This window comes from Megalobrama amblycephala, linkage group LG5, assembly GCF_018812025.1.
Source record: "Megalobrama amblycephala isolate DHTTF-2021 linkage group LG5, ASM1881202v1, whole genome shotgun sequence".
In the NCBI taxonomy this organism is placed as follows: Eukaryota; Metazoa; Chordata; class Actinopteri; order Cypriniformes; family Xenocyprididae; genus Megalobrama; species Megalobrama amblycephala.
The window spans coordinates 37,690,587-37,834,765 of record NC_063048.1 but is presented as its reverse complement, the minus strand read 5'-3'; the positions used below and the strand labels follow the sequence as shown (position 1 = coordinate 37,834,765).

The 144,179-nt window shown below is 39.3% G+C and overlaps 4 protein-coding genes and 2 pseudogenes across 6 annotated transcripts; all 6 read left to right on the top strand.

Annotated features, from left to right (window-relative positions):
* LOC125269296 overlaps positions 1–11,138 on the top strand; it is a 20,988-nt pseudogene extending 9,850 nt beyond the window's left edge.
* A 3,844-nt stretch (positions 11,139–14,982) lies between these two features.
* LOC125269295 (NACHT, LRR and PYD domains-containing protein 3-like) lies at positions 14,983–32,244 on the top strand. The gene is given in 9 exon segments (XM_048192197.1): positions 14,983–15,203; positions 17,049–17,210; positions 17,599–17,678; positions 17,681–17,759; positions 19,318–21,225; positions 22,447–22,617; positions 27,510–27,671; positions 31,259–31,305; positions 31,388–32,244. Coding segments are annotated over 8 exon segments (3,153 nt in total). The 5' UTR covers positions 14,983–15,203; positions 17,049–17,061; the 3' UTR covers positions 31,945–32,244.
* A 6,071-nt stretch (positions 32,245–38,315) lies between these two features.
* On the top strand, positions 38,316–53,629 carry LOC125269294 (NACHT, LRR and PYD domains-containing protein 3-like). The gene is made up of 8 exons (XM_048192196.1): positions 38,316–38,486; positions 39,510–39,671; positions 40,068–40,229; positions 44,520–46,430; positions 47,007–47,177; positions 51,129–51,290; positions 52,179–52,225; positions 52,305–53,629. The coding sequence occupies exons 2-8, from the start codon at positions 39,523–39,525 to the stop codon at positions 52,859–52,861; spliced, it is 3,159 nt and encodes a 1,052-aa protein (XP_048048153.1). The 5' UTR covers positions 38,316–38,486; positions 39,510–39,522; the 3' UTR covers positions 52,862–53,629.
* Positions 53,630–57,729: 4,100 nt separating this feature from the next.
* LOC125269297 lies at positions 57,730–107,467 on the top strand (annotated as a pseudogene).
* A 4,868-nt stretch (positions 107,468–112,335) lies between these two features.
* Positions 112,336–114,752, top strand: LOC125269298 (stonustoxin subunit alpha-like). The gene is made up of 3 exons (XM_048192199.1): positions 112,336–112,781; positions 113,666–113,712; positions 113,786–114,752. The coding sequence occupies exons 1-3, from the start codon at positions 112,633–112,635 to the stop codon at positions 114,340–114,342; spliced, it is 753 nt and encodes a 250-aa protein (XP_048048156.1). The 5' UTR covers positions 112,336–112,632; the 3' UTR covers positions 114,343–114,752.
* A 4,556-nt stretch (positions 114,753–119,308) lies between these two features.
* LOC125269293 (NACHT, LRR and PYD domains-containing protein 3-like) lies at positions 119,309–132,088 on the top strand. Of its 3 annotated transcripts, none has more exons than XM_048192194.1 (8): positions 119,309–119,402; positions 120,681–120,842; positions 121,439–121,600; positions 124,818–126,731; positions 127,274–127,444; positions 130,313–130,474; positions 131,040–131,086; positions 131,167–132,088. In XM_048192194.1, the coding sequence occupies exons 2-8, from the start codon at positions 120,694–120,696 to the stop codon at positions 131,724–131,726; spliced, it is 3,165 nt and encodes a 1,054-aa protein (XP_048048151.1). In that variant the 5' UTR covers positions 119,309–119,402; positions 120,681–120,693; the 3' UTR covers positions 131,727–132,088. The 3 variants fall into 3 exon arrangements, with proteins under 3 accessions (XP_048048151.1, XP_048048150.1, XP_048048152.1); XM_048192193.1 differs by having other exon boundaries at positions 119,318–119,668; XM_048192195.1 differs by lacking the exon at positions 121,439–121,600 and having other exon boundaries at positions 119,319–119,668.
* The last annotated feature ends 12,091 nt before the right edge of the window (positions 132,089–144,179 follow it).

The window sequence follows — 144,179 nt, the reverse complement described above, 5'->3', positions numbered from 1 at the left end:
TGCATGTACTGCGGAGGGTCTGGTCATCTGGTAGCGGTCTGTGCGTTAAAAGGACGCGCTCGTCAGTAGATCGGGGACTATTTTCCCGGTCACTCTTCACTGGTCTGGAGTCATGTTCTCGTGTCAAACCTTTATCGATTCTGGCTGCGAAGGAAATTTCATGGACGAAGTATGGGCTTTGGAGCATAACATTCCTCTTCACCATCTTGATAAGCCTACCCCTCTATTCGCTCTGGATGGAAGTCAGCTGCCATGTACTCATCTCGCCACCGCTCCGGTGAGTCTCACCATCTCGGGAAATCACCAAGAGACAATTTCATTTTTTATTTTTCGTTCCTCCATCTCCCCTATAGTGTTGGGCCACCCCTGGCTAGTCCAACATAACCTGCAGATTGACTGGGCAGAGGGAAGTATCGTGTCATGGAAGCTGTCTTGTCATACCCATTGTCTTGTCTCCGCTGTTCCTTCTCTCTTTTCTGTTTCTGTTTTTCAGCAGGAACCTGCTGATTTGTCTGGAGTCCCGGAGGAGTATCTCGATTTGCAAGCTGTGTTCAGCCGTTCCTGGGCTGCTTCTCTCCCTCCTCACCGCCCATATGATTGTAGCATTGACCTCCTTCCCGGTACTACTCCTCCTCACGGGCGCTTGTATTCGCTTTCCACTCCCGAACGCGAGGCTCTTGAGAAATATTTGACTGAGAGTCTCGCGGCCGGGACTATCGTTTCCTCGACCTCGCCCGCCGGTGTGGGGGTTTTTTTTGTCAAGAAAAAGGACGGGTCGCTTCGACCTTGCATAGATTATCGAGGCCTTAACGACATAACTGTTAAGAACCGTTATCCTTTGCCCCTTATGTCGTCGGCGTTTTAAATCTTGCAAGGGGCCAAGATCTTCACTAAGCTCGACCTCCGTAACGCCTACCACTTGGTCCGAATTAAAGAGGGGGATGAGTGGAAGACCGCGTTTAATACTCCTCTTGGACACTTTGAATATCGGGTTTTACCGTTAGGCCTTGTCAACGCTCCGGCTGTGTTCCAAGCTCTAATCAATGATGTCCTACAAGACATGCTCAACGTCTTCGTCTTTGTTTACCTCGATGATATTTTGATTTTCTCGCCCTCTCTGCAGGTGCACGTCCAGCACGTCCGTCGTGTATTACAGCACCATCTGGAGAACCGCCTCTTCGTGAAGGCTGAGAAGTGCGCTTTTCATGTTTCCTCCGTATCGTTCCTTGGCTCGGTGGTGTCTGCTGATGGCATCAGCATGGACCCAGCCAAGGTGCGTGCGGTGGTTGAGTGGCCCGTTCCTGACTCTCGCATTGCACTGCAGCGTTTCCTCGGATTTGCAAACTTTTACCGTCGTTTTATTTCCAATTTTAGTCGAGTGGCGGCTCCGTTAATAGCCCTTACGTCGTCAAAGACTCGCTTTGTTTGGTCTGAGCCCGCGCAGTCTGCGTTTGACAGATTAAAGAAGCTTTTTACCACGGCTCCTATTTTGGTCACCCCTAACCCCGAACGACAATTTATCGTCGAGGTGGATGCCTCTGATGTGGCCGTTGGTGCCGTTCTTTCGCAACGTTCACCGCAGGACGAGAGGGTTCATCCTTGTGCATATTTCTCCCGTCGGCTTTCGCCTGCGGAGCGTAATTATGATATAGGAAATCGTGAGCTCCTTGCGGCTCGGTTGGCTCTCGAGGAGTGGCGTCATTGGCTTGAGGGTACCTCAATTCCATTTATTGTTTGGACAGACCACAAAAATTTAGCGTACATTCGGACGGCTAAGAAACTTAACGCGCGTCAGGCTCGTTGGGCTTTAATTTTGGGCGATTTGATTTTTCCATCTCTTTCCGCCCCGGCGAAAGGAATACCAAGCCCGACGCTCTCTCTCGCCAGTTCGGTACCTCGGACAGCACCGCCACTCCCGAGACCATTTTGCCTGAGGGTTGCGTGGTTGGAGGTGCGGTCTGAGGAATAGAGAGACGGGTCAAATCAGCGTTAACTAATGTTACTGTTCCTCCCATTTGCCCCCGCAACATGCTCTTCGTCCCTGTCTCCGTTCGTCCCGCAGTGCTACGGTGGGGCCACTCGTCTAGGTTAATGATTCATCCTGGGATTAGGGGGACACTCGCAGCCATTAATCAGCGACTCTGGTGGCCCGTTCTCTCTCGAGACGTTCGTAAATTTATCTCTGCTTGTGCCATTTGCGCCCAGACTAAGTCTAATAACTCTCCTCCCACGGGGCTACTCCGCCCACTTCCTATTCCGTCCCGACCTTGGTCTCACATTGCAATTGATTTCGTGACGGGCCTTCCTTCTTCGGCCGAGAATACTGTCATTTTGACTATTGTTGACCGATTTTCTAAGGCCGCTCACTTTGTTCCGCTACCCAAATTACCCTCCGCGAAGGAGATGGCCCAATTGATGATCGAACATGTTTTTCGCTTGCATGGTCTCCCTACTGACATTGTTTCCGATAGGGGTCCTCAATTTGCATCTATGTTCTGGAAGGAGTTCTGTCGTCAGATTGGGGCCACGGCCAGTTTGTCATCTGGCTTTCACCCCCAGACTAATGGGCAGGCCGAGCGCACCAATCAGATTTTAGGACGTATGCTCCGTACCCTGGCCTTCCGTAATCCCGCTTCGTGGTGTGAACAATTGCCATGGGTGGAATATGCACACAACTCTCTTCCTTCGTCTGCCACAGGTTTCTCCCCTTTTCAATCTTGCCTGGGGTACCAACCGCCTCTCTTCTCTTCCCAGGAGTCAGAGACGTCGGTGCCTTCGGTCCAAGCTTTTGTTTATCGCTGCCAACGTACTTGGAGAACTGTCAGAGCCGCTTTGTGTCGTAACAGAGAACTTACTCGCCGCTCTGCCAATCGCCGTTTGTTTTCACCTGCAGCTCTTTTCTTTCAGCGCTCGCGCTGATTGGTCAAGCACCTGTTGCGTTTCTTCTCTGATTGCTTCCCCTTCTTTGCTCTGTTTTCTCACGCTGGCGTTTGCTCCTCGCTCCCTTATCGAAACTTTGCTGATCTCTATTATTGTGTGTGCCACAGTCTTAGTCCCAGTCCCAGACGCCTTCTCTGGATTTCTCCATCCTCCTTCTGGTTCCCTCTGCCTGGTTTCCCCATCTGCCGGCCGTGGGTTTTCCCATCACCAGCCTGAAGTAACCCAGACCAGTGACGGCTCTGCAGCTCCCCTTGACTGTTGTTTTTTGTTTATTTCCTATTCCAGCTGCAAGTGTGTGTGTGATTCCGCACTTGGCAGACTGCCTGTGTTAATCTTTCGGAAGGACTATTAAAACTGTGTTCATCCCACTCTCTCGCCTCTGGGTCCTGTTTCCCCTGACAGAACCAAGCTGGTCAAGCAATTCGTCCACCCGTGGCATTGGATAAGCATCGAATTTCGACACAGCGTTCACCTTGTGGTAATCCACACAGAACCGTACTGAGCCATCTGTTTTGGGAACCAAAACTATCGGGCTCGCCCAGTTAGTGCTGGATTCTTCTATTACCCCCATTTCAAGCATCACTCATAATTTTGCCTGAACTACTTTTTTCTTGTGTTCAGGCAACCTATACGGCCGGCTGCGAATCACCTCGCCCGGCTCTGTCTCGATGTGGTGCTGAATGAGGTCTGTACAACCCGGTAGGGGAGAAAACACGTCAGCAAACTCTGCTTGTAACTTAGTCAAATCAGTGAGCTGGGAGGGCGAGAGTTGATCTCCCTCTGGGGCCAGAGCGAGGGATTGTTTTTTTATATTCGCCTCTGGCCCGAGATCATCCTCTCCGCTAATCACCGTCACCAGCATCACTGATTCTGCCTCATTTCATTTTTTTAGGAGATTGAGGTGGTAAATTTGACGTGCCCCTCTCCTATCCGATCGTATCACCTCATAATCAAGCTCACCAATTTGCCATGTAACCTCAAATGGTCCTTGCCACTTTGCAAGTAATTTTGAGCTTGAAGTGGGGAGCAATACAAGCACTTTATCTCCCGGTGAAAATTTGCGCAGATTAGTTCCCCTGTCATACAACCGGCTCTGTCTGTCCTGGGCTTTTAACAAATTCTCCATAGATAGCCACCCCAAAGTGAGGAGTTTTGTTCTCAAGTCCAGCACCTACTGAATTTCATTTTTAGATTGAGATGGTCCGTCCTCCCAAGTCTCTCTCAGGACATCCAGCACCCCGTGGGGGTGGCGTCCAAAGAGAAGCTCGAAGGGGGAAAACCCTGTGGAGGCTTGTGGGACCTCTCACACAGCAAACAACAGGGCTTCTAACCATTTATCCCAATTTTCGGCGTCTTCCTGAACGAATTTATGAATCATGGATTTAAGCGTGCGATTATAATGTTCGACCAGCCCGTCCATTTGTGGGTGAAAGACGCTGGTACGAATCGATTTAATGCCCAACAATTCGTAAATTCCACGTAACATGCGTGACATAAACGCCGTGCCTTGATCAGTGAGGATTTCTTTCGGAATCCCCACTTGGGAGATTAGACTAAACAGTGCGTCTGCAACACTCTTAGTGGAAATGTTGCAGAGAGCCACTGCTTCGGGGTATCGCGTTGCATAATCCACAATGACTAATGCAAAGCGATGCCCTCTCGCTGATTGCTCTAATGGCCCGATGAGGTCCATACCAATTCTTTCGAAGGGGACCTGCATTAATGGGAGGGGGTGCAAAGGCGCTTTTGGAGCGGCCGGTGGATTCACCAACTGACATTCACAACAAGACGTGCACCACCTGCGCACATTCTCGTGAATGCCCGGCCAAAAGAATCGGGTCATGAGGCGATTTAGTGTTGCTGTTTGTCCTTAATGTCCAGCCATAGGATTAGAATGAGCCGCTTGGAAAAGCATTTCCCTGCGGCTCTTTTGAACTAACAACTTGGTTGTATCTTCCTTTGTCTGAGTGTCTTGGGTCACTCGATACAACCTATCTTTTATGATCGCAAAATATAGATAAGTCAGTGGACGTCCAGGCTGGAGAGGCTGACTGTCGATAGTGCTGACCTTTTAAAAAGTGTGTTTTAATGTCTTGTCCTGAGACTGCTCCAGGGGAAAGTCATCGCGGTTCCATCATCGGTCTCCCGATTCCACTCTGTTCCCCTGAGGCAGTACTCATTGGTCACTGGTCAGTCTCTCCCACCTGCACACGCACATCCTTATCCAGCAAATTTTTACTCCAAGAGGCATCCGAGCACAAGCAGCCCAATAATTTAATAAACGCTGGCCAATTCGTCCCCAGAATTATCGGATGCCGGAGGTGCGGGTTAACTGCCACCTCAACACTATGTTTTTGACCCCTGAATAGAATAACAACTGGCACAATAATTTCACCACATCCCCGTGCACACACCGCACCCTAACCATGCGGCTTGTATCCAATGCCCCGGGCGAAATCAGGCTTTGATGAACCGAGGTTTGGTTACATCCTGAGTCCACCAAAGCCTGATAGGTACCCCCCTTGATACTCACAGGTATTTGGTACCCGCCAACCTGACCAGGGGCAGCCTGCGGGTCGTCTGGGACCCAGATCAACGTCCCAACCTCCATGACTGGACACCTGTCCACGAAGTGCTCCGGGTCCCCGCAACGACAACAGGCCGGCCCAGACCTGCCCGCCGCTCTCGTGGCAGAGAGTGGGTTAAAGGATTGGCGCGGAGAGAGGGGAGAAACAGGAGTGTGGTCCGGCCCAGCAGTCCATGGGCGGGACCAGAAGTCCGAAAAGGTGTCCCTGTTCAGTCCCACCCTGCCCCCGGGGTGGGACAAGAGGAGGGCCGGGCGGACGAGACCTGGGGAGAGGGACAGGCTTAGAGAAAGAGGACGGGGAAAGAGAAGGAGAGAGAGATAGATGGCAGGGGTTCGCCAACCCCTGGGCACGCCACCATGTGGTCCTCCGCAAGGTGGATGGCCGAGTCCAGCGACGTGGGCCGGTGGCACTGGACCCACTCAGCCGTTTTCCTTGGCAGCTGAGTTATAAACTGCTCCAGTACCACCCGATCGATGACTTGCTCCACATCGCTTCCCTCGGCCAGGAGCCATTTGCGGCAGGAGTCCCGGAGCTGTTGGGCCAACACGAAGGGCCTACCGGACTTGCCCAAACTCGATCCAGCTCCAGAATGTCTTGCGGTCTTCCTGCTGGACCTGAAGAATGGCCTGGAAGCGGCGCTCCTGATCCGTACGGAGGTCCAGCAGGGCTTGATGTTGGTCTTGATGCAAGACCGCGAGGGATGAGATGATGTCATCAAACGGCGTGGCGGAGGGCATTTGCATGGCAGCGGCTCCCTTCTTCCTTCCCGGGTTTCGGCACCAGTGTAGTATATTTCACAGTTCGTAGGGAAGGAAGAGGACAGGGTCGGCTTTGACTGCTGACTGAGCTTTTATTTCAATGATAAATATCCAACAAAATCCAACCCACTGCAGACTCCGCTGAACCACGCCCCCCCTCACCACAATATGCATGTTTAAATAAATATATATATTTATATATATTTTATAGTACATGTAAATATAAATATTTTATATATAAATCGAACATTTTTCTTAAATATATACATGTATGTGTGTGTATTTATATATACATAATTATTATACACAGACCACACACATATATTACATAAACACAGACTTTTATTTTGCAAACAATTAATCACGATAAGTGATTAATCTTGAGTCAGTTTTATAATAACCTTGTAATAATAACCTGATTGTCAGTCAATATTCAGAGTTCACCTCCTGATGAAAAATAGAGTATTAGACGTGATCAATGTGCAGAAAACATAAAACAATATTTTAATCCACCATTTCCTCTTTATTGAACCCTATTTCATCCTGTGTTACAGACTCGCTGACTGTAATCTCACTGATCAGTGCTGTGAAAGTTTGTCTTCATGTCTACAATCATCAAACTCTCTGAGAGAGCTGGACCTGAGTAACAATAACCTGCAGGATTCAGGAGTGAAGCTTCTCGCTGATGGACTGAAGAATTTACACTGTCAACTCAACATACTGAGGTAAATTAAAGATGCCCTCTCCATCTTTACCTACCCTTCCATTGGCTTTCAACATGAAATGACAGCAAGTTAAATGTGTATGAATAGAAATCAAAATCAAAATTGTGGTTTTCCCTATATCCAAATTAAACTATATTGCCCAAACTTTCTTTTTACTTTCCAACACTACAACTGATACAATGTATCTGACTGTGTGTGTTTTTGTGTGTGTTTTTGTGTGTGTGTGTGTGTGTGTGTGTGTAGATTATCTGGCTGTATGGTGACAGAGGAAGGCTGTTGTTATCTGGCTTCAGCTCTGAGTTCAAACCCCTCACACCTGAGAGAGCTGGATCTGAGCTACAATCACCCAGGACAATCATTAGTCAAGCTGCTCTCTGATCCAAACTACAGACTGGACAAACTCAAGTATGTTCAACACTAACAATCATCCTGTCATGTGTTTTTGGACATGTGTGTGCTATAAGCTCATATGATCATAAATCCCTGCATACAGCACATACTGTATATACACATTCATACTGCACAGGAAAATAAGGATGTCTTGAACTCTGAGACTGAAGATGATCTTGATTCAGATCAACAGCTGCTTGTGACTCATAACAGCAGCATCTGAGAAACAGACTCAATCTCTGATCCCAAAACATCAATTCAAAGCTTGTTGCTGCTCTAGAAAGTAAATTATCAGTGCTGTCAAAGACATGAAGCGAAAACAGATCCAAAATACAGACTCAGAGATCACAGTCTAAATGAGAAGAAATTATATTTGTCCTCATGATCCTGAATAAAGCAGAGCATCTGGGGCCGTATTCACAAAAAAATATCTTAAGGCTAAAAGTAGCTCCTAACTTGCCGATTTACGAGAAACTCTTAAAAATAATGGGCGTGTCAGTCCTAATTTTAGGACTCCTAATTTTATTGCTCTAAGAGTATTTCACAAAGCATTTTAGCACTAAAACTAGCCCCTAAATCAGTGAAACGTTAGGAGTAGTCAAGAGGACTCCTGAGTTACTAAGACCAAATCACAAGCAATCCTAATCCACCCAAAACACTGTACACCATGAGACACTAGCGATAGAGCCTTAGGTGCTGAACCTTCTCTTTATAAATGTAATACATTTTTCGATTTATAGTTGAATCTATGATAAGACGCCAAAAATAAATCTTAAATAAATAAATAAATAATTTCCAAATATACATGTGGCAGTTGTTTCCTCCCAAACTTAGTTTATAAAACATCATTTGTCGCTTGAATTCTCTCGAGATGCAGACATGTAAGAGGCTGACAAGTAGCTGAACATATACTAGTTTAATTAGTGACACTTAGCCTACATTTTAAATCCTTTATTTGAATATTATTATTTTAGTATGGAAACATGATACCTCATTCTACAATATTTCTATGATTAAATTTCTGACAGAGACTCCTCCTCCATCAGCCAATCACTGTGGTGATTGATTGATACTTAGTAAGCATGTTGACATCATCCATAGCAACAAGGTCAACCCCGCCCTTACTCTTAGCTAAAGTCTTATGTCTATTCCTTAGTAAAAGTTTGTCTCAGCAGCTTTGTGAATATGTTTTAAGAGAAAACTCTTAGCTAAGAACTTTTACTGCTATTTAGGAGAACTCTTAGTGTTAAGATAAAATGTTTTGTGAATACAGACCCCGAACAGCAAGAGATTTCTGCAGTTAGTAGATGAATATCAGTTATTGATTAAAACACTTGAACAAATGAAAGGATAAAGACACAATTGATCAGTGAATGTAAAGGTGAGTCTGTAGATCAAGACTTGAGGATCTTATTCAGTGATAGAGGCTGTGAATTAGGAACTACATCAAATGATGGAGGACAGACAGAAGATGAGCCTGAGTTTGAGATATAGTTCACTATTTTCCAGCTCTTAAAGGATTAGTCTACTTTTAAATACACTTTTCCTGATAAATTTACTCACCCCCATGTCATCCAAGATGTTCATGTCTTTCTTTCGTCAGTCGAAAAGAAATGAAGGTTTTTGAGGAAAACATTCCAGGATTATTCTCCTTACAGTGGATTTCAATGGCTACCAACAGGTTGAAGGTCCATATTACAGTTTCAGTGCAGCTTCAAGGGCTTTAAACGATACCAGATGAGTAATAAGGATCTTATCTAGAAAAAAAATACAACCGTTTATGCTTTATAAACAAAATATCGCATTGAACGTACTTTCCGCTTCCGCATTCTTCATAACGCTTACGCTGAATGTCCTACGCCTTCCCTATTTAAGTTACGGAAAAAAACGAAACTGGTGCCGCGTTCGTTCCGTAAGTAGAATAGGGAAGGCGTAGAACATTCAGCGTAAGCGTTATGAAGAATGCGGAAGCGGAAAGTACGTTCAATGCGATATTTTGTTTATAAAGCATAAACGGTTGTATTTTTTCGAAAATGACCGATCGATTCGCTAGATAAGACCCTTATTACTCATCTGGTATCGTTTAAAGCCCTTGAAGCTGCACTGAAACTGTAATTTTGACCTTCAATCTGTTGGTAGCCATTGAAATCCATTGTAAGGAGAAAAATCCTGGAATGTTTTCCTCAAAAACCTTCATTTCTTTTCGACTGACGAAAGAAAGACATGAACATCTTGGATGACATGGGGGTAAGTAAATTTATCAGGAAAAGTGTATTTAAAAGTGGACTAATCCTTTAAGTTATATGATAACTTTTGTGTGATGAACAGACTAAATATTTAAATCATTCACATGTTCCTTATGAGCTCAGATCAGACTTCTCATGTTTGTCATTTATTTTGTATGTTTTTGATAAATGAACATGAGCATTTAGGTGAGAAAATAATTTTCAAAAAATCTACATTTTTTTTTATTTTTTTTTAATAAAAAATCAATATGTAAATTGACTGACATTTTGTTTTTATAGTGTGGATCATGGAGGAGAGATCAGACTTACAGCAGGACTACAGAAATGTAGGACACACACACACACACACACACACACATTTTATCATTGTTTTGTTGTGTTACAAATGTTATAATTTCTCTTCTTGTGTTCAGATGCATGTGATCTCACACTGGATTTAAACACAGTAAACACTCGTCTTGCTCTGTCTGAGAAGAACAGAAAGTTGATGTGTGCGGGAGAGAATCAGCCGTATCCTGATCATCCAAAGAGATTTGATGAGTGTCTTCAGTTTCTGTATAGAGAGAGTCTGACTGGACGCTGTTACTGGGAGACTGAATGGAGCGGGATGGTTAATATATCAGTGACGTATAAAAGAATCAGCAGGAAAAGATTGAGCAATGACAATGTGTTTGGATACAATAAAAAGTCCTGGTGTCTGGACTGTTCTACTAACAGTTTCACTGTCAGACACAATAATAAGAGCACAGTCATATCTGCTCCTTCACGTCGCTCTAACAGAGTAGGAGTGTATCTGAACTGGTCGGCCGGCACTCTGTCCTTCTACAGCGTCTCTGACACACACACACTCACACACTTACACACATTCAACAGCAAATTCACCGAACCCCTCTATGCTGCATTTGGGCTTTATTATGATAGTTCAGTGTCTCTGTGTGAGACTAAACATCTTTCTGTGAGAAACAACTGAGACACACAGATGAGTGAAAGAAACACACTCACATTATCTCTCTCTTTAACTCACACAGCAGTAAACTCTTTCTCTCTTCTCATCTTAATTTCAGTGTGTATATAGAAACACACACACTGACTTCAGTCTAAATGAGACACACCACAGACTTCTATTGTGTTTCTATAAAGACATTTGAATGCGGCTCAACAGGAGTTTTGTCTTTCTGTGTCTCTGAGCGCCACCTGGAGGAAGATTGAGTTTCTTGCTCCCAGGAAACAGTTCATAGCAAGTGTTTGCTCTGTTACTATGGTAACTGAGGGTCAGGTCAGAGGTCATCTTCTAAACACACTTCATTACAAATGTTAAAGTCTGTGGAGCTCATCTCACTATATACAAGCAATCAGGTATTGTAATTTTCAACCAATAATCAATAAAAGGGTTCTAAAAAATATTTTTTCAGATTATAAATATATGAACATAGAAAACTAAAAAAAAAAATCTTTCTGTAATGCTGTATTTAATAAAGACTTATGTTTATGTTTGAAAGACTTACTATTTCTGTAAATTGTGATATGTGATATGACTTTACAGTTTAACTTCATTCCTGCATTTTCCAGCCCGTCAAAACAACATTCTGGTTTGATTGAATCATGGATCTCAGTGAAAGCAGTGCTAACTCTACTCCAGAGCAGGGTTTCATAACCCCGGGTAAAAAGCAGTGCTAACCCCGCTTCTAAATTACAAGTGTGAAACGTTCCTTTACCCGGGGTTAAAAACAGGGTTTAGAGCGATGATAACCCGGGTTTAAGCGCAGTGTGAAAAGCTCTTTTGTGACATCATAGTTGTAGTTCAACATTCATCTGGTTCAAATCCTCACAGCCTTTAACAGAAAGTTATTATTAACTCAATTAACATTATGTTTTGGTGTATCCAAAATGGTCAATGTTTATAATATTTTTATTCATTTTTTTTATTTTATTATTTGTTATATATTATTATTCTTTTACATGTTATTTTGTTTAATCATTGATATATTTTCTACTATATGCTCTGTTTGATTATTTCCAAATGTAAGATCTTTGATGGAAAATATGATCTTACAGACACCAAAGTTGATCATGTGATGTACCTTCATATCAAAATATGTCTGTTTCCATCTCTGCAGACATGAGATAATACAAGATCTGCAATATTTTCTTAAAGATGTCAAAACAACACCTTCTAGTATATCGGTTTTCCTTAAAGTATCATCCAACATTAAATGTCATCCAGCAGGGGGCGCTGACGCTTAAAGAAAAACTTTAACCAAGTTAACCCTGTTAACCGCCGAAAAAGCCAACACTGAACATCAGAACTGTCTGGAACAGGGAGCAATGGAAGAAGGTGGCCTGGTCTGATGAATCATGTTTTCTTTTACATCACGTGGATGGCCGGGTGCGTGTGCGTCGCTTAACTGAGAAACACATGGCACCAGGATTCACTGGAAGTTACATCTATAATTTGCTCAAAGCACCAAAAAAAAACAAAAATAGTTCTTTTGAAAGACATCCTTTTGGAAGCTTAATTTTTAAGAGTGGGGGAGAGCGGGGCACAACCTAACGCTTTTTGACTTTCTCAGTTTGTGTAAACCTACTTAGTAGGTTCAGAGAATTTCTTTTGTTCCACATTAATTTCACACGTCTGGTACAAATATGTGGCTTTGTTTCATTAATATAGTGTATACTTTTTTTTCTTTATTTACCCCTAAAAAAGGGAAGTGAAATGTGACAACATGCCCCATAGGTGAGGCACATTGTAACGTGACCGTATGGCAGCTAAAATGTTATCTGATTTCATTAAAAAAATATACATGACAAACTAAAATATTTTGTCAATAAAAGACAATAATTATTTTTTTTCATATAAAATAATAGCATTTTTTTAGAAAATCAAATTTAAATAATTTTGTAGTTTGACAATGAACACTCTGCAAAACACAACTATACAGTCTAGATCAAAACAATACAGACACACAGATGAAGAAACACATTCAGACATTCAGAATAACACAGAGCTGAACAAAACACTCTCCTTCCTCCACTCACAGCTCTCACAGAACAGGGGATAAATAGACGAGCCAGTACAAATGCTGAACATTTCTTGAAATATTCCCTATATAAGGGACACTGGGGCTAGTTGTCACACAGTGACTGTGAGGTTTTGAGTCAAAAGTTCAATTACACAAACGCTTCGTACTTTTATTTGAACTTTCTTTAAAAAAAAAAAAAAAATAGGTGATAATAATATTTTTGTATGTTACATCTCACATTGTTGCTATTGTTTTTATTATTTTGTCTTTCATAATAGATTTCATTTTGCTGAAAAGACTATACAGAAATTAACTTTCTTAAGAAATAATTGAGAAAAAGGTGTGACAACTAGCCACTATGTCATTTATATTCATGCATTTGTCAAACATGCATTGCATTCAAGATTGTATCTGTTCATGCTGTGGAACAAACATCACAGAATCGCTACAAATGTGTAGAATATCAATCATAATCATCTCATCAGGAGTTTTCACTCATTTTGATCTGTAAATGTGTTTCTCTCCTCCAGGTGAAGGAGTTTGATTCGATCTCTCGTCTCGACCAATGGCAGACCACCATGTTGCTGCATAATATCTAGTGCATAATATAGTGCATAATATAACTGTTTAATTTGAAACTTTACAAGGACTTTCAAGCTGAAATCCATTCAGTAAACGTATATACCGGTGACGGGTCGAGTTGCAGGCACATATACAGTATAACGGTGTCCTGCCACAGAAAGAGTTTACCCCAGCTCAGAAATTGCCAGCTGTGACAGTTTGATCTTCCCCTGTATGAGTGTGAGCATCAGTAGCCATGAGTCGCATTGAAGTGATGTCATCTCCCTCTCTTCGATTGATTGGTTAGGGGAGGAGCTGTCAATCAATCTAGAACTAGTGGACCAATGGTGACTCTTAAGCCCGGCCTAATTTAGATGAAACTCGAACTGCAACATTTTGGAAATGGAAGAGCGTAACATGGAAAGAAGAGCAAAGAGAAAAACAGCACAAATGAACAAAAGAGTAAAATATGAGCAGAAAATGTGAGAGAGCACAAAGTATAGAGTAATAAAAGCAAGAAAAACAACTTTTAAGAATACACAATCACAAGTTTAAGATTTGTGCAATATCATTTTAATGTGTTTAAAGTTTTGATTCATGCTTGTTATTTTTTTAAATGCGCTTTTAATTTTTCGATTTATGCTTATTATATTTTGATCCGTGACCTCAATACTATTGGCGGGAATCTAACCCCATAGGCCAAGGGCAAAGAACTTATACTGACAAGAAGTGAAACTGAACAGTTCCATTGAAACCCCAGCGCCCAGCAGCAGCCCTATGCTTCCGCCATTTTGGAGTGAAAGTGCTCACAGTTTCTATGGCAATATCAGCTGCTTTGTTAATTTAATGTTGAAAAAAAAAAGTACATTAAAGCTAAAATAGACCCTGAATGATGACAACACAGAATAAAATACTATCACTAGCTATCATCAAATCCTTTTAATGGTTTATTTTATGGACTTTGTGTTTAAGTCTTCCACTTTTTTCACAAAACCTGCTCTCTAGAAACCAGTCAGTTTGGGTTAAAATTCGTTGAAGTTCAAGTATAAGCATTATAAACACTGAATTAATACCAGCATATGAAATTAAATTAAGGACATGCATCAGAATAGATGGGAATGTTGGACAATAAATATATAACAGAAAATAACAGCTTGACTGTTTTTGCAGTGTTGTCTTATATTATTAAAGCAAGAAACACAGCCACTGTGTCTAAAAGTGGCAATTATGGGATAACAGACACAGCATCATGTTCTATAAGGTCATTATGTATAGTGTGACCCAGGGGATTAAAACGTATATATTTCGTAAAAACGTATATATTAATTATTAATTTACTATTGTTAATATGTAAAGTTGCATAAAATGGAAATACTCAATAAAGTAGGCTAACTACATTACCTCAGATGTGTAATGGCTGGATTCCACAACTGATAACATAAAACATAGACTAAGACAATACAACATTTACTTGGAGTCATAAAATTGAATGAATTTGAGATATTTTCTATTGCGTTTCTGATTTGGCTGTGAGATTCGCCGATTTTGGGTGTGTAAAATGTTTTCACCCCAAAATGGCTGCCGCGCTACCGAAGCGCCACCTAGTGGCTGTTACCCAAAACGCACCAGAGTTTCGCCTCTTGGGTTCAGCTGAAGTGCGCATCGAGGGCGCGCTCGTGAGCACCCTTCTGAAACCTAATGATGAATGGGACACCCAACGGTCTCGTGGACTCTCGGACACGCGCACGCGGCTGCCATTGTAAAGTCCACAAGACCGAAAGTTCATTGAAGTGTCATTTTAGATTCAGCCACTGTTTACATGCAGACTCCATTTTGTGGAAGAAGAACATGAGCTGTTTGTGAATAATATGAATCAGTTTGAGAACAGAACAGTTTAATGCTGTTATCTAGAGACTGAATGGATTTATGAACTGAAGGAAGTTTGTGTTTGATGTTCTTCATTGTTGAGACAGAGGTAGGTTTGAACAAACACATTTCTGGATTCATTGGTAACCCATTATCTGCTTGTGTAAATACTTATATTTCTGTCCTTTTGTAGTGTAAAAGTAGCCTTTAACCCAGCTAACACAAATAAGTTCTTTGATTGTTTTGCTAATGTTCCCAATAAGTTGTAAATGTTATTTCTGAATGTATTTTGAATGTTCAAAATGTTTTAAAAAACAATATTGTGGTTATCTGAACAGGAACATTCCATTTTATCAGGAAATGTTACTTCTCTGAACATTGTGAAACAAGTAGTAATTCTCTAACCTTTACAGAACATTCACCAAAGTTCTGAGAACATTCCCTGTTCGATGGAAAGCACCTGCTGATCAAATTCAGTCTGGCTTTTGCAGTCACAAAGAAATATAATAACAAAAATAGAACTATCCTGTGACAATGTATCTGCATACTAGATAGTTTAATAAAGCCATAATCCATAAGTCCTACAGTAATTGCTGTAAATGTGAAGTGATTTTTCAGATGAAATGAGCTCATCAGGGCTGCTCTATTGACTGTGAATCTAAGCTGTTCACAAAATCAAGGCTGATTTGAAGGAATCTGGAAGTAAAAGTTCATAAGATCACAATTCTGTCATAAATTAATCAAACACTCAGATTGATTCTTTTAGTACTACAATTCTAGAACTCCTATTGATTCTTCTTTAATGCTGAGTGCCTCTGAAATGAGACATGCAGTGTTTTGAATGAATCTCTTGAATAAATGATTCAATATCAAAACATTCACTTGTCACCACCTGCTGGTATAATGATGTAATCAAAACTTTATTTGAAGTTACTTTCAAAAGGTGCTTTATTGTATTTTGCTCGCTGCTACCGTAGTGATTATATTCAAACTATAAATGTTTATATACTTCTGTGATAATTTGAATGTTTGTATCAGAAATAATAACACTGTGTGGCTGAAAAATGTTCACTGTCATTATACTTGTCAAAGAAAGGTTTAATAGACAGCTGGATCGCTGTTCTTAAGGAATAAGGTCACGCCAGTGTTTTGAATCAAGATCACAATTTTTTACTGATTAATTGTGCAGCTCTAGGCTACAATATAACAAATATTATAGACTTGTAGTGTAATAAATACTTATTTTTAAATATAGTACTATAGTACATTTAAATATGCCTAGTCTATTATAAATAAAATATAAGTAAAATACTATTTATAATAAATATGAGTATTCTTTAAAAAAAAAAGTATTTAATGCAATTTGATGACTTTAACAAATGCATATACTATCATTAACAACCCTTAGATAGTTACAGTTGCTCTGTCTTTAACGGTTTATAAGTTTTCGTAAAAAATTAATTTCCCTATATGGAGAAAATGAAATACTAAGAAAATAGTTTAAGTTGTGAGTTTTTTATTTGATTTTGTCTGGTTAGTTTTATATCAAATACATTCTTCATTCGCCGACAGCTTTTCTTGCAGATAAAATCCTCCATATGCCAGTGAACCAATGAGAACACAGAACAACGATGGCAATGCATTACAGAGTGTAGGCGCCAAAACTGTTCTGGATCCTACCCGAAACCCTGGCACAGATTTACAGAAAATTATTTGTTTGGCAAATAAATAAATGTCAGACAGTTGCATATGTATTACCAACATTTTATTATGTAAGCTTTGTTACACCTCAAATGACAAGGAATTTTATAGTAATTATAGTTTTAATTACTTTAGTCCATGAGCATTCGCAGCTTATATGGATGGCGCTCCCCTGATTTATCATTATTCCACTTGCACATAATATGACTCATAATTAAATCACTCATATTCAGTTTATTGTCTATTTCTGCAGCACTGCTGGTAAAATGAGTCTCTGTGAGAAGAGAGAGGAGGGGAATGATGTTCAGACACATAAAGCAGCTTCTCCAGATCCCAGCTGTGTGTCTATGAAGAGTGAAGCATCCATGGGATACCCTCCTGATCTCAGTGATGGAGCAGTGACCTCTGACCCTGAGTGAGTATGAACTACAGCAATAGAAAAGCTGTATATGAATGACTGGATTATAGAACAGAATGGATTTATGAAGTGGATGAAGTTTGGAGGTTTGAACAAACAAAAGCCAGGGTGAATTCTGTCAGCAATACTCATCACTATTATATTTATGTTCATCTTGGTAGTGATGAATATCGCTGATTGAATTCACCCTGGCTTTTGCAGTCAAACTAATATAAACTCAAGACTTTCAAAAAATAATATTCTCTGGAGTCAAAAGTGTGCAAACTTGCTTGGATCATCCCGTAATGAAATCACATTTAGACAGATTGGTCAGACACATCCAAGATATTTTTTGTGTCTTTCTTTTTGATTATTCTTCCTTTATTTTGTTCCTTGTTTTCTGCAGCACTGCCTGCAAAATGAGTCTCTGTAAGAAGAGAGAGGATGAGAATGATATTCAGACACATAAAGCAGCTTCTCCAGAACCAGCTGTGTGTCTATGAACAGTGATGCATCCATGGGAATCCCTCCTGATCTCAGTGATGGAGCAGTGACCTCTGACCCTGAGTGAGTATACACAACCTACTTGGGTAAGCCATGTTCTGTATTATATGTCCATTATCCATATTATCTGTCTATCAGACATCTGCAGTGCATCACTTAACTGCATTATATAGGAAACAGTATCAGTCATAGAATCAAACCTTGAGTAACTTAGTAATCAGAATTTATAGTATAAATCATCTGAGATAATCATGAATCATGAAACTACAGACATGTTTTATCTTAAAGGTAAAGGATGCAAAGGCTGGCATCTCATTATCATCTTTAGCCGATTATGATTGCTCCGTTTAAAAAAAGCTTTTTGAAATTAAATGAAGACACTGTACAGAAAAACAGTTGATATGTGTTACATTCTCTTCCAAAATTGACTTGTTTCTAAACAGCTAGTGTGATGCAAGTCAGCCTCAGACATCACAAAGTTCGCGGCTCCATTACAGTAAACTTGAACAACGTTCTTAAATGAATAATTTATTAGATGCATGCCAGTCCGTTGTTGTAGGGACATTAGGTCTCATTCACTAATAATTGCATGGATTATTTCGTATTTGTACACACAGGAGAACTTCTCATGAAAAATCTTCGCCTAATTCACAACATGTGAGTGCGCACATGAATTTATTCTTAACCTTGTTCTTATTTTAGTGAATTTGGAGTATTCTACATGAGCTTCCGTGTGCACAAGGTTAGTCATTTGCATAAAACACGCCAAAACCATGTCCATATAAGGGCTTTCCTAACAGGCTTACGATCACTCTCATCACGCTCAATCCTTGAGCAATGCCAAGTGTGCCTTTCTCACCAGTTCTCACAATGAACACCTTCCATACAGACCCAGATTACAGACCTCTCATGGGCCAGCTGTACATATGCAGATATCTGCGTTATTCAGAGAAACTTTGCTGCTGAATGTAATCATTGTATGATTGAATGTATTTAAGATTAAATCGTTTTTAATAATTTTATTATATAATTGTATATATGGATATAAAATGAATGTAACATACTTTAAAATAATTATAGCCTTGTTAGAAGTAAATTTCATATTTATAAAAATTAACATGATTATAAGGCCATACAGAGTAGTGCTTTTTTGCATACGAGTGCTTTCAGTTGTTCCTATATTTTGTCGAAAATTCAGAATGATTTCTAGTACGAAGTTTTTTGGTGAATTGTGATATGTTCTTAAAATTGTTCCTAAGCACATTTCACATACAAATTTGTGTGTACGCATGCTTAGTGAATTAGACCCATTGACTTAACATTTTCATGCCCTTAAACATGACATGGAACAAAACAAACTTTGATTGGTCACATGTCAGTCACATGTCCTCTTGGTTGGTCCTTGGCCAATGAAAGCTGCGTTGAAGTCCAGACCTTCTGCGGTCAGTCTGAAGGTCTGGCTACACGAGGCTAGTGAGACGCTACCTGAACTGACACTTCTGTGTGAATGTGGTGTCATTAAATAGTAGCACATCGAGTTTGGTGTTCTGCAACATTTGAATGATTTTCTTTATTTTAATGCTTTTTCACAGTTTTTCTGTTAATCTCACTGTTTCTGCAGTGTGAAAAGACGCAATGAGATCAGTTCAGTGATGCCCCGTCTGACCTGTACTGACTCTGACTGCCAAACCCTCATCAAGAAGCCTGACACAGAAGCCCTGCAGAGAGTAAGAGACCAACACAAAACCAGCATGAAGAACAAGTACGAGAGCTTATTTGAGGGAATCAAAGAGAATCAAACCCTCCTGAACAGGATCTACACACAGCTCTACATCATAGAGGGAGAGAGTGAAGGGGTGAATGAAGAACATGAGGTTTTACAGATGGAGAAAACAGCCAGAACACAAGACACTCCAATCTACTGCAATGACATCTTTAAACCCTTACATCAACCAGGATGTGAGGAGAAAGACAAAATCAAGACTGTTCTTACTAAAGGCATCGCTGGAATTGGAAAAACCGTCTCTGTGCAGAAGTTCATTCTGGACTGGACTGAGGGAAAAGCCAATCAGGATGTAGATTTCATGTTTGTGCTTCCATTTCGAGAGCTGAACTTGATTAAAGATCACCAGTACAGTCTTCACAGACTTCTGCTGGACTTTCATCCTGAACTTCAAGATCTGGACTCAAAGATTTATAAGGAGTGTAAAGTTGTGTTCATCTTTGATGGTCTGGATGAAAGCAGAATCACACTGATGTTTTCAGATGATGAGAAAGTTTGTGGTGTGAATGAATCTTCATCAGTTGTTTGTGATGTGAATGAGTCTTCATCAGTGGGTGTGTTGATGTCAAACCTCATTAGAGGAGAGCTGCTTCCCTCTGCTCTTATCTGGATCACCTCCAGACCAGCAACAGCCAATCATATCCCCTCAAAATACATCAACCGTGTGACAGAAATTCAGGGATTCAATGAGCCTCAGAAGGAGGAATATTTCAGGAAGAGAATCAGTGACGAGCATCAAGCCAGCAGAATCATCTCACACATTAGAAGATCAAGAAGCCTCCACATCATGTGTCACATACCCGTCTTCTGCTGGATCTCAGCCACTGTGCTTCAAAACCTCCTGAAACAAGATGATAGTGCAGAAATCCCTCAAACTCTGACTGAAATGTACATCCACTTCCTGCTGACTCAGATCAACATGAGGAATCAGAAGTATGATGAGAGAGATCCAGAGAAACTTCTAAAGACCAACAGAGACTTGATTGTGAAACTTGCTGAACTGGCTTTCAGACAGCTGATGAAGGGCAATGTGATGTTCTATGAGGAGGACCTGATTGAGAGCGGCATAGATGTCACTGATGCCTCAGTGTATTCTGGGATTTGCACTGAGATCTTTAAGCAGGAATCTGTGATTCATCAGAGGAAAGTCTACAGCTTCATTCATCTGAGCTTTCAGGAGTTTCTAGCTGCTTTATATGAGATTTACTCTCATGTAGTCAAGAATAAGAATTTACTGAATTCATTTCTAAATATGTTTTTTGAGTGGAAGAAAATCTCATTTTATGATCTACTAAAAGCAGCAGTTGATAAATCCTTACAGAGTAAAAATGGACACCTAGATCTTTTCCTGCGGTTCCTGCTGGGCGTCTCACTGGAGTCCAATCAGAGACTCTTACAGGATCTACTGACACACACAGAGAACAGCTCAGAGACAATCAGAGAAATCACACAGTACATTAAAGACAAAATCAAGGGTGATGAACGTCTCTCAGCTGACAGAAGCATCAATCTGTTCCTCTGTCTGCTGGAAATGAAGGATCAGACTCTGTACAGAGAGATTCAGGAGTTTGTGAAATCAGAGAATCACTCAGTGAATCGACTCTCTCCGTCTCACTGCTCAACAATTGCCTACATGCTTCAGATATCAGAGGAGGTTCTGGATGAGTTTGATCTGAAGAAATACAACACATCAGATGAGGGTAGAAGGAGACTGATACCAGCTGTGGTGAACTGCAGAAAAGCTCTGTGAGTATTCATTTATGTGATTGGAAAAGCTGTTTTGTTATAATACAGTAACATTGTAATTCCTCTGTCAATTCATGATTGTTTTTGTTTACAACAATTGAAAGAAATGAACAAATTAAAAGAAATTATAACAAATGAAAATCAGAAAATGTTTGAAGAGGAAAAAACTGTTTTAATACAAACCGGAATCCAGAAACATGTCAGTGCAGCAAAATACAAAAGACAGTGTTAAACTGTGAAGATGAATGATCAGAGCTTGAATGATAAAGTACTTTATTGCTTGATGTACAAGAACAGTTACTGTAATTCTTAAATGTTTTGATCTCTTATTTCATTTAAACATTTCCCTGCACTGTTTTGTCGAATCAGATGCTGTGGAATAGAAATCAAAGTGTAGCGGTCATGTGATTTCAGCAAACTGAGCTTTATCTGCATCAAATATATGACTAACTTGTCTTGAATCCGTTTTATAATAACCTTATAATAACCTGATTGTCAGTCAATATTCAGAGTTCACCTCCTGATGAAAAATTTAAACTTTTACTTTGATTTACTCAATATTTTTGGTGAAACATTTAAATAAAATTATTTAAATGATCACAGTAATGATTTTATAGATAAAATAAAATATACACAAACCTGAATTTCACAGAGGAAATGCACCAATTCTGTGACACTGAGAAGAGAGAACTGTTCTGGAAACTGGAGATAATTCAAACATTCCGCATTCACTCAGCCATTGAGTTGTCATCACGTCATAGGGCGGGGGAGGGGTGCATTGTTTTAATTGAGTAAAATTACTGTATTAAGTGTGTTAATGATTAATAATATTGATTTACATTTGTGGTTCTTGAAAGAGATTAATTTAATTCTCCATTCTCAAATATTTTGATAGAAATTTCACACATATATTAAGTATATTAAAAAAACTAATTTGTTAGTCAAATACTAAATTCTTTTGGTGAAAAAACTTAAATATAACTAAATTGTAGACAAAATTAACTGTTGTATTTTTAGTCAATTATTTTGGTATATTCAACTCAAACCATCAAGTAAATGATATTGAGAGATTTTATTAAGTTAATAAAGTAAATTATTACAGTGATGTTTTCTAAGCCACTGAATTACTTTTAGTGTATTAGACGTGATCAATTTGCTAAAAAGAAAAAAAATATTCCACCATTTCCTCTTTATTGAACCCCATTTCATCCTGTGTTACAGACTCTCTGGCTGTACTCTCACTAATCAGTGCTGTGAAAGTTTGTCTTCATCTCTACAATCATCAAACTCACTGAGAGAGCTGGACCTGAGTAACAATGACCTGCAGGATTCAGGAGTGAGGCTGCTCTCTGATGGACTGAAGAGTTCACACTGTCAACTCGGTATACTGAGGTAAGAAAAACAGATAAAGGTTCACTTGGTTATGAAATGAAAGATGCTCTCTGATGTGCTGATCTCCTGGGCCGATTTGTTCAAAAAGTTTAATCCGGATCAGAATGATTTGGAAATCTCATGTTTTTCTATTCAGGATCACAATATTGCCAGTATTAGTCAGTATTAGTCTTACAACAAAATAATAGTTCCAACAAAAGCCACAGCAGAACTACAACAGACATTATTTCATTAATACAACCACTTGGTTCGTTACTGAATGACTCAGTGACTCACGCATTAAGACTTGCCTCCACCTACTGGCGGTTTTAGTATGTAAAAGAATCACTTTTTTTTTCATTGCATATTTTACTATCAAACTTTTTTTTATTTAAAACATTATTAATGATGTAAATATATTTATAAAGATAATAAATGCACTGGAAAGTCAATTTAGGGGCAAAAATGATCCATTAATGGAAAATGTGTGGTCTAAGTGGAAGACAGGGAGTACGCAGAAGGATAGTGAATGCCCTTAGAGGGTACTCCACTCTAAAAAGTTTGGGAACCACTGTCATAGAATAAAACGTAAAACTCTGTTGAGCTTGCGTTCACCACAGACGTTATTACAGCCATTTGACCAAAATCTTAGACAGAAAAGCCCATTGACTTTGGGCCGATGGAACCGGAAATGCTAAAATGCTAAAATTCTGCATTTTGGCCTACAAAGTAAAGCAATACCTGCACCACTCTATGAGACACAGCTATAAATACAGCCACTTGCTTCGTTTCTGAATGAATGAATGAATGAATGAATGAATGACTCGCTCATAAAGACAGTGACTTACTGCTACCTATTGGCGGTTATCATTTAATGTTTAAAAGTAGTACTCTGTTTTTACAATTATTACATATATAATATATTGCATACACAAAAACACACACACATAATATATATAGAAATGCGCATATATATATATATATATATATATATATATATATATATACATTTCATAAAGGTATTTATACAAGTAAAAATGCACTGGGAAATCAATATAAGGTGACAAATATTGTCCCTCAGGGGGTACTCCACTCCAAAATGTTTGGGAACCACTGCTTTAGAACATCTGCACACTGTGTTTTTGTAATATATCAGCAGACATCAGTGGGTCTGAAGACTTTGAGTTTGTATTTGCTCTAGTGTGTTTATTTGAGAACTCTGTACCGAATTTGAATGAGCATGTTTGTTCCACATTGCATTTGTGCTCTAGTACCAGGCCTTCAGATTTACTGATTTTTACTTAATTCTTCACTTTTCCCATTCTTTTTAAATATAGAAGACCCTGAGTGTGACTTTTTTTACATACCATCAGAAGAACTGAATCAAGGCCCGTTGTTTTTTTGTTTTGTTTTTGTGCATTTAGATAAAAAAAATATATATTTTAATCATCAAATGGGGTCTGTTTAAAATGTTTAATATTTTAAACATCAAATGGGGTCTGAACGGACCCTAAAGACCCTTGTGTAATGATTGATCAAACAGGTTTGAATCCAAATGCAAGCTTTTATTGTGCAAGTGCGTTGTCGAACAGGCAGGGTCGAACAGGGGCAGACAGGAACAGCAAGGGACAGGCAGAATCGTGGTCACAGTACAGGCAGAAGTCGAGGCAGGCAGATATCACTCACAGGTCGGGAAACAATATACAGTCCAAAGGTAGGCGGCAGAGAATCTTAAACAGGTAACAGACAGGATCGGTAACAGGCAGGCAGACAGAGAGAATAACAATGCTCGGAATTGTAGCCGTGGTAAACAAAACTTCGCAATGAGGTGGTATGTGAGTGAGTCTTAAATAGTCCAGATAATGTGCTTCAGCTATATGTGGCAATTGATGATTGGTGTGGAATGTGTGCATGTGACTGGCAGGGAGGATTATGGAAACTGAAGTCCAGGAACTGACAGGAATCGTGACACTGTGTGTGTAAAGGAGAAATGAGGACTTTATGAGAAAATAATTTATTCACTGATTAAAGTGTCAAAGTTGTGAGAAGTGGAGATGAACAGAAACTGTTACTGAGATCAATTCTGCTCCATCAACACTGTGACATTGAGTAAAATACTGAACCTAGAGTTAATCCAGCTAAACTGACCTGTAATCGGTGATCTGTGTAGAAAAATTGACACACTGGAAAAATGAAACATTTTACTTAAAGCAGACTTAAAGTGCCCCTATTATGGCGTTTGAAAGGTTCCGATTTTTGTTTTCGGAGTCACAAACAACAGGGTTAAAAGCATGCAAAGTCAAAAAAACACTTTAATTGTCTTAAAATCTGCATTTATTTTTTTACCTTATTTGCTCAACGACTCCCAAACGATTTGCTCAATGATTCATTTTGCTGAACCCCTCGTTTGCGTGATGCTAATCTGTGGTGAATGGTCAGATGTCATCTGCTGTTTGACATGGAGTACAGTACAGTGCTTGCATCACTTACATTGTATTATAATGATGGTGCTCTGCTCTGTTCTAAACATAAAGACTCAGAGAGGAAATAAGTTGTTTTGAATGACCTAGCCCACAGCTCGGTGGTAAACACTCAAACAGTCATGGTATATGTGTTAGCCCAACACAGAAACGTATTGATAAAGCACTGCAGTTGTACAACAACGTATTGCGGTAATATTTATCATAACTCCAAGTAATAACAACGAAAAACATTTAACACATTTCTAGACAATTGTGAGCAAACACATATTACTGTTAGCTGGTTAGCCGGAGACCTACGAGCAGAGTGTACACAACACACACAACTAGGCTAAATACGTATTTGTGCATGCTACAGAGAATGTGTGGACTCTGGCTCAAAATTTGGATGCACTGACATCAGAGACGTCACTGACATGTTCAGACTGAACCGTATAAATTGTTTCAGTAGGGGTGTGACGAGATCTCGTGTCACAAAATCTCGCAAGACTAAAATGTGATGAAATTTCTCGTTGAGGCGAAAAGTAGTCTTGTGATATTGCCATGAGTGTTAGGATGATTAGGAAAGAATATGTCACCGCTACATTTACATTACGCCTCCACTGTCGTTTTGCTTTGTATTTAAATAAAAAAAACATTTAATTCAGTAGGATAACGGTCGCCGACGCAGCGCCGCCCCATATTCACAGAGTACGCGCCATCGCGAAAGTAAACGCAAGCGCGCATTCAAACGCGATTTCAATACCCCGCATTTTGAAAGCAGCTCCCTGATGAATACAGATATCTCTCAATATGAAAGCTATTTTAGGCTGGGCAGTGTTGTTGTAACCATCTCTTAGCTCTGTATCAAAGAAAATTTTGTCTTATTTGCACTTTGAATATTGAGAGAGTGCGATTATGGTTGCACTTATTGTAAAGTGTTACCATAAAAACGAATAACAGTTTTCTCTTAATCTTATTAAGCACAAACAATAAGGTTTCATTTGTTAACATTAGTTAATGCACTGTGAACTATCATGAACTAACAATGAATGACTATTTTTATTAACTAACATAAACAAATATTAATAAATACTGTAGCAAATATATTGCTCATTGTTAGTTGATGTTGGTTAATACATTAGGCCTAATGTTAATAAATGAAACTTATTGTAAAGTGTTAACATTTTATTTATACTGTTTTTATTTCTATGATCAGTTTGTGGAAAGGAGTTCAGTTAGGAGGTCAAAAGTTGTAGAAGCCCATAAATCATGTACAGTAAGGTCTGAAGAGACTGAAATCATACAGAAGAGAAGTCAGTCAGTTGAGTTAGTGGCAAAACCTTTTACAGTACTTGAGTATTGTTGTCTTTTACTGCATATGATAATTCATACTCAAAAAGTAGAACTGAAATGACATTCATTACAAGATGATTAGTTAAAACATTTCAAATACACCTGCAGAATATTTTTTTCTAGTCATGTATTTCGCCATTGAGGATTTCTTAAAAATAGTGTGTAAAACTCTTCTCTCGTCTCGTGAACTCAATCTCGAGTCTCGTCTTGTGAGATACCTGTCTCTTCACACCCCTAGGTTTCAGTCCAGTAACGTTACTCTACTTAGACCATTGAACTGAAACTCTGAGTCATGTGGATGTTAGACACTGGATTTTGGTCCTTGCTAATCGCATATTTTTATTTATTTATTTTTGCTCAGAGGACATATAGACTTGTGCTGTTTCAGTTGGATTGCACATCAGTCTTTTTGTTTTCTCTGTGGGAATTATAATTAAATTCTTTCCTACAAAACAGTTAGTCTGTCAAATGTGGCAACAATTATTAATCGTAGATTAATAAGAAGCTGGTCCAAATAAACTGGGTACTGACCCATCCTTCAATAACAACCGGCTTGCAAATCCCTCTTTGAACGTATTTAGGTTAAAGAAAATGATAGGAACACAATGTTCGAGTTTCAAGTTTTCCCTGGTGTCTGTGCGTGCAATAAGTGGGCGGGCAATATGCTAATCTTTCATTGTGAAGTCACAATGAAATGGTTTGGGATTCCTTTTTACAAATGACTCATTTAAATGACTCAGAGTTGACTCTTTTGAGAGACAATAACTTAATATACGGTGCACTTTTAGATTTAAAACTTTGCAGGATGTTCATTAACTTAGGGCTATGTTACACACTACATGACATGACATTCAAAAATCTACAATAGGGGCACTTTAAGGAAACACAGCAAATATAAATTACACAGATAGTATATTTGTTTCTATTGTTTTTTTCTAGATGACATGATAGCAGGTCAGATTTGGGTAAATAGAAATCAAAATCAAAAATGGGGTTTTCCCTTTATCCAAATTAAACTATATTGATACAATCTTTCGTTTTACTTTCCAACACTACAACTGATACAAAATATTCAACTCTCTCTCTTTCTGTGTATAGATTATCTGGTTGTATGGTTACAGAGGAAGGCTGTTGTTTTCTGGCTTCAGCTCTGAGTTCAAACCCCTTACACCTGAGAGAGCTGGATCTGAGCTACAATCACCCAGGACAATTATTATTCAAGCTGCTCTCTGATCCAAGCTACAGACTGGACAAACTCAAGTATGTTCAACACTAACAATCATCCTGTCATTTGTGTTTGGACATGTGTGTAAACTCATATCTCTGCATACAGCACATATATACACATACATCAGTGGCATGCGGTCCATATAAAAATCCACCCACTCCTTTTTTTTAATCCCCATTAAACCAAAGCAGTCTCATTAGACATGCTCAGAATGGCTCAGCCAGTTTTGAATGGCTCAGCTGTTCAGCAGCTCAGATGTCAGTAAATGAAGACTGTTATGTTTACTCTTACATTCAACAACAAAACATCTCAATTACTTACCAGACATTGTTGTCGCTACAGCTGCTCAAGTGCGGAGAAAATGGTGGACAGCGTACAGCTCGCTGAAGGCGTAAACTATGGTAAGTCATTCAGCGTTCATGGACGTTCAGCGTCCACGACCACTGACTGACTTACCATTTCACAGTAGTGTGTTCTCTTTCATAGGTTCACTTGATGCTGCATAGCTATGACGCAATGGGAACGCCCTCTGGGAATGACCTCTTTGGCTTCTTCTTGCTCGTGTAGGAAGGAGTCCGCCAGTAGAAGAAGTGACCTGGTTCATCCCCCACTGACTGCGGTTTGGGGAGTCCATGGTTGCCCATTGCCCCGCCAGCGACCCCATAGGCGTCTTGAGCTGAAGCGGCCCAGCAAGCCCTCTGCTCCAGCTCCTTCGAGTTGCTCCTGACCCTCAAGCCAGAAAGAGGAGAGCTGGTCTCGCAGCCTCAGACTGAATACCAAAAAGACTGTTCTCGCCCCTTCTCAACAGACTGTTCTTAGGGGTTGACCTGGATTCCATTCAGATGCAGGCCTGTCTGACTCCTGCCCGGATTTCCAGTCTTGTTACATGTTTGGCCCGCTTCAGGCTAGGCTATCATGTATCTGTAAGCACCTGTCACAGCCTCCCCTGTGCTGCCCCTAGGATTGCTTCACATGAGACAGTTTCTTTGGTGGATGAAGCTCTTAGGGGTCCAATTGACAGGACCGGCTTTTCGCCTGTTGAAAGTGTTGCGTGTTTATTTCCACGCCCTTTCGAAATGGCGGGCCCCACTCTTCAAAAAGGGGTCAACATGGCCGCTGTTTTCAATCAGCAAATGATCACAACGGACGCCTCTCTGACTGGCTGGGGCACGGTCCAGCATGTGGAGTGTGGATGGGAGAGTTCCTCTCTTGGCACATAAACAGCTTGGAGCTCAGGGCTGTATCCCTGGCCCTGCTGCACTTTCGCCCCTTTCTCAGGGGACGCCACGTCATTGTCAGGATGGACAACGTGGTGGTGGTGTCTCACATAAATCGTCAAAGGGGCTCACAATCACGCACCCTGGACAGGCATGTGCATTGTCTCCTCTTTTGGGCTCAGAACAAACTTCTCTCCCTGAGAGCGGGTCACATACCCAGGGCCCTGAACCTTGTGGCAGATTTTCTGTCGAGGCAGAAACTCAGATCGGGGGAATGGATGCTAAACCCTCAAACAGTAGCCCATATTTGTTAAATGTTTGTTTGGCAGAACGAAGGTGGACCTCTTTGCGTCGCAGGAGTCTCAATGTCCGCTTTGGTTCTCCCTGAGCCCCCCAGTGCCTCTGGGCATAGATGCTTTCGCTCACCCATGGCCGAGACTGAAACTCTATGCATTCCCGCCTGTCAAGCTGATCCCGTCTGTTCTGTGCAGGGTGAGGGAGAGTGGGGTCTGTCTCCTACTTGTAGCCCCATTCTGGCCATCCCAGACATGGTTCTCGGAACTGATTCTTCTTCTGGACTCCCCTCCATCAGCTTCAGGGCAAGATATGGCATCTTTGTCTAAAAGATTTGGAAGCTGTGGGTATGGCCCATCAAAGGCCGCTAGCTTTAATCTCTAGTCTTACTGCCGACGTCCAGGAGACCATCGCGAGTGCTTTTTCCACAAGAAGGTTCTATTCCTCCAAGTGGAGGGTTTATGAGTCGTCTTGGTGTTCAGCTCATGCTGTGAATCCAGTCAACTTCCCTGTGGATTCAGTGCTAGAGTTCCTGCATGACAAAACTTGCTGCGAGGGCAGCTGCTACTACTCTTGAGTTTTTATGTCGCAGCCATTGCTGCTCGAAGGGAATTTCACCTGGGCAAACATAGGTTGGTCTTGGCATTTATGCCTGAGATTCGATGCCTGAAGCCAGCACGCCCCCCTAGAATTCCCTTTTGGGTTCTGTCAGTCATCAGAGGGCTTATTGGACCTCTGTTTGAGCCCTTGGAGTCAGCTCTTTTGTTGGCTCTAAGTTCTTTTAAAGCGAGTTGGGGATTTGCAAGCTCTCTCCATTAGCGAGGCGTGTATGCCCGCCCCTGGTCTAGTTAAGATAATCTTAAGACTCAGGCCAGGATATGTGCCCAAGGTCTTGTTCCCAGGTTGATTCCCAGGTTCTGTCTGTTTGAACCAGCCATGGTTGCTATCTGGTTTTTCATCATGCCAGATATGGCAGCACTTTAGCTTGGCGTGTTCGACATATCATTTCCATTGCGTCATAGCACGCAACATCGGGTGAACCTATGAAAGGGAACGTCTAAGGTTACTGCTGTAACCTATGTTCTCTGAATAGGGAATGAGGCACTGCGTCCACTGCCAAGGTCCTTGCACTGCCAACAAGTGGCCTTTTTCGTCAGAGAAATCTAAGGAGCAGATGCCGCATTTGTCAGTATAGGATGGCGACGTAAGAGCGTCGGGGTGGCGCCCGCGCCATCAGTCAATGAATTGCTGTGATTCTATACAGGCTTCAGACAATCAGCACACCCAGAGGGTGTTCCCAGGTATAAGCTGAGACGTTTTAACCATAGACTGTAAAAAAAAAAAATCTTTTAACTGACTGGCAGTTTGACTTCATATGAGTGAAACTCCCTGTAGCTCACCATTGCCCCCTAGTGTTACCTGCTAGTGTATACAGGCCTAAATGACATTAAAGTAGGCATTATCATGCAGTGTGTATAATCTTACACCCGTAAGACCTTTGTTCATCTTCGGAAAAAAAAATTAAGAAATCTTAGTTGAAATCAGATGACTTAGTGAGGCTTGCATAGGGAGCAATGACATTTCCTCTCTCAAGATCCATTAATGTACTAAAAACATATTTAAATCAGTTCATGTGAGTACAGTGGTTCAATATTAATATTATAAAGCGACAAGAATATTTTTGGTGCACCAAAAACCCCCCCAAAATAACGACTTATTTAGTGATGGCCAATTTCAAAACACTGCTTCAGGAAGCTTCGTAGCGTTATAATCAGCGTATCGAATCAAACCACCAAACTGCTGAAATCACGTGACTTTGGCGCTCCGAACAGCGGATTCGACACACTGATTCATTTTGCTCCAAACCTTCCTGAAGCAGTGTTTTGAAATAGGCCATCACTTACAAGTCTTACGGGTGTGGAACGGCATGATGGTGAGTAATAAATGACAGAATTTTCATTTTTGTGTGAACTAACCCTTTAAAAATGTTATATAATTTTGTCTTTTTTGATAAATTATCATGATCGTTTAGATTTTCAATTTAATACCCACTTTTTTTTTATATAAAAATGTGTCAATTATGTAAATTAATTGACTTTTGCTTATAGTGTGGATCATGGAGGAGAGATCAGGATTACAACAGGACCAAAGAAATGTAGGTCACACACACACACACAACTTTATCATTATCATTGTTTTGTTGTGTTATAAATGTTATAATCTTTTCTTGTGTTCAGATGCATGTGATCTTACACTGGATTTAAACACAGTAAACACTCGTCTCGCTCTGTCTAAGAGGAACAGAAAGGTGACATGTGTGAGTGAAAAGCAGCCGTATCCTGATCATCCAGAGAGATTTGATGGCTATCCTCAGGTTCTGTGTAGAGAGAGTCTGACTGGACGCTGTTACTGGGAGACTGAATGGAGCGAATGGGTTAATATATCAGTGACGTATGAAGGAATCAGCAGGAAAGGAAAGAGTGATGACTGTGTGCTTGGATACAATGAAAAGTCCTGGAGTCTGTACTGTTATAAAAACATTTTTACTGTCAGACACAATAATAAGAGCACAGAAATATCTGCTCCTTCACGTCGCTCTAACAGAGTAGGAGTGTATCTGAACTGGTCGGCCGGCACTCTGTCCTTCTACAGCGTCTCTGACACACACACACTCACACACTTACACACATTCAACAGCACATTCACTGAACCCCTCTATGCTGGATTTGGGGTTTATCCTGGTGGTTCATTGTCTCTGTGTGAGATTAAACATCTTCCTGTGAGAAATAACTGAGACACACAGATGAGTGAAAGAAACACATTATCTCTCTCTTTAACTCACACAGCTGTAAACTCTTTCTCTCTTCTCATCTTAATTTCAGTGTGTATATAGAAACACACACACTGACTTCAGTCTAAATGAGACACACCACAGACTTCTATTGTGTTTCTATAAAGACATTTGAATGCGGCTCAACAGGAGTTTTTTCTTTCTGTGTCTCTGAGCGCCACCTGGAGGAAGATTTAAGCTGGAGGTCACGTTTGAAGGCTGCATACATCATCAAGGATGTCTTATTTAAGAAAAGTAACCGTTCCCACATGGAAAAAACCTATATAAACATATATGTTTCAATATAGGTTTTGATATAGGTTTTACATATATGTGACATATATAAAATTGGCCGTTTTCCTATATTATATGTACATATATGCACACATATATGTACACATATATGCACACATATATGTACACATATATGTACACACATATATATATACACATATATGTACATATATGTACACATAATATAGGAAAACGGCCAATTTTATATACGTCACATATATTAAAAACCTATATCAAACCTATATTGAAACATATATGTTTATATAGGTTTTTTCCATGTGGGACCAATTTCACGTGTTCGTGTAGCGGTGTGTTTTCTGCGTTGTGTCGTAATCAAAGACAGACTGCGAAAAATCTTGCCATCAGGTCCTCACTTTATTCTGTATAACACAAATGGCAATATATGAGGACTTGTGCAGCATACAAACAGCATGCGGCAGCAACGCACAACGCTGAGAAAGAGAGATATTAAAAGTAACTTAAGTAAAGAAAAATAATCAACGAAACATCTGAATGTACATCACAGAGGGGTTTTGGATTACAATCATACAAATATATCATGTGAATTCAGCTGTTACATGAAACATGGCCTTAATTGAATCACCGCAAAAACTTTGTGCGACCTACCGCTGTGATGTCTCATGCAGACTGGGAAGCAGCAAAGTGCGTCAACACCCCAAGTCAGCATGGCGGCAGGAAACCCCAAATATGGTCATGGCAAGTGGAATCACAAAATAATTGTCTAAATACATAACTGCTACATTCGCACATACATAAGTTCTTGCATAATTTTTTTCGTTAATTCTTAGTTTTTGCCTTGATAATAGAAAATATGAGCTAGGCATCATGTATGACAGTCAAAAATGAGATATGAGCTACAAAATGACCAGATCCTGCCATTAGCTATATAGAAGACATATCTTGTATGTATAGGGCATATATATGGATATGAAGAAGCAATACAGGAGACCTATATTTCCTGTATATGCACATATATGCACCTCAATTTTGCCTATATGTGGCATATATACACATATATGCAGTATATATACGCATATATGCAGCATATATATAGCATATATGCAGTATATATGCGCATATATGCAGCATATATATAGCATATATGCAGTATATATGCGCATATATGCAGCATATATATTATCATATATGTGCATATATGCAGCATATATGTACATATACACTGCATGTAGGTTTCATATATGCGCATATATCCACATATAGGTTCTTTCCATGTGGGTTATAAAACAAAATCGACTGTTATTCCTTGTGAGGTGTAAAATACTGTAATTTATTTTTTGCTTTGCAATCTAACGGTTAATTTTCTTAAATGAGACTGTCTTGATGATGTCTGCAGCCTTCAGTGTGACCTCTGGAGGATACAGCCTTCAAAATGAGACTCCGCTTTAGTTTCTTGATCACAGGAAACAGTTCTTAGCAACCTCTTGCTCTGTTACTATAGTAACTGAGGGTCAGGTCAGAGTTCATCTTCTAAACACACTTAATTACAAATGTTAAAGGCAGTGGAGCTCATCTTACTATATACAAGCAATCAATTATTGAAATTTCAACCAATAATCCATAAAAGGGTTATAAAAAAATATCTATTCAGATTATAAATATATGAAATCAGAGAACTTCTACTGAAACAAAAATCTGTTTCTGTAATGCTGTGTTTAATAAAGACTTATGTTTGTGTTTGAAAGACTTCCTATGTTTTTGAATGTCTATGTGATACGAGTTTACAGGTTGACTTCATTCTTGCATTTTCCAGTCAGTCAAAACAACATTTTGGTTTGATTGAATAATGGATCTCTGTAAAAGCAGTTCTAACTCTACTCCAGAGCAGGGTTTCATAACCCCGGGTAAAAAGCAGGTTAAAAGCGGTGTTTAGAATGATGATAACCCGGGGTTAATCACAGTGTGAAAAAGCCTTTTGTGACATCATAGTTGTAGTTCAACATTCGATCTGGTTCAAATCCTCACAGCTTTTTAAAAAGTTATCATTAACTCAATTAAAGGGTTAGTTCACTCAAAAATGAAAATAATGTCATTTATTACATGATATTATGCAGCGCCTGTGACCCTGCTTGCACAGAGAGCGTGCTCTGCAACCATGGAGACATTTGTGAGAGACGCTGCGTAATATCATTGCGCCTGCTGCAGCCATGGTACAGCAGCAAAGTACCTTGATTATTACACCAGAATGAGAGTATAGTTCCTAGCCATATCGGTCTAGTAAATTACAACTTTTCATTTTCCGTCAGTCTTAGTACACGATGTAACTACAGAAGAGTCAAGTTTTAAAAAGGAAAAATATCGAAACTCTTTGGTCATTTTTGAGTGAGATGCTAACGGTCTAACCAGATTCAATGAACTATGTTAAGCTATGCTAAAAGTGGTACCGCCAGACCCGGAGATCGGCTGAATGCGATTAAATCCGATGGCTCAGTGAGGCCTGCATAGCCAGAAATGACATTTCCTCTCTCAAGATCCAGAAAGCTACTAAAAACATATTTAAAACAGTTCATGTGAGTTCAGTGGGTCAACCTTATTATTAAGCGACGAGAATACTTTTTGTGTGCCAAAAAAACAATATAACGACTTTTAACAATATAGTGATGGGCCAATTTTAAAACACTGCTTCGGAGCTTTACGAATCGAATCAATGATTCGGATCTCCTATCAAACGACGAAACTGCTGAAATCATGTGACTTTGGCGCCCCGAGACTTTGGTGATTCGATTTGTAAAGCTCCGAAATATGAAATATGTCATTATATATTTTAGCCATTTAGCCACAAAAAAACACGACAGCATTATAAGGAACAACATGACATATAAAATAACTCGCCCTCATGTCATTTCAAACACGTTTGCTATTATTTTTAACCAAAACAGAATGTTGAAAAATGTTCACACGGTTGTTTTTATATGAAAGTTCATGGTGAGAATGACAGTAAAGCCCTAAAAAGGACAAAACGCCAAAAAGTATTATCACAGTGCTCCATGAGAGTCATTGACTGTATTTCAATTCTTCTGAAGTCATATGATCTTTCTGTGATGAAATTATCCTTTAAAGGGGATCTATCGTGTCCTTTTACAAATTCTTTGATTTTGTTTTTGGACTTTACTAGGACATGAAAACTAGACTAAAATATGAAAGACTAAAATGTAGGAACAAATCAGCTCAAATGAAATAATTCATAGGAAATTATGAAGAGTCATTTAGTTTACGACCGAGCAACTGAATCATCCAACATTCATTTGCTCGTGCCGTAATAAGCTCTTGTAACTATCGTGAAAACACTAATGAGTAGCACGTTAACTTTAAGATCGTCAGTTTAAGACATTAAATTTAAAAGCAAATAACAATTTTTTTTTAAATCTACAGGAGACTTTATTGATTATTCTAACACAAACTAATCTAACACAAACACGCACACACACACACACACAAACATTCATACATGTTGCAGAAAGAAAGGAAGTGAAAAAGAAAGTTTTAAGAGATGATGAGCATTTCTAGCAAAATATGTGTTTCATAAAACCTGACCTGAACGAACCATGAATCACAGTCATTTAAATGCACCAGTTCAGCTTTAGGATCTGGAGGTACTTGCTTGTTTGTCTTTAAATGCGGATTCCCTTGTCGGCATCCTAGTCTTGGAATAAAGGGATTTCTGAGTCTGTTTGTTGCAGGTCCTTTGTGCTGGTCATCCAATGGAGTCTCTCGCAGCTGAAGACTGAAGTTGAGTCGGCAAAAGAGTTGTTGGCTGAACTTTGCGGCACTACTTAACTTAGAACATGAGACTCTTGACGAAAAAGAAAGAGAAAGTGAGTAAGAAATTGGATGGCTTGAATGAGCTGCTCGTCTGTCCTTCGTCTTAAGCCATATTCTTCTTTTTCAAGGATTAGGTACTTCTCTGTCTTCATCTTAGTCTTGTCTTTTTTAGTCTTTTCGTGATGTGACTATTTAAACTTAGGTGTTTGTCCCAGCTTTTTGAGGAGTTCTGGCCAATCAGGTCTAGTCTTGTTTCAGAGGTGGCTTTTCTCTGCCCCGATCATAAAATAAGCGTTATCTCGGCCTCTGGAATTGCTGGTCTTGGCAGACAGTACAGTTTAGACATAATTGCTATTAACAGAATATGATACATTTTACACAGATTTCATTCAAGCCATGATTTGAACAGAAAATAGAGATTTAAACACATTCCAAACAAGACACTTTCAGTCAATCATTCAAAACTTATCACATTTATATGAATTGTGGGTGTTCTAAGCACAACTGGTCACAAGTAGTGTTAAGCAGTTGTAAGATGTTTGAAAGTTGTCTGTTTCAAATTGTCTTGGAACAAGATGCAGTTTTAGTTGTAGAAACAGTCTCTGTGGGTTTTTCTGTAAAGTTAGGTTACTCAGAGAAACAGGCCTGCATTATCTCTGTCTCTTTCGATCTGGAGATCAAAGACTCTTTATCTTCTTGGGCTTAAATTGTGTTGTCTTTTCGACCGTTTGGTTTCTACAAATGGCTTAAAAATTTGCCACCTTTCCTTCAATCAGGAAGCATGTGCCATAAAAGTACAGTACCAAGCAGGGGGTTGTTCTGTAGATGGGCTAGAGCCGAAAATCACATTCTCTGAGCTTACAAAGTCTTATTTGGGCCTCTGGAATTATGTTTTGAAGGAATCATCTGAATGATTAATTTGTCTGGTTCATCCTCAGTCCTTACAAAAATGACTAAAATGTGACTAAGAAGACTAAAGAGCATTTTTGTCTGAAGATAAAAACTAAGACTAAATAGAAAATGGCTTCCAAAATTTACACTGCTTTGTAATGAAAATAATCATGGCTGCCATATTGAAGGGTCGTTCCAGACCAAAATGCTCAGAACTGGCCACTTCAAAGGGCCCTTCGGAATGAAGGATTTCGAAGGGTAAAACTGATGGGACACTTCGGTCCCCCATGATTCTTTGCACAGGGAAGTTGTGGCATCACAGAATAAGTACAGGAGGCTCGGAGGTTGATTTTATAAATGTATCTATGGCCTAGTATTTTTTATACTACTGTAATATTTATACGAGTTAGATTTGGTACATTATTATCATCAAAATGACATTGTACTTCAAAAATACTTTACAGCTCCCTTTCATCAGTCCATTCAAATGTTTCAAATACATAGACAATATTCATTATATTTAATGTAAAAGATCGGCGGTAGCTTATAATGTTTCTACAGTAAATTAACATGTATTAATACAAAGAGTACACCAGGGAAAAAAGACAAAGGCACCTCCTTGATTGTCTTGTTAAGATGACGCAGAAGTGCATTCCAAAAAAAAATAGTTTTTTTGGACCCCTACACCCTTCATCCCTTCAAAGCTCTACCTCCAGAGAGTAAACCCTTTGAAGGGATTAAGGCATCATCCTCACACATGACTGCATCACTGACAACCACCTTTTAAAAGTAACTTGGAGCTTCAAATAATGATTGTATCAATTACATTGTTAAGCCACCAGGTGGTGACAAGTGACTTAAAAATGTATGTCACTGAATCATTCATTCAAAAGATTCGTTCAAAACTGGTGATTCATCCAGTAATGAAACAAGTGAAGAATTTGAGTGAGTCATTGAATCAATCATTTAAATAGTTTTTTAAAATAATTAAAATAAATTTTTTAAAAACTGCAGCATTTACCATTTTGTCAGAACCTCTAGTAAATGTTATTTTGTTTAGTATCAGAATTGTGATTTCTGTTTAAAACAAAAAAAATGTAATTCTCAATTTAAAGGAACACTCCACTTTTTTTGAAAATATGCTCATTTTCCAAGTCCCCTAGAGTTAAACAGTTGAGTTTTACCATTTTCGAACCCATTCAGCTGATCTCCGGGTCTGGCGGTACCACATTTAGCATAGCTTAGCATGGTTCATTGAATCTGATTAGACCGTTAGCATCACGCTCAAAAATCTCAACACTCTGCTGATTGCTGAGTGCTGGTGAAAACTGGTTGAACTTCAAAAGTGAAAGTGTTTCCACGCAGACTCCATTTTGTGAAGGAAAAACATAACATGAGCTGTTTGTGAATTATGTGAATCAGTTTGAGAACAGATCAGTTTAATGCTGTTATCAAGAGACTGAATGGATTTATGAACTGAATGAAGTTTGTGTTTGATGTTCTTCATTGTTGAGACAGAGGTAGGTTTAAACAAACACATTTCTGGATTCATTCTCATGCACTGGTAACTCAAATACATCTGCTTGTGTAAATACTTATATTTCTGTCCTTTTTTAGTGTAAGAGTAGCCTTTAACCCAGCTAACAAAAATAAGATTTAGGAATAATATTGCACCAGTGTTTGAATTAAGATCACAATCTTTTACTGATTAATTGTGCAGCCCTAGGCTACAATGTAAAAAATATACTTATAGTGTAATAAATACTTATTTTTTTAAATATAGTACTATAGTAAATTTAAATATGCCTAGTCTATTATAAATAAAATTTAAGTAAAATACTATTTATAATAAATATAACTGTTATAAATATGAGTATTCTTTAAAAAAAACAAGATGAGATTTAATGCAATTTGATGACTTTAACGAATACATATGCTATCATTAACAACCTCAGACAGTTACAGTAGGTCTCTCTGTAACGGTTTATAAGTTTTTGTAAAAAAATAAATTTCCTTATATGGAGAAAATGAAACACTAAGAAAATAGTTTCAGTTGTGAGTTGTTTATTTGATTTAGTCTGGTTAGTTTTGTATCAAATACAATGTGATTTTCAGTGATTTACTTGCAGTAATAGCACATTTTTCATGGACAGCTTTCCTTGCGCATAAAATCCCCCATACTGTATGCCAGTGAACCAATGAGAACACAGAACAATGATGATGATGCATAACAACAGAGTGTAGGTGCCAAATCTGTTTTAGATCCTACCCGAAACCCTCCATAACTGGCACAGATTTACAGAAAATTATTTGTTTGGCAAATAAATAAATGACAGACAGTTACATAAGTATTACCAACATTTTATTATGTAAGCTTTGTTACACCTCAAATGACAAGGAATTTTATAGTAATTTATAGTATTAATTTAGTCCATGAGCATTCGCAGCTTATATGGATGGCGCTCCCCTGATTTATCATTATTCCACTTGAATATGACTCATATTCAGATCACTCATATTCAGGTGATTGTCTATTTCTGCAGCACTGCCTGTAAAATGAGACTCTGTAAGAAGAGAGAGGAGGAGAATGATGTTCAGACACATAAAGCAGCTTCTCCAGAACCCAGCTGTGTGTCTATGAAGAGTGACGCATCCATGGGAAACCCTCCTGGTCTCAGTGATGGAGCAGTGACCTCTAACCCTGAGTGAGTATAGACATGATTCAACTACAGCAATAAAAAAGCTGTATATGAATGACTGGATTATAGTACAGAATGGATTTGAAGTGGATGAAGTTCTGAGGTTTAAACAAACAAAAGCCAGGGTGAATTCTATCAGCAATACTCCTCACTATTATATTTATGTTTATCTTGGTAGTGATGAATATTGCTGATTGAATTCACCCTGGCTTTTTCAGTCAAACTAATATAAACTCAAGACTTTCAAAAATATTCTCTGGAGTCAAAAGTGTGAAAACTTGCCTGGATCATCCCATAATGAAAATCACATTTAGACAAATTGGTCAGACACATCCAAGATACATTTTTTTGTGTCTTTCTTTTTGATTATTCTTCCTTTATTTTGTTCTTTGTTTTCTGCAGAACTACCTGTAAAATGAGTCTCTGTAAGAAGAGAGAGGAGGAGAATGATGTTCAGACACATAAAGCAGCTTCTCCAGAACCCAGCTGTGTGTCTATGAAGAGTGATGCATCCATGGGAAACCCTCCTCTTCTCAGTGATGGAGCAGTGACCTCTGACCCTGAGTGAGTATACACTACCTACTTGGGTAATTTCAATGTCAATTTTATTTCTATAGCACAATTACCCACAACACCAGTTGACCAGTGTGCTTCACATCAATGCAAAAGACAATAAAAAATATATAACAATATATAAATAAGAAAACCATAAAAACAAAACACACAATACAGTACATTTCATCATTGTCCATATGCTAGTTCAAAAAGGTAAGTTTTTAACCTAGATTTAAAAACAGATATGGAAGGAGCAAATCTAATACTGAAGGGTAACGCATTCCACAATCTGGGAGCAGCTACTGAAAAGGCACGGTCACCCCTACTTTTCAGCTTTGATTTCGGAATACGTAGCAATCTCTGATTAGACGACCGGAGAGACACAACTGGACAATGTTCTGTCAGTAAATCCGAAAGGTAAGGAGGGGCCAAACCATTTAAAGATTTAAATACTAAAAGAAGAATTTTAAAATCAACATGGTATCGTACAGGCAACCAGCGCAAAGAGCGTAGCACTAGAGTAATATGTTCCTATTTTTTAGTACATGTCAGAAGTCTTGTTGCCACATTTTGTATCATCTGTAACCGGGATAAAGCTGTTTGCCTAATCCTGTAATACAGTAAATTGCAATAGTCCAGCCTTGATGTTAAAAATGAATGAATTATTCTTTCAAAGTTTTTAGAACAGGTTTTACTTTAGCTAAAAGACAAAGCTAAAAAGATGCAGGATTTGATTACTGAATTTATTTGCTTGTCAAACTTTAGACCATCATCAAAAACAAATCCCAACTTCTTTACTGAAGGCTTTGCAGAAAGTGTTAAATTACCTAGGACTATTTGACTAGGATAGTCAGATGAACAAAAATTATGAGTTCAGTTTTATTTTCATTAAAATTGAGAACATTTAAAGATAACCAAGCTTTCACGTCAGATAGGCAGGCCTAAGTGTTTCCAACCCATCAATATTAGGTTTTAGGAGTAAATAAACTTGAGCATTGTCCGCATAGCAATGGAACGACAACCCATGTTTCCTAAAAATAGACCCTAATGGGAGCATATATAATTTGAAAAGAATGGGAGCTAAAATGGATCCCTGAGGAACACCACAAGATAGAACAGCAGCCTCTGACAAATATTGCCCAATATTAACACTGAACTTACTATTTGTCAGATAAGACTTAAACCATTCAAGGGCAACTCCTTTGATACCAGCACAAAGCTCCAAGCGAGCAAGAAGAATGGAATGATCTACCGTATCAAAAGCTGCACTTAGACCTAGCAGTACAAGTACGGTACAAACACCAGAATCAGCAGCTATTAACACATTGTTTAATACCTTTAGGAGTGCAGTCTCTGTTGAATGATATTTTTTAAAACCTGATTGAAAAAGCTTGAATACCTTATTTTTATCCAGGAAACTCTGCAGCTGTTGCAACATTGTCTTCTCTAAAATCTTTGAAATAAAAGGCAAATTAGAAACAGGTCTGAAATTAGCCAAAACATTTAAGTCTAAGTTTGGTTTCTTTAACAAAGGCCGAACTATAGCATGTTTTAGCACTTCCGGTACCGTGTATGTTTCCAGACATCAATTTTATAATGTTTAAAAGATACAGTCCCACTGCATTGAAAACTTGTTTCAAGAGAAATGGAGGGAAGGCATCCATAGAGGAGCCCGATGGCTAGGGCTGTCGCGGTTAAGGAATTTCCCTTGCGGTATTTTTGAGTGGCTCAATAGCGCGATATGCGGTATTACCGCCATTATATATATATATATATATATATATATATATATATATATATATATATATATATATATATATATATTTAGAGAGAGAGAGAGAGAGAGAGAGAAAGAGAGAGGTCATATTCAATAACGAAACTAAAGAGCATTGAAATAAAGAGAATGTCAAAATAAGGGTCTACAAAACAGAACATAAACCTGACAATAAGATGGTAGAGCTATTGTTGTATGTATAATAGTTAGTTTCGATCCACGAATCTGACTAAACAAGACTTTCTGCTGATATTTCACGAGTATAAGCAGAACTAACGTTACTCATCTCTGCGCGTTCTAGACGGGCTGTCAGTCAGTGCAGTTACATTGTTGTGACACAAGGTGGAGGCAAGGGACTGTCTTTGAGTCTTTAAACCGTTCATTCAACTGCACGTTCAAAAACGCAGATTCATTCAAAGAGAGATGAAATGAAACAAGCTGTTGAAATCATTTTAACGTTGAGCGCCACTTTATAAGGCTCAGCTGACCAGTAATGCTTCGATGGTAAGGCAGAGATTTCGCTATCCTTGGACACGACAACTTTTTTTCACGAATATAACTTGTGTCTCGGCCTGAAGGACAGACGCAGGTAATCGCACGCGCTCAGTCGATCTCTCTCTCTCTTCACTGTCTGTTTAGGCTTGTTTAGTGCAAATCTACGGAGCCTCTGTACAAATCACCATGGTACACATTATGCTATCATTATTACCTTATTTAATATTTAGTACACGTGTATGAAGTGTAAAAGCGAGAAGGACATAGCCTTTCAAAAAATAGAAAACATGCAAATATCGCGGTTGCTGCGGTTTTTGCAGTGTTCTGCGGTTGGCTCGTCAAAAGCGCGGTATTACGAAATTGCGGTTATCGCGACAGCCCTACCGATGGCTTTAATTGGCCCACTATTTCTTGAAGATGAGAAAGAGAAATAGGTTCAAATTGCTTGAACTCTCCAATACAAGCCACAGAGATAGAAGAATCAAAAGAAGGACAAGATATCCCCGATCTAATGTCACTGATCTTATTCACAAAAAATGTAAGAAAATCATCACACAGAATCTTTGATACTGCAGGGTACTCATAAACAGGTGGATTAATAACAGAGTTAAAAACAGTAAAAAGAGTTCTTGGTCTATGGTCATTTTCAGTAATGAGTTAAGTAAAATAACTGGATCTTGCTATTGTCAGAGCCTTTTGGTATTTTAACAAGGACTCCCTTAATATTTCAAAAGAAACATGAAGCTTGTCTTTCTTCCATCTACACTCTGCTCTTCTGCAGAACTGCCTCAAGGAGCGTATGTTGTCATCAATCCATGGGTCAGCTCTTGGATTAGATTTTAAGGTCTTTACAGGAGCCACTGTGTTTAAAACATTTACACATGTAGAATTGAACTCGGACAAAAGCTCCTCTGCATTTAATTCATACTGGTTTGCATCCATAGCTTGCATAGTATCACAGAAAGCTGATGAGAAACCTGTACTAGTAGCAGAGTTAATTAATCGTGATTTACGGAACGGCCTTTTGAGTTGCAAGGAGTTTGATGATGTAGGAATAGAAAAAAAGTTTATGATCAGAAAACCCATTATCCACTATCTCCAGATCATAAAGAGAAATACCATATGATAACACAAGATCAAGAGTGTGTCCATCTTGATGGGTAGGAACGTTTACATGATGATCTAGATCAAAGGCATTTATCAATGTAATAAACTCTTTAGTTAAAGAGTCTACTGTGCAGCACACATGTACGTTAAAATCTCCAAGAATTAACAATTTATCATACTTTGGTACAAATTCACCCAACAAATCTGCAAACTCATTTAAGAAGTCTGCGTTGTGTTTAGGAAGGCAATACAACAAGGCAATCAATAGTGGACTATTCAGTTCAAGTGTAAACAGCTGCAGCTCAAAACTTCTGTAATCATTTTGTACTATTTGGTGGTGAGAAAATTTGTCTTTAAAAATAGAGAGTAATCCTCCACCCCTGCCAGTCAAGTGAGGCAAATTTAAAAACAAACAGTTTGAAGGTAAAACAACCTAATTGGGTAAGCCATGTTCTGCATTATATGTCCATTATCTATATTATATGACCATCACATATCTGCAGTGCATCATTTAACTGCATTATGTAGGAAACGGTATCAGTCATAGAATCAAACCTTGAGTAACTTGGAGGAAATCAGATCCTCTATCAGAATTTATAGTATAAATCTTCTGAGATAATCATGAGTACAACTACAGTCATGTTTTATCCTAAAGGTAAAGGATGCAAAGGCTGGCATCTCATCATCTTTTGCAGATTATAATCGCTTCATTTAAAAAATATCTCATTCAAATTTAATGAAGACACTGTACTGAAGGTCTGGCTGCACAAGGCTAGTGGGACACTACCTGAACTGACACTTATGTGTGAATGTGGTGTCATTAAATAGTAGCACATAGAGTTTGGTGTGATGCAACATTTGAATGATTTTCTTTATTTTAATGCTTTTTCACAGTTTTTCTGTTCATCTCACTGTTTCTGCAGAGTTAAAAGAGATAACGAGGTCAGTTCAGTGACGCCCCGTCTGACCTGCACGGACTCTGACTGTCAAACCCTCATCAAGAAGCCTGACACAGAAGCCCTCCAGAGAGTCAAAGACCAACACAAAACCAGCATGAAGAACAAGTATGAGAGCTTATTTGAGGGAATCAATCTAGAAGAGAATCAAACCCTCCTGAACAGGATCTACACACAGCTCTACATCATAGAGGGAGAGAGTGAAGGGGTGAATGAAGAACATGAGGTTTTACAGATGGAGAAAACAGCCAGAACACAAGACACTCCAATCTACTGCAATGACATCTTTAAACCCTTACATCAACCAGGATGTGAGGAAAAAGACAAAATCAAGACTGTCCTTACTAAAGGCATCGCTGGAATTGGAAAAACCGTCTCTGTGCAGAAGTTCATTCTGGACTGGACTGAGGGAAAAGCCAATCAGGATGTAGATTTCATGTTTGTGCTTCCATTTCGAGAGCTGAACTTGATTAAAGATCACCAGTACAGTCTTCACAGACTTCTGCTGGACTTTCATCCTGAACTTCAAGATCTGGACTCAAAGATTTATGAAGAGTGTAAAGTTGTGTTCATCTTTGATGGTCTGGATGAAAGCAGAATGACACCACAAATAGACAGAAAGATAGACCGATTTTTTTCAGATAGACAGAAAGTTTGTGATGTGAATGAATCTTCATCAGTGGGTGTGTTGATGTCAAACCTTATCAGAGGAAAGCTGCTTCCCTCTGCTCTCATCTGGATCACCTCCAGACCAGCAGCAGCCAATCAGATCCCCTCAAAATACATCAACCGTGTGACAGAAATTCAGGGATTCAGTGAGCCTCAGAAGGAGGAATATTTCAGGAAGAGAATCAGTGACGAGCATCAAGCTAGCAGAATCATCTCACACATCAGAAGATCAAGAAGCCTCCACATCATGTGTCACATACCCGTCTTCTGCTGGATCTCAGCCACTGTGCTTCAAAACCTCCTGAAACAAGATGACAATGCAGAAATCCCTCAAACTCTGACTGAAATGTACATCCACTTCCTGCTGACTCAGATCAACATGAGGAATCAGAAGTATGATAAGAGAGATCCAGAGAAACTCCTGAAGTCCAACAGAGACGCGATTCTGAAACTTGCTGAACTGGCTTTCAAACAGCTGATGAAGGGGAATGTGATTTTCTATGAGGAGGACCTGATTGAGAGCGGCATAGACGTCACTGACGCTTCAGTGTATTCTGGGATTTGCACTGAGATCTTTAAGGAGGAATCTGTGATTCATCAGAGGAAAGTCTACTGCTTCATTCATCTGAGCTTTCAGGAGTTTCTAGCTGCTTTATATGAAATTTACTCTCATGTAGTCAAAACTAAAAATTTACTGAAGTCATTTCCGAATATGTTCCATATCAGGTCAAATAAACTCTCTCTGTATGATCTATTAACATCAGCAGTTGATAAATCCTTGAAGAGTAAAAGTGGACACCTGGATCTTTTCCTGCGGTTCCTGCTGGGCGTCTCACTGGAGTCCAATCAGAGTCTCTTACAGGATCTACTGACACACACAGTGAAGAGCTCAGAGACCATCAAGAATATCATACAGTACATTAAAGACAAAATCAAGGGTAATTCACGTCTCTCAGCTGACAGATGCATCAATCTGTTCCTTTGTCTGCTGGAAATGAAGGATCAGACTCTGTACAGAGAGATTCAGGAGTTTGTGAAATCAAAGAATCACTCAGTGAATCAACTCTCTCCATCTCACTGCTCAACAATTGGCTACATGCTTCAGATATCAGAGGAGGTGCTGGATGAGTTTGATCTGAAGAAATATAACACATCAGATGAGGGTAGAAGGAGACTGATACCAGCTGTGGTGAACTGCAGAAAAGCTCTGTGAGTATTAATTTATGTGATTGGAGAAACTGTTTTGTTATAATACAGTAATACTGTCAATTTATGACAACAATTTAAAGGGAAATCAAACAGTTTGAAGAGGACAAAACTTGTTTAATTTAAACAGAATATCCAGAAAACATGAATAGTGTCAGTGCAGCAAAAGACAGAGACAGTGTACAACTGTGAAGATGAATGATCAGAACTTCAATGATAAAGTACTTTATTGCTTGATGTACAAGAACAGTGACTGTCGTTCTTAATTTTTTTGATCTCTTATTTCATTTAAACATTTTACTGCACTGTTTTGTCAAATCAGTTGCTGTGGAATATAAATCAAAGAGTATCAGTCATGTGATTTCAGCAAACAGAGCTTTACCTGCATCAAATTTATGACTAACTTGTCTTGAGTCAGTTTTATGATAAATGTATAATAATAACCTGATTGTCAGTCAATATTCAGAGTTCACCCCTGATGAAAGTATTAGACATGTGATCAATGTGCAGAAAACAGAAAACAATACTTTTAATCCACCATTTCCTCTTTATTGAACCCCATTTCATCCTGTGTTACAGACTCACTGACTGTAATCTCACTGATCAGTGCTGTGAAAGTTTGTCTTCATGTCTACAATCATCAAACTCACTGAGAGAGCTGGACCTGAGTCACAATGACCTGCAGGATTCAGGAGTGAAGCTTCTCGCTAACGGACTGAAGAATTTACACTGTCAACTCAATATACTGAGGTAGATTAAAGATGTCCTCTCTGATCCTGATCTCCTGGGCCCAGTTGCTCAAAAAGTTTAATCTGAAGTTTAATCATCCTGATCCAGACATACTTTTCAGATTACCAAATCTGGGGCCGTATTCACAAAACATTTTATCTTACCACTAAGAGTTCTCCTAAATAGCAGTAAAAGTTTTTAGCTAAGAGTTTTCTCTTAAAACCTATTCACAAAGCTGCTGAGACCAACTTTTACTAAGGAATAGACTGAAGTCTTAAGCTAAGAGTAAGGGCGGGGTTGACCTCGTTGCTATGGAATATACACACAGTGATTGGCTGATGGGGAGGAGTCAGTGATTTAATCATAGAAATATTGTAGAATGAGGTGTCATGTTTCCATATTAAAATAAAGGTTTTAAAATACAAATGTTGCCTTATTCAAATAAATATTTTTAATAAAAATGTTGCCATAGTCAAAATAAAATGTTGTCATATTGTTGCCATAAAGGTTTTAAAATGTAGGCTAAGTGTCATTAATTAAACTAGTATATACAGTTAATTGTCCACCTCTTGGATGTCTTCATCTCAAGGGAATGCAGAATTCAAGCGACAAATGATATTATATAATATATATATATATATATATATATATATATATATATATATATATATATATATATATATATATATTATTTTTTTTTTTTTTTTTTTTTTTTTTTTTTTTTACTCTATTCAATCATTTGTAAGTGTGAACTCATGAAAACCATTGCCACAGATAATCAGACAATATTTCTTTATTTGTTAAAGTTTTTTTTTTTGGCATCTCATTATAGATTCAAATCTATAAATCAAAATGTATTGCATTTATGAAGAAAAAGTTCAGCACCCAAAGCTCTATCGCTATTGCCTCAATGGTGTTCAGTGTCTTTGGGTGGATTAGAATTGTTTGTGATTTGGTCTTAGTGACTCAGGAGTCCTCTTGACTACTCCTAATGTTTCACAGATTTAGGAGCTAGTTTTAGCCCTAAAATGCTTTGTGAAATACTCTTAGAGCAAAAATTTAGGACTCCTAAAATTAGGACTGACACGGCCATTATTTTTAAGAGTTTATCCTAAATCGGCAAGTTAGGAGCTACTTTTAGCCTTAAGATGTTTTGTGAATATGGCCCCTGGATTACTAGGGGAGGGGTGGGTATTTCAATGCTTTTGCGTTTCGCATAGCTTTCACCCAAAAAACTTTGCATTCACAAGAAAGAAATTTTAGCTGGTTCATCTTTATTATTGTGCCAATGAAATTTAGTAAAAATACTTTAAATTAAATATAATTTGCTTTTTTTTTTTTTTTGAACAAAGACTTCAAGATTTGATCCAATCCGTTCACTTTATCAGAAGATCTCAGTGTGTCTGAAGACTTTGAATTTGTATTTGCTCCAGTCTGTTTAACCCTCATGTGGCCTTTATTTGAAGTTTCCCTCATTAAAAAAAAAAAAAATTCCCTTCATATCAGTGGCATGAGATTTTGTGACATTTTACATTACTTATCTAAACACACAGACATTATTTATCTTATTTTACATTACTTATTTAAACACACAAAAAACTGGGCTTGATTCAGTTGTTATGATGGTTTTTTTTTGTTTTTTTTCCTCAATAAAATCAGTAAATCCGGCATTACTTTGAACATTTTCACACAAGAATGAATACCTGGCACTAGAACACAAATGCAGTGTGGAACAAACATGTTCATTCACACACGCACAAATAGACAAACAAAAACAGACTTAAAACAACAACAACAACAAATGAACAAATTCAAACACTGAACCCAGAGTTACTCCAGCTGAACTGACCTGTAATCAGTAATCTATGGAGAAAAAGTGACACACTGAATAAATTAATCACTTTACTTAAAGCAGACTTAAAGGGATAGTTCACCTAAAAATGAAAATTTAGTCATCATTTACTCACCCTTATGTTGTTCCAAACCTGTATGAGTTTATTTTTTCTGTTGAACTCAAAAGAAGATGTTTTGAAGAATGTTGGTAACCAGACAGTTGACGGCACCCATTCACTTCATAGTATTTTTTTCCTACTATGGAATATGGCCAATCACAGACATTTCTGTTGATTTCTGAGACGCAATGGACAATCAGAGGTGTTTATGTTAGAATCCTCTCACCACTCAAAACACCGGTTTTTGTGCTGAAATTTGCGCACTCACGAATTATAACACACAAAGTATAGACATTATGAAAGATTTATTGTTCATATATTCATTGTGTTATAACAGAGATTTGTGAGATTGCGATGAACGGAGATGTCAGCTTTTTAGTCATTATAAAGGGAGCGCTCTTTGCACGCATTCTGCCATACCAAAACATGCAGCAGCAGCACCTTGCTTTTCTGTTGAAACTAACTGTGGTTTGTGAAAGCTGATGCTTTAATCACAAATATTTTATCGGAAGCGTTTATGCTGGGATGTTGTGGCGACACATAACTTAATATTTCATGTAAATTTCATGGATGTACTGACAAAGATCTATATAGGCTACTTTTATGTGGGATTTTGCCTTTCTTTAAAATATCATCTTTTGAGTTGACCAGCAGAAGAATTAAACTCATACAGGTTTGGAACAACATAAGGTTGAGTAAATTTTTAATTTTGGGGTCAACTATTCTTTTAAGGAAACACACCAAATATAAATAACACAAGTAGTATATTTATTTCCATTGGTTTTTCTACATGAAATGACAGCAAGTTAAATGTGCATGAATATAAATCAAAATCAAAATTGTGGTTTTCCCTAGCCTGGATGCCAGCCGAACTTAGCCCCGCCCACAACATTTTGAGGTCGGGGAGTTCGGTCTGGACTCGATCCATAGAGGAGTAATTATGCCCGAACAGAAACTGTTTGGACCAATCACATTGTCAGGGCGATGATTGACAGATTATCACCAGAAACTTAATCAGCCACGTCATCAAAGAGCGCTTGGGGAGTTTGATTGACAAGCGATCTAACCAATCAGAACGCAGCATCCGCCATTTTGTCCGACAAAGCAGTCAGGAGTTAGAAGATTAATCTCGGTGGAGTTAAACTTGGAAAATTGTGCATATTGACGTCTTTCCGCGTTTGAAACAACATTCATTCTCATGTTCATTCATGTTTATTTGATGCTATAAATGGACTAGTAGGAAGAGATGATCGGTTCACGAGCCTCTTGAGCTGAGGCGCTACAGCAATCTGTCACGATCATGGTCACAACCCATTAAAGAGCCACAAAACGGTTTTTATTGTTTGAATTTTTTTAATAACTACAGAGTTTGAAAGCTGGGACTTTGTTTAATATCATAAGTAACCTGCTCTGTCTCGTCTGTCGATGTGTTGTCAGTTTCCTCTTTGCTCCGCGATGTATTTTCCACTCTGTGTGGCGTGACAGCGCCACGGCTTGTCGGACAAAGCAACAGTAACTAAGGGGGGCGGGTCTTTGCGAAAGGTCAATTAGTTTACAACAATGATGGCTGTTGAAGAACTGAGATGTGTAGATTCCGCCATCGCGTCCGTTATAGAAGATATCGACAGCGCATTAATTTTAAAAAAGGAACAGAGGACCGCGATCAAGGCATTTGTCGATGGGAAAGATGTCTTTGCCGTCCTTCCTACGGGATTCGGCAAAAGTTTGATTTATCAGCTGGCCCCGATGGTCGCTAAGAAGAGTTCTGTTGACAACTATGCGTCGCTCAACATACGTCACTTACTCTGTAGCTCTGATTGGTTGTAGGTCTATCCAATTGAGGTCTTTCCTGGATCGGTTGAAATACGCCCCCATAATCAAAGCCCAATGGAGCAGTATCAGACTCATATTCGAACTAGAATTGAGTATGACCACGTCTATATTGCCCAAACTTTCTTTTTGCTTTCCAACACTACAACTGACACAATATATTTTACTGTGTGTGTGTGTGTGTGTGTAGATTATCTGGCTGTATGGTGACAGAGGAAGGCTGTTGTTTTCTGGCTTCAGCTCTGAGTTCAAACCCCTCACACCTGAGAGAGCTGGATCTGAGCTACAATCACCCAGGACAATCATTAGTCAAGCTGCTCTCTGATCCAAACTACAGACTGAACAAACTCAAGTATGTTCAACACTCACAATCATCCTGTCATGTGTGTTTGGACATGTGTGTGCTATAAACTCATATGATCATAGATCCCTGCATACAGCACATATATACACATTCATACTGCACAGGAAAATAAGGATGTCTTGAACTCTGAGACTGAAGATGATCTTGATTCAGATCAACAGCTGCTTGTGACTCATAACAGCAGCATCTGAGAAACAGACTCAATCTCTGATCCCAAAACATCAATTCAAAGCTTGTTGCTGCTCTAGAAAGTAAATTCTCAGTGCTGTCAGAGACATGAAGCAAAAACAGATCCAAAATACAGACTCAGAGATCACAGTCTAAATGAGAAGAAATGATATTTGTCCTCATGATACTGAATAAAGCAGAGCATCTGAACAGCAAGAGATTTCTGCAGTTAGTAGATGAATATCAGTTATTGATTAAAACACTTGCACAAATGAAAGGATAAAGACACAATTGATCAGTGAATGTAAAGGTGAGTCTGTAGATCAAGACTTGAGGATCTTATTCAGTGATAGAGGCTGTGAATCAGGAACTACATCAAATGATGGAGGACAGACAGAAGATCTCAAAGGATCTTCATCAGAAGAGACACCGGCCTGAGTTTGAGATATAGTTCATGGTTTTCCACGTCTTCAGATATATGATAACTTTGTGTGATGAACAGACTAATGTTTAAGTCATTCACATGTTCCTTATGAGCTCAGATCAGACTTTTCATGTTTGCAATTTAAAAATGTTACTTAATTTTGTCTGTTTTTGATTAATTAACATGAGCGTTTAGATGAGAAAATAATTTTAATATCCACTTTTATTTTTATATATAAATAAAAAATCATTATATAAACTGATTGTAATATTTTGTTTTTATAGTGTGGATCATGGAGGAGAGATCAGAATTAAACTGGGATTACAGAAATGTAACACACACACACACACACCTTGCTCCTTGTTGTTTTGTTGTGTTATAAATGTTATAATCTCTCTTCTTGTGTTCAGATGCATGTGATCTCACACTGGATTTAAACACAGCAAACACTCTTCTTGCTCTGCCTGAGAGGAAGGTGACACATGTGAAAAAGAATCAGCCGTATCCTGATCATCCAGAGAGATTTGATGAGTGTCCTCAGGTTCTGTGTAGAGAGAGTCTGACTGGACGCTGCTACTGGGAGACTGAATGGAGCAGGAGGTGGGTTCATATATCAGTGTCATATAAAGGAATCAGCAGGAAAGGATGGAGTCATGACTGTTTGTTTGGACACAATGAAAAGTCCTGGAGTCTGTACTGTATTAATAACAGATTCACTGTCAGACACAATAATAAGAGCACAGAAATATCTGCTCCTTCACGTCGCTCTAACAGAGTAGGAGTGTATCTGGACTGGTCGGCCGGCACTCTGTCCTTCTACAGCGTCTCTGACACACACACACTCACACACTTACACACATTCAACAGCACATTCACTGAACCCCTCTATGCTGGATTTGGGGTTTATTGTCCTGATAGTTCAGTGTCTCTGTGTGAGATTAAACATCTTCCTGTGAGAAACAACTGAGACACACAGATGAGTGAAAGAAACACACTCACATTATCTCTCTCTTTAACTCACACAGCTGTAAACTCTTTCTCTCTTCTCATCTTAATTTCAGAGTGTATATAGAAACACACACACTGATTTCAGTCTAAATGAGACACACCACAGACTTCTATTGTGTTTCTATAAAGACATTTGAATGCGGCTCAACAGGAGTTTTTTCTTTCTGTGTCTCTGAGCGCCACCTGGAGGAAGATTGAGTTTCTCGCTCACAGGAAACAGATCCTAAGGAGTGTTTGCTCTGTTACTATGGTAACTAAGGGTCAGGTCAGAGGTCATCTTCATCACAAATGTTAAAGTCTGTGGATCTCATATTATTCTCAATGTGGAAGGTTAACATCTCTTCATGATCACTCATTCTCAACTGTCTGTCTCACAATCACAGTCAAACTGATTGTTCAATAGAGTTGAAGATGTGGATCAAACTCATGTCAGATTTAGTCTTTGTAGAAACTCAATGATCAGGAGAGTTTGAGAATCTCATAGTTGTAGAGCTTGAAAACATTCAATGATCAGCTCGTGTTTTGAGCTCAACATTATTATGGGCTGATATTTTATAACAAATTATATATTTTGTCCTGATGCTCTCAAATCCTCACAGCCATTTAATAGAAAGTTATGATTAACATTGTCATTTTTAAATCAATGAGCAATAAAATGTATTTTGTCATAAAATATTTTTTATTATTGTTTTTCTTTATCACATAATCATGAAATCACATTTAGGTCAACACTGTTACTACAAATAATGTTGGTAATGTCAAATGTTTATTATAAATATATAAAATGAATGTGTCAAATATGGATTATAACCATTTTTATCAGAAATGATAAATTTGAAGGAGTTGAGTGTTACTTTCCTACAAGAGACCCATAGTACTTACGATAATGAAGTTGATTGGGATTTATGGTGGAAAGGAGAGTATGTTTTGAGTCATGGGACTAATTTAAGTGCTGGCGTAGCTGTTCTTTTTTCCCCCAATATAAAAGCTAAAGTTTTATCTAAAATTGAAATGGTGCCTGGGAGGTGCTTAATAGTAAAGGCTGAAATTAGCAGTTTTATTTTTTTGTTTGTGAATGTTTATGCTCCTAATATCGGAGCGGAACGATTAAAATTTTTTGACAACTTAGAAAAAATAATAAAAGAACAAAATGATGATGTTTTTATTGTTTTTGGAGGAGACTGGAACTGTACTATTAATTTCACATTAGATAGAAATGGGGAAGAGCCTCATGCAATGTCAGCTGCCTATTTAGATGGTTTTATAAAAAAGATAAAGTTCTCAGATGTGTGGAGAGAACATAACCCCTTGATAAAGCAATACACATGGGTGAAAGTTTGTAATGAAAATATTTCTGCTGCTCATCTAGATCGTTTTTATATATCTCAAAATATGAGAAACAGAGTTGTTAACACAAATATTATTCCTAATGCTATTTCTGATCATAAATTCATTACTGTTGCATTCACGTTGGAAAAAAATACACATAAGAGTTGTTATTGGCATTTTAATATAAAACTTTTAGAAGATAAGCATTTTTGTGAAGTTTTTAAATTGTTTTGGGAGACCTGGAAAACAGAAAGGATTTTTTTTTTAAGTATTACACAATGGTGGGAAGTTGGGAAAGTGCATATAAGAGACTTTTGCCAAAAATACACATCTCATTCTTCTTTTCATTTAAAAAAGACTTTGGAGTGGCTGGAGACAGAGATTTTGGACATTGAGAAAAAAATGACTGATCATGATGCTGATAATCTAAAGGGATTGTGGACTGAGAAAAAAAAATCAACTAAGTTCAATCTTGAATGAAAGAGTTAAAGGAGCTCTCATAAGAAGCCGTTTTCTGACTGTAAAGGACATGGATGCTCCTACTACTTATTTTTTTAATTTGGAACATAAAAAGGGTCAAAAGAAACAGATGTACTTGCTGAAGAATGACAATGGACATGTCACCTCAGATCCGCTAGAGATGCGTAGACTGGCTGTTGCTTTTTATTCAAAGTTGTATGCTGCTGAAATCTCAGATGAACATTCGAGGAATGAGCTACTTAAGGATCTTCCTGTTTTATCTGAAGAACACAAGGGTTCTTTAGAGGCTGAGCTAACTTTTGAAGAAGTCACTTCGGCTGTTATGAGTCTCTCTTCAGGTCGTACTCCAGGATTGGATGGACTGCCGGGTGAATTCTATAAAGTTTTTTGGACCACTATTGGTGAAGATTATTTTAAAACACTTAAAAAATGCTTTCTTGATGGAATTCTTACTACAAGTTGTCAACGTGCTGTTTTATCGTTGCTCCCTAAAAAGGGTGATTTGACACTTTTAAAAAACTGGAGGCCAGTAGCGATTTTATGTACTGAATATAAAATAATTTCTAAATGTTTGGCTTATAGATTGAATAAGGTGTTACAAGAAATTGTGCATAAGGATCAATCTTATTGTATAAAGAATAGATCCATTACTGATAATCTTCACCTAATAAGGGATGTTTTGATTTTACGCATTGTAATGATGTGAATTTGGGGTTGTTATCTTTGGATCAAGAAAAAGCTTTTGACAGGGTTGACCATGTTTTTCTGTTTGATACTTTGAAAGCTTTTGGTTTTGGGGATAATTTTATTTCAAAAATTAAACTTTTATATACTGAGGCAACATGCATGATAAAAATGGTTGGAGGATTAAGCATCCCGATAAAAGTAAAAAGAGGTATCAGACAGGGCTGCCCTCTCTCTGGTCAATTGTACAGTATTGTAATTGAACCTTTGCTGTGTAAATTGAGGAGAGGGCTAATGGGTCTACAGGTTAACACCCTACTCTCCAAAATTAAACTTTCTGCATACGCTGATGATGTCACAGTCATAATACGGGAACAAAATGACATTCAGATGTTAAAGGAGGCTTTACACTGTTATGGTAAAGCCTCTTCATCTGTTGTTAACTGGGGTAAATGTGATGCTCTGTGGTGTGGAAAAGATTTTAAAGGTCCAGTACTTCCTGGTGGTTTAAAGTGGGGAAGAGCAGGTTTTAAATATTTAGGGGTATTTATTGGGACAGAAGAGTACCAAAGAAAAAACTGGGAGGGCCTAGTGGAGAAAGTGTGTGTTCGGTTGTCTAAATGGAAATGGTTGCTACCCCAGCTATCCTACAGGGGGAGGGTACTAGTTTGTAATAATTTGGTTGCATCTTCTTTATGGCACAAAATGACAATAATTGAGCCTCCTGATGAACTGGTGAGAGATATCCAGCAGCGACTAGTGGATTTTTTTTGGTCAGGCCATCATTGGTTGAAGGCAGCGGTGTTGTATTTGCCTGTACTGGAAGGAGGCCAGGGGCTGATTGATGTCGCATCAAGAATAAAGGCCTTCAGAATCCAGACGACACAAAGATTGCTTTATGAGGAGGATGTGAGTTGGGCTGGAATTGCTTGTGCTCTACTAAGGAGAGCGGGAAATATGGGCCTTGATCTTCATCTCTTCCTTATGGATGTTAACAAGCTGAACCTTTCTGGACAGCTCTTTTTATAGATCAATTTTAAGATCATGGACACTTTTTAAATTTTCATGGAGTGGAAATGGATCACAGAGTCTGTGGCTGAAAGAATAACCACTACTTTTCAATCTTGAATTGGATTTGGACATTTCTAAATCAGAGACTTTTAGAAAAGCCATGTGGAAAGAAAATATTATAAAAACTGGTCATCTAATGGAAACTACAAAATGGATTACTGCGGATGTTTTTGCTTTAAAAATGGGACTAAGATCAATCAGAGTGGCACAGAAAGTGTTGAATCAGACTTTAGAGTCACTACCACAGGATTATAGACTGGCAATGGAATCTTTTAATAACAAAGTGGATAAATGTGTGTTTCCGGAGTTAAGTGTCACAGTAGAGACTGGAGCATGGCAAGAAAAGAAAGGTAGCTTGCTATCTTTTAAAGAAACTCAGCTGGTTCGTGATGCTGGAAAGAAAGATGTCTACACACTGTGTGTTAAAGCATGGCATTTTAAAACACTAGAGAGTGTCAAAGAATCCAAATGGCAGGAGATTTTCGGGATGGATACCTTCCCTAAAGGTAGCTGGAGGTCCTTGTACAAACCCACCCTGGAGAAAAGGTCTGGAGACCTGCAGTGGAGAATTGTACACGGTATAATAGCTACAAACAGATACAGAGCACACCTTGACCCACAGGTAGGGAGGGGTTGTCCTTTATGTGGTGGACAGGAAACAATTTTTCGCTTGTTTCTAAAGTGTGAAAGGCTTCAGCCTCTTTTTTATAAATTGGAAGAGTGGTGTAATACTTTGGGGGAAATTTTTACGCTGGTTTATTTTATTTATGGGCCAAAATATAGCAGAAACAGAAGGACTGTTCATGTTTTAATATTTTTTTTATTTGGGCAGGCAAAACTTGCCATATGGTTGTCGCGGAAAAAGCTCTTGAATGGTGATGGATCAACTGATGTGGTGTCTATTTTAAATGGATTATTAAAATCTCGTATAAAGATAGAGTTTACTTTCTATAAGTTGATCAATGATATTGGAGTTTTTAAAAACAAATGGGGAGTAAATCAATGTTTTTGTGATGTTGATAATGATGGATGTTTGGAAATCTTCTTAGGAAACATTATTGTGAATGTTAAAAGTTAATTGTTTTAATTTTTTGTAAATAAATAGACCCTTAAAAGTCAAAGTCTCTCTCTCTCTCTCTCTCTCTCTCTCTATATATATATATATATAGAGAGAGAGAGAGAGAGAGAGAATTTTTTTTTTTTTCAATTTTTAAAAATAGAACTGAAACACGACTGTCATGGGACCTCCTCCACTTCCTGAAGTGATGTATCGATGTTCCCTTATTCCCTATGCCTTTTCGTAGTGCCCTTCGACCTGAACTTTCACTTCCTTCGGACTGGAATCTCACTTAAAATGGCGAAATACCCTGATGTCCACTTCGCAGTCCACTTAAGGACGAAAGTGAAACTATTTCAACAGACTCCATTTTGTGAAGGAAGAACATGAACAACATCAGGAGAGAAAAGCTGTTTGTGAATAATGTGAATCAGTTTGAGATCAGATCAGTTTAATGCTGTTATCTAGAGACTGAATGGATTTATGAACTGAAGGAAGTTTGTGTTTGATGTTCTTCATTGTTGAGACAGAGGTAGGTTTGAACAAACATTTCTGGATTTATTCTCATGCACTTGTAAATCAACATCTGCATGTGTAAATGTTTGTATTTCTATCCTCACTTATAGTTTTTCTTACTGTAAGCACTTGCTGATAAAATTCAGTTTGGCTTTTACACTTAAATAACTGTTACTCCTGTGAGTGTGTCTGCAATGATAGGGTATTTGCGGGTGGGAAATGTCCTCACAAACTTTTTGCCAGGGTCCATATTGTCCCTACCACGTTTTGAAACATCTCGCGGCACGGATGTTCTAATACAAAAGAAGCATAGTTGATCAGTGGCATGCAGTGGTGTTCTGAAATGAGGAGGCACATTTTTTTTTATGAATCAATGTGCATTACTCTTAAAGTTGACAAATCTTCCTTGTTAAATGAACATTACTTTACAGTACATCAAAAAAAGAAAACAAGAAACCAAATACAATTCTATTTTGTAATTTTACATTAACAATGTAATGTTCAATTTATCAAAACCAAGTCAATCTCATCAAGTTAGTGTTTTAAGCATTTCTACATTCATTCCAAAATAATAACTAAAGGCAATAATAATTTAAACAATATATTTTATTTGTGTATTGCGGTTTTTCTTTTTAATTGTCAACCTAGGCTATTTTGGATCATCAGTCATGCTCTGTAAACACCGTCTGTCACAGACACGAATTGTATTTTTAATTTCACCAAGCTGATTGCACTAAAAACGCCGCAGTCATCATGCTTTCAGTCCATTTCAAGTTTGATTTTGACGTGCCATAAAGCAGTGATATCTAACTGGGTGATCTGTATACTTATTTTTCAATTAATCTTCCGATTGACGCTATCATTTGATTAGTCAAACTGACTCGCGGAACGCGCACGTCAACGAGAGGCGGGATTTATCGCACAAACCAATCACATCCAATCATAACCAATTACATCCAATGACAGCGCGATGGAGACATTGCCTCCTCTCACATGACTTTCCCCCATTCATTCTCAATTACCCCCCACAAAACCCACCGCACGCTGGGGGTCTGATGATTTTCTATGGTTTCCTATGGAAAGGGAGGCATGACTCCATAGACTGTAAAGCATGACTCCTGCTGAAACTTTACCTGCGGGTGTCGCTGTTTGGCAGTGTTCCTTAAGAAATATGCGTGACTTCCGCTCTTTTTATTGTCATAATTTGTAATATTTGTGTTGTTTTATATGTAATATGGATTATTTTCTCATCCTATTTTTTTTTGAGGAGGCACTGCCTCCCTTGCCTACTCGGAGGAAACGCCCCTGTAGTTGATTAGCAATTCGTTCCTTTGTGTTAAATAAGAGGCGCTGGGATGTGTTGTTTTTGAAATCTGAATGCTCGTTGCCACTGTTATCAGTTATTATTATTATTAGTATTAGTATTATTAAACTGGTTTATTGAACAACTTAACTCTGTATTTAAATAAATTGAATTATTTCTTTTGACGCTCGTGCACAGTGCACAGTCTTCACACAGAGGGGCGTTTTAACGTTGCGGAGATGCTCTATTCGTTCCTGTGAAATCACACAACAAAATGCACATACTGAACATAAACGTGTCCCTCCCTGCTTTTTATGTACAATCACTGATAAACATCTTTGTTTGTAATAAGGAAGAAATATACGAGGGTGGATTAGCTATATAACCCAGATCCTTTGGCACTCTTAACGAAAATTCCACTAAGTTAGTCCATTAGGACTAACGCAAATATGTTTATTCACTTGTTGTGTATACTCTCGAGACTAACAATATATTGTGTTATTGTAGATGAAACTATCAATTTAAACATGAATTCTATGTCAATAAATTGTGCATTTATTAGGGAATTGTACATTTCTGATATGCAATCCCACCACACACGCGCACACACATCCTGTCCTACCCACTTTTTAAAACTATGTCAGTTTAGTAGGCCTACAAAAGTCATTCAGTAATTGCTTTAAATGTGAAGAGATTTATCTGAAGCAGTACTTTCCTTGTCTATTGAATACTTCAACCATGGCTTATTTTCATACCATGACTTTTGAAATGATCTGCCTTCAATATTTTTGGGAAATCTAAGGATGCCCTCATAGCTGGCATTACACCTGAGATCAAAAGCTTGGTAGTGGATGGGATCTGTTGGATACTGTAAGGATTTTTGATATGGCCTCTTCTACACTACTCAGTTTCCTCAACCTCATCCTCTTCTATTGCTAAATAAACTCAACTGTTTCCCATCCTTTAACCTCTTCCTGTTCAACACTGACAGTGATTTCCTGATCATCTTTGTCAACTATGTCCAGCAAAGTAAACAATCAGATTGAAGGGCGATTCTCACAAAATTGTATTTTCTGCAAGCTTCAAGGACCATTGGAGACTCCAAAAGTACACCAAATCCATATAATTCTATTAAATAATACATTTATGCACACCAAAGCACCCATGAAAAAAAAACATTACAGAAAAAAAAACTTTACATGATTCACAGTGTATAGTATGTGTACAGACTTGAATGTACTGAAATGCATCTGTTCACATAATACAGTGTGCAATCAGTGATCGAGAGGCGTAGCAATAGGGCAGGCAATTGGCTGATCACTTAAACAGTCAGAAATGTTAATATAAACACACAGCAACATCTCTGCGTCCCCCTTAGTGTGGCCCCCTTCCTCGTTGTGCTGGTTATGCTTTTGCTGCCTCGCCTTGGCCGCCTCTTTCAAACTGTTGCAGCGCTTACTCACGGTACTGTAGAAAATTAGATTAGATTAGATTAGATTAGATAGAAAACTTTATTAATCCCTGTAAGGGGAAACTCATTTGCCACCATTACACAAAACAAACAACACAGATAGACAATTAAACATAAAACAAAAATGACACAATGATTGTAATCAATACATGATTTGGTTTGTTAAACATGAAGAGAACTTATCCATCTGACACGATCGCTCGTTCTAACATTAACCTAAATGTGTGCTATTATTAGGCGCATATCCAAGTGTTTGTGTGGAGTGTTGGAGCTAAAGTAAAGCGCGCTTGCTTACAGCATGAGTAAGGCGCTGGCGTGATCACTTGAATTTTTTAAGTGGATCCCCCACTTAATATAGATTAGCCTCTGACCCTATATAAGCGAATTTGTGTTCCTAACCTACCTAATTTAGACCAACTAAAATCAGTACCTTATCAGTTTTTTATGTTAAATTGAACAGTTCCCGTGTGTCTCTCTTTTGGAAAGTCATGGAAATGACATATAACAAATAAAACAAGACTAATATTTTTAATGGTTTCCTCAAAGTATTGATATTTTTAAAATACTTTTGCGTGCTACTGACTTTTTTCAATAAGGCCTAAGAGCTTTCGTTTTTTATTATCCCTCTTGTATGTCTAAAGAAGTTAATTTAGTTGCATATTATTGTCTTTTTCTGCAGCACTGGTGGTAAAATGAGTCTCTGTGAGAAGAGAGAGGAGGAGAATGATGTTCAGACACATAAAGCAGCATCTCCAGAACCCAGCTGTGTGTCTATGAAGAGTGACTGGTCCATGGGAAACCCTCCTGGTCTCAGTGATGGAGCAGTGACCTCTGACCCTGAGTGAGTATGAACATGATGATCTAGAATGTTGACCTACGTAAGGAACATGTTCTGCTAATGTAAATCATGCCGAACTATATGTCCATTATCCATATTATCCCACCCTGAGACGTCTGCAGTGGATCATTCAACTATAGCATGTAGGAAACATTATCAGTCATAGGGTTAGGGTTAGGTCCATTCACATCATGTTGGAACTAATTTAATTATGAGATTCAGAGTTGTAAAAAGCATTTACATCCACATAACCTGTAATTACAACTTTTAAGCTCTGAATTAGATTAGATCCACCTGACTGCTGCAGCGGCAAACACTATTATTATTGACTATTATTAATGTATTAATAATTCAAGATAAGCTGATTATTAAATAAATAAAATAAATATTATACAGTTTCATGTAGCTTGCACAGAATTGGATAACTGCTGTATCTAACATCCTGATAAATAAACTATAGGTTTATTAATAAGTAATTTGTATAATGACAGTAACTTGTTGTATTGTGTTTTTTATAGTAATTACTCAAAGTACACAGATTCATTTTGCCATAGAAACACATAATTCCAAGTCTGAGGACTTGAACAGCTCCGAGTTGAACATCATGGGTTGTCATCTCATAATTACGGTAATATGACATGGCTTGAACACTAAACTAAATATTGAATAACTAATATAAATTAGGGCTGGGTAAAAAATATTGATTTCTCGATTTTAATAGATTCTCATTTTTACGAACCGATATCGATTCTTAAATCCAAAGAATCGATTAATCTATACTGTTTTCAGTTAATGAAAGAACAGAACATGTAGCGTGCCTCCCATCCAATAAATCGCAATAATCTTTGTGCTTTGTTACTTTGGATATGAAGTCTCAGATTTCAAATGACGTCCATCTTATTCAAAAAATAAATACAAGTTTTGGCGCTGTTTAAAGGGGTCATATAATGCCATTTTTACAAGATGTAAAATAAGTCTCTGATGTCCCCATGGTTTCAAGAGCTCGTGTCAGCACAGTGTTAGCAGCGCCGATTACCTCATATACCTCATATTCTGTCATGATGAATGAATAAATCGCTCATATGGGAACTGTTGTAAGATGCCTACAGAGCTAGAGAATATATGCTGCATGAAGATAGAACAGGTGTAGTTTAGTTTAATTACAGTTATAACTTGTTTGCATCTTGCTTTTATGACATGCTATTGCATTTGTGTTACTTACTGTATTGCAATAACATGGCCTCTGCCCCTTTGTTGTGTGTTCTCGGGGGCGGGGTTAGTAATGTCACCAACCCGGGAAGAAGCTTATTGTAGTCCTTAAACAGAGAGTTCTGTAAAAGAAAATATCACCCCTTACATTGAACTTTGAGCATCGTAACTTTGGAGATGTTGTTTATGGTCAAACAGCAACATTACACACTAACTAAAGTTAAAATTATAATCATAATGAACCACCCCTTTAATGTGACAGATCGCTGTAGCGCCTCAGTTAAAAAGAGCAGCGGCAGCTCGGAGTGCATGTGAACTTATCCTCTCCTCGCTTTAATTCCAGTTACAATGTGAAATAAACAAGAATAAACATCTGAAGGTATATTAAAAGATACAGTACAACTTACCGAAATCCGTATCATGTCTCGTGTAATCGCTCAATCAGTGTTTCAACCATGGAAAGACGTCAATAAAACAGCTTGTAAACAATGTCACGTAACGTCACATTTACCTCAGAAAAACATATTCAGTGACCATAAACTCGTTAGTCAGCTAGAAAAATGAACTCTAGAGAGCAACATTCTGATAAATATAGCTATGCACCATTACATATTCATTATAATATTTAATGTTCTTCAATATTTAATGCATGTTTGAATACATCAATTTTGACAGCCGCAATTTAAATGTTTATATTTCAAAAAACCGATTTGGAGTAGAAATATGATATTATGTTTGTATTAGGCCTGGGTGATAAAACGGTATCGATTTTTATCGACGGTACGGTAACGTTATAACTCTCGATATAGTTTTACTTAAATAACGTGCTATGAGTGACAGCAAACAAGTTGCTGTGGAGCTCAGTTGCGCAATCGCCACGTGAAATCAGAACAAATAAAAACTTAACCATGAGTGCTGTACCTGCCGGTGATGAGGAGATTGTGAATAAAAAAGAACATATCAGCTCGTCAGTGTGGCAGTTTCATGGTTTCCTTACGTCTTACAGTTGATCTGCTTCAAAGTTCGTTTTGAGAGAGCAGTTGTCATGTCGGTATTAACAGCTGCACAAACAATCACACAGCATCTTTATTTCTGTGCTACAAAAATTCAGATTATCACAGAAGTACTGAGATAAAAGTTTACCGTTCAGATATAAATACTAATGTCTGTTATCGATCAAAATAGAGCAAATCAGCTTTTGAAAGAAACTTGAATGCGCTGAAAATGACGCATTTATCGATTACAATCTTCATTCAACAGATTCTTTCAAATACACTGATTCATCCAGTAATGAAACAAGAGTATTTATTGGTGTGTCATTGAATCATACATCCAAACAGATGTTTTTAAAATAATTAATTCAAATATATTTAAAATTTTAAAATAGACTGCAGCAATTAGTATTTTGTCAGAACCTCTAGTAAATTACTTTAATTAGTTTAGTAGTCATTCAGAATTGTGATCTCGGTGTAAAACAAACAAAAACGTTTCTCAATTTATCCAGAATTGTGCAGCTCTAAGTTTCTTTAACACTTATTTATTTAATCTTCATATAAAATATATAAAAAAGATTTGTTTACATTTTATTTTGCTTTGTTTTAAAACACACACACACACACACACGCAGTAATTGGTGTAATTGTGAAGAGATTTATCAGAGAGTTGAGTTGAACAGCTTTTGATGGGTGGTTATTTATCAAAAGCTCTGTGGCTCTTTGTGTGAGTTCATGATTCTGTAAGGAAAGCATAGTTTGTTGTATATTAAAATATATATTGTGTTGCATCAGTGGCATAACTTGATGGGCCCCAGTGCTGGCTATTACGACAGGCGCCCTGGTCTGCACAGTTATGAAGCACATACAAACACACAGAGGTGTCACAATCAGTGTTGCCAATTTAGCGATTTTGTCACTAGATTTAGTGTCTTCCCCGCCCCTTTTGAGACTTTTTTCAAAAGTTTAGGGACAAATCTAGCAACTTCTTGTACAAACCTTATCTAGATTCTTATTTTGGCCACTGATCTACATTCATATTTATATAGATTAAAGAATTTGCCATTATGATGTCATCTAGTGACATTTAGTTACCAGTTTTAGCTACTTTCAGTTGAAAGCAGTTGGTAACACTGGTCGCAATAGGGCTGGCAATTGCCTGGGGCACCGCATTTTGAGGGCCCCCGAGGGCTGATCACTTAAACAATCAGAAGTCCCTGTGAACCGGAAGTTGCAAATGACTTTTCTCCCATGTTGTGACGTATTTCCAAGTGAAACAGAATATTGAATAGAGGGCAGGATTTTACTTTAGCGCTTCTCCTCACCATCTCTCACTCATAGCAGACTAACGGTTGGAGGGGAGTGGTTTAAGCGTTTTCAACCCAAGCTATCAAACTGACGTCATCAGAGAAGGAATGCAAGGCTCGAAATTGCGACCATTTTGTATATGCACCCGAAATATAATCTGTGCGATCTCAAAATATATTTGGGAGCATTTGTGCGAGTGCAAATAATTGTTGAGGTGTGACCCGTTTTCATTTCTCTACAAAACATTCGTTAATTACTGCACAGTATGTGCCTGCTGTGAATGAGCTGGGAGTTAGTTGGGAGTTAATTTCGAGCTCTGGATCGGCATTCCAGACTGGAAGTAACTTTTCAGATTTTGATTAAAGATTACCATGACAAACTATTTTTTTTCTGTGTATTAACTTTTAATGGATTAATTGTTCAGCACAAGACTTGTAATATGCGCTAACAAATAGGGCCAAATTTGATTTCATGATGACTTTAATATAAACACGCAGCAACATCTCTGCGTCCCCCTTAGCGTGGCCCCCTCTCTCATTGCACTGGTTGCTTTTGCTGCCTCGCCTCAGCTGCCTTTTTCAAATTGGCGCAATGCTTACTCACGGAACTGTAGAAAATACATGATTTGGTTTGTTAAACATGAAGAGAACTTATCCATCTGACACGATCGCTCGTTCTAACATTAACATAAATATGTGCTATTATTAGGCGCATATCCAAGTGTTTGTGTGGAGTGTGGGAGCTAAAGTATAGCGCGCTTGCTTACAGCATGAGTAAGGCGCTGGCGTGATCACTTGAACTTTTTAAGTGGATCCCCCACTTAATATAGATTAGCCTCTGACCCTATATAAGCGAATTTGTGTTCCTAACCTACTTAATTTAGACCAACTAAAATCAGTACCTTATCAGTTTTTTATGTTAAATTGAACAGTTCCCGTGTGTCTCTCTTTTGGAAAGTCATGGAAATGGCATATAACAAATAAAACAAGACTAATATTTTTAATGGTTTCCTCAAAGTATTGTATGATATTTTTAAAATACTTTTGCGTGCTACTGACTTTTTTCAATAAGGCGTAAGAGCTTTCGTTTTTTATTATCCCTCTTGTATGTCTAAAGAAGTTAATTTAGTTGCATATTATTGTCTTTTTCTGCAGCACTGGTGGTAAAATGAGTCTCTGTGAGAAGAGAGAGGAGGAGAATGATGTTCAGACACATAAAGCAGCATCTCCAGAACCCAGCTGTGTGTCTATGAAGAGTGACTGGTCCATGGGAAACCCTCCTGGTCTCAGTGATGGAGCAGTGACCTCTGACCCTGAGTGAGTATGAACATGATGATCTAGAATGTTGACCTACGTAAGGAACATGTTCTGCTAATGTAAATCATGCTGAACTATATGTCCATTATCCATATTATCCCACCCTGAGACGTCTGCAGAGGATCATTCAACTATAGCATGTAGGAAACATTATCAGTCATAGGGTTAGGGTTAGGTCCATTCACATCATGTTGGAACTAATTTAATTATGAGATTCAGAGTTGTAAAAAGCATTTACATCCACATATAACCTGTAATTACAACTTTTAAACTCTGACTTAGATTAGATCCACCTGACTGCTGCAGCGGCAAACACTATTATTATTGACTATTATTAATGTTTTAATAATTCAAGATAAGCTGATTATTAAATAAATAAAATAAATATTATACAGTTTCATGTAGCTTGCACAGAATTGGATAACTACTGCATCTAACATCCTGATAAATAAACTATAGGTTTATTAATAAGTAATTTGTATAATGACAGTAACTTGTTGTATTGTGTTTTTTATAGTGATTACTCAAAGTACACAGATTCATTTTGTCATAGTGTTGCCATAGAAACACATAATTCCAAGTCTGAGGACTTGAACAGCTCTGAGTTGAACATCATGGGTTGTCATCTCATAATTACGGTAATATGACATGGCTTGAACACTAAATTATGTTTTATTAACGTAGTTCGGGAGGAACAAGTCAAATAAGCTACACAATCATTATGTCATCTCATTACGTCATCTCAACCAGCTGTCAACAATCTGTAATCAACATATCTACCCAATCAGCATGAGTTCAGGCCTATATATAATCACAGTCAAACTCACCCAAGGATCCTCGACAGTTTCCAGCATTTGGTCCCGCCCTAAGTTCCCAACATGTCCGAAGTCACGTCCGATGAAGAATCTTTCATTCACGAGGAATCTTTGCCACAATCCTCTGGCCTTAGGAACGATTTTTCTCCAATCCAACGGCATTATTTCGGCGGGCCGCCCAAACAAACGGGTCCGTGCATGCCAAAACGCCGAGGCCTGTCACCACGTCCAAATCATCTGCGATCTCCTTCTGTGTATTTCCCTACTCCGGCCCATTCAGTCATTACTGTCATAGAGAAATGGACAATAAGGCAGCCGAGCACCAAGCTCGAGTCTCAGGCAATACCGCCTCTTCCCGCAAAGGAACGGGCCTTCTTCCAGTGCAAGGCTGCCGCAGCAGGCCTTCAGCAAGCCGCACCGCAGCGCAGATCCAGTTCCCAGCCAGCTCACACTCTCCACCCCATCGGCTCAACCCCGCAGGAAGCACAGTTTAAATCCTTCTCGTCTTCTTTCCTGAATTTTCACAGTCATTCCATCTGGATCAGTGTTGATCGGGGGAATTGTTTCTGTGAATTGCCGTTCTAAATTACCGTGCCGCTTCCTTGTGGTTAAACATGCAAACGTAGCTCATATCACGTTCAGTTCGCACGCAGAATCACTACTAAACTCGGAACTTATTGTCATCGCTGTCCTGCGATTTATCAACAAATCGCTTGGAAACTTAAAGTAATTGTATGCATTTCTGTAACTTCAACCCACAGCTGCACTATTGGTAAAGAGACACAGCACAGACTGGTAGGACAAATTCTTAAACTCGTTCTTTTGCTGATGCATTCAAATAAATTCTACCGTTCCTATTCATCTGTATGTTCATCTATATTTATAACTAGCCAAAATATGTAAGTAACGTAACGAACCATAGACAAATAACCAGTGAATAAACTGTTATGTTGTATGTTCCTACACAGTTTGATAAAGCATGGTATTTGATTTGAGTAATTTGAGTACCAGGTCTGGATAAGTATGGGAAAATAGAACTAAACATAATAAATAAATACATTTATAAATTAATTAAATAAATAAAATCATACAAGCAGTGTGTTCATGGTAAATTTAGTGCTTGTTGAACAGAATTGAATAAATCCAAGTTGCACATTTTTATTATGCAAAGCTCTCTTTTTACAAGCTAGTCTCTCTTGATCTTTACTAAGTGAAGGTGCATATTACTCAAACCAGCAACAGTTAAAAGACCAAACGATCATCTAAATCAGTCTGACTCTGTACTTTGCTGTTTGATCATTCAACATCAAACAATGACAGTCCAAACTGTAAACGACAGTATGGTATCAAACAATCGTGCCAGAGGTGAATATATGCAGGTTATAAAGCATTTTAGGCTTATTAATAAAAATGAATAATCAATTTCTCAGCCCTCCACAGTTTCGCTGAACTCGACCTGAATTTATGGGCTTTAACTTAAATACAGTTTATTTTTAGGCCTCACCACATAAGGAACCAATAGGATATTTTTTATTTGTTTCCATCTTCATAGATGGTCCAAACTGTTCTAAACAGGAACTGCTATCTTTGCTCAGCTATCTTCATGATACGTATAATCCAGCAGGCCGCTTTTTCATCTTGCATCTCCTCTCTCTTGTTTCTTCGATTCATGCACTAGAAGACAGGCGTCAGGCCACAGCAGCAGCGGGCCTGGGCTGGGCCCCAGATTACCACTCTCCTCCCCCCTCCACATAGCCACACACCGCAGTTTCCCAGGTGCCACACCACATATAGCAATGCTTAGCGAATGCCTTCCCTCCTAGCGTGAGGATGCCTCCGCTAGCAGAGCAAGCTCCGCTGTTTCAGCCATTTCATCCCACCGTCTCTTACCCTATCCATTGTCTGTGGCCTGTATTAGCGTGAGGATGCCTCCGCTAATGGCGCAGGCCCAGTCATCAGTCTCAAACTCTCTTTTTGTCTTTGGTCTACAGCTCAACCACGGACCTTAGCGTGAGGCTGCCTCCGCTAGTGGCGCAGGCCCAGATGCCTTATTTTACTCTCCAGTTTCCCTCTTTTCTGCACTTCTTGTTCCTCCCCAGGCTCCAGCGACTGACCCAAGCGTGAGGCTGCCTCCGCTAGCGGCGCAGGCCCAGATGCCTTATTTTACTCCCAGCTTCCCTCTTTTCTACACTTCTTGTTCCTCCCCAGGCTCCAGTGACTGACCCGAGTGTGAGGCTACCTCCACTAGTGGTGCGTGCCCAGATGCCTTATTCTCTTCCCCAGCTTCCCTCTTTTCTATCCTCCTCGTTTCTCCCTAGGTTCCAGGGGCCAGCCCAAGCATGAGGCTGCCTCTGCCCAGCCATTCCTCCAGCCTGCCTTTCCTGATTTTCTCTTCTCAACATTACTTTATTTATATCATTTAAACAGCATTAAGAACCTCCAAGCTCCCAGCAGGCCACTTTTCCAGTCAGGAGCAGCAACCACAGCTGCTCAATAAGGCCTTTCCCAGCATCAGATTCAAACACTTGGTCACTGGTCATAAGAAGCTTTTAAGAACTACATCAAACTTTTTCCACATTAAAGAAGCCTAACAAATGCTTATCAGCTAGGTTTTCAGCTCCAGCTCATTTTCTCACACATACCCACAAGCCATATCGAACTCCACTAATACCATCATTCCAATAAAATGGGAATGATTTCATTGCCAGTGCAGCGATGTCGCCTCGACTCACGCAGGAGCTCAATTCTTCTGGCCCAAAAAGGTCTCTCCCAGCAACATATTCAAGCTCTCGGTCGTTGGTCATCCGAAGCTTGCAAAAGCTACATCAGATCTAACTCTTCCACATCAAAAAGCACACCAAACCCTTATCAGTTAAACCAACTCGCTAGACCCTCTTGTGGGGCTTACCTGTCCGATCGCAGTGAGTATTGAACTCCCGTCGGATGCCGCAAAAGCCCCCAATCTAAAATTACTTAACGTCCTCCCAACCGTCAGCGGGGCTTACCCGTCCGACCGCAGTGAGTATTGAACTCCCATCGGATGCCGCAAGACGGCTTTCTCCTTGCAAACATCAGCCTTATTTTTATATTTTTTGGGGTGTTACAGTTGTAGTTCCCGGCTGCTGTCCGTAGCTAACTTTTGCATTTTTGGGGGGGTACTCTGTGTTCGGGCCGATTACCGAGCTCGGAGCCCTCTCCCCGGACAGCACGTCAAATACGTTTACCAATTAATTTACCTGAATTATTTGTAAGTGTGAACTCATGAATCTAAATATTGAATAACTCCATTTTGGATGTCAAGAAATCAGTGATCCACTATCAGCTTATATAGTATATAATATAAATTAGGGCTGGGTAAATTTTAATCGATTTTAACCGATTCTCATTTTTACGAACTGATATCGATTCTTAAATCCAAAGAATCGATTAATCTATCCTGTTTTCAGTTGATGAAAGAACAGAACATGTAGCGTGCCTCCCATCCAATAAATCGCAATAATCTTTGTGCTTTGTTACTTTGGATATGAAGTCTCAGATTTCAAATGACGTCCATCTTATTCAAAAAATAAATACCGTTTTGGCGCTGTTTAAAGGGGTCATATAATACCATTTTTACAAGATGTAAAATAAGTCTCTGATGTCCCCAGAGTGTCCCCAGGGTTTCAAGAGCTCGTGTTAGCACAGTGTTAGCAGCGCCGATGACCTCATATACCTCATATTCTGTCATGATGATCTATAAATCACTCATGTGGGAACTGTTGTAAGATGCCTACAGAGCTAGAGAATATATGCTGCATGAAGATAGAACAGGTGTAGTTTAGTTTAATTACAGTTATAACTTATGTTGGCATCTTGCTTTTATGACATGCTATTGCATTTGTGTTACTTACTGTATTGCAATAACATGGCCTCGGCCCCTTTGTTGTGTGTTCTCGGGGGCAGGGTTAGTAATGTCACCAACCCGGGAAGAAGCTTATTGTAGCCCTTACCAACTGTTTGTTGTAGTCCTTAAACAGAGAGTTCTGTAAAAGAAAATATCACCCCTTACATTGAACTTTGAGCATCGTAACTTTGGAGATGTTATTTATGCTCAAACAGCAACATTACACACTAACTAAAGTTAAAATTATAATCATAATGAACCACCCCTTTAATGTGGCAGATCGCTGTAGCGCCTCGGTTAAAAAGAGAAGCGGCAGCTCGGAGTGCATGTGAACTTATCCTCTCCTCCGCTTTAATTCCAGTTACAATGTGAAATAAACATGAATAAACATCTGAAGGTATGTTAAAAGATACAGTACAACTTACCGAAATCCGTATCATGTCACATGTAATCGCTCAATCAGTGTTTCAACCATGGAAAGACGTCAATAAAACAGCTTGTAAACAATGTCACGTAACGTCACATTTACCTCAGAAAAACATATTCAGTGACCATAAACTCGTTAGTCAGCTAGAAAAATTAACTCTAGAGAGCAACATTCTGATAAATATAGCTATGCACCATTACATTGTTACAACAGAGACACGGAGGCAGACGTAAAAGCAACACAGGTAGGTTTATTGTAGAAACAGCAGAGCAAATGGTTATGGAGAGATGATTAAGCAGTTCTTGAATGATGAAGAGAGTGTGATACTGTCCTTATGGTGTTTTCCAGATGCGGATGGAGATTGGCGTTGGAGGATGATGGCGGAGACACTCACACACCCAGGCAGGTAGGCATACGAGGAGAACAGGAGACGAAAGAGATGGAGCAGACGACTGGAGCAGGTAAGTATGGCGTTTGGAGTCCTTAAGGTAAGCATACATAAGTTTGTAGTGCAAACGAGACCGGACAAAGACTGTGTGTGAGTGTGGGTCCTTTATAGTGCTGATGATTGCAGTGATGATGAGGTGCAGGTGGCGGTGATCAGTACTCAGGTGATTGAGTGCGCTGTGGTTGGTGGATGGTGGAAACTGACGTGTCTGTGACAGTACCCCCCCTCCCACGGCCCGCTCCTGAGGGCCGAGGACCCCGACGTCGTGGTGGTCGTCCTCTAGGGCATGGGGCAGGTCTGTCCGGGTGGTTGGTGTGGAAAGTCTGTAACAGATTAGGATCAAGGATATCATTCTTGGGGACCCATGAGCGTTCCTCGGGGCCGTAGCCTTCCCAGTCAACCAGGTACTTCAATTGACCACCACGGAGCCGGGAATCCAGAATCTCGTGAACCACGTATGCAGTGCCATCATCCAGGATGAGTGGAAGGGGGGGCTCGACGGCTGCCACGTCAGGTTCTGTGGAGGGAAGAACAGAAGGGTGGTGAGGCTTTAGCAGTGAAACGTGGAATGTGGGATGAATTCTACTGTACTGTGCAGGGAGTTGGAGACGATAAGTGATGGGGTTGATCTGTCGGATGATGGTGAACGGGCCAATGAAGCAGGGACTCAGCTTCTTGCAGGGCAGACGCATCCTGAGGTCCCTGGTGGACAGCCAGACCTTCTGCCCCGGTTGGTAGACTGGAGCGTTGGAGTGCCGAAGGTCGGCTGTCATCTTGCGTCTGCGCAGGGCTCTCTGCAGTTGGTGGTGAGCCGAGTCCCAAACCCTCTCGCTCTCCCGGAACCAGTAGTCGACTGCCGGAACGTTGGAGGGTTCCCCATCCCAGGGGAACAGTGGGGGTTGGTAGCAGAGTACGCACTGAAACGGTGTTAATCCAGTTGTGGCTTGACGGAGGGAGTTTTGTGCGTACTCGGCCCAACCCAGGTACTGGTTCCAGGAGTTCTGGTGGCCGTGACAGAAGGTACGCAGGAAGCGGCCTATCTCCTGGATCTTCCGTTCCGTCTGCCCGTTCGACTGAGGATGGTATCCGGATGACAGGCTGACGGTCACACCCAGGAGGGAGAAGAACGCCTTCCAAATGTGGGAGACAAATTGGGGCCCTCTGTCGGAGACGATGTCCTCGGGTATTCCATAATGACGAAAGACATGGTTGAACATCAGTTCTGCAGTGGTCATGGCGGTAGGTAGACCCTCCAGGGGGATCAGACGGCAGGATTTTGAGAAGCGATCTACAACTACCAGGATGCAGGTGTGACCATCAGACTCGGGGAGATCGGTGACGAAGTCCACTCCCTGGTGTGACCAGGGTCTCTCAGGAACGGGCAGAGGATTGAGCTTGCCGGTGGAAAGATGGCGTGGGCTCTTGGAGATGGCGCACTCCCTGCAGCCCTGCACGTACCTTCTGACGTCGTTGGCCATGTTGGGCCACCAGAAGCGTTGTTTGAGCAACGAGAGGGTCTCATTGACCCCCGGGTGGCCAGTGCCAAGTGAAGAGTGAGCGTTGTGCAGAAGTGGAGTGCGACGTGCCCGTGTGACGTATTGCAAGCCTTGAGGGCAACATGGCTGAGTGCGTGAGGAGGCATTGGAGGAGGGTACGGTTTCTTCTGACCACTGGATGGGGTTTACGAAGATTGACTCTGGGAGGATGGTTTCTGGAGCTTCCGGCTTTTCTTCTGGGGCATGGAGACGAGACAGGGCATCAGCTTTAGTATTTTTGGAACCAGGGAGGTAGGATATGGAGAAATTAAATCTTGAGAAGAACATGGCCCAGCGAGCTTGGCGAGGGTTGAGTCTTTTGGCAGCCTTTAGATACTCAAGGTTCTTATGATCAGTGAGAACTTGGAATGGATGATTAGCCCCCTCAAACCAATGCCTCCATTCCTCTAGGGCAAGCTTGACGGCCAGGAGCTCACGGTCACCGATGTCGTAGTTGACCTCCGCCGGGTTGAGCTTGCCGGAGAAGAAGGCACATGGATGGAGTCTACTTGGCGTCCCCTGCTGCTGTGAGAGGACCGCTCCCACTCCGGTGGTGGAGGCGTCCACCTCCACGACGAAAGGTAAATCAGGGTTAGGGTGGACGAGGAGGGGACCGGTGGTGAAGACTCTCTTGAGGGTCTCAAAGGCGTTGGTGGCTTGTGGGGACCAGGACAGAGACTTGGGCTGGTGACGGAGCAGGTTGGTGAGTGGACTGACAATGGTACTGTAATCTTTGATGAAGCGACGGTAGAAATTGGAGAATCCGAGGAAGCGCTGGAGTTCTTTGATGGTTGTTGGAGTGGGCCAGGTCTGGATAGCGGAGACCTTCCCCTCGTCCATCCGGATGCCACTGTGGTCAATCACGTATCCCAGGAACTGGACAGAAGGCTGGTGGAAGGAGCACTTTTCAGCTTTGAGGAAGAGATGGAATTTCCGTAAGCGTTGGAGGACCTCCGCAACGTGGTGGCGATGTTCGGCCAAGCTACGGGAGTAGATGAGGATGTCGTCTATATACACCAGCACGAACTTGTGGAGAAACTCCCGGAGCACCTCGTGTATGAAATCCTGGAATACGGAGGGGGCGTTGACCAGGCCATACGGCATCACGAGGTATTCGTAGTGGCCGGTGGGCGTGACGAAGGCGGTCTTCCACTCGTCCCCCTCACGTATCTGGATGAGGTTATACGCGCTGCGGAGGTCCAACTTAGTGAACACAGTGGCACCGCGGAGATGTTCCAGGGCCGCTGGGACGAGGGGAAGTGGGTAGCAGAACTTGACTGTAATCTTGTTTAGGGCACGGTAATCGATGCAGGGCCGCAAGCCTCCGTCCTTCTTAGCCACAAAGAAGAAACTTGAAGCAGCAGGGGAAGTAGACGGGCGGATGTAACCTTGACTAAGGGCCTCTTTGATGTATTCCTCCATGGCCTTCTCCTCCAGTAAAGACAGGGGGTAGATGCGTCCCCTGGGCACTGGCTCACCCGGTAACAGATCGATGGCACAGTCCCATGGCCGGTGTGGAGGAAGCTTGGAGGCGCGTTGCGGGCAGAAGACGTCACTGAAGGGGGCGTAGTCCGGAGGAACATCCACGGAGCGCTTCTCTACAGGACTTTCGATGGACGTGGCGTTGATGGAGAGAGTCTTGGAGAGTGGAGAGTTCGGAACAGGAAGTGCTGGGAAGCAGTCGAGGAAACGGTGATCGCCCCACTTCAGGACTTCGCCCGTGCGCCAGGAGAAGGTGGGACTGTGTTGCTCATGCCATGGGCGCCCTAGAACCACGTCAGTGGTGGACTCTTCCAGAACCAGCAGATGGATGTTTTCCGTATGAAGAATACCCACACGAAGTTGAAGTGGTCCCACACAGTGACGGATTGTCTTACGGCTCAGGGGTTTGCCCGTGATGGAGTGGATTTGATAGTTAATCGGAGACGGGGAGATCTTGAGCTTGAGTTGTCGACAGAGGGCGCCGGAGATGAAGTTTCCTGCAGACCCTGAGTCGAGGAGCGCCACCACTGGAACAGAGGCATTTGCAGCAGTAAGGTTTACAATAGTAGTGAGTGGTTTCATTTTTTGAATGGAGGGAATTATTGCACTCACCACGGGCCGAGGAGGACAGGTTGGGCATGTGGAGATGACATGCCCCGGAGATCCACAATATAAGCATAAATTCAGGGTCAGCCTTCTCTGTCTTTCCGTTGTAGTGAGACGTGAATGATCGATTTGCATGGGTTCGCTGGCTGGTTCTGGAGAGCTGACGGTTTCGGACCGACGGAGGAGGATGTTGGAGAGTGACTGGCCCTGGTGCTCGAGGAGACACGACTGCATACGAGAACCCACGCGGATGGCGAGTTGGATGAAGCATTCGAGCCCTATGGAGTCCTCGTATGCAGAGAGATGCAGCCGCACATTAGGCTCCAGTCCTTGGCGAAAGGTAGTGATGAGGGCTTGTTCATCCCATCTGCTGGTGGCGGCTAGCGTTCTGAACTGCAAGGCATATTTGTTAACAGAGTTATTTCCTTGTTTTAGATTATAAAGTTTCTCACCAGTCGATGAATCCGTCAGAGGCTTTCCGAAGACCTCACGGAAGTGAGAGACGAACGCCGGATATGATTTTACCACAGAGCCTTTCTGGGTCCACAGAGAATCCGCACATTGGAGGGCCTTACCTTGCAGTTGTGAGATGATGAACGCAATTTTAGCCGTGTCGGTAGGGTAGAGGTGCGGCTGCATCTCCAGGACCAGTTCGCATTGGAGAAGAAATCCGCTGCATTCCTCCGCCGATCCTGAGTAGGGCGCCGGTTTGGCCATGGGACTGGCGGTGAACGCTGGAGAAGGAGCGGTGATGGTGGGTGCGGAAGCTGCAGCGTTGGTGGAAGGCGGTGAAGATGGCAGTGGGGTGAGTGCTCGGCGCAATGCGTCCACGAGCTCTTGAAAAGGGTCGTTGGTGCTCATGCTGTTGATTGTTGTTAAGGTCCGGTCTTCTGTTACAATAGAGACACGGAGGCAGACGTAAAAGCAACACAGGTAGGTTTATTGTAGAAACAGCAGAGCAAATAGTTATGGAGAGATGATTAAGCAGTTCTTGAATGATGAAGAGAGTGTGATACTGTCCTTATGGTGTTTTCCAGATGCGGATGGAGATTGGCGTTGGAGGATGATGGCGGAGACACTCACACACACAGGCAGGTAGGCACACGAGGAGAACAGGAGAAGAAGGAGATGGAGCAGACGACTGGAGCAGGTAAGTATGGCGTTTGGAGTCCTTAAGGTAAGCATACATAAGTTTGTAGTGCAAACGAGACCGGACAAAGACTGTGTGTGAGTGTGGGTCCTTTATAGTGCTGATGATTGCAGTGATGATGAGGTGCAGGTGGCGGTGATCAGTACTCAGGTGATTGAGTGCGCTGTGGTTGGTGGATGGTGGATGGTGGAACCTGACGTGTCTGTGACATACATATTCATTATAATATTTAATGTTCTTCAATATTTAATGGATGTTTGAATACATCAGTTTTGACAGCCACAATTTAAATGTTTATATTTCAAAAAACCGAATTGGAGTAGAAATATGATATTATGTTTGTATTAGGCCTGGGTGATAAAACAGTATCGATATTTATCGACGGTACGATAACGATAGAAAAAATGTTCGATATAACTCTTGATATAGTTTCACTTAAATAACACGCTATGAGTGACAGCAAACAAGTTGCTGTGGAGTTCAGGTGCGCAATCGCCACGTGAAATCAGAACAAATAAAAACTTAACCATGAGTGCTGTACCTGCCGGTGACGAGGAGATTGTGAATAAAAAAGAACATATCAGCTCGTCAGTGTGGCAGTTTCATGGTTTCCTTACGTCTTACGTCTTACGTCTTGATCTGCTTCAAAGTTCGTCTTGAGAGAGCAGTTGTCATGTCAGTATTGTAACGATTGAGACAAATCAGACACAATTATTTGTTAGTTAACCAATAGATTTAAGCTCACTCTGGGGCCTGGCGTCCATCCCCCGAGAAGTTCTCAGTTACAAATTTTATTGCACCCATAAATGCCACATGGAGAGCAGAAAAGAGACACACAAAAATCTGCATCTTCCCTGCATTTTCCACACAGAACACAGACGTTACGGCATTAATTTATAGACAGACTATTCTCTACATACATATTCCCAGGAAATGGTATCCATTATTACTATTGTTGTATTGTACTCATTGTATTTACATGTTTTATGATTTTTAAATGTTATGACCTGCAAGGTAACTTCAATTATGCCATGTTTGGTGTCTCTGCGTTCGTATCGAGCAGATTTAAATGCTTGTGTATGCGGTATGTCCATACCTGCACAAGACATAAGTATTGCAAGAAGCTTTAAAGGTTCTTCTTCAAAGCTCAGCCAGTTTAATCTTACTTGGTCATAAAAGCCCTGACAAGGGGGTGTGTGTCACCCGGAAATACAACATCTTCATTGGCCCCCATCATTCCTAAGAGGTTGGACTTTGACCAGAGGTTAAAACCCAGCGAACTGTGCCACTCCCTCTCTTCTTCCTTGCTTCTGGACGACCGAACAGGTCTCCTTGCGGCTGGCCTCTTTAGGCCCGGCCTGCAAGGCTGGTAGGATCCTCAGCCTACAACACCCAGCCATGTGCTCATCACCCAACAGACTGGCAACAACTTCAGATGATAACCTCAAGATTTATCCTCAACCTGCAGATCCGACGCTCCTCAGCCTAAAGGCATCTTGCAAGTATCGTACATTTTAATGCTAAGCAGCGATTTAGTATTGATTTGTAAGACTTACCTTTGCTATTGCTAAAAGAAACTGATGAGTCCTTTCCAGATTGCCTTTGACTTTTCCTATAGTTCTACTAACAGTACCTCCTCCGGTCCAACAGAGTGTGTGTGTATGAATGTGTGAATGTGTGTGTGACCTTTGTTGAATGTTATGTGTTTGTTAGTTTAGTTATGTGTTTGTGAGTTAGTTAATAAAGATTGTGCACAATATATGTTTGGTTCTGACTCCAACAGGTTAATTATAATGTAGCTATATCCAGTAAATCTGATTAACCAATTTACATATTCATAATTAATCATAATTAATAAATCATATTGAGTTATGAATAATTATTAATATTTCCCCTTTGAGTTAATTCGCTACAGTATTAACAGCTGCACAAACAATCACACAGCATCTTTATTTCTGTGCTACAAATATTCAGATTATCACAGAAGTACTGTGATAAAGGTTTACCGTTCAGATATAAATACTAATGTCTGTTATCGATCAAAATAGAGCAAATAGGCTTCAATCTTCATATAAAATATATATAAAAAGATTTGTTTACATTTTATTTTGCTTTGTTTTAAAACACACACACACACACACACACACACACACACACACACACACACACACAAACCAAGGTTATAATCGTTAACGAAAACGAACGAAAAAACGAAAACTAGGTGGGAAAAAACATTGTCGTTAACTGAAATAAAATAAAAACGAGGCATTACAAAAAAACGATAACTAACTAAAACTGCAATGTGTGTTTGGCAAAACTAACTAAAATAAAATAAAATTATAGATTAAATGTCCTTAGTTTTCGTCTTTATCAATGTCTTTCATAGAGCAAATAACGTTCAGCTGCATTTCCTTTCCCTGCGTCTCTCACATACACGCGCGCGCGCGCACACACACACAGCCCCTCCCGTCAGTGCACGCCGCGTCTCCATGAGAACAAGTGTTCGACTTTGAAAGCAAGTTCGCTAAAGGTTGGTATCTCGTGAACACCTTTACACAAACGCACATTAAAAAGTGGTATAAAAATATTTTTAATTCTGAATATAACTTTGTCAGCGTGTTAATGTCGACGCGAGAAGCGATTGCTACTATAGCAAGTTAACTAGTCGCAAGTTTGAGGTAAAATGCACTTGGGTTGTCGATGTCAAAACACTATATAAGCTGTGATTCAAATATTAAATAATGTAATTTGTTTACTCTTACACTGAATGTTTGCTGCTTCAATCCAAATGTGTTTGCATAGTTCACCCAAAATGAAAATTACTGTGAGAAAAAAAATCAAGTTTACAGAGTTTTAGTGTCACTGAAGGTAAACCTGCGTTGCTCATGGTGGTTAACGTTACCTCTCTTAACGTGCTCTTGCTGAATGGCAAGGATTGCACTATGGACTATTGTACCTTTTGTATGTTTTCATTTTTTTTAACTATTTTATTTTTTATAACGAAGCTGCAATGTCACATTTCCACTGCTTTGTTGTGTGTGCGTGAGGCGCGGGCGCGATCAAACAAGCTGTCTTTGCAGGGGACTTGCCTCATCGTCATGGCAACGGTTCGTAGTCAGGTCAGATTAGGTCAGAGTTGGTTGCCGTTTGTTGGATGCTCAGACTACCAAACTAACGCCGATTAAACATGTTCAGTCTGGTGAAAACCGACTCAGACCAACGCCGGGTATCAGGGTTATCACACCGATCCAACAAACTCCAACAGACGAGTTTGTTGGCGTTTGTCGGTGCGGTGTGAATTGGCCTTTACACTGAATGTTTGCTGCTTCAATCCAGACGAGTAGGCTTTTGTAAATTTAGTAAATGTTATAGGGTGTGAAAATTGTACAGCTGTGGTATTTGTATAGGGTGTGAATTCTGTATAGAAGATGTGTAGATTTTTGGTAGATTTTTTGGCAATTTTCTGAAGGTGTCACACACACACAAAAAAAATTGAAAAGCTGTATTTAAAGTTTTTTTTTTTTTTTTTTTTTTTTTTTGTTATTTGTCATGTTCTTTTGTCAGATTGAGCTCCCTGACAATCTGACAGAAATGTCTTGTTGTGGCTTAAAAATGGGTTGAATACATGCGGTTCATGTATGTCTTCTTTAGTCTGTTGGCTCTTTAGGTTTTTTACTGGCACACGTCACTTACACATTTTGCACTTACTGCGGAGTGTTGAGACTGTTTACATATTTGTGCCCATATGTACATTTTATGTACTGGTTTTATTTTTGAATGAATATTTTCTAAAATTGCATGATGTTTTTGTTGAGTTATTATTACACAATACTTTTTCTGACCTTTTTGAATCTTGCCCCTGACAAATAACCCAAATTACAAAAAAAGACTAAAACTAACACTAAAACTAATAAAAACTAAACTAAAACTAAGCATTTTCAAAAAATAAAAACTAAACTAAACTAGCAAACCCACTTTAAAAACTAATTAAAACTAAACTGAATTTGAAAACAAAAAGTCAAAACGAAATAAAAATAAAAACTAATGAAAAATGCAAAACCATAATAACCTTGACACAAACACACACACACACACACACACACACACACACACACACACACACACACACACACACAGTAATTGGTGTAATTGTGAAGAGATTTATCAGAGAGTTGAGTTGAACAGCTTTTGATGGGTGGTTATTTATCCAAAGCTCTGTGGCTCTTTGTGTGAGTTCATGATTCTGTAAAGAAAGCATAGTTTGATGTATATTAAAATTGTGTTGCATCAGTGACACAACTTGATGGGCCCCACTGCTGGCTATTACGACAGGCCCCCTGGTCTGCACAGTTATGAAGCACATACAAACACACAGAGGTGTCGTAATCAGTGTTGCCAATTTAGCGATTTTGTCACTAGATTTAGTGACTTCCCCGCCCCTTTTGGGACTTTTTTCTTATTTCTTATATAGATTCTTATTTTGGCCACTGATCTACATTCATATTTATATAGATTAAAGAATTTGCCATTATGATGTCATCTAGTGACATTTAGTTACCAGTTTTAGCTACTTTCAGTTGAAAGCAGTTGGTAACACTGGTCGCAATAGGGCTGGCAATTGCCTGGGGCACCGCATTTTGAGGGCCACCGAGGGCTGATCACTTAAACAATCAGAAGTCCCTGTGAACCAGAAGTTGCAAATGACTTTTCTCCCATGTTGTGACGTACAGTATTTCCAAGTGAAACAGAATATTGAATAGAGGGCAGGATTTTACTTTAGTGCTTCTCCTCACCATCTCTCACTCATAGCAGACTAACGGTTGGAGGGGAGTGGTTTAAGCGTTTTCAACCCAAGCTATCAAACTGACGTCATCAGAGAAGGAATGCAAGGCTCGAAATTGCAACCATTTTGTATATGCACCCGAAATATAATCTGTGCGATCTCAAAATATTTTTGGGAGCATTTATGCGAGTGCAAATAATTGTTGAGGTGTGACCCGTTTTCATTTCTCTACAAAACATTTGCTAATTACTGCACAGTATGTGCCTGCTGTGAATGAGCTGGGAGTTAGTTGGGAGTTAATTTCGAGCTCTGGATCGGCATTCCAGACTGGAAGTAACTTTTCAGATTTTGATTAAAGATTACCGCGACAAACTTTTTTTTTTTCTGTGTATTAACTTTTAATGGATTAATTGTTCAGCACAAGACTTGTAATATGCGCTAACAAATAGGGCCAAATTTGATTTCATTGTAAGGACTTAGCCTATTTATTAGCTCAATTTAATTGTTACAGGGAATAAGAATTGAATCAACTGTAAATGATTCACTGTAAATGATTCAGAATTAATATTTAACACACCATCAATTATTCGTCCAGCGAAAATTGAGGTTAGAGTATTTTACCAATTCTGGATAAAATATTATTCTGTGGCCAACAGTAACAATATTTTATTATGATTATTGTTATTATTGTAATTATTATATTATAAGCAAGAGGTAACTTGATCTTTTACGTTTAAGGCAGTAATTTGACACACAGCACAAGAAACTCGTATATGTGAGAATCAAAACAAGATTTATTGACTACTTCTAATGATTACAGGAAACTAAGGCTAAACACACACACACACACACACATACATACATGCACACACATTCGCGGAGTTGATGAGTTATGAAAAGTCCCAAGTTCAGTGCTAACTTAACTCTTAACCTGAGGAAAATCACAAAAGCAGAGCTTTGGCTTGATTCTTTAGGTTTAAAGGAGTTTCACCAGTTTCCAGCAAGAGAGAGAGAAGTTTGCTTGTACCTGCGTTTGCTGTGACAGCTGAGGTAATCGGGTTGTTCCGTGACTCGTGTACAGCGGAATCCCGTTCTGGATTGGCTGTCTTTCAGGTGACGTCTTCTCGGGAAAGCCCTGTGGGTTGCGCGGAAGCTTTGAAGGATGCTGCTGGCTGGTGCAACGCGCTGTTCTGAGCGTCTGGCTTGAGCGGCTCTCTTCTTGGGAGACTTTGGTCAGATATTTCACAGAGGGTTGCGGAGTCTGGATGTGACGGCTGTCGAATGATCAGCGGCGCAGCTCGTGGTTGAAGTCGGGTGTTAGATGGAAAATCAGCCCCGGTCAATCAGTTATCAATGACCCATGCGACTTTTCCGCCGTGGTCAAAGTAGCGGTGCTTCGGCTAACGGGCTTCAACGACTGTGCTTCAGTCCGGCTTCTGACCGATTTCGAGCGATTTCTGACCGACTTCTGACTTCTGACTTCTGACTTTAGCTTGTTCGGACAGCATAGCTTTAAGGGAGCGATCCTCCAATGAGACGTTGCTACGGAGATTAGACACGCCTCGTCTATTGTCTATTGATCACATCGCGTGATATCTGCAGAACATTCTCCTGTTTTATTAACAACTTTATAAAGTTTCTTAATATTTTCCTGATACAGAATTACAGAGAATTATAAATTCTGCATTTAGAACTCAAACATGACACACTTCTTACACACATATTATTAGACTGACCTAATTAAAACAATGATTACCAGAGAAAGAAAAGGCATACGGGAATACAAACATATACTGCATTGACTCCAACATGTTAGTAATCACATCATAGCAAATGTTATTCTGGATATAGTTAATACTTTAAGTAATCGACAATTGTCCCTTTTGAGATTCAAGATTGAGTCCTTAAGCATAGTTTAAACTTTGACCGGAGTCACGAGTGACCGGGTCAGGATGGATTGCTCACACAAGGGAGGTATTGATAGGACAGATTCGTCTTTAAATCCGTTGATGGGTGTTTTCCTGTTCCGTCCGATAATACAAGAGGGTTTTGTGAGAGAATCAATAGATTTAATGTGATCAGGTCCACGTGATGGGTTCTGATTAGTTTATTGCTGATGAGCTAAGAAGTCCTTTAGACAGAGTCCTTTGTTAAAAGAAGTCACGTCATCACTTCTGTTAAGTGGGTGTTTCCTGTCAGGAAATGGATCTTTTGGACCAAATGAAGCTTTGTTCAATCATGTTGTTCATTGATAAAGTCATTGGTAAGTTCTGTCGAGCGATGCCCTACATCATGATGACTTTAATATAAACATGCAGCAACATCTCTGCATCCCCCTTAGTGTGGCCCCCTCTCTCATTGCACTGGTTGCTTTTGCTGCCTCGCCTCAGCTGCCTTTTTCAAATTGGCGCAATGCTTACTTGCGGAACTGTAGAAAATACATGATTTGGTTTGTTAAATATGAAGAGAACTTATCCATCTGGTACGATCGCTCGTTCTAACATTAACCTAAATGTGTGCTATTATTAGGCGCATATCCAAGTGTTTGTGTGGAGTGTGGGAGCTAAAGTATAGCGCGCTTGCTTACAGCATGAGTAAGGAGCTGACGTGATCACTTGCATTTTTTCCCTGATAACAGAGGAAACAACTTAAAATACTTAATCATTTATGGTCATACAGATAATCATTCGAAACTGTAAAGGGTCTACTTTTATTTGTGTACATTCACAAAAACAACAGAAAGTTGTGCTTTTGTAAAATAAAGAAAATACAGGGTGCACTTTCTTCAAAAATGAACTGAAACTCAGCGTATAGTCTGAGCTGCAGACATGTTTTATTCTAAAAGATAAAGGCTGGGATCCCACTAGTTTTTCAGTTGTTACCAATTTGAGCCAGCACTCAGCGGTTTCCTCTATTGAGCTTTTGTAGTTGGATTGTTAATAAGGTTGAAAATCTAATTTAGAATCGTTCACTGAAATATAAAAAAAAATAACACACATTCAAAGGGTCTAACATTCTGACTAGTCTGTAGCTTTGTTTAAGTTCACTTGTATATGCATGTCATTTTGTGCAGTTGCAAGTTGTAATATTACTATATTCTTGTGTAAATAATTTCATATGTATTGAATGTGTTTGGCTCAATTAATCTCTGCTCATTTTCAATTCACTCAGACCAAGCAGTATTCTCTGCAATTTCTGCCCTATAAAATTAGCCTGACTTCGTCATACTCATATTCTAGGCAGAATGTGAGTCTGATACTGCTCCATTGCACTTGAATTATGGGGCGTGTCTTAACCGAACCAGTAAAAAAAACAAACTCTGCACTCAATTGGATAGACATACAACCAATCAGAGCAACGCAGTAAGTGACGTATGTTGAACTTGTACTTAAACTTTTGCCGAATCCCGTTGGAAGGACGGCAAACACATCTTTCCCATCGACAAATGCCTTGATTGCGGTTCTTTGTTCGTCTTTTAAAATTAATGCGCTGTCGATTTCTTTTATTACAGACGTGATAGCGGAATCTAAACATCTTACTTCTCCAGCTGCAGTCATCGTTGGTGAAAACCAATTCAACCCAAGCGCTCTTTGATGACGTGGGTGGTTACGTAACCGCAGATAGCCTGTCCATCATCGATTAAAGCCCGCCCTGGCAATTTGATTGGCTCGGCCTTCTGGGAGCCGAGCATAATTACTCCACAATGGATCGAGTCCAGACCGAACTTCCCGTCCAAAAAATGTTGTGGGCGGGGTTCGGGCTGGCACCCAGGCTACTATAAAATATTTTAAAGCTTGATATACTTCAACTTGGAAAAATGTATATTCAATATTGAAATGTTCATGACTTTTTATGATTTCCATGATTTATTTAGATTGAAAATCCTCTCGTATATCCCAAGTTTTTCTTCTTCAAAAACATTGATAGTGCATTGTTGAAATATTATTGTTAAGTGTTTTTCTCATATTTTGTTCAACAGTGTGTTAATTGAAATCTGTATCTTGATTTTTATACTCAAAACATTTGTAAATGCATTTTCTGCATTTTGATGCTTTTTCACAGTGATTCTTATGTCATCTCACTGTTTCTGCAGACTGAAAAAATATAAGATCAGATCAGTGACGCCCCATCTGACCTGCATCAGACAGACCCTCCTCAGACAGAGAGTCAAAGACCAACACAAAACCAGCATGAAGAAGTATGAGAGCTTATTTGAGGGAATCAAAGAGAATCAAACCCTCCTGAACAGGATCTACACACAGCTCTACATCATAGAGGGAGAGAGTGAAGGGGTGAATGAAGAACATGAGGTTTTACAGATGGAGAAAACAGCCAGAACACAAGACACTCCAATCTACTGCAATGACATCTTTAAACCCTTACATCAATCAGGATGTGAGGAGAAAGACAAAATCAAGACTGTTCTTACTAAAGGCATCGCTGGAATTGGAAAAACCGTCTCTGTGCAGAAGTTCATTCTGGACTGGACCGAGGGAAAAGCCAATCAGGATGTAGATTTCATGTTTGTACTTCCGTTTCGAGAGCTGAACTTGATTAAAGATCACCAGTACAGTCTTCACAGTCTTCTGCTGGACTTTCATCCTGAACTTCAAGATCTGGACTCAAAGATTTATGAGGAGTGTAAAGTTGTGTTCATCTTTGATGGTCTGGATGAAAGCAGAATCACACTGATGTTTTCAGACAGACAGAAAGTTTGTAATGTAAATGAGCTTTCATCAGTGAGTGTGTTGATGTCAAACCTCATCAGAGGAAAGCTGCTTCCTTCTGCTCTCATCTGGATCACCTCCAGACCAGCAGCAGCCAATCAGATCCCCTCAAAATACATCAACCGCGTGACAGAAATTCAGGGATTCAATGAACCTCAGAAGGAGGAATATTTCAGGAAGAGAATCAGTGACGAGCATCAAGCCAGCAGAATCATTTCACACATCAGAAGATCAAGAAGCCTCCACATCATGTGTCACATACCCGTCTTCTGCTGGATCTCAGCCACTGTCCTTCAACACCTCCTGAAACAAGATGACAGTGCAGAAATCCCTCAAACTCTGACTGAAATGTACATTCACTTCCTGCTGACTCAGATCAACATGAGGAATCAGAAGTATGATGAGAGAGATCCTGAGAAACTCCTGAACTCCAACAGAGATGTGATTCTGAAACTCGCTGAACTGGCTTTTAAACAGCTGATGAAGGGCAATGTGATGTTCTATGAGGAGGACCTGATTGAGAGCGGCATAGATTTCACTGACGCCTCAGTGTTTTCTGGCATTTGCTCTGAGATCTTTAAGGAGGAATCTGTGATTCATCAGAGGAAAGTCTACTGATTCATTCATCTGAGCTTTCAGGAGTTTCTAGCTGCTTTATATAAGATTTACTCTCATGTATTCAAGAATAAGAATTTACTTTCATTTCTAAATTTGTTTTTCGAATCAAAGAAAATCTCATTTTATGATCTACTAAAAGCAGCAGTTAATAAATCCTTACAGAGTAAAAATGGACACCTGGATCTTTTCCTGCGGTTCCTGCTGGGCATCGCACTTGAGTCCAATCAGAGACTCTTACAGGATCTACTGACACACACAGTGAACAGCTCAGAGAGCATCAAGAATATCACACAGTACATTAAAGACAAAATCAAGGGTGATTATAAACGTCTCTCAGCTGACAGAAGCATCAATCTGTTCCTCTGTCTGCTGGAAGTGAAGGATCAGACTCTGTACAGAGAGATTCAGGAGTTTGTGAAATCAGAGAATCACTCAGTGAATGAACTCTCTCCGTCTCACTGCTCAACAATCGCCTACATGTTTCAGATATCAGAGGAGGTGCTGGATGAGTTTGATCTGAAGAAATACAACACATCAGATGAGGGTAGAAGGAGACTGATACCAGCTGTGATGAACTGCAGAAAAGCTCTGTGAGTATTAATTTATGTGATTGGAGAAACTGTTTTGTTATAATACAGTAACATTGTAATTCCTCTGTCAATTCATGTTTTTTTTTTTTTTTTTTTTTTTTTTTTGACAACAATTTAAAGGGAAATTGGAGAATGTTTGAAAAGGACAAAACTGTTTTAATTCAAACAGGAATCCAGAAAACATGATTTTATTTTATTTTTTTAAATTGAGTACACTTAGTGTATTAAGTGTGTGTTAAAGATTGTTATATTGATTTAAATTTGTGGTTGAAAGAGATCAGTTTAATTCTCCATTCTCAAATATTTCACAAATATATTAAGTATATTTAAAAAAAGAAAAAAACAAAAACAAAAAAAAACTAATGAACTAAAATTGTTGAAAAAAAACCCTTAAATATAACTGTAAATTTTAAACAAAATTAACTGTTTTATGTTTTAGTCAATTATTTTGGTATATTCAACTCAAAACATAAAGTAATTGATATTGAGCAATTTTATTAAGTTAATAAAGTAAATTATTACTGTGATATTTTCTAAGCCACTGAATTATTTTAGAGTGTATTAGACGTGATCAATGTGCAAAAAAGAAAAATATTCTATTTCACGATTTCCTCTTTATTGAACCCTATTTCATCCTGTGTTACAGACTCTCTAGCTGTAATCTCACTAATCAGTGCTGTGAAAGTTTGTCTTCATGTCTACAATCATCAAACTCACTGAGAGAGCTGGACCTGAGTAACAATGACCTGCAGGATTCAGGAGTGAAGCTGCTCTCTAATGGACTGAAGAGTTCACACTGTCAACTCAATATACTGAGGTAAGAAAAACAGATAATGGTTCACTTGGTTATAAAATTAAAGATGCTCTCTGATGTGCTGATCTCCTGGGCTGAGTTGTTCAAAAAGTTTAATCTGGATCAGAATGATCTGGATTTCGATATCCCATGTTTTGCTATCCAGGATCAGGTAATCCATCTTACTTTTTTGTTTGTTTTTCAAAGCAAAATTGGATTGGATCACCCTCATCCAGATACATACTTTTTCAGATTACTATATCTGGATTACTAGTGCTCTATGGAATTTTAATGCTTTTGCGTTCTTTCAGAAATGTTTCACATAGCTTTCATCCAAAGAACTTTGCATTCACTAGCAAATAAATGTTGACTGTCTCTTAAGAGACTTATGAGACTGTCAAAATTTATTTTCTAGTGAATGCAAAGTTCTGTTAAAATTGTGCCAATGTAGTTTATAAAAAACACTTTAAATTAAATATGTCTTTTTTTTCTTTTGAACAGCCCTTTTTCAGTGTTTGATCCAATTTAATAGCCGAAATTCGTCAGATTACTTTAGAACAGTGGTTTCCAAACTGGGGTACATGAGGTGAAGAATGAGAAACAAATAGCCTATAGACAGACTTTGCATTGAGATCAATTTAAAGCTCAAACTCTCTTCAATACAAAAACACCCTGTGTGAGTTCTTCTTTTAATGTTGATAATATATTATCCAAGCAATAATGCACTTTTTCCCAAATATCCACACAATCCCAAATGTGACATTGATTTTATACGACAGTTAGGGGTAATATTAAGTAATGCACATTTAAAGCCAAATCCTGTCAGTATTGTTTGCTCTATTTTGCAACAACAAAATAAAAGTTCCAGTGAATGCCACAGAAAAACTGTTGTTCATCTCCAACAAAGTCCCTTTAAGACTGTATATAAAGTCTTTGGTCTCCAAGACCAAATGCATACATGCATACATCATCGAGGCAATCTCATTTAAAGTCCCTGTAAAGTAATTTTAAAGAATGTGTTCTTGTTTGTCACACCGCAGAAAAATGTGTTAACCACCCAGCCAAATTTGAGTGATTAAATAAATCTGCAAGTAAATGAAATAAGTTAACAAAATGAGCAGTATTCTCTGCTCTCAAACACTGGGGGCGTGTCCGCTGTTGGCGCTGAAACCACACCCACTCGTGAGAGCTGCCGTCTCAACTGACTTGTCTAATGAGTAGTAGTAGTAGAGATACTGTGGACTACCTACTAATTATAACATAAGCACACACGGCAACTTACACTCATTGGTGGGCATGTACTGCCGACTGTTGTTGAGTCGACAAATGATGGCGCAGTGAGACGGGAGGATGAAGGCCGGGACGGGAGATAGAGACAAAATGAATCCACCCCTTCTTCATATCATGGTTTTAGGAAATTTAAATGAGACTGAGCTGTATTGTATATTATAACAACCAGGTAATATGCATTTGTGTGGCAAAGGCATTACTAGCTAAATGTGCAAAGGGCTGTGTAACTAAAGGTAATGACACTCGAGATATACAGTTCCCTTTCAGTCGGTCACGTTCGACATACGTCAGTAGTGACCGACGAATTGGGATATCGCTAGAGAGCCCTATAAGCTTCGAGTGAACTAAAACAAGCCAATGGAATTGGCGTGCGATATTTGCATAATGCGCACCGCCCCCGACAGATGTATATAAATAGGAAGCAGATGCAATCGCACTCTGTCTTTTGCTTCGGAGCCAACCGGTTGGTCTCTTCAGCTTTCAAGACTATTTAAGTCAAAAAGAGTGTTCTTCAGCCTTTGAAGTGGTGCAGCACTTTCTGTTGGCGTTACAGCACAGCAGCGAGGTCGCGAGTTTTATCCAGGAGCCTGAGCATTGAGCTCTAAACTGCTGTTTTCACAGCAACCCTTTGCCCCATTGAGCGCGCTGTAGAAAGAGCGGTTGCGATTTGGGCCGGTTCCTGCGTTGTGTTCGGGGAGTGGTGTACCCGAACACATCGTGACACTCTGTGTAAGCTGTAATTCCCCTTCTGAAAGAGCTTCACAGATGAACCCTGCATCTTTACAAAGATGTCATTTCGTCTGTGCGTTACTGGGTGTGGTCGTTCCCTGGTCCCTGCTGATGGGCACAATCGCTGCATCACGTGTTTGGGCGTTCAGCACGCTGAAGCAGCTTTTGTGGATAGCTCATGTTCCCATTGCGGGAACATGACTATCGCAGTGCTGAGGTCTAGACTCTCATTCCTGAAGTCTCAGGTAGCGGGGGTCCCCTCCCCTATGCCCCGCTCGGCCGTTTTTTCCAGCTCCGGCCGGAATGACGGTTCGACGGCGTATAGGCAGGGTGACCTGAGGATCACCGTCAGGGCTTCCCCGCCGAGCTCCGCTCCTCGGGCCCCTGCCGCCTCAGCAGCACTGCAACCCGTCATGCCGCCATCGGTTTCCGCTGGGCCCTCTACGGACTGTCCAGCCGTTACCTTTGGTGCGCCTGCTGCGGATCAGATGTCGATCTCAGCATCGGAAGGTGAGCCCGAATCCTCGGGAGATGAAGACTCGGCTCCGCTGCCGCCCTCCGGGACTGTAGCGCCGCCCAAGGACGATCCCGAGTTGATGGCTGTGCTTTCCCGGGCGGCCGAGAGTGTTGGGCTTGTGTGGAACCCTCCACCCTGTCCCGGGCCCTCTCGGCTCGATAATTGGTACCTCTCGGCTCGATAATTGGTACCTCGGGGCCGGTCGCGCTGGTCAACCCCAGCGCCCCGCCCCGATGCCATTCTTCCTGGAGGTGCACGACGAGGTGACCAGATTCTGGCGAACGCCGTATAGCGCTCGTGCTAGAACTGGTCCCTCGTCCGCCTTCACCTCCCTGGATGGCGGAGAGGCTAAGGGATACGATCAGATTCCCCCAGTCGAGCGGTCCGTTGCGATGCAGCTCTGTCCAACGGCCACCGGCTGGCGCGGTGAACCGCGTCTCCCGTCCCGGGCCTGTAAATTCTCCTCAGGACTGATGGAGAAAGCTTACAGAACCTGTGGACAAGCTGCTTCCGCCCTGCATGCCATGGCCCTTTTGCAGGTGTACCAAGCAAAAGCGCTATCGGAAATGGCCCAGGGAGGACTTGACCAACAGCTGCTGGGGGAGCTGCGCGCTGCCACCGACCTCGCCCTCCGAGCGACGAAGGTGACAGCACGTTCTGTTGGTCATGTGATGTCTACGCTCGTAGTCCAGCAGCGCCACCTCTGGCTGACCCTGGCGGACATGAGGGAAACCGATAAACGTCGGTTCCTGGACTCCCCCGTGTCCCTGGTCGGCCTTTTCGGCGACGCGGTGGAGAGCTTCGCCCAACAGTTCTCCGCCGCACAGAAGCAGGCTGAGGCCATTAAACATGTCATGCCCCGGCGGTCCGCTGCTGCCTCCACCCTGCCGCCGGCGGCTCAGCCTCAGCCCGCTCATCGCCGAGGGCGCCCGCCTGCGCCGTCCTCCACCTCTGCTAAGCCGGCGAAGCAGCAGCCTACACCCGCCAAACAGCAGAGTGCCGGTCGCGGTCGTGGCGCCCAGCCCGTCTCAGCCAAGCCAGGTGGTAAGCGGTCGAGGAAGTCACGATCCTGAGACGGGCAACCTGGAGGGGAAGGATCCAGCTCTTCGGGAGAGAGTTCCATCATCTCTTCCACCCCCGGGGGGAATTTGTGAATGTTGTCTGTCCACCGCCCAGCGGTACCCACTTTTTCACAAAAAGAGCAGTTTCCCCAACCTCCAGGTCACAAGAGGGTGCGCCTGTCAGTGTGCGACGCCCCACAAAAGCCTTGCCACTCGCAGCCCCCTCTTATTTCGCCAGCAGGTGGCAGTGTGATGGTGCAGGCCGCGCCCCATGCGGCGTCTCCCATATGCACTGCTGCCTCCCAGAGTCCGACCACACTCCGGACCGCTCCCATGCCGTCCGAGTCGGGTCCCCATACTCTGCCTCGCTGCCCCACCCCCGGTGCGTCTGTGGTGCCTTTGGTCCCGTTGGCTCGGTGTCTGGAAGCGTGGACTGCGCTTCCCAGCCCGTCCCGCTGGCTCATTCGCACCATCAGACTCGGCTATGCGATTCAGTTCGCCCGCCGTCCCCCGGTTTTCAGGGGTGTCCACTTCACTCAGGTGTCGTTGGACAATGCACCTGTTCTCCGGGCGGAGATTGCTGTCCTCCTGGCGAAGGATGCAATCGAGCCGGTCCCTCCAGCCGAGATGAGGTCGGGGTTTTACAGCCCCTACTTCATTGTACCGAAAAAGGGCAGTGGGTTACGGCCAATCCTGGATCTGCGCATCTTGAACCGGTACCTTCACAAGTTGCTGTTCAAGATGCTCACACAGAAGCGCATTTTCGAATGCATCCATCCCCAGGATTGGTTTGCAGCGATCGACCTGAAGGACGCGTACTTTCATGTCTCGATTCTGCCTCACCACACACCCTTCCTATGGTTTGCGTTCGAGTGTTGAGCATATCAGTACAAAGTCCTACCCTTCAGGCTGGCCCTGTCGCCCCGCATCTTCATGAAGGTTGCGGAGGCGGCCATTTTTCCCCTCAAGGAACAAGGCGTTTGTATTCTCAACTACCTCGACGACTGGTTGATCCTGACCAGCTCCCGAGCGCAGTTGTGCGAACACAGGGATATGGTTTTAGCTCACCTCAGCCGGTTGGGGCTTCGGGTCAACTGGGACAAAAGCAAACTCTCCCCCGGGCAGAGGATCTCTTATCTCGGTCTCGAGCTAGACTCGGTCGCCCGGACTGCGCGCCTCACCGAGGAACGCGTCCAGTCGGTGTTGACCTGCCTGAGCACGCTCAAGCGCAGGACAGCGGCCCCACTGAAACTATTTCAGAGGCTCCTGGGGCATATGGCATCTGCAGCCGCGGTAACGCCGCTCGGATTGCTCCATATGAGGCCGCTTCAACACTGGCTTCGCGGCCGGGTCCCGAGATGGGCGTGGCAGCGTGGTACGCTCCGTGTCCCCGTGACACCGAGCTGCCGTCGCACCCTCATCCGGTGGTCGGACCCCTCATTCCTGCGGGCAGGAGTGCCCCTGGAACAGGTGTCCAGGCAAGCTGTGGTCTCCACAGATGCCTCCGCCACCGGATGGGGGGCCACGTACAACGGGCATGCAGCATCGGGTCTGTGGACGGGGCCTCAACTGCATTGGTATATCAATTGCCTCGAGTTGCTAGCAGAACGTCTTGCACTGGGCCGCTTCAAGGAGTTGCTGTCAGACAAGCACGTACTGGTCCGCTCGGACAGCACTGCGGCCGTTGCGTACATCAACCGTCAAGGTGGTCTACGCTCCCGTCGCATGTCGCAACTCGCCCGCCATCTCTTGCTGTGGAGTCAGAAGCATCTGAGGTCCCTTCGGGCCACTCATGTCCCACGTGTGCTCAACCGTGCAGCCGACGAGCTCTCACGGCAGCCTCCACTTGCGGGCGAGTGGCGGCTCCACCCCCAGGCGGTCCAGCTGATTTGGCAGCATTTCGGCGAGGCCCAGGTAGACCTGTTTGCCTCCCCAGAAACTGCCCACTGCCAGTGGTTCTATTCCCTGACCGGCGGCACACTCGTCACGGATGCCCTGGCACACAGCTGGCCCCAGGGTCTGCGCAAATATGCGTTTCCCCCAGTGAGCCTTCTCGCACAACTCCTGTGCAAGGTCAGGGAGGACGGGGAGCAGGTCTTGTTAGTGGCGCCGTACTGGCCCACTCGGACCTGGTTCTCGGACCTCATGCTCCTCGCGACAGCACCTCCCTGGCCGATTCCTCTGAGGAAGGACCTCCTGACTCAGAGACGGGGCACCCTATGGCACCCGCGTCCCGACCTGTGGAATCTCCACTTGTGGTCCCTGGACGGGATGCGGAGGTTCTGAGTGATCTCCCGCAAGCGGTCGTAGACACCATCACTTCCGCTAGAGCTCCTTCCACGAGGAGCCTCTACGCGCTGAAGTGGAACCTATTCGTCGAATGGTGCGCTTCTTGCCGAGAGGACCCCCGATTATGCTCGGTCAGATCCGTGCTTTCCTTCCTGCAAGAAGGGTTGGAGCGAAGACTGTCTCCCTCCACCCTGAAGGTGTATGTTGCCGCTATCGCTGCACATCACCACGCAGTTGAGGGTAAGTCCCTGGGGAAACACGATCTGATCGTCAGGTTCCTGAGGGGGGCGAGGAGACTAAATCCTCCTCGCCCTTTCTCCATACCCTCTTGGGATCATAATATCTCTTACATCTCTCCGGGGTCAGCCCTTCGAACCTTTGCAATCAGTCGAGTTAAAAGCACTGTCTCTCAAGACCGTCCTCCTGGTTGCATTGGCTTCTCTGAAGAGGGTAGGGGATCTGCACGCATTTTCGGTCGACGAATCGTGCCTAGAGTTCGGGCCCGGCGACTCTCACGTCATCCTGAGACCCCGGCCCGGATATGTGCCCAAGGTTCCTACCACTCCCTTCAGAGATCAGGTATTGAACCTGCAAGCGCTGCCTTCGGAGGAGGCCGACCCAGCCCTAGCTTGCTCTGTCCCGTCCGTGCTCTGCGTGTGTACGTGGACAGAACGCGAAGCTTCAGGACCTCAGATCAGCTCTTTGTCTGTTACGGAGGCCAGCAGAAGGGAAAGGCTGTCTCCAAGCAGAGGATGGCCCACTGGATAGTGGATGCCATCGCCTTGGCGTATGATTCCCAGGGCGTGCCTTGCTCGCTTGGGTTGAGAGCCCACTCCACCAGAGGAGTGGCCTCTTCCTGGGCGTTGGCTCATGGCACCTCGCTGACAGATATCTGTAGAGCTGCGGGCTGGGCGACACCTAACACGTTCGCTAGATTCTATAGCCTATGTGTAGAGCCGGTATCTTCCCGTGTACTCGCTTCCACTAGCCGGTAGACGCGTTGAACCCGCTCTAAGTGTCGGCTTGCAATGCCATTCCCACCCCCTGGGCCGGATGCGTGCATATTTTTGACTCCAGTCGTGTTCCCCGCTTGGTGAACCCTGTCGAGTTCCTCCACCTCCCCCTTCGGCTCGGACATTGCGGAGTGTCTGATGCCAGGCCTACATCCGTCGCTGACGCTGTCTGTTGGCTGGGGTCCATATGCCGTGACTCCTCTACGTGAGCGGTCCCATATGTGTAATCATCCACGGTTTAAAACTCCCTACGGGCGAGTCTGTGTCTTTCCCTTAGCAGAGCCAGCTCTGCTGTCACCTGTCAGATGAGTCTCCCCCTACCCAGGTGGAGCCATCCCAGGGACTCCATATGCGTACTGCCCCTTGGGCCAGTCCATATGTGTATTCTCCACGTAAATTCCTCCCCCTTGGGTAGGTAGTGGCCTCCGCAGCGTCCCCTACGGGTTCACTGTCCCAGTGTAGTCTAGTTTACTTAGTGGGTAGTTGTGGAACAGCAGTAGACTCTCTCGGCGTAAGCTCTCCCCCTTCACCATCCCAGCTAGTGCCATGGGCGGCAGAGCTTGCTCTGGGCACTGGAAGGGGTTTCGTAACTGTGGCGCTTTAGTTGGGATCCCAATTCGTCGGTCACTACTGACGTACGTCGAACGTGACCGACTGAAAGGGAACGTCTCGGTTACATATGTAACCCTCGTTCCCTGAAGGAGGGAATGGAGACGTACGTCCCGTCGCCACAGTTTCTGTACCCTCGCTGCTGCGCGGACACCAGTTGTCTCCTCAGCGAAAAACAGAGTGCGATTGCATCTGCTTCCTATTTATATACACCTGTCGGGGGCGGTGCGCATTATGAAAATATCGCACACCAATTCCATTGGCTTGTTTTAGTTCACTCGAAGCTGATAGGGCTCTCTAGCGATATCCCAATTCGTCGGTCACTACTGACGTACGTCTCCGTTCCCTCCTTCAGGGAACGAGGGTTACATACGTAACCGAGACGTTATATAGTGTTAGAGGCGGGGCCATGCTCGGGGGCTCCAGTGCGTCATCTGACCCCCGTTTTAGCTTCGCCCAAAAAATCCTTAACAAAGAATTGTTGAAAAACTGTTTAACGCTCTAACTTCACAATTCAGCACTACACAATTCACAGTCTTTGTAATGTGTTTCAGCAATACATTTGTAACATTTATAACGTGTCTAGAAACAATTCTCAGAATTGACTTTACAGGGACTTTAAGAAAAGTAACTGTTAGATTGCGAAGTAAGAAAGAAATTACACTATTTTACACCTCATAAGGAATAACAGTCAATTTTATTACGGTTATTTTTCTTAAATAAGACATCCTTGATGACGTATGCAGCCTTCAAATGCGATCTCCGGAGGACACAGCCTCCAAAATAGAGTGGTGCAGGTATGATGTCACGTTGTAGGCCAATTGGCAGTTAGCATCACACTGGTTCCCTCGACAAACCCAATAGGATTTTTCCATAGGCTTTTTGGATTATTGCAAAAAACAAGCTCTGCAATCAACACAGGTTTATGATAGTTACACATTTTATCCATCAAGATAATTTTCACAAATAAACATAACTTTTATGAATTTTGAAGCCTAAATGCAGTCGGCAGAAGTTAATAGCTAAAAGTAGGCTATAAACAAACTACACCACGGTCACTCGACTTCAACGTCACCATCACTAAAGTTCTGACAACTCTTTCAGTTTGTATTGAAAAACATTTTCCCAGAACGTTTGAGTTAGACTAGTTTATAAGAGCACTATTATGAGCATAATGAGGCTGTAAAAGCAGACTGAGCTTACCTTTTTGGTGTGGAGTACCCCCTGAGTCATTTAACATCCTTCTGCATACCCGCTCTCTTCCTTTCAATTCAGTGGCATGAGATTTTGTGACTTTTTTACATTATCTAAATGCACAAAAAATGGGCACACTCAGGGTCTTCTATATTGAAAAAGAATGGGAAAGGTATCCACCATAACATTGCCCAACATGAAATGTCAAATGTAATGAAAGCGGAATGAAACTGTGCTACTTATTTGTGCTTTACAGTGTTGGGAGTAACTCATTACAAAAAAAAAATGTAACAGAAATATATTACTTTTTGCTGTAACGCAGTAATATAACACATTACTAATACAATTTGGGTAATATTATACTTGTTACAATTTCAGTACAACAATGTTACAACAATGCATTTTAACCCGAAATTAAGTTGTGTTAGTTTTATTGGATATGAGATGGATAGCTACTCCCATTATTTTCAGAGAAAAGGAAAAGAATGTAATAGTCAAGTGCACTATTGCAATCTATGTGCGGCACTGAGGAAACTTTCTAGAAATAGCACTTGAAAAAACACCTGGACCGGTGCCACACTAATAACTATAATAACCGAGAAAGCTCGGAGAATAGAAAGAATGCGCCGGACGTTATCAATAATAACGGACTCACGCATGACTAATGTATTACTCCTGTTGGTCACTGTAATCGTCTTTACCATCATTACAATCGTCATCATCCATCAAAACTTTATTAGCGACAATGGTTTTCTTCTTCGACAATGTTACTACACAGCCCTGGGAGATCCAGTAAAGAAAACATCTAATGAGAAGCATTCGGTGCAGAGTTCTCCGTTATTAACCGTAGATATCATATCAAACAGCGCTTATGTGGAAAGTTAACCAGAAGAAATATTGTGCCATGAATGAACAAATTATAGAGGGCTTTCTGTCAACAAATTAGCAACATTTGCCATTTAATGTAGTAACACTAAGTGTAACCATTGAATTTTGGCAGGAATAGTAAAATGCTTTCAAGTACTTCTTTATACATCTTTTCCCAGCACTTCAAAACTCAAATAATATATTTAAATGTTATTTTTTTTAATGTGTTGACCAAAACATTTGTTCACCCCCCCCCCCCCAATTTTCATTTGAAAGTGAACTAATCCTTTAATTAGCTGGTTCCAGTGTGTTTAATTGGGGTTGGAGCTAAACTCTGCTGGACAGTGGCCCTCCATGACTGTGTTTGGAGACCTAAAACAATATCCAGAAAACACTCATATTTAATTTAGATCATCACTAAAGTAAATTTTCAGACAAAAACAACAACAACAAAAAACAATCATATGTAAGCTAATTGTGTAGTTGAGTAAATTTGTGGTAAATGGGTAAAAAAGTACCACATATCCTCAAAATGCAGCATAAATGTGTAGTTGAAAAGTAAATAAAAATATAATTATCTTTTGTATACATTTTTAAAAAATATTTTTATACAATAGCTGTGTAAATATGTGGGGTCCCAAAAGACCCCAAAGTCCCTGTGTGTAAAGGGGAAATGAGAAAATAATTTATTTACTGATTAAAGTGTCAAAGCTGTGAAAAGTGGAGATGAGCAGGAACTGTTACTGAGATCAATTCTGCTCCATCAACACTGTGACATTGAGTAAAACACTGAACCCAGAGTTACTCCAGCTGAACTGAACCTGTAATCAGTGATCTGTGACACACTGAATAAATGAAACATTTTACTTAAAGCAGACTTAAGAAAACACAGCAAATATAAATTACACAGCATATTTATTTCCATTGTTTTTTCTACATGAAATAACAGCAAGTCAAATTTGGATGAATAGAAATCAAATTTGTGGTTTTCCCTATATCCAAATTAAACTATATTGCCCAATCTTTTTATTATTTTCCAACATTACAACTGTATTTGTATGTATTTGTATTTGTGTGTGTGTGTGTATGTGTGTGTTATAAGGAAACAAATTTGTTTAATAATGACATGGGTATTACACTGGTATTATGACGTAAACATGACATATGAGGACATTTCATGAGTCCACATATTTAAAATAGCTTTAAAAACATACTAAACAATGTTTTATTAAAAATTTAAAAACTCAGATTGTTTTCTGTGTGTGTGTGTGTGTTTGTGTGTGTGTTTGTGTGTGTGTGTAGATTATCTGGCTGTATGGTGACAGAGGAAGGCTGTTGTTTTCTGGCTTCAGCTCTGAGTTCAAACCCCTCACACCTGAGAGAGCTGGATCTGAGCTACAATCACCCAGGACAATCATTAGTCAAGCTGCTCTCTGATCCAAACTACAGACTGGACAAACTCAAGTATGTTCAACACTAACAATCATCCTGTTGTGTGTTTGGATATGTGTGTGCTATAAATTCGTACACTATATTACCAAAAGTATTGGGACACCATTGGGTCATCATTGAATTCAGGTGTTCCAATCACTTCCATGGCCACAGCTGTATAAAATCAAGCACCTAGGCATGCAGACTGCTTCTATAAACATTTGTGAAAGAATGGGTCGCTCTCAGGAGCTCACTGAATTTAGGCGTGGTACCGTGATAGCTTGCCACCTGTGCAATAAGTCCATTTGGACTCTAGAGCAGTGGAGACGTGTTCTCTGGAGTGATGAATCAGCTTCTCTGTCTGGCAATCCGATGGACGATTCTGGGTTTGGTGGTTGCCAGGAGAACAGTACTTGCCTGACTGCATTGTGCCAAGTGTAAAGTTTGGTGGAGGGGGGATTATGGTGTGGGGTTGTTTTTCAGGTGTTGGGCTCAGCCCCTTAGTTCCAGAGAAAGGAACTTTTAATGCTTCAGCATACCAAGACATTTTGGACAATGCTCTCAACTTTGTGGGAACAGTTTGGGGATGGCCCCTTCCTGTTCCAACATGACTGCGCATCAATGCACAAAGCAAGATCCATAAAGACATGGATGAGTGAGTTTGGTGTGGAAGAACTTGACTGGCCTGCACAGAGTCAGCCTGACCTCAACCCGACAGAACACCTTTGGGATGAATTAGAGCGGAGACTGTGAGCCAGGCCTTCTCGCCAACATCACTGCCTGACCTCACAAATGCGCTTCTAGAAGAATGGTCAAAAATTCCCATAAACACATTCCTAATCCTTGTGGAAAGCCTTCCCAGAAGAGTTGAGGCTGTTATAGCTGCAAAGGGTGGACCAACTCCATATTAAACCCTACGGATTAAGAATGGGATGTCATTAAATTTCATGTGCACGTAAAGGCAGGCGTCCCAAAACTTTTGGCAATATAGTGTATGTACATAGATCTCTGCATACAGCACATATATACACATACATCAGTGGCGTGCGGTCCATATAAGCTCTGAATGCTCTGCACACCCAAGCTGTTTGTGGACTTAATATTAACATGATAAATTACTATTAAATCCCTTGTTTGAGGTATACCATAAAGCCTACATGATAAAATGTCTATAATTTATTTATTTCCCAAACAACAGTAATTTTCTTTACATCTGCCAGTTATAGAGACTTCGGGGTAAGTTGATCTACAGCAGCTTTTGCGCCTTCACTCTTTTGTTATGGAACGTGATGTCCATGCACCCCTTTCCACGAACATTAACAATGACCAGAACCACATGTTGTCTGTAATAGAAAAACAGAATGAGATAACATCAATGCTGGTGCATCAGCAATGTCTTGCATCACTGCCTAGGAGAGATATCCAAATATTTGATGGCGACCCTCTACAGTACCATTCTTTCTTGCAGTCTTTTGAACAAGTAATTGAGGAAAAGACTGACAATGCTGAATATAGCCTGCACTTTTTGGAGCAGTACACTAGGGGTCAACCACAACTTGTCAGGAGCTGTCAACATGTGACTGATGGCTCAGGATATGCAAAGGCAAAGACTTTACTGCATGAACACTTTGGAAATGAGCATATGGCCATCTGCCTATTTGAAAAAGGTCTCTTCATGGCCAGCAATTAAGTAAGAAGATGGAAAGGCTTTACATGCATAGAGTCTGTTCTTGCGCGGATATTGCAATGCCATGGATGAGGTTCATAGTCTGTGTGAATTGAATAGACCTGCCATTATGATTGCTGTGACAAAAATATTACCCTACAAACTGAGAGACAATTGGCGAACAGTGACATGTGACATTCAGGAAAGGCATCACAGGAGAGCTATGTTTGTTGATATTGTGACTTTTACAGAGTGCCAAGTGAAAATCATGACAGATCCTGTGTTTGGAAACCTACAGGATGCACCAATGTTGGTGGCAAATAAAGAAGGCAGCAGGACAAAATCATCTCGCTTAAGGGCTAAAGGAAATAGCTTTGCTACTGCTGCTACTACAGTTGAAAAGACACTAACAGAACACAAGGTTAAAAATGGAAATTTACCTGAAAAGACTTGCCTGTACTGCAAAGGTGGACACACATTGGAGTTCTGTACTCTGTTGGAGAAGAGAGCTCAAAGTGAGAAGATTGATTTCCTAAAAAAGACTGGAATTTGTTTTGGCTGTTTGTGTACTGGTCACATCAGTAATGAGTGTAGGAAACGTCTCTCTTGCAAAACATGTGGCTTAAGGGACCCTAGTATGCTTCACATCCACCACAAGGATAAGGAAGCAGATGTAGAGAAAAGCAAGAGCAACTCAGAGAGTGCAGTGTGCAGTTCTTTGATTACAGTTCAAACCAGTGGTCTTACTGGGGCCGGTGAACAAGACTTTAAGCTCGCCATCATACCAGTAAAGGTAAAATCAAAGAGTGGTCAAAGGATAGTGGAGACCTATGCTTTTTTGGACCAGGGCAGTTCAGCATCCTTCTGTACAATGGGTTTGATGGATAGACTGAATCTCTCTGGGAGAAAAACAAAGATTCTTTTGTGCACCATGGGTCAAGAAAGAATTGTGGACAGTTGTATTGTGTCGGACTTGGAAGTGGCTGGATTGGACAGTGGCTGGTACTGTGAAATGTCAGATATCTTCACACAATGTAGGATGCCTGTGAATAGGAGTAACATCCCACGACAGGAGGATCTGCATAAATAGCCTCATTTGAAACATGTTTACTTACCTGCGATAGATGCAGATGTGGAGCTTCTGATCAGCATGAACATGCCCAGAGCTTCCACACTCCTAAAAAGTTTTTAGGAGTGTTTTAGGAGTGTGGAAAAAGAGCCGTATGCCATCAAGACAATGCTTGGTTGGACGGTAAATGGACCTCTTGGTATCAGTCTGCAGTTACCATCAACAGAATTTCTGCTGTAACACTTGATGAACTCTGGAAACAACAGTTCAAGACAGACTTTCCAGAGTGCAGTCATGAAGAACAGCCAGGACTTTCAAGGGAGGACTGAATGTTCTTAGAAATGGTTAACAATACTGTGAAATTAATTGATAGCCATTACAGTATTGCCTTGCCTTTGAAGGACAGAAAGATAAGCATGCCAAACAACCGTAACATTGCAGAACAACACACCCTTAACCTGAAGAGAAGGTTTCTCAGAGATCCATTCTTCCATAAGGACTACACTGCCTTCATGGGTAACCTTCTATCCAGTGGCTATGCAGAGAGAGTGCCAATTACAGATCTGGCACGCAGTGATGGAAAGATATGGTATATCCCACATCGTGGGGTATACCATCCAAAGAAAGGGAAGATCCGAGTTGTCTTTGATTGTGCAGCATCATTTCAAGGCACATCACTCAACGCACAACTTCTTAGTGGTCCTGATCTGACTAGTACGTTGATTGGAGTCCTGACCAGGTTCAGGAAAGTGCCTGTTGTTCTGATGTCTGACATGGATGATGCAAGTGAGGAAGGATATGGTACTGTTACCTATCTCCTGCTGCTCAATGAACACTCTCAGGTACACAGTGCCTTCATAATGGGAAAATCCAGGGTGGCACCTTTAAAGCCTGTTACTATCCCACGTATGGAGTTAAAAGCTGCTGTTGTAGCAGCTCGTATGGACAAACTGTGGAGAAAGGAGCTAAGACTACAGCTTCAAGACTCTGTTTTATGGACAGACAGTACCTCTGTATTAAAATACATTAAGAATGAAACTTCAAGATTTCAAATCTTTGTGGCAAACCGGGTCTCAGAAATTCTCAAGGTTTTTTTGACACATCTCAGTGGAGATTTGTGAACACTGCACACAATCCTGCAGACCTTGTCTCCAGTGGTGTGAGGGCAGAGCCATTTCTAAATAACAAAACTTGGATATCCGGTCCCTCATTTCTCTTGCAATCAGAAGAAGACTGGCCTGTTAACCCAGATGAATTGCAACAACTTCCATTTTAAGATCCTGAGGTCAAGGTATCAGCTGTAATTGGAGTTTCTGCAATAAGGGAGGAAAATGATGCTGTGACTTGTTTGATCAACCGTACCTCATCTTGGACACTTCTAATAAGAGTGATAAGCTGGATTCTAAGGCTCTGTTTTTAAATCTCAAGAAAATGAAGGAGTTCACTGCACGTCTTACTCAGTCTGCATCAGATGTAACTCAACAGGAAGATGTTCTCACCAAGGACATGTGTGATTTCAGAAACAAGCTCTGTGGTGGTTATTTCTCATTGTGAGAGATCAGAGAAGCTGAAATTGAAATCATGTTCTGTCAGAGAAAAAAGTTCTCAGAAGAGTTCTCCTGCCTCCAAAAGGGAGAAGGTATGAAAAGAAACAGCCATATATATATATATATATATATATATATATATATATATATATATATATATATATATATATATAAGCTCAATCCAATATTGGAAGATGGTGTGTTAAGATTTTGGGGATGGCTAAGAAAGGCTGCCATGCCTGAAGAGTCAAAACATCCTGCCATTTTAACTAAAGACCTTCATATCGCTGATCTCATCTTACAACATATTCATCGAGAGGTTGGCCATGGAGGTAGAAGTCATATGTTGTTAAGACTACGCCAGAAATACTGGATCCCTAGTGTTAGTGGTTCTATTAGGAAGATCTTAGCATGATTTGTGGTGTGTTGGCGGCTACAGGGAGCTGCAGGTCAACAGCAGATGGCAGACTTGCCTGAAGATAGAGTTTCTTCAGAAGAACCTCTTTTCAGTTATGTTGGAGTCAACTACTTTGGGCTGTTTGAAGTCAAACATGGAAGGAGTCTAGTGAAAAGATATGGAGTTATCTTCACGTGTTTGGCAATAAGAGCAATACACATTGAAGTTGCTTCATCACTGGACACAGATTCTTGCATTAATGCATTGCGATGCTTCATCGCAAGACGAGGACAGGTCAAGGAGTTATGGTCAGACAATGGCACCAACTTTGTCGGTGCAGAACAGGAGTTGAGACGAGCCATTGAAGGATGGAACTTGGAACAGATCAATGATACTCTTGTTAAAAGGAATTAAATGGACCTTCAACCCTCCCACTGGATCACATCATGGAGGAGCATGGGAGAGGTTGATTCGTTCTATCAGAAAGGTCCCTAATTCTACTTTGAGGACACAAAATCTCGATGAGGAAGCATTTCACACAGTGCTCTGTGAAGTGGAATCAGTTCTTAACAGTAGACCCATCACCAAGAAATCCACAGATCCAAATGACCTGGAAGCATTGACTCCGAACCACCTTCTGCTTCTTAAAACTAAACCATGTCTACCTCCTGGGCTGTTTCAGAAAGAGGACATGTATGCACAGCGAAGATGGAAGCAAGTCCAATACATGGCCGACCTATTCTGGAAAAGGTGGACTAAGGAGTATTTACCACAATTGCAGGAATGACAGAAATGGACAAAGATCAAGCGGAATTTCATTCCTGGAGGCATCATACTTGTACTGGATGATTCTGCACCCTGCAACTCCTGGATCATTGGAAAGATAACCGAAGTGGTTCCAGACAGAAGAGGACTCGTGAGACAAGTCTGGATTAAGACACAAACCAACCGTATATGCAGGCCTGTAACCAAGATCAGCCTTCTTCAGGAGTCAGCTGAATCATGTTGCAATACTTGGATAATATGACTTTTGACTGTATTGACTGGACTATTTTTGACTTTTTTCATCAGAGAGAAAACAGAAGATTAAATCCCCTTTTTATAATGGACTATAAATAAACATTTTTTTGTGTATTCCACTGCCTGTGAAATGTATATATAATTATTACTGTGTATTAACTGTAATAATTTTATTATTTTGAACACATTTTTTTTTTGGTCACTTATGGTGACCAAAAAAAAGCCAGTGCCACAGTTTCCTCAAAATTATAATCACGATTATTAATCATGTAAGGAAAGGAAAAATTATATACCAATTATCAATGTAAAGCTGCTTTGACACAATCTGCATTGTAAAAAGCGCTATATAAATGAAGGTGACTTGACTTGACTTGACTTGATTACTGCACCTGGTGGTGGTGGAAGTAGTAAAAGTATATCCTGTGTTCACCTGTGTGTTTGTTCAGGGAGAGAGGGGGTGATGGGGGAAGGCTTATTTTTGCTGACCGCTAAAGCTTCTAATGGAGTTTATCATGACTTTTGGATGCATGTATTGGATTTATTATTGTTTCTCGTGCAAATAAATTTAGAAACAAAGTATTTGGATCCGTGATTACTGCAAGCGCGTCCAACAAGTTAGTTTCCCCTACTCAGCCTCTCAGCGGCAAAATTTTACGGTCTTCAAGATAGTCGCCAATACTGAGTTTGAGATATAGTTCATTATTTTCCAGGTCTTAAGTTATATGATAACTTTTGTGTGACAAACAGACAAAAATTTAAGTCATTCACATGTTCCTTATAACCTCAGTTCAGACTTCTCATGTTTGCAATTTAAAAATGTTACTTAATTTATCTGTTCTTGTTAAATTAACATGAGCATGATGATGAGAAAATCATGAGATGAGAAAATCATTTTCAATATAATACCCACTTATATTTTTATAAAAAAATCATTATGTCAAATAATTGACAATTGTTTTTATAGTGTGGACCATGGAGGAGAGATCAGAATTACAGCAGGAATACAGAAATGTAGGACACATACACACACACACTCACACACACACACACACACACACACACCTTTATCATTATTATTGTTTTGTTGTGTTATAAATGTTATAATCTCTCTTGTGTTCAGATGCATGTGATCTCACACTGGATTTAAACACAGCAAACACGCATCTCACTCTGTCTGAGAGGAACAGAAAGGTGACACGTGTGAGAGAGAAGCAGTCGTATCCTGATCATCCAGAGAGATTTGATGAGTTTGCTCAGGTTTTGTGTAGAGAGAGTCTGACTGGACGCTGTTACTGGGAGGCTGAATGGAGTAGGTGGGTTAATATATCAGTGATGTATAAAGGAATCAGCAGGAGAGGAGGGATTTATGACTGTGTGTTTGGATACAATGAAAAGTCCTGGAGTCTGGGCTGGTTTAATAACAGTTTCACTGTCAGACACAATAATAAGAGCAGAGAAATATCTGCTCCTTCACGTGTCTCTAACAGAGTAGGAGTGTATCTGGACTGGTCGGCCGGCACTCTGTCCTTCTACAGAGTCTCTGACACACACACACTCACACACTTACACACATTCAACAGCACATTCACTGAACCCCTCTATGCTGGATTTGGGGTTGATTTTGGTGGTTCAGTGTCTCTGTGTGAGATTAAACATCTTCCTGTGAGAAACAACTGAGACACACAGATGAGTGAAGGAAACACACTCACATTATCTCTCTCTTTAACTCACACAGCTGTAAACTCTTTCTCTCTTCTCATCTTAATTTCAGTGTGTATACAGAAACACACATTGACTTCAGTTTAAATGAGACCCACCACAGACTTCTAAATTAACCATTTAACCATGTTTGTGCCATTGGCCTCAGAAAAGCTTCCTGGCGTTGTCTTTGTCGATATGGCGGTGTCAGTTCTGTCGGAGTATTTGCTTTAGTGGTTGAATTAAGCGTCGTTCATGTTTCATAATCAGTAGAATAGTGTCTCTTGCTCACTAATGAGTGATTTTTCACAGTGTGATATTACTGAAAGCCTTGATTCTCTAATGCAGAACATGTTGAATATGTACATGTAAGTTTCTTATGTATTATTTGTAATTTTATGTTTAATTGGTTGTCGTTTCACATGGATACGGGGCATTGGTTGTTATGGGCATTCAGACCTTATGAATTATTATTTTAGTTTAAGTGCTTCTTTTTGTGTTTTGAAGTTCTTTACACTGTTGTTGAGACTTTAATGAAGAATAAACAGCTTTACTCTTTGTGTCAGTAATAAAAAATGATGTTGATTGAATACTTTATCTAATATGTTATATGACTGACAGGGAATCAGAAATGTATGTTAAAATGTACTTTAAAATAGGCAAGTCTTATTGAGACGTTTTATTAAATGTTCTAACTATTTATTCAAAGAGAAATGAATAAATGATCATCCACATCATGTCTGAAGTTTATGGTCATATTTTATATTCATGCTCATGCAAATTCAATTCAACTTTCAAATGTTGTATGTAGATCTATTTTACAGTGAATAATGAAGAAATATAACAATATCATTGCAATATTTTATAGATCACAAGTCCTTACAGCAAGAATGAGGTTGCAAAATATATTTATAGACAAAACTGTAACAGTTCAACAAGGTTTCATTTGTTTACATTAATGCTTTAGCTGATATGAATAGCTAATTAGCTAACAAAAATTAGGAATATTTTAAAAAAATAATTAATCCTTGTTATTGTTTGTAAAAAAAAATAATTGTGTTAGTTTACACTGCATTATTGCTAACAAATGTAACTTTGCATCTCAAAAATGTATTAATAAATCTTCAAATTACCATTGACTAAGACTGATAAATGGTTACCTTATTTTACTAATGGTTACTAATATTGACAAATGAAACCTTATTTTAAAGTGTAATTAAGTGTAAAAAATAATATAGTGCAGCTACATGAATACAGTCCTACTTCAACAGCACATAATTGTATTCTTATAAATATAGTGATACTTTCTGTTCTAATATCAGCAAAAACCGCCGACAGATTCAACATCTAATGAGCAGAACAGATATAAAGGATATAAACACTGAGAAAGTGAGTTAAACCAAAAACACTTTATTGGTCACACAGCGGATACAGAAACAAACAGGTGAGGATAGCTGCATGTCGCTGTACTGTGAAGTCGCTTGTTCCTAATGCTGTCTGTCTATGTCATTAGTATGACTGATCATATCTATAGAAAATTAAAACTAAGAAATCATTCTAATTTCACTAGGAATTAGACTAATTAGAATAATTTAAAAAGTAACATTAGCCTATGCTGTTGGAGAGTGTTGTGGCTGCAGTTAAATCTTTAACTAGATTGACGATCAATCTATCAACAAATTAAATTCACTCGTGCTGTCAAAAATTACTAAAACGTCATTCGAATTTGACAAATAATCAATTTTCATAAAGTTGAAATTTCTGAAATTTTGTCACGTGTCTCGTCGCTTGAAGTGCGCATCGAGGGCGCATAGCGGCCACAAAGGGGGCGCTCGTGAGCACCCTTCTGAAACCTAAAATGATGAGATGGTCCTCACTGCAGAACATAAGATCCAATGGGCGAGGTTGGATCTTCCCACTTTCCATAGCTCTAAACCTACCCATTTCCACCCCCTGGTTCTAGATTCAATTCCTCCCACTTTCATGCCCGCCTCCGCCCCTTGGATCTCGAGTGTTCTGCAGTGAGGGGCTACTGAAAATGATTAATGGGGCACCGTACGGTCTCCTGGACTCTCGGACACACGTACGCGGCAGCCATTGTACAAGTCCACAAGACAGAAAGTGCATAGAAGTGTGCTATTTGGGATTCAGCCACTGTTTCCACACACTTCATTTGACTCCATTTTGTGGAAGAAGAACATGAGCTGTTTGTGAATAATGTGAATCAGTTTGAGAACAGATCAGTTTAATGCTGTTATCTAGAGACTGAATGGATTTATGAACTGAATGAAGTTTGTGTTTGATGTTCTTCATCATTGAGATAGAGGTAGGTTTGAACAAACACATTTCTGGATTCATTCTCAAATACATCTGTTTGTGTAAATACTTATATGTCTGCCCTATAGTGTAAAAGTAGCCTTTAACCCAGCTAACAAAAATGAGTTCTTCGATTGTTTTGCTTATGTTCCCATTAAAGCCGAGTTCAGACTGCACGATTTTAGCCCCGATTTTGGCTCGCCGAAAGGCTTTGGGAAATCGCCGACAAATGCCCGAAATCATAGGCAAATCGGTGCTCGTTCACGCGAGTGACAATCACGCAGTGTGAATGAGCAAAGACGCGATCTGAGAGAATCGCCGACGAGTCGCCGACGCCCGTGAGATATTTGGCATGCTAAATATCTGGACCTGTCGGCGATTCAAAATCCTGCTGTGTGAAAAGTGTTCTGACTGAAAACTACATCGGCAATGACCGACAGCCAATGAGAGAGCAAGATACAGAGCAGCGGGGAGTTCGGGGAGGAGTTATAAACCAAAATATCAGCAAGCATGGCTTCGTACATAAACATTACAATTCTATCAAACAGAAATAAAGCACAAACCTTTGCTTGACCATCAACAGCAGCACATTGAAAAGTTAAGTATGTATTTACCTCCAACTCTCATTGCAGAACACACAATCCACAGTCTCCCCAACCATTTCCTCCTCCATATTCTTCTTTTCTTGTTTTCGCTGCAAATCAGCGCACCGGCAATTCATATTGCAAGCTTCTTGCGGGATACCATTTTTAATAATAATAATAACTCCGGTCCTGCACGCATGATATCACGTTGTTTCCTTGTCACATCTCGCGTGTGTTTGGTTGTTAAACGTGGTTTGCATGCCAGACAGAGTTGTCTGCGATTCTTCCTATTGTAAAGTCACGCAGTGTGAAAACTTCTGTCGCCGATCCATCGTGCAGGGCTGAGTTTTAATCTAGATTTAAACTGACAGAGTGTGTCTGCTTCCCGAACAATGCTAGGAAGATTGTTCCAGAGTTTAGGTGCCAAATAGGAGAAGGATCTACCACCTGCGGTTGATTTTGATATTCTAGGTATTATCAGCTGGCCTGAATTCTGAGATCGCAATAAACGTGAAGGACTATAATGTATTAAGAGCTCACTTAGGTACTGGGGAGCTAAACCATTTAGTGCTTTGTAAGTAAGTAGCAAGATTTTAAAATCTATACGATGTTTAACAGGAAGCCAATGCAGTGACGACAGAACTGGGCTAATATGGTCATACTTCCTAGTTCTAGTAAGAACTCTAGCTGCTGCATTTTGTATGAGCTGTAGTTTATTTATCAAGCGAGCAGAACAACCACCCAGTAGAGCGTTACAGTAGTCTAGCCTTGAGGTCATGAACGCATGAACTAACTGTTCTGCATTCTTCATTGAGAGCATATGTCGTAGTTTAGATATATTTTTCAGATGGAAGAATTACTGGTCATCCAGTTTTTTATATCAGCTATACATTCTGTTAATTTAGCGAATTGGTGATTTTCGTCAGGGCGCGAAGAAATATAGAGCTGAGTATAATCAGCGTAACAATGAAAACTAACGCCATGCTTCCTAATGATATCTCCCAAGGGTAGCATGTACAGAGTAAAAAGCAATGGTCCTAGTACTGAGCCTTGCGGTACTCCATATTTAACTTGTGATTGATATGACATCTCATCGTTTACTACTACAAACTGATAACGGTCAGATAAGTAAGATTTGAACCATGCCAATGCAATTCCACTAATGCCAACATAATTTTCGAGTCTGTTTAGAAGAATATTGTGATCGATAGTTTCAAATGCAGCACTAAGATCCAGTAACACTAATAGAGAGATACAACCACGATCTGATGATAAGAGCAAATCATTAGTAACTCTGACGAGAGCAGTCTCAGTACTATGGTACGGTCTAAATCCTGACTGGAAATCTTCACAGATACTATTTCTTTCTAAAAAGGAACATAGTTGTGATGAAACTGCCTTTTCTAGTATTTTTGACAGAAAAGTGAGATTTGAGATCGGCCTGTAATTGACTAATTCTCTAGGATCAAGTTGTGTTTTTTTAATAAGAGGTTTAATAACAGCCAGCTTAAAGGTTTTTGGTACGTATCCTAGTGATAAAGATGAATTAACAATATTAAGAAGAGGATCTATGACCTCTGGAAGCATCTCTTTCAATAGCTTAGTCGGTCAGCGTTCCCCCGTCATTATAAAGGGAGCGCTCTTTGCGCGCATTCTGCCTTACCAAACCATGCAGCAGCAGCTTGCTTTTCTGTTGAAACTGTTATTTGTGAAAGCTGATGCTTTAATCACAAATATTTTATCGTAAGCGTTTATGCTGGGATGTTATGGCGACACATAACTTAATATTTAATGTAAATTGGATGTGCTGACAATTTATTTAGACTACTTTTATGCTGGATTTTGCGAGAAACTCATACAGGTTTGGAACAACATAAGGGTGAGTGAATTTTTAATTTTGGGGTCAACTATCCCTTTAAAGGATTAGTTCACTTTCAAATTAAAATTTCCCGATAATTTACTCACCCCCATGTCATCCAAGATGTTCATGTCTTTCTCTCTTCAGTCGAAAACAAATTAAGGTTTTTGATAAAAAACATTCCAGGATTTTTCTCCATATAGTGGACTTCACTGGACACCAAATGGTTGAAGGTCAAAATTACAGTTTACAGCGATTCCAGATGAGAAATAAGAGTCTTATCTAGAGAAACCATCACTCATTTTCTATTTTTTTTTTAAATTTTACGTTTTAACCATAAATGATCATCTTGAACTAGCTCTCTTCTTCTTCTTCTCTATTTGAATTCAAGCAGTGTAGACACTGCTAAGTGTATTACTGCCCTCCACAGGTCGAAGTTTGAACTAAATTGTCATATACAATATGCTAGTGCAATTATATAACAATTATTTCAAACTTTAACCTGTGGAGGGCAGTAATACACTTAGCAGTGTAATGCACTTAGCAATAGAGAAGAAGAAGAAGAGAGCTAGATCAAGATGAGCATTTATTGTTAAAACTTATATAATTTTTTATTTATTTCTTTATTTATAGAAAATGAGTGATGGTTTCTCTAGATAAGACCCTTATTCCTCGCCTGGGATCGTGTAGAACGCTTTGATACTGCAATAAAACTGTAATTTTGACCTTCAACTGTTTGGGCTCCAGTGAAGTCCACTATATGGAGAAAAATCCTGGAATGTTTCCATCAAAAACCTTAATTTGTTTTCGACTGAAGAAAGAAAGACATGAACATCTTGGATGACATGGGGGTGAGTAAATTATCAGGAAATTTTAATTTGAAAGTGAACGAATCCTTAAGGAATCACACCAACTATAAAGTACACAAGTGGTATATTTATTTCCATTGGTTTTTCTACATGAAATGACAGCAAGTTAAATGTTTATGAATAGAAATCAAAATCAAAATTGTGGTTTTCCCTATATCCAAATTAAACTATATTGCTTAATCTTTCTTTTTACTTTCCAACACTACAACTGATACAATATATTTGACTGTTTGCGTGTGTGCGTGTGTGTGTGTGTGTGTAGATTATCTGGCTGTATGGTGACAGAGGAAGGCTGTTGTTATCTGGCTTCAGCTCTGAGTTCAAACCCCTCACACCTGAGAGAGCTGGATCTGAGCTACAATCACCCAGGACAATCATTAGTCAAGCTGCTCTCTGATCCAAACTACAGACTGGACAAACTCAAGTATGTTCAACACTCACAATCATCCTGTCATGTGTGTTTGGACGTGTGTGCTATAAACTCATATGATCATAGATCCCTGCATACAGCACATATATACACATTCATACTGCACAGGAAAATAAGGATGTCTTGAACTCTGAGACTGAAGATGATCTTGATTCAGATCAACAGCTGCTTGTGACTCATAACAGCAGCATCTGAGAAACAGACTCAATCTCTGATCCCAAAACATCAATTCAAAGCTTGTTGCTGCACTAGAAAGTAAATTCTCAGTGCTGTCAGAGACATGAAGCAAAAACAGATACAAGATACAGACTCAGAGATCACAGTCTAAATGAGAAGAAATGATATTTGTCCTCATGATACTGAAAAAAGCAGAGCATCTGAACAGCAAGAGATTTCTGCAGTTAGTAGATGAATATCAGTTATTGATTAAAACACTTGAACAAATGAAAGGATAAAGACACAATTGATCAGTGAATGTAAAGGTGAGTCTGTAGATCAAGACTTGAGGATCTTATTCAGTGATAGAGGCTGTGAATCAGGAACTACATCAAATGATGGAGGACAGACAGAAGATCTCAAAGGATCTTCACCAGAAGAGACACCGGCCTGAGTTTGAGATATAGATCACTATTTTCCAGCTCTTAAGATAAATGATAACTTTTGTGTGACAAACAGAATAAAATTTAAATCACTCACATGTTCCTCATGAGCTCAGATCAGACTTCTCATGTTTGTGATTAAAAAATGTTACTTAATTTTGTCTGTTTTTGATAAATGTTTCTGAGTGTTAAGATGGGAAAATCATTTACAATTTAATACCCACTTTTAGTTTAATAAAAAAATCATCATGTAAATTGATTGACATTTTGTTTTTATAGTGTGGATCATGGAGGAGAGATCAGGATCACAGCAGGACCACAGAAATGTAGGACACACACACACCTTGTTCATTGTTGTTTTGTTGTGTTATAAATGTTATAATGTCTTCTTGTGTTCAGATGCATGTGATCTCACACTGGATTTAAACACAGTAAACACTCGTCTTGCTCTGTCTGAGAGGAACAGAAAGGTGATGTGTGTGGGAGATAATGAGCCGTATCCTGATCATCCAGAGAGATTTGATGAGTGTCTTCAGTTTCTGTGTAGAGAGAGTCTGACTGGACGCTGTTACTGGGAGACTGAATGGAGCGGGTGGGCTGATATATCAGTGGCATATAAAGGAATCAGCAGGAAAGGATTGAAGTATGACTGTTTGTTTGGATACAACGAAAAGTCCTGGAGTCTGGACTGTTTTTATGAGAGATTCACTGTCAGACACAATAATAAGATCACAGTCATATCTGCTCCTTCACGTCTCTCTAACAGAGTAGGAGTGTATCTGAACTGGTCGGCCGGCACTCTGTCCTTCTACAGCGTCTCTGACACACACACACTCACACACTTACACACATTCAACAGCACATTCACTGAACCCCTCTATGCTGGATTTAGGCTTTATTATGATAGTTCAGTGTCTCTGTGTGAGATTAAACATCTTCCTGTGAGAAACAACTGAGACACACAGATGAGTGAAAGAAACACACTCACATTATCTCTCTCTTTAACTCACACAGCTGTAAACTCTTTCTCTCTTCTCATCTTAATTTCAGTGTGTATATAGAAACACACACACTGATTTCAGTCTAAATGAGACACACCACAGACTTCTATTGTGTTTCTATAAAGACATTTGAATGCGGCTCAACAGGAGTTTAGTCTTTCTGAGTCTCTGAGCGCCACCTGGGCTGCGTTCCACTCCAGTTTTAGACACGCACTCGCGAACTTCCCTACACACTTCCCCTTGGGGGAATCTATGCCGCCATTTTGAAGTGCGTTTCACTTGGTGAAGTGGACGAGGGAAGTTTTAACCGAGGGAGCGAGTCTACTTCACATGTACACTTCAGGCAGCTCCATAACCCACAATGCAACACGATTATGACATCACCGCATATCGCGTTTAATTTACCGTACCACAAACAATTCTATGATATATTAATTCTTTTTTTAAACATTTAAAACACACATATATACATATAGAATGCTGTATTAAACAAATTTGTAAGGGGAAAAAATAAATAATAAATCAGCTCCATTGCGGATTCCAAGTGATCAAGGGATTAGGACGTTCCAGTTCAGCCTATTGCAAGGTTCCGCCAGAAGTGGGCACTCGTGCAACGTAAGCAATGACGTACATCCGAGTCAACGAGGCCGAGGGAAGTTAGCGAGGGAAGGGCTTTTAAAAACCGAACTGGAACGCAGCCCTGGAGGAAGATTGAGTTTCTCGCTCACAGGAAACAGTTATTAGCCAGTGTTTGCTCTGTTACCATGGTAACTGAGGGTCAGGTCAGAGGTCATCTTCTAAACACACTTCATCACAAATGTTAAAGGCTGTGGAGCTCATCTTACTATATACAAGCAATCATTGTAATTTTCAACCAATAATTAATAAAAAGCTTAATAAATATATTCTGTTTTACAAATATATGAACAGAGAACTAAAAAAATGCTGTTTCTGTAATTCTGTTTAATAAAAACTTATGTTTGTCTGAAAGACAATATTTGTTTGAATGTCTGTAAATTGTGATATGAGTTTACAGATTTACTTCATTCCTGCATTTTCCAGTCAGTTAAAACAACATTTTGGTTTGATTGAATCATGGATCTCAGTGAAAGCAGTGCTAACTCTACTCCAGAGCAGGGTTTCATAACCCCGGGTAAAAAGCAGTGCTAACCCCGCTTCTAAATTACAAGTGTGAAATGTTTCTTTACCCGGGGTTAAAAGCGGTGATGATAACCCAGGGTTAAGTGCAGTGAAAAGCCCTTTTGTGACATCGTAGTTGTAGTTCAACATTCATCTGGTTCAAATCCTCACAGCCTTTAACAGAAAGTTATCATTAACTCAATAGAGTACCTCAGAGATGACATGTTTTTTGTAGGCCAACCCAGAAGTTAGTGGCGCACGGGTTCCCTCGATCGAAAGCCTATGCATTTTTCCCATAGACTTTTGTAAAATTGCAAAAAATAAGCTCTTTGTTTAACAAAGGGTTATGATGCTTACACGTTTTGTCTATCAAGATAATCTTTACAAGTTAACACAACATTTATACATTTTGAAGCCTAAATAAAGTCGTCAGATATAAAAAGCTAACAGTAGGCTATAAACGGACTACAGCACACCATGGTCGCGCATCAACGTCGTCACCACCAATCTTCCTCAAACTTTATTTAGAAAACAACGTTATTTACAAACATGCTTGGTGATTATGATCTGCGCTTTATGAATACTTATCCACTTTTTCATGAGAAATGCTGTCCAAATGTCCTGTTTGTCATGATGACGTCTAAAGTCCCCACCAGAGGAAGTAGTCCCTTTTAGCAACTTGTTAGCAACCGCCGTTTTTAAGACACAATAAAGGTTTAAAAAAAATCACAAGCAGGTTATAACTGGTGTGTTTTATATCATAGATCAAAACGTGAAAATATTTAGAGGCTTTGTTAACCACAGACCTTATTTCAGACGATTTAGCAAAAACCCATTAAAAAAACCCATTGACTTAAGGCCGATGGAACTGGAAGTCTAAAATGCTAAAACTCACTTCCGGGTTTTGCATACAAAACTATGTCATCTCTGAGGCACTCGATTAACATGTTACATGTCAGTGTTTATGATAATGTCTTTATTCATATTATTTTATTAACTATAATTCTTTTACATGTAATTGATTTCTTTGATCATTTATATATTTTCTACTATATGCTCTGATATGTTTGATTATTTCCAAATGTATGATCTTTGGTATTTTCCATTAAAATTGATCATGTTATGTTATATATCAAAATATGTCTGTTTCCATCTCTGCAGACATGAGATTTGTGTAAATCAGTTTGTGTAAATCTATTTAGGGTTCAGAGAATTTATTTTGTTCCACATTAATTTCACACATGTCTGGTACAAATATGTGGCTTTGTTTCATTAATACAGTGTGTACTTTTTTTCTTTATTTACCCCTAAATAAGGGAAAAATGTGACAACATGCCCCATAGGTGAGGCACATTGTAACATGACCGTTTGGCAGCTAAAATGTTATCTGATTTAATTAAAATATATATACATGACAAACTAAAATATTTTGCCAATAAAAGACTTTTTTTTTTCATATAAAATAATAGCATTTAGTTTTTTTTTAGTTTTTTTATTCGAATTTAAATAATTTTGTAGTTTGACAATGAACACTCTGTAAAACTATACAGTCTAGATCAAAACAATACAGACAAACAGATGAAGAAACACATTCAGACATTCAGAAAAACACAGAGCTGAACAAAACACTCTCCTTCCTCCACTCACAGCTCTCACAGAACAGGGGATAAATACTGTAGATGAGCCAGTACAAATGCTGAACATTTCTTGAAATAATATTTTCTAATATTTTCCCCCCATGATTTCTCAACAGAAGTTCATAAAAGTTAATTATGCCAATTATATCAGTAACTGTACAGAATATCATAGTTCTAATAGTGAGAAACATTATAGCTCACACTGTGTTGCATCCTGGACAAATACTGTGACATAATATCTAGTATAATTTCTTACCGTATCGTGTGTGTGTGTGTGTGTGTGTGTGTGTGTGTGTGTGTGTGTGTGTGTGTGTGTGACAATCTGGTTGAACATTTCTGTAGTGACACTAGCTCAAATATCAGCCGTTTCTTGGAAAGTTCAGGGGGAACTTGCATTGCAATTGCAGAAAATAGAGGTATATACAATATTAATGTGGATAATTCCCTCGTGGAAGGCATTTCTCTATCCCTTTACTTCTCCATGAGGAAATCTTTACCGTACACCCTTGTTTGTACTTGTGTGTGGCATGCGAGACCCGTAGAGCTGTTCTCTTTCTAATGTTCACCTCAGTGTTGTCACTGGCATTGTCATGCATGATAAATGTGTAAAGTGTGTTTATGTGCTGTAGAATATCAGGATTTTGTGAGTGCACTTTATTTCAGACTTCATCATCTGTCTGTAAACACTTCGCCTTTGCTCACTTTAACCGTTTTTGTGCCATTGGCCTCAGAAAAGCTTCCTGGCGTTGTCTTTGTCGATATGGCGGTGTCAGTTCTGTCGGAGTATTTGCTTTAGTGGTTGAATTAAGCGTCGTTCATGTTTCATAATCAGTAGAATAGAGTCTCTTGCTCACTAATGAGTGATTTTTCACAGTGTGATATTACTGAAAGCCTTGATTCTCTAATGCAGATCATGTTGAATATGTACATGTAAGTTTCTTATGTATTATTTGTAATTTTATGTTTAATTGGTTGTCGTTTCACATGGATACGGGGCATTGGTTGTTATGGGCATTCAGACCTTATGAATTATTATTTTAGTTTAAGTGCTTCTTTTTGTGTTTTGAAGTTCTTTACACTGTTGTTGAGACTTTAATGAAGAATAAACAGCTTTACTCTTTGTGTCAGTAATAAAATGATGTTGATTGAATGCTTTATCTAATATGTTATATGACTGACAGGGAATCAGAAATGTATGTTAAAATGTACTTTAAAATAGGCAAGTCTTATTGAGACGTTTTATTAAATGTTCTAACTATTTATTCAAAGAGAAATGAATAAATGATCATCCACATCATGTCTGAAGTTTATGGTCATATTTTATATTCATGCTCATGGGTGATTTCAAATGCTGTAAGTATATAGATCTATTTTATAGTGAATAATGAAATATCATTTAATAATATCATTAATTTTTGCAATAGTTTATAGATCATGAGTCCTTCAGTAAGAATGAGGCTGCAAAATATATTTATAGACAAAATGGTAACAGTTCAACAAGGTTTCATTTGTTTACATTAATGCTTTACCTAACATGAATAGCTAATTAGCTAACAACAGAGCAATATTTTTTAAAGTTATAATAAATCCTTATTGTTAGTAAAACATTTAATTGTTTGTGTTAGTTTACAGTGCACTAATGATAACAAATATAACTTTGCATTTCAAAAATGTATTAATAAATCTTAAAATTACCATTGACTAAGACTAATAAATAGTTACCTTATTATAGTAAATCATGTTAACTAATATTGTCAAATGAAACCTTATTTTAAAGTGTTACTGACAAAATAATATAGTCCAGCTACAGTGGAAGACCAAAAAATGAATAATTAAAAAATCAAATGAAACATTCTCAAGGAGTTCTGATACCTTCAACAGCACATAATTCTTAAATGAAACAATATAGTGATACTTTATGTTCTAATATCAGCAAAAACCTCAATTCAACATCAAATGAGCAGAAGAGATATAAAGGATATAAACTCTGAGAAAGTGAGTACAAAAGGACAAAACGTGAGGGAGATCTGTTCCACACTCCGGAGCAGAAGGTGGCGGTAATTCTCCTATTGTGCTGGTTGCCACCTGCTGTTAAAAAAACAAGGAGAAGAAGAATGTGAGGGAGGTTCACAGGTAAGTTTACTTTGTTGGAGAAAAAAATTCTCAGGTACAGAAAATCAGGAGATGGCCATGATGGGTCTGTTTCCGTGTTCAAGGCTAAACAGTGATTGAACTGAGGTGTGTGTTTATATGAGGAGCTGATGAGTGACAGTGTTGAGATCTGAACTCTGCTGATGGTTGAGTGCTGGTGACAACTGGTTGAACTTCGAAAGTGAAAGTGTTTCCATGCAGACTCCATTTTGTGGAGGAAGAACATGAACATGAGCCGTTTGTGAATAATGTGAAGTTGAGAACAGATCAGTTTAATGCTGTTATCTAGAGACTGAATGGATTTATGAACTGAAGGAAGTTAGTGTTTGATGTTCTTCATCGTTGAGACAGAGGTAGGTTTGAACAAACACATTTCTGGATTCATTCTCATGCACTGGTAACTCAAATACATCTGCTTGTGTAAATACTTATATATCTCTGTCCTTTTGTAGTGTAAGAGTAGCCTTTAACCCAGCTAACAAATAAGATTTAGGAATAATATTGCAGCAGTGTTTGAATCAAGATCACAATCTTTTACTGATTAATTGTTCACCTCTAGGCTATAATGTAAAAAAAAATCTATATAGTGTAATAAATACTTATTTTTTAAATATAGTACTATAGTAAATTTAAATATGCCTAGCCTATTATAAATAAAATATAAATAAAATACTATTTATAATAAATATAACTATTATAAATATGAGTATTCTTTTAAAAAAACAAGATGAGATTTAATGCAATTTGATGACTTTAACGAATACATATACTATCATTAACAACCTCAGATAGTTACAGTAGGTCTGTCTTTAACGGTTTATACGTTTTCGTAAAATATAAATTTCCCTATATGGAGAAAATCAAATACTAAGAAAATAGTTTTTTAGTTTGGTTAGTTTTGTATCAAATACAATGTGATTTTCAATGATTTTCTGGCAGCAATAGCACATTTTTCTGCTTGGGCGGGCGATTCATTCATGGACAGCTTTCCTTGCGCATAAAATCCTCCATATACCAGTGAACCAATGAGAACACAGAACAACGATGATGACACATAACAACAGAGTGTAGGCGCCAAATCTGTTTTAGATCCCGAAACCCTCCATAACTGGCACAGATTTACAGAAAATTATTTGTTTGGCAAAGAAATGACAGACAGTTACATACGTATTACCAACATTTTGTTATGTAAGCTTTGTTACACCTCAAATGACAAGGAATTTTATAGTAATTATAGTGTTAATTACTTTAGTCCATGAGCATTCACAGCTTATATGGTTGTCGCTCCCCTGATTTATCATTATTCCACTTGCATATATGACTCATTTAAATCACTCATATTCAGTTTATTGTCTATTTCTGCAGCACTGCCTGTAAAATGAGTCTCTGTGAGAAGAGAGAGGAGGAGAATGATGTTCAGACACATAGATCAGCATCTCCAGAACCCAGCTGTTTGTCTATGAAGAGTGAAGCATCCATGCGAAACCCTCCTCTTCTCAGTGACGGAGCAGTGACCTCTGACCCTGAGTGAGTATAAACATGATTCAACTACAGCAGTAGAAAAGCTGTATATCAGGGATGGGCAAGTTCAGTCCTGGAGGGCCACTGCCCAGCAGAGTTTAGCTCCAACCCTAATCAAACACACCTGAATCAGCTAATCAAGGTCTTTAGGATTAGTAGAAAGTTATTGGCAAGTGAGTTTTTATCAGGGATGGAGATAAACTCTGCAGGACACTGGCCCTCCAGGACCGGAGTTGCCCATCCCTGCTGTATATGAATGACTGGATTATGGAACAGAATGGATTTGAAGAGGATGAAGTTTGGAGGTTTGAACAAACAAAAGCCAGGGTGAATTCTATTCTAATTCGATCACTATTATATTTATGTTCATCTTGGTAGTGATGAATATTGCTGATTGAATTCACCCTGGCTTTTGCAGTCAAACTAATATAAACTCAAGACTTTCAAAAAATATTCTCTGGAGTCAAAAGTGTGAAAACTTCCCTGGATCATCCCATAATGAAATCACATTTAGACAGATTGGTCAGACACATCCAAGAAACATTTTTTGTGTCTTTTTTTTTTTATTATTATTCCTCTATTTTGTTCTTTGTTTTCTGCAGCACTGCCTGCAAAATGAGTCTCTATGAGAAGAGAGAGGAGGAGAATGATGTTCAGACACATAAAGCAGCTTCTCCAGAACCCAGCTGTGTGTCTATGAAGAGTGACGCATCCATGGGAAACCCTCCTCTTCTCAGTGATGGAGCAGTGACCTCTGACCCTGAGTGAGTATACACAACCTACGTGGGTAATGTCAATGTCATTTCTATAGCACAACTACACACAACACCAGTTGACCAGTGTGCTTTACATCAATGCAAAAGACAATAAAAAAAAAAATATATATATATATATATATATATATATATATATATATATATATAAGAAAACCATAAAAACAAAACACATAATACATTTCATCATTACCCATATGCTAATTCAAAAAGGAATTTAAAAACCGATATGGAAGGAGCAAATCTAATACTGAAGGGTAATGCATTACACAATATGGGAGCAGCTACTGAAAAGGCACGGTCACCCCTACTTTTCAGCTTTGATTTTGAAATACGTAGCAATCTCTGATTAGACGACTGGAGAGACACAACTGGATGATGTTCTGTCAGTATATCTGAAAGGTAAGGAGGGGCCAAACCATTTAAAGATTTTAATACTAAAAGAAGAATTTTAAAATCAACACGGTATCGTACAGGCCACCAGTGCAAAGAGCGTAGCACTAGAGTAATATGTTCCCGTTTTTTAGTACATGTCAGAAGTCTTGTTGCCGCATTTTGTACCATCTGTAACCGGGATAAAATTGTTTGCCTAATCCTGTAATACAGTGAATTGCAATAGTCCAGCCTTGATGTTAAAAATGCATGAATTATTCTTTCAAAGTTTTTAAAAGATAGAACAGGTTTTAATTTAGCTAAAAGACAAAGCTGAAAAAAGCAGGATTTGACCACTGAATTTATCTGCTTGTCAAATTTTTAGACCATCATCAAAAACAAATCCCAAGTTCTTTACCGAAGGCTTTGCAGAAAGTGTTAAATTACCTAGGGTTATTTGACTAGGAGAGTCAGATGAACCAAAAACTATGAGTTCAGTTTTATTTTCATTAAAATTGAGAAAATTTAAAGATAACAAAGCATTCACATCAGATAGGCAGGCCCTAAGTGTTTCCAACCCATCAATATTAGGTTTTAGGAGTAAATAAACTTGAGCGTTGTCCGCATAGCAATGGAACGACAACCCATGTTTCCTAAAAATAGACCCTAATGGGATCATATATAATTTGAAAAGAATGGGAACTAAAATGGATCCTTGAGGAACCGCAAGATAGAACAGCAGCCTCTGACAAATATTCCCCAATATTACCACTGAACTCCCTATAAGATAAGACTTAAACCGTATCAAAAGCCGCACTCAGATCTAGCAGTACAAGTACGGTACAGACCCCAGAATCAGCAGCTATTAACACATCGTTTAAAACCTTCAGGAGTGCAGTCTCTGTCAAATGATAATTTTTAAAACCTGATTGAAAAATCTTGAATACCTTATTTTTATCCAGGAAACTCTGCAGCTATTGGAACACTGTCTTCTCTAAAATCTTTGAAGGCAAATTAGAAACAGGTCTGAAATTAGCCAAAACATTTAAGTCTAAGTTTGGTTTCTTTAACAACGGCTGAACTATAGCATGTTTTAGCACTTCCATTACCGTGTATCTTTCCAGACATCGATTTTATAATGTTTAAAAGATATGGTCCCACCGCATTGAAAACTTCATTCAAGAGAAATGGAGGGAAGGCACCCATAGAGGAGCCTGATGGCTTTAACTGACCCACTATTTCTTGAAGATGAAATAGAGAAATAGGTTCAAATTGCTTGAACTCTGCAATACAAGCCACAGAGATAGAAGGACCAAAAGAAGGACAAGATATCCCCGATCTAATGTCACTGTTTTTGTTCACAAAAAATGTAAGAAAATCATCACACAGAGTCTTTGATACTGCAGGGTACTCATAAACAGGTGGATTTCTAACAGAGTTAAAAACAATAAAAAGAGCTCTTGGTCTATGGTAATTTTCAGTAATGAGTTTAGTAAAATAACGGGATCTTGCTACTCTCAAAGCCTTTTGGTATTTTAACAAGGACTCCCTTAATATTTCAAAAGAAACATGAAGCTTGTCTTTCTTCCATCTACACTCTGCTCTTCTGCAGAACTGCCTCAAGGAGCGTATGTTGTCATCAATCCGTGGGTCAGCTCTTGGATTAGATTTTAAGGTCTTTACAGGAGCCACTGTGTTTAAAACATTTACACATGTAGAATTGAACTCCGATAAAAGCTCCTCTGCACTTAATTCATACATCCATAGCTTGCATAGTATCACAAAAAGCTGATGAGAAACCTGTACTAGTAGCAGAGTTAATTAATTGTGATTTACGGACCACCCTTTTGAGTTGCAAGGAGTTTGATCATGTAGGAATAGAAAACATAACACATTTATGATCAGAAAACCCATTATCTACTATCTCCAGATCATAAAGAGAAATACCATATGATAACACAAGATCAAGAGTGTGTCCATCTTGATGGGTAGGAACATTTACATGATGATCTAGATCAAAGGCATTTATCAATGTAATAAACTCTTTAGCTAAAGAGTCTACTGTGCAACACACATGCATGTTAAAATCTCAAAGAATTAACAATTGATCATACTTTGGTACAAATTCACCCAACAAATCTGCAAACTCATTTAAGAAGTCTGCGTTGTGTTTAGGAGGGCGATACAACAAGGCAATCAATAGTGGACTATTCAGTTCAAGTGTAAACAGCTGTAGCTCAAAACTTCTGTAATCATTTTGCACTATTTGGTGGTGAGAAAATTTGTCTTTAAAAATAGAGAGTAATCCGCCACCCCTACCAGTTAAGCGAGGCGAATTTAAAAACAAACAGTTTGGGTAAGCCATGTTCTGTATTATATGTCCATTATCCATATTATATGTCCATCAGACATCTGCAGTTCGTCATTTAACTGCATTATGTAGGAAACAGTATCAGTCATAGAATCAAATCTTGAGTAACTAGGAGGAAATCAGAGCCTCTATCAGAATTTATAGTATAAATCATCTGAGATAATCATGAGTACAACTACAGACATGTTTTATCTTAAAGGTAAAGGATGCAAAGGCTGGCATCTCATCATCTTTTGCAGATTATAATTGCTTCATTTAAAAAATCTTATTCAAATTGAATGAAGACACTGTACTGAAGGTCTGGCTACACAAGGCTAGTTGGACGCTACCTGAACTGACACTTCTGTGTGAATGTGGTGTCATTAAATAGTAGCACATAGAGTTTGGTGTTCTACAACATTTGAATGATTTTCTTTATTTTAATGCGTTTTCACAGTTTTTCTGTTCATATCACTGTTTCTGCAGAGTGAAAATATGCAATGTGATCAGATCAATGATGGCCCATCTGACCTGCACTGACTCTGACTGTCAAACCCTCATCAAGAAGCCTGACACAGAAACCCTCCAAAGAGTCAGAGACCAACACAAAACCAGCATGAAGAACAAGTACGAGAGCTTATTTGAGGGAATCAAACTAGAAGAGACTCAAACCCTCCTGAACAGGATCTACACACAGCTCTACATCATAGAGGGAGAGAGTGAAGGGGTGAATGAAGAACATGAGGTTTTACAGATGGAGAAAACAGCCAGAACACAAGACACTCCAATCTACTGCAATGACATATTTAAACCCTTACATCAACCAGGATGTGAGGAGAAAGAAAAAATCAAGACTGCTCTTACTAAAGGCATCGCTGGAATTGGAAAAACCGTCTCTGTGCAGAAGTTCATTCTGGACTGGACCGAGGGAAAAGCCAATCAGGATGTAGATTTCATGTTTGTGCTTCCATTTCGAGAGCTGAACTTGATCAAAGATCACCAGTACAGTCTTCACAGACTTCTGCTGGACTTTCATCCTGAACTTCAAGATCTGGACTCAAAGATTTATGAGGAATGTAAAGTTGTGTTCATCTTTGATGGTCTGGATGAAAGCAGGATGACACTATTTTTTTCAGATAGACAGAAAGTTTGTGATGTGAAAAAGTCTTCATCAGTTGTTTGTGATGTGAATGAGTCTTCATCAGTGAGAGTGTTGATGTCAAACCTCATCAGAGGAGACCTGCTTCCCTCTGCTCTCATCTGGATCACCTCCAGACCAGCAGCAGCCAATCAGATCCCCTCAAAATACATCAACCGTGTGACAGAAATTCAGGGATTCAATGAACCTCAGAAGGAGGAATATTTCAGGAAGAGAATCAGTGATGAGCATCAAGCCAGCAGAATCATCTCACACATTAGAAGATCAAGAAGCCTCCACATCATGTGTCACATACCCGTCTTCTGCTGGATCTCAGCCACTGTGCTTCAAAACCTTCTGAAACAAGATGACAGTGCAGAAGTCCCTCAAACTCTGACTGAAATGTACATCCACTTCCTGCTGACTCAGATCAACATGAGGAAACAGAAGTATGAAGAGAGAGATCCAGAGAAACTCCTGAAGATCAACAGAAACATGATTGTGAATCTTGCTGAACTGGCTTTCAAACAGCTGATGAAGGGCAATGTGATGTTCTATGAGGAGGACCTGATTGAGAGCGACATAGACGTCACAGACGCCTCAGTGTATTCTGGGATTTGCACTGAGATCTTTAAGGAGGAATCTGTGATTCATCAGAGGAAAGTCTACTGCTTCATTCATCTGAGCTTTCAGGAGTTTCTAGCTGCTTTATATCTGTTTTACTGCCATGTGGTCAAGAATAAGGAATCACTGAATTTGTTTTTGAATTATCATTGGTTAAGTTGGAAAATCTCTCTGTATGATCTACTAAAAGCAGCAGTTGTTAAATCCTTACAGAGTGAAAATGGACACCTGGATCTTTTCCTGCGGTTCCTGCTGGGCGTCTCACTGGAGTCCAATCAGAGACTCTTACAGGATCTACTGACACACACAGTGGACAGCTCAGAGACCATCAGAGAAATCACACAGTACATTAAAGACACAATCAAGGGTAATGAACATCTCTCAGCTGACAGAAGCATCAATCTGTTCCTCTGTCTGCTGGAAATGAAGGATCAGACTCTGTACAGAGAGATTCAAGAGTTTGTGAAATCAGAGAATCACTCAGTGAATGAACTCTCTCCATCTCACTGCTCAACAATCGCCTACATGCTTCAGATATCAGAGGAGGTGCTGGATGAGTTTGATCTGAAGAAATACAACACATCAGATGAGGGTAGAAGGAGACTGATACCAGCTGTGGTGAACTGTAGAAAAGCTCTGTGAGTATTCATTTATGTGATTGGAGAAACTGTTTTGTTATAATACAGTAACATTGTAATTCCTCTGTCCATTTTGGACAACAATTTAAAGGGAAATCAGAAACTGACTAAAGAGGACAAAACTGTTTTGATGCAAAAAGAAATCCAGTCAGTGCAGCAAAAGACAGAGACAGTGTTAAACTGTGAAGATGAATGATCAGAACTTGAATGATAAAGTACTTTATTGCTTGATGTACAAGAACAGTGACTGTCATTCTTAAATGTTTTGATCTCTTATTTCATTTAAACATTTTACTGCACAGTCAAATCAGTTGCTGTGGAATATAAATAAAAGCGATTGGTCATGTGATTTCAGCAAACAGAGCTTTACCTGAATCAAATATGTGACTAACTTGTCTTGAGTCAGTTTTATAATAACCTTATAATATTAACCTGATTGTCGGTCACCCTTGATGAAGAATGTTATGTGATCAATGTGCAGAAAACAATATTTTAATCCACTATTTACACTTTATTGAACCCTATTTCATCCTGTGTTACAGACTCACCTACTGTAATCTCACTGAACAGTGCTGTGAAAGTTTGTCTTCATGTCTACAATCATCAAACTCTCTGAGAGAGCTGGACCTGAGTAACAATGACCTGCAGGATTCAGGAGTGAAGCTTCTCGCTGATGGACTGAAGAATTTACACTGTCAAGTCAACATACTGAGGTAAATTAAAGATGCCCTCTCTGGTCCTGGTTATTTCAATATAGCTTACACCTAAGGAACTTTGCTTTCACCAGAAAGACATTTTGACTGGTTCGTCTTTTATTATTATGCAAAATGTAGTTTAGTAAAAATACTTTAAATTAAATATAATTTCTTTTCTTTTTTTTTTTCTTTTGAACAAAGATTTAAAGATTTTATCCAATGCAATGGTCGAAATCCGTTCAGATTACTTTAGAACAACCGGGAATTGTATGTTTGTAATGTATCAGCAGACCTCAGTGTGTCTGAAGACTTTGAGTTTGTATTTGCTCCAGCCTGTTTAACCCTCATGTGGCCTTGACTTGAGTCAGACTTAACTAAGTCACACATTTAAGGACTTGAGACTTGCTTGATAAATTTTAATAAAAGACTTGACTTGACTTTGACTTGACATTCATGACTTGAGACTTGACTCAGACTTGAGTTAAATGACTCAAAATAACTTGTCTTTTGTTTAATAAATATGTTTTTGAATGCGCCGCAACCTAACCATGTGACGCAGCAGGCAAGCAGAGAGAGCTATTGTGAGCTCTCTCATGGACAGAGCATGCAGTTGTGACTGAACATGGAAGGTGCAACGCCAAGAATAATTAAGTAAAATAATAAAATTTTGGACACATTAAGAGTTCACTTTGAATTGGTTTTGTATTCATTAAACTTGGGTAAATCAGTCCTGTCAACGTTTTCCAGTTTAGCGCATCAAAAATATTTAACGCAAACGCAGCATGTTTTTTTCTGGCTAGCATTACATTATATGTTGACGCTCTTATTCATGCAAATGCTTTTAAATCATTTAAGCGCACCAAAAGAGAAAAGGAGGACATGCTGTTTGTGAATGTCCTGTCACACACATGATGCACAGAAAGACGCGCACCTGAATGTCACACTTCAACGAACAATAACACACCCAATAATGCCAAAATGTCTGTTTTGTCGAGTATCCTTATTAGAGCAGCCTTGAATGAGTTAAAGTCTTAAACAAAAGTAAATAGTTGTGAGAAAGTGGGACGCGTGTGAGATCTGCATCGTGTGGCAGATCTTAAAGTGACAGCAACCATTGCTGTCTGTCATTGAAGAACAAATGTAACAGAGAAAATTATCACATTTAATTTTTTGCAAGTGCAATGCGTTGTAAATGGTTATTCACTGTTTATAAGGAAATGTCAGCTTTTTTTTTTGCAATAGCACTTAGTACAGTATGTGTACAGTGTCTAATAATTGGTCTTCAGACTTTGGGTGAAAAGCTTATGGATATTTTATGGGGATGCACATAAATATATTGTATAAACATGATATACACACAAACAAACTAAAAAAAATCAAACTTGCACAAAAACAATAGACTTTTCACTCATACATGCACACACGCACACATTCACTCACAAATATTAATGAATCACACTCAATAACTTATTTTAATATAAATTCAGTCAAATCATCGAACATTTGTATGACTTGCCAGTGACTTGTTTGACCCAAGCTACGACTTGATTTGAATTGCTTGACATAAAGCAGTGACTTGACTTGCTTGATTCTTGCAAAAATTGACTTGGACTTGCTTGAGACTTGAAGGCTATGACTTGAGACTTACTTGCGACTTGCACATGTGTGGCTTACTCCCACCTCTGCCTTTAGGGCCTTCAGACCCCATTTGATGTTTCCCTCATTAAAAAAAAATTGTTCCCTTCATCTCAGTGGCATGAGATTTTGTGACTTTTTACATTACCAATCACACAAAAACTGGGCTGTTCATTGTTATGATGGTATGTAAGAAAAAAATTCACTCTCAGGGTCTTCTCTCTTTTTTTCTTTTTCCCCATCTTTCAGTAAAATCAGTAAATCTGGCATTTGAAAAATTTCACACAGGAACGAAGACCTGGTACTGAAACACAAATGCAATGTGGAACAAACATGCTCATTCACTCACACAAACAGACAACCAAAAACAGACTTCAAACCCATCAAACAACAACAACAACAACAAATTCTCACCTTTCACAAAAATACTGGTTTTAATGTATTGAAATTTATTTATTTAGGATAAACCCCTTGAGATGTAGCATCTCGTTTTCGAGGGGGTCCCATATACGATCCTCGTATTTTATAATGTTTAAATATAAATATTCGCAAAATATTGCAAAAAAGTTGTGATAGGAACAGTTGGTCACATCCAGAAAAATGAATGGACCTATGACCCTTCTGCTAAATAAAATTGTACATTTTTATACAGTTGCTCTGTAAATGTGTGGGGTCCGAATGGACACCAAAGACCCTGTGTGTAAAGGGCCATATGAGAAAATAATTTATTCACTGATTAAAGTGTCAAAGTTGTGAGAAGTGGAGATGAACAGAAACTGTTTCTGAGATCAATCCTGCTCCATCAACACTAACATTGAGTAAAACACTGAACCCAGAGTTACTCCAGCTGAACTGACCTGTACTCAGTGATCTGTGGAGAAAACGTGACACACTGAATAAATTAATCACTTTACTTAAAAGCAGACATAAAGGGATAGTGCACCCAAAAATACTCACCCTTATGTTGTTCCTACTAGTGGTGTAGTCCTACAAAAATAAGTGTTGTAGTATTTACCCAGACCAGCAAAAAAATAAAATAAATAAATAAATAATGACAGTAAACACGTTTTATGTTGTTGTTCACTAGTAAACTTTGTTTCATTAAAATCAAATAAATATAGTGCATTGTAAAATTGGTTGAAATTTCAACCAATTTTTTCAACCCCCAAACTTTCTTTTTACTTTCCAACGCTACAACTGATACTATATACTTGTGTGTGTGTGTGTGTGTGTGTGTGTGTGTGTGTGTAGATTATCTGGCTGTATGGTGACAGAGGAAGGCTGTTGTTTTCTGGCTTCAGCTCTGAGTTCAAACCCCTCACACCTGAGAGAGCTGGATCTGAGCTACAATCACCCAGGACAATCATTAGTCAAGCTGCTCTCTGATCCAAACTACAGACTGGACAAACTCAAGTATGTTCAACACTAACAATCATCCTGTCATGTGTTTTTGGACATGTGTGTGCTATAAACTCATATGATCATAGATCCCTGCATACAGCACATATATACACATTCATACTGCACAGGAAAATAAGGATGTCTTGAACTCTGAGACTGAAGATGATCTTGATTCAGATCAACAGCTGCTTGTGACTCATAACAGCAGCATCTGAGAAACAGACTCAATCTCTGATCCCAAAACATCAATTCAAAGCTTGTTGCTGCTCTAGAAAGTAAATTCTCAGTGCTGTCAGAGACATGAAGCAAAAACAGATCAAGATACAGGCTCAGAGATCACAGTCTAAATGAGAAGAAATTATATTTGTCCTCATGATACTGAATAAAGCAGAGCATCTGAACAGCAAGAGATTTCTGCAGTTAGTAGATGAATATCAGTTATTGATTAAAACACTTGAACAAATGAAAGGATAAAGACACACTTGATCAGAAAAAAAATCTTTTTCAATTTAATACCCACTTTTATTTTTTCTAAAATATCATTATGTAAATTGTCTGTGACATTTTGTTTTTATAGTGTGGATCATGGAGGAGAGATCAGGATTACAGCAGGACTACAGAAATGTAGGTCACACACACACTCAATCAATCAATCAATCAATCAATCATTGTTGTGTTGTCACAATCTCTCTTTTTGTGTTCAGATGCATGTGATCTCACACTGGATTTAAACACAGCACACACTCATTTATCTTTGTCTGAGAGGAACAGAAAGGTGATGTATGTGGAGGAGAATCAGCCGTATCCTGATCATCCAGAGAGATTTGATACGTGTCTTCAGGTTCTGTGTAGAGAGAGTCTGACTGGATGCTGTTACTGGGAGACTGAATGGAGCGAATGGGTTAATATATCAGTGACGTATAAAGGAATCAGCAGGAAAGGAGGGAGTCATGAGTGTTTGTTTGGATGCAATGAAAAGTCCTGGAGTCTGGGCTGTTTTAATAACAGTTTCACTGTCAGTCACAATAATAAGAGCACAGAAATATCTGCTCCTTCACGTCTCTCTAACAGAGTAGGAGTGTATCTGAACTGGTCGGCCGGCACTCTGTCCTTCTACAGCGTCTCTGACACACACACACTCACACACTTACACACATTCAACAGCACATTCACTGAACCCCTCTATGCTGGATTTGGGGTTTATTATCCTGGTAGTTCAGTGTCTCTGTGTGAGATTAAACATCTTCCTGTGAGAAACAACTGAGACACACAGATGAGTGAAAGAAACACACTCACATTATCTCTCTCTTTAACTCACACAGCTGTAAACTCTTTCTCTCTTCTCATCTTAATTTCAGTGTGTATATAGAAACACACACACTGACTTCAGTCTAAATGAGACACACCACAGACTTCTATTGTGTTTCTATAAAGACATTTGAATGCGGCTCAAGAGGAGTTTTGTCTTTCTGAGTCTCTGAGCGCCACCTGGAGGAAGATTGAGTTTCTCGCTCACAGGAAACAGTTAATAGCAAGTGTTAAAGGCTGTGGAGCTCATCTCACTATACTAGCAATCAATTATTGTAATATTCAACCGATAATAAATAAAAGGGTCAGGGTTAATAATCAAAAGGGTTATTAAAATATATATTAGATTATAATTATATGAATACAGAAAACTAAAAAAAAATGTTTCTGTAATGCTGTATTTCATAAAGACTTACTATATGTTTGAATATCTGTAAATTATGATATGTGATATGAGTTTACAGGTTGACTTCATTCCTGCATTTTCCAGTCAGTTAAAACAATGTTTTGGTTTGATTGAATCATGAATCTCAGTGAAAGCAGTGCTAACTCTACTCCAGAGCAGGGTTTCATAACCCCAGGTAAAAAGCAGTGCTAACCCCGCTTCTAAATTACAAGTGTGAAACATTCCTTTACCCAGGGATAAAAGCTGTGTTTAGACCGATGATAACCCGGGGTTAAGCGCAGTGTGAAAAGACCTTTTGTGACATCGACATCATAGTTGTAGTTCAACATTCATCTGGATCAAATGCTCACAGCCTTTAACAGAAAGTTATCATTAACTCAATTAACATTATATTTTGATGTATCCAAAATGCTCTATTAATCGTCATATATTATTATTATTTTACATCAGGGACGTGCACAGACATTTTGGGGGGCAGGGGCTCAAGTGGAAAAAAGGGCACTTCTCATAATTATTTATTTAAAAAATAATGAACCCTTAAATATATTAAGACAACTTTGACTTCACTTACACTCACGCACTTGTTTTATACTCCACAGATTTCTACAAAATAATCAGTTCACACAGAGACCATGGTCTTCTTTAGTATTCACTAGGTTTATCACAAGAGAAGTCAACAACAACTATTTTCAAGTAGCTATATATTTAGAATAAATGACTGCACCAAGGAGAGGGACATAGTTTCACTAATAATTTGTTTATTTTGCACAAATCAATAAATCGTTTTAATTTTTTGGTGTTATTGGAATACTTCTTTCATGAAGTGGACAATTTTAAGATTTTACAATTTTAAGGTCCATTTTTGCTGCCATGTCTTTTACTCTAATGGAAAGAAAACTTAACCCTAACCCTACACATTTACATGGAGTTTGTTTTAAGCCTACTACCCTCTGTCTGTTTGCATCTGTAGATTTCTTCTAAATTAACCAAAATAAGCTAATCTGCATATTTAAACACATCAAGATTTCTTTTTTCCTGAACTGTTAATACATTATATATTATAACAAATGCCTGCAGAGGGCGCCAAAAGCCTGCTGATTTTTGTTGTTAGACAGCACAGCACGATCAAATGCACGATCAAAGCCAACCATGATTAAAAAAATATATTGTTAGTTAAATAATAATATTCGCCCACTTCTTTGTGATAGAAATGCTACAGCCACTGTAATTTCTTCAACAAGAATATGTGGACATTAAACATGCAAAGACAGAGCGAGGGTTTAAACTTTTATTGATGTATTATCCTGTGTAAGCGTAGATTTAAGAATAGCATTATGTAGCTGATGCTGTATTATGATTTTTAAATAGTTTTAATAAACCATGCATCCTTAGAAAACTGTCTAATAATGTGGTTCATGGATGTGCGTCCATGGAATGCTTCTCTTCTTGTATTGACAGCCCAACCTATCGGTCAAGTGTTTACCATGGTTCAAAACGCAATGCAGAGCACAATACAATAATTTAAATTATAATATGACATATATTTCATTAGTATCAAATCAGGCAGATGTGTTGATTGTGGTCAAACTATTAATGCAGCGTTAAATGTATAAATAACCCTTAAATAGACAAAACTTTCAGGTTTGTGAACATAGGCTAGCCTACCTGAAAGAAATGCACGGTATGCATCCATCTAGGGCCTTTTTCTTTTTCGCTTCTTATCGCCAGACAGCAGTTGCATTTTCGCGGGAATAGTTGTCACAAGTTTTCAGCCAGCAGCAAACTCGAGGTGAGGCGGGGCGTGGCGCGCGTGCGTGCGGGCATGAAATGGCGTGTCGCGGAGTGAGGGCATCTGAACTCGACAAAGCCGACCTGATATAGTATTTTTTTTATTTGTTTTATACAGTAAATATATTTGTTTGACAGGGAAGCTGTGCGCAAACAGTAATATATATTCATTTATTAAAAAAAAAAAAAAAAACTTCAGGAAGAAAAAGGACAGGGGCTCAAGCCCCTTTTTTGTCTATGTGTGCACGTGCCTGTTTTACATATCATTGATTTCTTTAATCATTTATTTTCTACTATATGTTCTGATATGTTTGATTATTTCCAAATGTAAGATCTTTGGTGTCTGTAAGATTGTATTTTCCATCAAAATTGATTGTGATGTGCCTTTGTATAAAAATATGTCATGAGATAATGCAAGATCTGCAATATTTGAAGGTGTCAAAACAACACCTTCTGTATGTATTTCCATCTATCTTTGACATTTGACCAGTCATTCTGATCTTTACGAGGATGTGAGTTTCCTGCATATATATTCATTGCACTTATTTTGCTCTTCACTTTGACTTCTCTTCTTCCTCTTTCATTCTGCAAATATCTTCTTTTGTTCTTCTTTCTCTATACTCTGATCTTTACAATCTTCATCTCTTAGACATATTATTCTGGATTTTGTTATAACCTATTGTTTACTTAATTGATTTGTTTGTCTCTATATTTTAACTTAAAAAATTGTTATTCCTTATTCAAATTTGATCTCTATCTAATTGCACCATATTTTAACATTAAATAAAAAATGTCAATAAAGTATTGTAACAGGTCAAAGGATGGGCCTTTTATGTTTTAATGCGCTATTAAGCATTTCATGGAATAAAATCACAGAAGAACAGGTGATTCCAGGTGTTATTAGGAAAAACTCTACCTCTTTTTGTTATTCTTAATATTCAAAAAAAACAAAAAGGAACCCCTACCTTCTGAGATTTTATGTTGATGTTTAAATTATTTATCAAAACATTTGCATGTTCATGGTTCTCTGATGTTGGTTAATGATCACATGATATGCAGGTAAACAAATCAAATATTTAATCTTTAAAGTACAACTTTTTTTTTTTTTTTTTTAAATTATAGATTTTCATTTAACATTTTTTATGATTTGTATCATAATGTGACAAACGCTCATACAGGTAAGAACTGTGAAAATGAATTTTACAGCTGGCAAGAAGTACCTGCTGATGTTGAAACAGTGTCTGTCTGTTGTAGAGAAGCCACAGTATTTGATGTTCATGCCTCTGTAATATCTCACCCCTGCGGTGACCTTTAGTGTAGGTCTTTCTTGTCTGGTCCTCAGGTTCTTCTTCATCACTGCAGTGTTCAGGATGTTGGTGATACTCATCTCCTTCCAACACTAAATGTGATCCAGCAGGTGGCGCTGACGCTTAAAGAATTATCTTTAACCAATATAACCTGAAGTCTCAATGACTGAGAATGCAGAAAGCACTTCATCCAATAATATAAACTGCCATTAAATTGTAATGAAATATAAAGTCATTATATATTTTGCCATGTTTTAAATTGAAAACAAAACAGCATAAGAATAAGGAACAACATGACATATAAATAACTCCTTAATAGGACCCCATTAAAATGAAAAACAACAGCATGCGAGTTTGAATGACATGAGGGTGAATAAATAATGACAGAATCTTCATTTCTGGAAAATAATTTCTTCTATAAAGCGAGAGCTAAAGTTTCCATCATGTCATTAGAGAGTTTGTATATATCCACTTACATAACGGTGAGCTGAGTGTGATGAGTGTGTCTGTAAACTGAAGTGACGTTACAACCATCACAAACACTTCCGGACATGAACATATGCAGGTTATCAAATCTGCAGAGGAAAACTGATTACAACATCTGAACCGCTCACAGACACAGAAAACACTATATGAAGAAGTACCACATGTCCACAACTACACAGTGTTACCATGATATCATGACCAAACACATGCTCTTAATACGTAACCCAGCCTAACCTAACCCTGATAGAACTCATAATAAATCTCTTTTACATTGCAAAAGTGACCTGAGTGAATATAATGCTACTTGTCAAAAAAACTAACAAACAAAAACACATATTACCATCCTACACCTACACAAAAACCATATATCATATAACATAAAAAGAGTTGTATTATCAAAGACTTTATATATAGAAAGACACACTCATATTATGAATGGAAGAAAGTGCAATGCACAATATGGCGGAATAAGTCCCGCCTTCTAAATACGAGCCACTCGACGATTGGTTATCGAGTCACTGCAGCGGCCGTTAGAAGCTCCGGTTTCTGTAGAAACAGTCAGACACACGCTTCCTGTAGAGACGCACACTTAGGACTGTGCATGCACATTAGCTTTATTCAGCTTGAAAAATGCCATTTTTTGTCATGATTCGAGTGTTTAGAAACAAAATTTATGAGACAGTTGTCAGATTTCATTGGTGATTTCAAATATGAAATTTAATCGAAAGCTTGGCAAACAGCTTTGGAGAATTTGATGGTTCTCCTTTCAAGAGATAGGAGCTGCACTCGCATGACCATGGTGTTTCAAAGATGGCCGCAGAGTGAAAAGACTTGTCTTAAATGGACTTTGGTATTACCATGTTACATTTCCAAAATAATACAAATAAAAACACCATGATAATACCATTGTTTGTTCTATTATGTCAAAATAAATAAATAAATAATTTATTATGTGCAACCAAGGGAAAATGGCACAAAATAATCTTTATCATTGAGCAGATTTATAATGCAGCATAATTTAATGTGTTGATTTGGTGTTTGTGCTTCTTGAATATATATTCTTATGCATTACCCTACTACATGTAAAAAAATAAAATAAAATAAAATAAACATGCATGTAAATAAAATAAACAAATGTGGTACTACAAAGCTACATGTAGAAAATACAAAAAATACTGTGATTTGACAAATGTATGTGGCTTATTCTGAGCAAACAAGGGAAAATAGCATAAAACAATAATTCATTCCATCATTGTGTAGATTTATTTTGCAGCTCCGTGTTTCTAATTCAGAACAGAATGAAGCGTTTAATATGTTGATTTGGTGTCTGGGTTTCCTGAATGTGTTTATTTTCAAAGTGTTGTTTTGGAAAACACCATAGTTTTTACTTAAGCGTTACCATGCTAAAAATACAATAAAAAACGTAGTAATATCATGGCAGCATGTAAAAACAAGGTAATAAGTTGCATAAGTTGGTTGGTTTCAGTGGCAGAAAGCAGTCATGCTCATGTTTCTTCAGTGTGCTGTGGAAACTTCAGAGGTTTGGTTGATGGTGGTGAGGTCAGGAGAGCTGCAGGAGTTCAGCCAGAGACAGACGGCATCATAAAGCGTTCTGCTGAAGAAAGCAGCTTAAGATGACTCCATGCCGTCCAGACATGAGCACGTTCAGCGCTCACACCCATAATCTCAAACATGTTTCTGGGCTGGAAATGTGACTCTGTGGCTTTGAGTCATGTTGAAGTGGGGAACGTCTCAGAAAACTGGAGCAGATACAGTTACTGGTTCATTTGTCTGGACAATATTAAAATTCTGAATGCTTCTTTTTATTTCCATGGATTATAAAGAATAAGTATTGCTGCAGCATGGAACCTATTTGTTAAAGGTGGTGAAGATCAAGTTTTTAATGTTGTTTATATGTCTATGTGGTGTTTTTAATATGCTTATAAGACAAACCATGTGCAAATTCATAAGTCAGCACCATTGCTGAGTATTTTATGTTTGAAACTGCAGTAAACCAAAAACCCACGGTTTGAAATCGGTTTGTGACGTCACAGACTACCTTGTAACCAATCACAACAACATGCCGGCAGGCTTTAGCATATCATTAACTATGACTGCTCTGAAGCAGGAAAGTCTCGAGAGAAGCCAGGTTATCCCGTAGATTTATTTTGTGTAGATTTATCAATATAGCGAGTCTATTATGATGTTATGATGAACTATGTGCCTTTCTCCACTGACGCTCTGAGTTGTTCAAAGCATTTGTAAGGATACTGATTGTTAGAAGGCTGCTGTCTGACTCTCAGATGAAGAACAGGAATGGTGTGTGTAACATTAGCAACACATTATTAGCTGATAACGTAGTCAAGCAAAAGGCTAATTAAATGAATTCATATTAATGAATGACAGAACTGTTGCAAGGGCTGTGCCAAGTGTGCGAGCGCACAGGGGCTCACGCCAAATTAAAGTGACAGCTGACTTTGAAGTAAAGCCAATAAAGTTCATGTTTTTATCCTTCGAAATATTTCAATACTATAAAACATAGCTAAAACAATATTGCTCTGAGCGTGTGCGTGTGACCGTGATTCTGGAATCGCACATCAAGTTCTGAGAGAGCTTTATTCAGTCCATGATATATTCTGATTTTGGCCGTCTCTGGAATGGATGTGCTTTTATTTCATGTACGGAGAAGGCACGGGCGCCTGCAGGATTTCATCTGAATGTTTTTTTCAGTCTCCAAAAAGCAACGAAATTGTCAAACATTTAGCGCATGTTCACGGAGGAAAACGGCTGCTTGTTCTCTCGACAGTATTGTGTGTTTTACTGAGAAATCGCTTCAGGTGATTCAGTGAGAGAGCAGTCCAAATGAATGCAAGTGGATTCAGACCGTTTTGCAAAGGCGTTTTACCAATTCATAATTTAAAACACAATTTAAGCGTCAGAAAATGAGCAGTTCAGTTGCACAGCTGTTAAACTAAATATACGAAGTGAAGCAAGCTTTTTTTCTTAAATATCCACAACAAGAACAACAAATTGCTCGTCACTACAGCAACAGTAGACTCTCCGAGCTGGCATGAGCGAGTGGAGGCGGGGCTATTTTGCATATTCATTGATCCATGTATATTAAATGAGGCAAGGTTGTAGAGTTACATTCAAGCTATTTTAAAACATGAAGAATAACTTTTAAATATATAATTTTGATCAGCAAAGATGAGTTTTAAGGGATAAAATTATTGAATACAGGTGGACTTTAAATGTACTAGTATACAGTACTGTGTAATAGTACAGTGTACTATTATAATTTTTGTCCATATTTTGAAATAGATTTTTATATTTTTTAAATATATTGTAATATATTTTATATTCTTTTACTTCAAGTTTTAGCAATGTTTATATATATATATATATATATATATATATATATATATATATATATATATATATATATATATATATAGTTAACGATAATAACCTTGGCATACTTGCTTTCATGTTTGTGTTAGTCTGGACGTCTAACGTGTCGACATGATGTGTTTTGAAAGCAGTGATGTGCCCTGAAACTTTCCACAGCTCGAGACAATTTCAAAACCACACTTTAAAAATATATTCCTGAAGAAACCCAGACACCAAATCAACACAATTAAATGCTCCATTCTGTTCTGAAACACAAACACACAGAGCTGCTTCATAAATCAGCACAAGATTATTGTGTGCAGTTCTCCCCTTTTTGTCTCGTTTTATTTGTCTTTATCAGTAATTTAATTTTTACTGATAGAATATAACAAATAATCATACTTTTTTACACATTCTAATCATTTTTCTCAGCTGTATCATATATCAAATGAAAATAAAATATCAAACATGTTGGGAAGAATATGGACAGTGCTGAGCTCATTATTGACTCGTTAGAGCTTTTATTTCTGTCTTTGCTGGATCTTTTTGTTAAATATTCCATTAAAAATTAGAACGTTCTGCTCTTTTCCAGTTAATAAAAGCAGACTGAGATCAGAGGCTGCTGAGCTGTAAAAAGGGCAAAAAAGTACAATAAAAACACCAGCAAATGACAGAATTTTTATGTTTGGGTGGAATATTTCTTTGAAATGTCTAGATGCTTTTGTTATGTCTAAACGACATCCATTTAATTGTCTGGCTTTTTCATCTCCATTGTTTCATCACTGGTATACAAATATACATATTCATGCAAGAACAAATGAACAAAATCAACAAACTAACACTATTACCATTATAACCCATGACAACTCTCTACAGAAAGCGACTCGCTGCACAAGATTTCTAATCGAATGCATTTAAACAAAAATGATCTATTTACCATAATTCATCTTGAGAGTGTTTCATAATAAACTGCTTCATGCAACTTTGATCAGGCTTGTAAACTGAATGTAAATCCATCCCTTAAATGGATAGTTCACCCAAAAATTAAAATCTGCTGTTAATTTACTCTCCCTCAGGCCATTCAAGATATAGGTGACTTTTTATCTTCAGTTGAACAGTAAAGAAGATTTTAGCTAAAACCATCTTCATACAATGGAAGTCAATGGGTGCCGTCACTTTGAGATTCAAAAAACATATGCAGAAAAAACAAAATCAATACCCGCGGCTCCAGAAGATACATTAAGAAGTGAAACGATCAGTCTTTGCAGGAAAACATTTTTATTTTATACAAAATATATATTTTATGAAATAATATTTACACTACAATTGTTATAAAATCAAAGCCATATGTCTAACTAAGTTGTTTTCCGAATTTAACATTGATAACACAAAAATTAAAGTTCCCATGAGATTTTGTTTAGGTGCAATACCAATAACAGCCACCAGGCGTCAGACACACTCTATTGAATTTTTTTTGACACATTCTCCTTTAACAAATGAATACATTTCTGTCATAATATTACTTCTATTACAAAACAGTTGCCAAATATGGAACCTTGAGTCTCAGACCTTTCCAACGATATGCGTTTATAAAACAGTTTTAAAATAAATTTTGTAATATGAAACATGACAGAGGGGGCCTGTTAAAAGGATTTAAAGTACTGTTTCCATGGTAATGCAATGTCCAATTTCAAAGCGGTTTTCACAGATTGAATTTTGAGTTTTCCAATGATACCTAATTTATGATGATTACTATAAATAAAATATAAAGATTCATGGTAAAACATTTGGTATGTGTAAAGTTTCCACAGTCTGATCAGTGAAAGTGACCCAACGGTCCCTAGTGATCCAATAGGATGTTTACTTATGAGAAAAACATCTCGGAATTTCCTATGGACATAATGAAACTTTGGGATTTTAACACGTTAACTCAGATAAACATTTACACAGCACGTTCACTGTGGTCAAGCTTTGTTTGTAGGCAACCCGAAGCACTTCAGCAACTGTGATTCAAACTTGAAAATATAATTTCCCTGATTTCACTTCGTAAATCATTTCCATCTGCTCAATTTGCCAGATATGTCCTCTGAATGTCACTCATATTGACTCAGTATGTTACAATGAGATCAAACAAAGATTAAATAATATATTTGTTCTATGGTCTTGGTAAAATGACCCTCCAGCACCCTAAAAATGCCTTCATCATCTTTCAATCAAAATGGAATTACTCACTTTCTTTTTCCACTAACATCATGATGATGGTACAAGTGGGAAAAATCACAAAAATGTTGCACATCATAAAACTATAGCAAACAGACTTTTTAATGCTTGTTCCTGGCTTAATTTCCTTAAAATGCAATGCTGTGTGTGTGCATGAAAAAAACATCTTTTAAAAGACTCCATTCTAGTAAGTAACAGCCACTTTTCACGATCCAACCAATTCCCAATGGATAATTAAGTCCGGACTTGCATATTCTTCTTGATGAACATCCTTTTTAACTCATAAATAAATCAGACTACGGAAGCAAGAATGATTTTGAACTGTGTTTCAATTTGACTAAGTGTCTTTCTCGAGGGAGCAATGATGGTAGATCATCAACAGTGATTATTGGAGATTGAATCTACAGACTTAATCTGCAACACATAATTTAAACATTGTCCTATAATCGCACTGTTCAGAAAAACACACACTACTGGCGAAAGCTAGATATTTTACTTGTTAAATATGGATATATTTTTTTTTACACAAATGCATTGCTTTGCTTCAAAAGACCTTTATTTATGTTTGTTTGTGTTTCCAATAACGTGTATTTCGGGAATGCATATAAAGTCTGATGCGCTTTGTATTTCATAGTGAAGTGTTGCGCTGTTATCATTTATATGCGTGAAGCGCATCTCAAACTCCATCTCCGCATGTGCTGTGAGTTTGGGTTGCATATAACCAGGGTTTTTGCTACACAAAACTAGTCCAATCACGTTTCGGGGGGTAAAATTTCCTCCTGGAAAAATTTGCATTCCAGGGGCAAAATATGTTATTTGGGGTCACTTCAACCTGCTGACATGAGAAACAACCCGCGGCAATGGTGTTAAAGTAGCCCAATTATGCGGGAAAACTGCAGATTTTGACAACACTGTTTATAACGGCCATCTGAGAACACAACATGTGCCATTTAATCAGATTTGTAATGTAAATCATTTATAAACTGATGCCAACACAGAATACATCAATGTTTCTAAATATGCAAATTGTCGTTAATCGCGATTTCAAAATAAAAGTTTAAACCTTCACTGTAGCATTTCTATCATCACAAAGTGGCCAAATAGTAAAAATTAAGTTGACATTTGAATTAAATGGCCAATATTAAACAAGGATTTAATCATGCTGTAAAGTGTAACAACTGCCAGACCGTTGGCGCCCTCTGCAGGCATTTGTAATAACACGTAATGTACATAAGTTAAAATTAAGTTTAAATTATGTATATTATGTACTTTAACAGCGTTGTTCAATAAAACCACATGATTAGGTGTTTTGGGTTACTTTATTTGTAGCAATTGCCTCTTCGCCTGGAGTTTGATTGACAGGTGATCTAACCAATCATAACACCAATTCCGCCATTTTGTCCGACAAGGCAGTCAGGGGAGTTATTAATGTTGGTGGACTTGAACTTGAAAAATGATGTGTACTGATGTCTTTATGTGGTTGAAATGTGGTTCATTCATGTTTATTTGTTGATATAAATTAACTAGTAAGAGGAGATGATCGGTTCACGAGCCGCTTGATCTGAGGTGCTACACTTGATCTGTCACAACACATTAAAGAGACTCAAAATGGTATTTATTGTTTAAATTTCTTTAAAAATGTCAAAATTTGAGACTTTGTTTCATATAATTGTTAGTGACAGCCCTATTTTACATTTCAAATAAATTCTGTTCTTTTAAACTTTTTGTTTATCAAAGAATCCTGAAAAAAATGATCATAGTTTCCACAAAAATATGAAGCAGTACAACTGTTTTCAACCTTAATAATAATCATAAATGTTTCTTGAGCAGCAAATCATCATATTAGAATGATTTCTGAAGGATCATGTGATACTGAAGACTGGAGTACCGATGCTGAAAATTCAGCTTTAATCACAGGAATAAATTACACTTTACTATATATTCACATAGAAATCAGTTATTTAAGTTATAATAATATTGCTTCATGCTTCACAGTTTTGCTTACCTGAATATGACCAACTATCAGAGAAACATTAGTGTGTTTTACATCAGTGAACGTCTGACAGCTGCATTTCCTCAACAGAGCAACAAAAACCACAGACATACAGTAAGTGTTCAGTAAGAGCTAAATGACGCTCTCATTTGGGCCTATGAGACACTTTTAAATTTTAATCTTGAGGTCCATAAACTAACAGCTCAACCTCAATAATGGTTTTGCGGTGTCCGCTTCCCTCCATTGTGTTTTTAAATGGAAATGTCTTGGAACTGATTCAAACAAACATCGACTCTTATTGGATTCAGACCTCCACTCAAAACAAACACAGAAACTCTGTCCATCAGTGCTGATCTATCATTTCAAAGACAATAAAGTTCACATAGCAACGCTCTGGCAATCATATTAAGAGATTTGTTGTATTTGGATTGTTAATCATCAATTCAGATGTTTCACAGAGACACAGATTTAAAGAACTGGATCAGCTTTACTGTGCTTGTCAGCAAGAAAATAAACTAGATTTTTACATAGTATGAATACAATTTGAGTGGAATTTGTCATGTCAAACGCACTGCCACAATTTCAGCATGTTGTGGGTGGTTGCCAGGGTGTTGCTATGCTGTTGCTAGGGTGTTCAGGGTGGTTGCTATGTGGTTGTTTACTGTCTGAAAGGCAAAAGTGTAAAATAAACAACATAAAAACAGTCACTCAAAAAATGCTCTCTTTTCTATGTTCACCCCCATAATGATGTCAGCAGCAGCTGGGATGTCGGTGGATTTGTAAACACACTTTCACGAGGTCATTTCTCTGATTCAGAGC

Excerpts from the sequence above, each read along its gene's own strand:
- LOC125269293 (XM_048192194.1), top strand. The coding sequence starts at position 120,694 with ATGAGTCTCTGTGAGAAGAGAGAGGAGGAGAATGATGTTCAGACACAT. Across the intron at positions 121,601-124,817 it reads GCAGTGACCTCTGACCCTGA|AGTGAAAATATGCAATGTGA; the intron begins GTGAGTATACAC and ends CTGTTTCTGCAG. Across the intron at positions 131,087-131,166 it reads TACAGCAGGACTACAGAAAT|ATGCATGTGATCTCACACTG; the intron begins GTAGGTCACACA and ends TTTTGTGTTCAG.
- LOC125269298 (XM_048192199.1), top strand. The coding sequence starts at position 112,633 with ATGGTGACAGAGGAAGGCTGTTGTTATCTGGCTTCAGCTCTGAGTTCA. Across the intron at positions 112,782-113,665 it reads TACAGACTGGACAAACTCAA|TGTGGATCATGGAGGAGAGA; the intron begins GTATGTTCAACA and ends TTGTTTTTATAG. Across the intron at positions 113,713-113,785 it reads CACAGCAGGACCACAGAAAT|ATGCATGTGATCTCACACTG; the intron begins GTAGGACACACA and ends TCTTGTGTTCAG.
- LOC125269294 (XM_048192196.1), top strand. The coding sequence starts at position 39,523 with ATGAGACTCTGTAAGAAGAGAGAGGAGGAGAATGATGTTCAGACACAT. Across the intron at positions 39,672-40,067 it reads GCAGTGACCTCTAACCCTGA|AACTACCTGTAAAATGAGTC; the intron begins GTGAGTATAGAC and ends TGTTTTCTGCAG. Across the intron at positions 47,178-51,128 it reads TGTCAACTCAATATACTGAG|ATTATCTGGCTGTATGGTGA; the intron begins GTAGATTAAAGA and ends GTGTGTGTGTAG.